The 144,179-nt window shown below is 36.5% G+C and overlaps 2 protein-coding genes across 2 annotated transcripts in view; one reads left to right on the top strand and one right to left on the bottom strand.

The window, feature by feature from the left end:
- Window positions 1-33,639, bottom strand: part of LOC111053983 — a 144,721-nt gene extending 111,082 nt beyond the window's left edge. Inside the window, exons 1-2 of the mRNA XM_039440307.1 lie at window positions 33,453-33,639; window positions 13,514-13,717 (exon numbers count right to left, since the gene is read on the bottom strand). Coding sequence (XP_039296241.1) covers window positions 13,514-13,717; window positions 33,453-33,512 — 264 coding nt within the window. The 5' untranslated portion in view covers window positions 33,513-33,639. The remainder of the gene's footprint in view (window positions 1-13,513; window positions 13,718-33,452) is intronic.
- An 8,890-nt stretch (window positions 33,640-42,529) lies between these two features.
- On the top strand, window positions 42,530-143,936 carry LOC111049535. The gene is made up of 9 exons (XM_039440421.1): window positions 42,530-42,727; window positions 63,616-63,819; window positions 80,441-80,506; window positions 97,820-97,904; window positions 105,250-105,335; window positions 107,249-107,321; window positions 120,203-120,376; window positions 133,826-134,004; window positions 143,691-143,936. The coding sequence occupies exons 1-9, from the start codon at window positions 42,668-42,670 to the stop codon at window positions 143,760-143,762; spliced, it is 999 nt and encodes a 332-aa protein (XP_039296355.1). The 5' UTR covers window positions 42,530-42,667; the 3' UTR covers window positions 143,763-143,936.
- The last annotated feature ends 243 nt before the right edge of the window (window positions 143,937-144,179 follow it).

Here is a 144,179-nt window from a genome sequence, read left to right as displayed (position 1 = left end):
AGAAGGGTTTCTTACAATTTTGACTTCCAGGTATCCGTTGGATAATGAAACCAAGTTTAGGGAATATTTTAGGCTCTTAACACATTTTGTTTCATGAGGAACAAGAAAATTGGTTTGAATAGTAAACCTTGCGCAGTAATGAACCACAGCTTCCTCTAATACTAATACTGTCCATCAGTGTGAATTCCGTCCTGTCCTGTTGTGTCGGCGAGATATCAGTGTGAGAACAGCTAATCTCTTGGATTCATACAAATTCAATGCAACATTGGATTCTGTAGTTACTGTTGCATTTTATAATAACCAATGTCGCATCCAGGGCGGATATGGGGATGTATTTTGAAATTTGGAAAAAATTATGAAAAATTGGAAAAATGATGAATGAATCTTTGTTGAAACAAGGCCTAATACTATGGTGTTGGAGTTTGTATAAAAATTTGAGCCGAAATTATAGTTTGCTATTCAGAATGAGTAGGCCTATTCCGGGTACTGGAACATAATTTTTCCAAACAATCGAATGACTAGTGAAATTCCATTCCATTCTATTTGTTATTCAATAAAAAATCATAGGTCTATGACATTTTCAAAGGGAAATCGAAATAATAATTAGCCAACTTGAACAAAAAACCTTGAATGAAATGTCATTTTTCAGTGGAAGTTGCGTAAAATCGCACTATTTTGATGGTGTATTATTAACATATTCAATACCCCCACGCCCCCCAGTGGCCCCCAAAAGTTGAGATTCTTCCTATGTCAATGTTATGATACCCCCATGATTTTTTCTGGATACGCCCCTGTCAACAACACATCTTATCACTAGAAGATGGTGGGATGAAGGAGGTGGAATGGCAACTACTGGCGAATAGCTTCTGTGTACCACGCGAAAGTCTGGAATCCCAGACTTCAGAGGTAAAGTCAGAGAAAACACATCCGTAGCAATAACTGAAGCAGACTTTTGCATGATTATGTCATCGCGCATCCCGCATCACGCAGTGATGCTGCATGGTTCAGAGAAACCTAGGCTGAACAGTATTCTAGGTACATTGGTGTGAATGGGGATAAATCAGCTGGTTGTTGAATAAACCAGGAATGTACAGCATGTGCTCCTGGCTTTGCCACCATGACTTCAAAATGACATATAGGCAAGGTATGGTTCGTGTGTTGCTACTCCTACTTTTGGAATAACATGAGCTCCAGATTCTATAGATCTCTGAATGGAGGAAGCTCCCTACACACAGAGACTCTTTGTGAATGAGTGAGTTGCAACTTACCAACAACAATGGGAAGAGCATGTTGAACGAATGTCAGCTGATAGGCTATGTTGTGCCAGAGACAAAAAAACTTTTCACATAATCAATCTGTATTTTTACTATATGGTTGTGCTTGAAGGACATTACTTCAAAAAACTCCCTGTGAATCTTTTTGGATGCAACAAGTCGCTTTTACAGAGGATCATCTGTTGTTCATGGAAAGATTCTCAAAAATGTTCTCGAATGGGTAGTATTGTTGTCTAGTGGCCCTCTGCCGATAAGGAAGCTACAGGACCCGGACTGTGACACAGGTGCATACAGACTCATGTGGTGCGCTGCAAACAAACGTTATGCCAGCTCATGAGCAGTTCCAAAGTTGATCGCTGGTCGCACGAGAACAGATTGAGAGCAAAGTGCAAACTTGTTCCAACAATGCCCCAAGTGTTTAGTAAATAGTTGTCAACTTCAGTGAGTGTCAACAATATTACTTCCTGTACATACTCATTATCAAGGTGCAAACAGGTAAACATGCCTCAAACATGCTTCCAATCATGTACGCTATGCGAGATGTTACACAAGGGTTTGATAGAGGTTCGGAATATGTTTGAAGGATGTTCGCGCACTTGTCGTATTGTTGACTTCACTGGAACCTAACTTCACAAATTTGAAACATTCAATCCAGCTGATCGGGTGACAAAACTGAGAAAATTATTCAGACCAGGGGATTGCTGGGTAGCCTAATCTTATCAGATAAAAGCTACAAATTGTGCCGAGCACTCCTTTTAATTCAGGCCTTTTCCCAAGTTATAATAGTAAATTTAATACGCAATAGACTAGAGCCATTATTGTAAGTGAGTTAGCGAAATAAATTATTGTCTCTCTCTATTATGAACGGCCATGACTTCGAGTTTCCCATGATAGATATTTAAAAATTGTGGCTCCGAGTCGTCGAGGAATGTAGATTATGGAATTATCTCTAAAACTTAGCCTTCCTGTCACGACATAGAGTGCGATAAGTTGGAAAACAGCAAGCATTGAAATTATAACAAACTACCGATTTTGCAGTTACTATTTGGTCCAAAGGCTCTAGAAGCCACGCGACGATTGGTCAAATTGATTCCCTTCGCCCAATAGGAGACCTGTTTCTAAATACAGTAGTGGGGATTCCCCAGTCGCTAGACCAGATTACGTTTCGGAGGACACTTTGCTAGGAGCACTACGAGAGTAAAGATGTATTCATTATGTTTCGCCCTTTTTGGGCAGGTTTACAAGTTTATTTTATTAGTTAATGTAGGAGCTAGTTTTATTTTTATTAATGTTTAAATTTTCTAGTAGTGCCATGTCCTGAAAGGTTTAATTGTGTTTCTTCATCATGTATGAATAATTGTTTCTTCAAATAACCGCTAAGGTACGTAAAATAAGGTTAAAATATAATTTAGGGAATTTAATTGATTGAAACTTCCATAAGAGTATTGAATTAATTGAGCCTGTTATTTTTCAAGTTAATAATATTGATTGAGAATAATCCTTTTGATTTTATTAGTGATGGAAGATACTTATAAATTTTTTCTAAAGAAGTATAGAAAGTTTTCAGTTACGTTACATTTGAGTTATTGTTTCTGGAGATATATTATTGTAGAGTATTGCTGAAAGTCGGGAAGATAGCCTTTAAATTGGAATGAAATTTTTAAGATTATGTTCATATTGAGTTTATGACATTTTATAATTTTATATTTTTCAGACTCTGTTTTCTTATGTCATTAAGGCTTTCGAATAATTTAGTAAATTTTTATGATAGGAATCTTAATAGACAAAGAAGAAAGTTTTTCTTTTCCATGAAATTAATATTAATAAATGTTGGCTAGCGCACAAGTTTCCAATAATACTAGTCGAGCTACTATATGAAAAATTATATTTAATTAAGAAACCAAACGAAAAATATCATATAAGTTAGCATCATTTCAATCTGAATTATTCCTTTCCTAAGAGTATTATATCAATTTATATAAAAGTTAACATCATAATTAATGAAGTATTCATTTTTCTAAAAGCATTATATTAATTTATTACGAGTGTTTTCATAAAGTTGCATTGTATATTAATGACACTCTGGCAAGTAAATCCGTTTTAATTCAATTTTGAGAATGAAATCAGAACGTCAAGATAAAATCTAAATTGAATAACAGAATAAACTCCTGTTTTAGCTTTTGATGAATTGTAGGAAGAGTTAGAAATCATTGCTGTAATACATTTATTTACAGCGGTTCATGTGTGTCCCCAAACCAACTTCTTGTACTACCACCCCTTTGGTTCCGCAACTTTATGTAACACCGCTTCAAGACACCCATTCAGACGACAGGTCTAGGGACGTAAGAGGACGTCGCCATCAAGCCAAATTCAACTGGTAAAAGTTCACCGCCAAAAACAAGGTACTGTAACCCCGACGATAAAGCAACGTACAGACCAACGAAAGTGCAGTGTAGTGAGACAAAGGTTCATTCGAGAATGTCAATCAAAAGTGGGGATTCAAAATTATTATGAAATGGGTTATATGGGTTACTATCGACGAAACTTGGGTTCAACGGGCTTTTCTTTCTTGAGTAATTTTATGTTGAAATTAACTTGTTATTTGATGACTGATATTGTTTGGTTTTGTGACGTATTGCTATCTAAAAGGGGATAGTAATGCGCCCCCGAATCAGATGAAGAATGTCAACAAAGAAACATGAAATTGTTGTTTCTGTTGTTCGATTTTAGTTGCCAATGTTTATTGAAGCTGTTTGTATTTTTCAATTATTCCAAATTGTAGTGTTATTCTATAGTATAAACCTATTAAATCAGGCATGGCAAGATTAATTGAAGTTTTCTTGACTCTAGCCCGTTCACCTGCATGAATTAGGTATAGACTCAGGTATTTCCTAGATGTGTCGGCCTATTTCTAAATTCTAAATTTTATTCAAAATTATCCTTCTTTATCACCTTTAAAAAAGTGCAGGCACACAACTGCGCCACTCTGCTACAGAGCATTTTATATCTCTGAAATTCAAATTTAAAAAATAAAATCAAATTTTCTAACTCATTCTAATTAGTTAAGATTAATTTTTCTGAGTCGATACTTAATAATTCATTCTGTGAACGTGTTAACTGTCAATATTTTTGGGTTTGGAGTTGAATGAATAATTTATAGTTGCTACTCCAATTTTTCTGAAGTTTAAATAATTGTAGATGAAACAGGAAAGTTATTCAGTTATGTTAAACCATTAAAATGATAATCTTTTGAAGTGCTTAAAGATAAAGTCAAGTATCATTGATGCTTAAGTTGAAAGTATTCTGAAACTTCATATTGAAATTGATCATTGAGAAATTAAAGGTTCAACGGTAGGATAAAAATTAGTAGAAGAAACTAGCATAGGTGAAAAACAACTGATTCTAAGTGCTGAATAAATTTTTTGCATTCTGTAATTCCGTGAATGATGATGGAATTTATTGTAATGTCAACGTACGTATTCTGGTCTCACGTCTGGTAGTTGAATATCATTATAGTAGTGGTGAATGTGAATATTGAGATTTTAAAAGTCAACTCAATTAAATTAGGAAAATTAGGAAATTATTATGGGAGAATGTTTGAGGAAAATAGGAAATTTTTTTGATAAGTTTAGGTAGATCGGAGGTAATCAGAGAATAAATAGGAAACTGTTTTATTAGTTATTGTTGATATGTAGTTTTGAAAAGTTGATGAGTAGTTTTGGCCTTGAGATGTTTAAACTAAATAATTAGATATTGTAGATTAAATTTGAAACAATGATCAAATCCTTGGGAATTTGTATAAGAATAAGTTGATTGAGTTGAGGTTGTTAAGTCCCTTTATCAGTAATGTTTATTCTCGAAAAGGTGAATCAGTTTTATTATTGGAAATATATTTTTTTTAGGGTGTGATTTTTGCGGTAGGCATGCGTAGTGATAGTGTAAAGATCCGTTGTGTTGATGACGTTTCCTGTAGACTGTGGGGAATTTTTTTGTTTGTTTAGTTGAGACTCAAGATTTTGAGGAGGACAAGGGGATGTACTGTCTGTGTGTGTTGAGGTTGAATTTAGGTAATCGGCGCGAGTGTAGGTCCGTGTCCAGAGAGAACGGAGCACTGCCCGATAGTTGTCTATGTAACAAATCAAGGAATTTAGCTGTGACTAACCTTGCAAATTTGTACGGTATAATTTTAGCGAAAGGCACCGAAGATGGTGTGAGCTAAGATTTTTTTTGTATCTAGTAAACGGTCTGGTTCATTCGAGAGTTATGGGGCTCGTCAGTAGAATAACGTAAACCGAAATCTAGAATATTTAGTGAGTCTTCGTAGTGATTGTAAGGAAACCAATCAGCGTAATGCAGTTTAGGGAAGCCCAGTCAAAAGGTTCGTTAATGTTTGGTAGGAAAGTCAGCCGCAAAAACACAAGTAATAATTAGTAAAAAAAGGGGTATTATTGAGTTTAAAGTTGCTTAGAAATTTGGTATGGTAACGAAAATTGAAGGTTTTAGACAATGAATATTTAAAGTGATTAGTTAAGGTATACAAATAAAATAACAGAGAAACTTTTTCGAGTACCTAGGTAATGTTAAAATGGTTATCAGTGAAAGTAGAAATAAATATTGGAACAGTACTCAACGGGTTAAATTAAAATAGAATTAACAGTGAAATTCTTCTAGTTGAATTTGAAATGAAAAGGGAAAATCTCTTAAGTTAAGCATGAGTTTAAATTATTCTGTAGTTGAGAGTTGAAAGGTTGATTAAAAATTTAAATGGGGATATAAGGTAGAAATATGTAGGAAAATTCGTGTCAAAAAGGAAATAGAATTTTTGTTGGGAAAATTAAATTGAGGTAATTAACAGTAGTAGGACCCTTTAGAGATAAGTAGTCAAAAAGAATTAATGAATAAAAAAAAATAGGAAATCTTTAATGAAATGATAATTTTTTTAATGATGAATAGTAAAATTGTAATCAATTTTGGAAAGTATTTTTTGTGTATACCTGTGTAATTAATTACTCATGATGGTAGGCTGAGTGAAAATTAGATTCACTCTCAAGACATGATCCAATCCCAAAACTAACAATAGCACGATCAAACTCAGACTGACTCTATAACAACAGAATATCTGGAAAAACTAGTATTCTCGTGAATTCAATTTTATAAATTGTTATTGAAGAGGAGAAAGTAACTCTCTTACACAGACTAGAAGCTTGGCGATAGCAGTTAGCCAGTTGAGATAATGTTTATCTTATCTTCACAGTACAGCACAAGTAACTTTTCGATCCAAAATGCTACCTTCAATTGAAATAGTAATGATTTTATTCCAATTTTTAGTAAGTCATACGACTTTATTTCCAAGTGAAATATTAGAAAATTCAAATCACAATCTGAATCTAATAACCCCCGATTGTAGTACATCTCGACTCACAATCAAACGTAATTTATTCATTCCACATGAATAATTAATTGCAACTTAACTCACTTTTATCCCACAGTATAATAACATCTTCCAATTAACCGCATCGCAATACTGTACAACGAATTTGAGCAATTACCACCAGCTTCATTAAATGATTTCAATTATTATAACCATTACCTCATGGTTAAAATATTATTCAGTTCGAACTGATCCACAATATATTCTAATATTCTCTATTCACTCATCTCGCCATCAACTATTCATGGCAATTAAAAAACAAGCTACTAAAATTTCAATATCTGCTTGTTAACCCCTGCTTGTCAACAACAGCCCATTTGAATTGACTTTAGCTGTTATTAACTAGTCATAGACTGTAGAAAATTTTCTTGATCACTCATGCTTGGTCACATCATAATATTGTAGATAAATTTCAAACTGAAATTATTGGGATTGCCTTCAGATCAAAAGAAACTCATCAATTCATCAACAATAATTTTTCCATCTAATTCAGCCAGTGCTTTCATGACTGATTATAATAATTAAACTGTAATGGTTTAGTTGCCATTTAGTTCAAATAGAACTCTATTTTATTAGAAAAATTAAACGGAATATGATGTTTCCTTTCAATAAACTATTGACCAATTTATTTCAACAACAATAACTTAATGTCAGTCTATTAAAATCTCATTATTTTCGGAATCGTGCTAATGCTAATAATTTTCAAAATTCGGCTAATAAATTCGTGCCAATGATTCTGAATAAATTTCTATGCAATTTTGTCATTGATAACAAAGTATAATTTCCTCATTCTAAATGGGATAATTTATAAATCGGAAATAGCTCTGCAGCTGTGATATGATTGAACCTCTATGTTATCCAACCCTTCTCGCCTCTTACCACCTTATTGACGGGGCGTGACACCTATCTGGTGTTCCATCATCTAGTTAGGCAGCGACCCTCTATAGACGCGCTCGGCCTCCTGCTGACAATCCGCTCGAATTCCATCCGTTTTTTCCGCATCTTCACCATCTCCATCCTCTTCCTCATTCTCGGGCAGTTGTGGCTGGAGCTTGATGTCTTCCTCGTGCACAGTAAATCTCTTACCGGCACTCAACATTCTCTCGACTTCATAGAGGCCAGAAAATTCCGGCGATAACTTCGCGGCAAGCTGATTAGCACCCGAGGACAGGTGACTCTCCTTCCTGTAGACTAGCTGTCCAGAGTTCACCTTCATCGTTTTCTTTTTTCAATTATATTACCGGTTGGCATTATAATTCTCGTTTTCAATATCTGAAACTACTTTCTGTGTAGTTTTCAGCACCGGCAGTCTTCTAGACTACACTGCTCGATGATTATCTCCAGCTCCTTGCTGGAAATTATCCTCCTTCTTCCATCTCCGGTACAGCTTTTCCGGACCGTTGAACCTCCAGTGCCCACCTCGTTTACAGTGCCAGCAAATGAACTTTTCACGGGCTGGGGAAATTTTCTGAGAAATGAGTTCCTCTTTTCTCAGTCTTCCACACAGCTCACACGTGTTCCTGGACTTGAGAAAATTTCTTCTTCTCCTTCTTCTTCACTGGAATAATTTCAGGTGGCTTCCTCGACCTCTACATGTGAGCCTGGGTCTTGAAAGTAGCCAGCCTCGAGTTGACAGCTCCTTTCAGCACCCTTGCAGTGGGATTAACGGCTCCAATGTGCTCTTTGATGAGATGAGGATCCCATTCTACTGACCGAGAATAGGGGTCTATTCTCACCCGGTGCTCACGAAGAAACTCCATACCAAGCAGAATATCTGGAGAAAGTCCTTTCATTATTTTGAGTGATGTTGGTAGAGATATTCTGTCAAATTCCGGGTTGATTATAACACAACCAACTAGACGACTAGACAGCGCTGCGGTGCGAAAGCTTTAGAGCTTTTATAGTTAGACTCTGCTCCGGTGTCGAGAAGAGCACTTTACTGTCTGTGTCCCATTTCCACTGTGGTGAAGAGACGGCTGTCATCCTAGAGTTCCGACTCTAGCTGAATTTGAAGCCTCGTTTTAACTACAGCTGTTTTATCAGAAGTCTTCTTCTGCTCTCTCTCATAGGAACAATTTGGTCGTGACTTCCCGCACTTTAAGCAGAGTGAAACCTCCGGACACTCTGATCTCCAGTGTTCCACCCTCTTGCACTGTCAACACAGGGGGCCTTCTGGGGGTTGTTCACTCTGGCGCTGTGTAGTAGTTGTCTCCTGTCGAGGCTTGGTCTGCTTCCTCACCTCCTCCTGCTTCACAGCTCGTTGTCTCTCTGTTGAGCACTTTTCTCTTTGAATTTAATTCGTTCATATTGTCTTGCTAAGAGTAGCAAGTCGTCGATGGTGTACACTTCAGCCTCCCTGATGTAGAGCTTGTAGCGTGGTAAAATATTTTTGTACAATCTCTGTACCTGGCTCCTCTCGGAAAAACCACCTCTTCTTCTTATCAGCTTCAGCAGCTTTTTGACATGGTTGTCTATCAGCTCGCCTTTCCTCTGCCGTCTGTCAAGAATTTCATTTTCAAGATCCTCCTCAAAATTAGGTGGATAGTAACGAGACCAAACGTCTCTCAGGAAGTCGTCCCAGTGTCTCCACTGTTGTCCCCTATTACTCATCCATAAGGAACATCTCTCTACTAGCATTTCAGGTAATGCTGGGAATAACTGTCTGCCAGTCAAGCCATATGCTTGTTGCAGCTCCTTGAGCTGCTCCATAAAACTTATAGCATTTCCACTCTCATTATATAAGAGCCGCCACCCTCAAACCTTGTCACACACGGCACCCGAGTCCATACAGGATATAGCAGGCACCACTGGTCTGGTAGGCGACCTCAATACATGCCTAGGCATGTTATTATGCCTCTCCGGCATCTCCAGCCTCACCAGTTCAGGCTCGCGTGGTATAGTATCTCCGCTGTCACCTTCTTCCTAACTGGTACTGGCCTCCATGCTCCTCGACAAAGCACCTCCACCCCAGTATCCAAAACGGGGAGCATTTCAACCATTCACTGTCATTGCTCCAGTAGAGCCCTCCTCAGGCTCGTACTTGTGCCATCTGTCAGCACTGAGTCGAGTAGTAGATCAATCAAGCCCTGGTCGTGCACTCTGTACACCCAGGAGTTGCTGGAGTCGACATCAAACTCTGGAGACGTCTCCTTGGGAATTGAGTCGGCTAGACTCAGTCGGCGTCTGGGGTGGGCCGCAGCAGGTGATAAGAGGTTTGGTGTGGTGTCCGTCAACCACCCTCAATCGAGTCGGGGGTTGGAACAGGACCTTGAGTACCTTGTTGGAGTGATTCTCTCTTCTAGAAAAGAGGGGCCGTGCTTACGCACTGCCTAACAGGGTTGAGCGAGGAGAGAAAGGAGTAGGAACAATCTGGTGTCTTCCATGAGTATGGTCTCCGGAACAGGAGAAGCGTTCCCAATTGTCACTGGATGTCCTCTTGTTTTTCCAGAAGAAATTAGCAAGGTACAAGAGCCCTGGGACTGGGCGTCATGGCTGGTCACCGGGTCCCTCACTTAGGGCACCGGCTGTTTCTGGCTATCAGGACTGGCGTCTTGGGGTTGAGTAAGGCGTTCTCAAGCCTCACTTGAGGTCCTCTTGCTATTCCCGATGGAAGTAGCAAGGTAGAAGAGCCTCGGAGCTGGACGTCGTGGCTGGTCACCAGGTCCTTCACCACGGGTACTGGGTGTTTCTGGCTCTCAGCATCGGTGTCTCGGGGTCAAGAGAGGCGTTCCAAGTCCTACTAAAGGTCCTCTTGCTATTCCCAAATTGGAATTAGCAAGATAGAAGAGCCCTGGAACCGGGCGTCACTGGCAGTCACCAAGTCCCTCACCTCGGGAACCGGCTGTCTCCTGCAGCTAGGATTGGTGTCTCGGGGTCGAAAAAGGCCTTCTTAAGCCTCAATCCAGGTGCTTCTGCTATTCCTGAAGGAATAAGCAACTTAGAAGAGCCCTGGAACCAGGCGTCACTGGCGGTCACCGAATTCAACAGCTCTGTCACCAGCTGCCTCCTGCGATCAGGATTGATGTCTCGGGGTTGAGATAGGGCTTCCCAAGCCTTATTCGAGGTTCTCCTTCTCTTCCTGTTCCTCTTCGTGATATTTCTGGGTCCAGTCTGGTTTTAGACCAAAACTTGTCACCACTGGTCGAAACAGGCAGGCTGGCTGCTAGAAGTCGCAGAAGTGGTCGTACAGTATCCGTCTTCTTCTGAGTGCTGTATCTTGGAGCTTCCAGCATCTTCTATTAACTCCAGTTAATAGATAATAGAAGGTGCAATTCGAAGTATTCGATGGAGTAGGAGTAGAATCTGGTCACGAGCTGTACTCTTCCTTCGCTTCCTCCAATAGTTCCCGATGAACTGTCCTTGCTGGACTGCCCTTCTCCGCTGCTCGGCGAGCCTCCCTTGGCAGCCGAGTGGGAAAAGATAAGGGTGCGTGGCATAGTTGATCAGTAGCTCAGTGCATACATCACTCGTTGTACAACAAGAACTCATAAATAGATAAATAATGTCTCTGGTCGAGGGTACAACATGACCAAAGGAGTTTATTCAAATTTATAGACATGATTACAAAAAGCATATAAGGTACAATTATTTTCAAAGTATTAATACAATTGGTTGATTACTTGCTGATCTGAGATGTGGCCCCCACTATAATTTATATAAATATGTGTCAGGATGCCACTGATTTTGTTGTTTATGATTTTATGCCAAAAGTTAAAAATTCTAATAAAGATACATTTTGTGAGTAATTAGAATTTCATAAAAACCACATTCCTATACACAAATTTGAAAATGAAAATTGATAACCTGAGATGTAGAAAATTTTCCAAATTTAATGTAAAAACAATCATAATACTCATGGGAAAAAATCATTATAATGAAGAAAATGAGAATGAAACAGTATGGAGAATTTTTCATAGAACTAATTGTTCTACATGATTAATTGTATTGGACAGGAGCCAGTTTTTTGTTTTCGATTTAAATGATTTGATTGAACTGTTTCTTTAATAGCTATTGGCAGTTTATTGAGAATTCTTGGTCCTAAATATGTGGCTGACCTCTGAGCAGCTGATGTTGTCATCCTGGGAATTGCCAAGTCCTTGTTCCTTCTGCGTGTTCCTTGTGAGTGGTTCAAATTGATGAAGAGCTGTGGGTTCTTTCTGGTGAATGTTGGAAGTCTGTGAATGTAAATCTGTCTTTTGCTGAGGATGCTGAGCTAGAGTATAGTAGTACTGAAGGGAAGAGTGGATGTTTGCATCCTATTATCCTCAAAATTAGCTCCTGAACCTTGAAGATAGGATCGATGTGGCAGAAATTCGTAGCTCCCCAGGCCAAAATGCCATATCTTGCTATGGACTTGACTATTGCGTAATAAACATTCTCCATCATGTCTATTGATAGTAGCTGCCTGAGTTGGATGATTTTGTAAATTAATTTTTTGATTTTAGCCGTTTGATGTAAAATGTGTTTATTCCAGTGGAGTTATTCATCTATTATGACTCCTGAATATTTTATATTGTTTGTGTGCTCTATGGAAGGACAATTACAATTCATACTATTCAATTTGCAATGATGTAGTTTGATTGTCTGCTTAGAAGGCTTCTTGGAATCTGTTAGTGAGAAATCAATAAATCTTGTTTTTGAGGCATTAATCGTCAGAATGTTATTGAAGAGCCAGGAGGTAACTTTTCAATTTTCCCATTCCAAATTCAGCTCACCTGAAGACGTCATACCAGCTGGTTCCCCGGAATAACTCTGCTGTGTCATCGGCGAAGGCGATAATATTGCCACCGACATCCACAGAGCACAGCTCGTTGGCAAAGATGAGGTAGAACGGTAGGTCCAAGAACGGAGATTACCGAGCATCATCAAAACTAGCTCTAAAATTTATTTCCTTCACTAGTTACGATATACAACGTGACAATGCAAATAGATTCTTCATTTACCGAGGATGACTATAGGCCTATTTCAAATTCTTGGAGATTTTAGTAGGTAGATATTCAGTTTCATCCAGTTTTGATTGGACCCTTGCAGAGCACGTGTTACTTGCTAGCCAACAGTGCGATCATATTTCGAAATTCCTGCATCCTGTTCATGATGTTCTTAAATCTGTACGTAACTCTAGGGGTCGCTTTCTCAAAAATTGGCTCAACAACTCTACCTGGAGGGAAAATGAATGCGACCATATTTACTGTATACATATCAACCATATACTGGTGTATATGACCCTCAATATGGACGCAATCTAGTTCAAACAGAGATTCTGTGCAAACAGACTCTGCGCAAACAGCACTTTCACTGTGAACTGCTATGTCTGAGTCTGTCATGGTTTAGCATAAAACAAAGTAGGTGCATATGACCCTCATAATGGACTCAATCTAGTAGAAACAAAAATATCATATAGATGGAAATTATTGAGATATTGCACTGATTAAAATGCTAATGAATCAAATTATTATCGAACAAAAATTCAAATTAAATTCTGTAAATCACCCAGAAAACTTCTGCTACTACAAATATTGACAACATGGTGAACAGCTAGATGGAAATTCGATGAACAATACTATTCGAAAAATATTTGTCAGTCCAGCAATCAAACCCAGTATCTCTCAATTGCCGGTCAGTTTTTGAATAGTAGGGCTCATTGAATTTCCGTCCAGCTGTTCACCCTGTTGTCAATATTTGTATTAGCAGGAGTCTTTGGGATGACTTGCAGCATTTAATTTGGATTTTCGTTTAATAATAATTACAAATATTCTGTTTGAGCTGAATCTGTGCAAACGGCACTTTTACTGTGAACTGCTATTTTTACCTGGCCTGTTGCCTTCAAGTAGGCTGCATCTATGGCAGCTCTTTGATCCGCCGTTCTAGTGACAATCAGATTTACGAGTTCAGGACTCAACTTTTGTGCATTGATATAATCGATAACCATCTTCAAGTCATCATCCACTTTGTTAGGCTTCTCTATGATAGTTGGTCCCAGAGGTCCTATTGGATCTCCAAGTGCAGTTAGGTTCTGAAATAAAAGTTCACTATCATTTATAGGTAGGCTGATAATCAATAGTGTGTAAGAGATACTAACTATTTTTGAAGTTGAATAGAAAGTGAATATAGTCCGGTCACTATATACATTGGTGCATGCGATTTATATTGTAGTTCTGATTTTTTAATATATTATTTGGGTACATAAGAGAAGTCAAAACCCAATTTCTTCATGCAAAATTTCCTTGTGCTAGATACAGAATGGCCCAGAAACCTCGTATTCTGGTCTCATTTTCCAGTTTTCAGCAATTTCTGAAAAATCTCGTAATTAGACAGAATAATTTACTCCTGCCTTTATTCTACATTATGAAATTCTGAATAGAATGAGATCATTCGAAACTCTGTATCGCTCATGAGTACTGAGTTCTGATTTTTCAAAAATGAGTGAAATCTGAAGAAAAAAATCAACTTTGATGAGTTTTAGTTTTTGATCAACAATATCTTCCGATTGTTACAAGTTAGATGTATAATTCAGAATCCCTCTGGGTGTATTTTTGTGCTCTACAATCTGAGATCAGGTAGAGCGCACTATCTCATATAGATTTCCAGTTACACCTGACAACAATGTTCCTTGTATTCTGAAAAACAAATAATTTTCAGCTTCAACCATCATTACCAACTACATAGTCTTCACATTGATGATTCCCACAATGAAATAAGTTCATGAGACTATGTTGTATGAGAATCACCCGTCAGATGCACTTCATTCCAGTATTTCCTAGTGGAGAGGCGCGCTTGAGGACACCTCAAGGATCAACAATTCGAACACCTATAGCTTTTGACACAATGCTCAGATTTCATCGTACTACACTTGATTCTTCTCGGCTCGTCGAGACGGTCCAAAATTATGCATCATGAGTCAAATTCGGTTGAAAAGTGGAGGATTTATCGTTGAGTGTACTAAAGCCCATATTCCAATCACAAAAAATGGCAAATTTCTATATTCAAAGCTATGTATCTTGGTAACCCCTTATTATAAAAATCAAAACTTGATCTTGAAATGTACAATAGAATTTCCCCTTCCACCTGCTGTGAACGATTTATGGAAAAAATTCGTAGAGTGAGATTTTACTGTTAAAAAAATCCGGAAATTGTAGATATTTTTATCATATTAACGGTTTTGGTAGTACTATGATAGGGAAAAGTGATTGAAGATGGAATTTAGACAACTGAGCTCGTAGAGGATGAATTTATTCACAATTTGGAATCAATCGAGAGTTTCTATGATGTATCAGACTCGTTTTAGAAACTCTCGATCAACAGTGAAATCACTGAAAAAATGTAAAAACTGGAATCGCCATTTTTGGAATCTTCTCTAACTTCCGAATGGTATTGGAATTGAAAGTATTAATCATTGGAGTGGGTAGAAGGGAAAAATTTCCACATCCTTACTAGATTTGGGAATTTTATGAGAAGTATTTCAAAAGACATGCAGCTTTGAATATAGAAATTGGCCATTTTTTTGTGTTTTGGAATATGGGCTTTAGTACACTCAACAATAAATTCTTCATTCTCCAACCAAATTCGACTCATGATGCATGATTTTGGACCGCCTTGACGAGCCGAGACGAATGAAGTGTGATACGATGAAATCTGAGCAATGTGTCAAAAGCTATAGGTGTTCGAAATGTTGATCCTTGAGGTGTCCTCAAGCGCGCCTCTCCACTAGGAAATACTAGAATGAAGTGCTTCTAACAGGTGATTCCTATACAACATAGTCTTATGAACTTATGTTATTGTAAGAAATATCAATGTGAAGACTATGTAGTTGGTGATGATGGTTGAAGCTGAAAATTAGTTGTTTTTCACAATACAAGAAGCATTGTTGTCAGGTGAACCTGGAAATCTATATGAGATAGTGCGCTCTACCCGATCTCAGATTGTAGAGCACAAGAATACGCCCAGAGACATTCCAAATTATACATCTAAATGGTGACAATCGAAAGTTATTGTTAATCAAAAACTAAAATTCATCAAAATTGATTTTTTCTTCAAATTCCACTCATTTTTGAAAAATCATAACTCAGTACTCATCGGAGATACAGATTTCCGAATGATCTCATCCTATTCAGAATTTTATAATGTAGAAAGAAGTCAAGAACAAATTTTTCTGTCCGATTTCGAGATTTGGCAGAAATAGCTGAAGACTGGAAAATGAGACGAAAATACGAGGTTTTTGGGTCACTCTGTATCTACCACAGGGAAATTTTGCATGAAGAAATTGGTTCTGGACTTCTTTCATGTACCCAAATAATATATTAAAAATCAGAATCACAATATAAAATTGCAAGCACACCACCTTTTTTATGTCTATATTGACTGGACTAATATATTTTTTCTCTATTATTTCTATTAAAACTAGTCACTAGGACAAACCATTAATTTTGTTCTCTTATTTCTTATTCTAAAATATCAATTTTTATTGCTAAAGTCTTCCAGTGAAGCCTACAGTTCTAATCTATTATATTTCCTCTACTTTGAACTCTTTCGCTACACATTTATTTAATTTATACTTTTTTCACTTCACTAGCACTACACCAACTTGGGGGGCTTTGTTCTCTTCAGTTAGTTGGTTTAGTTGGATGACTTCGGTATTGTTGATGAAGACGTGACTCATGATAGAATGCCAATCGTCTTATTTCACTGGTCACATAGGGGATGTGCAGATGTTGGTGCAAATCGCTGTTCCTTATGTACCAGGGCGCATTCACCATGTTCCGCAGTACTCTGTTTTGAAATGTTTGAATCTGATTGATGTTGGATGTTCTAGAGCAGCCTCATAGCTGAATTCCATATGTCCAGATAGGTTTTAGGATTTGTTTATAAATCAATATTTTGTTGTCCAATGAGAGATGTGATTGTCGGCCCAACAGCCAATAGATTTTACTGTACCTATTCGAGTCCCAGCTCGCTCCTTTTCATCTTGATATGCTCTTTCCATTTCAACTTGGCGTCAAGAGTCATTCCAATGTATTTTGCTGTATTGCTGTGTGGTACTTCATTTCCCCTTTAGATTGATTCGAATCGGATCAGTGATATTTCTGTTTGTGGAGTTGATATGAATGGACTTCATCTCATTCAATCGAATTCTCCATTTTTTGGTCCAGTCACTGAATTTGTTGCTAGCATTCTGTAGTTTTGTGGCTGCTTCTTGTACTGTTTCCCCTTCTGCCAGTATTGCAGTATCATCAGCAAAAGTAGCAATTGTCACTGCATCCAATTCAGGAAGATCGCTTGTGTACAGCACATAAAGAACTGATCCAAGAACACTACCTTGTGGAACTCCAGCCCTCATTTCCTTCAACTCAGAGACGTCGTCACCTTGTTTTACTCTGAATAATCTGTTGATGATGTATGATTTTAAAAGTTCCACAAGTTGAGTGGGAAGAATTTTATAAAGTTTACTGATCAGTCCTTCATGCCACACTTTGTCGAATGCCTGTGCCACATCAAGGAAGATTGCTGAGCATATATATTTTTTTACTAATGAATTCTCCATCACATTGGTGATTCTATGTACTTGGTCCAGGGTTGAATGCTTTTGCCTGAAACCAAATTGATGGGCTGGTATAAGACTCCTGCTACTTATGATGGGAGTAAATCTCTTCATTAGCTATTTCTCAAAAAGCTTTGAAATTACAGGTAGAAGAGATACTGGGCTGTACGATTTTGCTACTTGTGGACATTTCTCAGGCTTTTGCAGCATAATGACTTTTTGCAGCATAATGACTTCTGCCACCTTCCAAATTGTGGGAGAATGCTGTAATCGGAGTGATGCATTGAATAAATATGTTAGCATGACAATACCTTTCCTTGGAAGTTTCTTCATGATTTCACCTGTAATCAGATCAAATCCAGGTGCTTTTTTGGTATTAAGATTATATTTTATTTTTTCTTGAACTTTATTTATAGGAACTAGATCAATCTCAGTATCTAAATCATCTATTAAATCTTCTTCAGGATCAATTACAGATTGAATGTTGTCCAGCTGGAAGATTTCTTCCAGATGATTAGCAAATATATCTGCTTTTTCTCTGTTGTTTCTTGCCCAAGTACCATCTGGTTTTCTAATTGAAGGGAATTGTAATATTGGTTGCTCAACTCTTTTTGTTGCTTTCCATAATAATTAATCTGTACTGGCAACAGCTGTCGAATTTTTATGGTAGTTATTAATGGATTCCTCAGTTAGTTTCCTTATCTCTCTTCTCAATTGTTGTGTTTTGTTATTCAAGATATTCTTGTCAACAGGATCACGAGTTTGTTGCCATCCTCTTCTTGCTCTCGTTTTTCTAAGACAAGTTGCCGAATCTCCAGGGGGTAATTGCATCCTTTTGTTTTCCTAGTGTATTGTCTGGTGTTTTTCCAGGCTGATTTCTGGATTTGCCACATGGAATTTTCTGCTGCTTCATCTAACTGCTCAGCTGTTCTAAGTGGAATATTCAAGTTGATTCCATTCTCCAACTCCACTTTGAAAGCTTTCCAGTCTGTTGTCCTGTTGACTAACATTGGTCTGTCTTCTTTCTTCATTATCTGTTCACTAAGTGTGAGAACTACAGCTGAATGATCCGAATCCAGATCAAAGCCCTCTTCAATGTCAATAGAATAACTGGATAATCTCTTTGCTATGAAGAAATCTAGAAGATCTGAAGTTTTATTTGAATCTGTTGGCAAATAAGTAGGTGTCCCTGTTGAATGGGATTCGCAGCCCAGCTCCTGGATAGCCTCTCTGAGTTATTTTCCTTTGGTGGTTGTGAGTCTTGAACCTAAATCCTTATGCTTGGCATTAAAATCTCTACCCACTATGGATCTATCTCCAAGATAAAGAAGAATATTTGTGTAATCATTTTTCTTTAAATTGTGACGTGGTGGAAAATATGCAGCTCCAACAAGTATTTTCTGGTTGATGACTCTATTCCAACTACAGTTAGCTGTATTTCATCACATTGAATACTGAAGTCTTCATAGTGTTCAATATTCTCCTTCACTATTACAGCACTTTCCAACTCTTGCTTGATTTTGAGGATGAATAGTTTCGTAAACATTATATCCATTGATTTTGAGGTGAGTCTGCTCAGTTGAATGGGTTTCAGAGATGAGGCAAACATCTATATTCCGTGTCTTCAGAAATATTTCTATTTCTTGTCTTCTATTATTATCGATATTATTCATTCCATTGGCATTCCAGGTAGCAATCCTTATATCTTGTTGGCTCGCAATATTCATTTTCTAGTTTTCTTCTCGATACTCTTACTCTTCCCTTCCAAGCTGCCAAGTCGTCCAGAAAAAATATTTAAACTGTTTAAAATTTTCTGCAAAACCTTATTGACATCATCCTGTTGTTGTTCTTGCTGTTGCTGTTGTTGTTGTTGCTTGGTTGACTCTCCTGTTGTGGGCTTGGAGTGGGTCTCGTTACTTGGGAATAGGATATTTCTACAGTGTACTTTTTTGGAGTGAAGTTTATCTATTGGTTTGTATGTGGTACTTCGCTACTTCTTTCAACTATGTTGTCTTTTTCAGTTCTTCTTCTCTGAAGTTCTTTAGCGATGAGACAGCCTCTGTAGTTAGCTGGGTGAGCCCCAGCACAATTGAAACATTTGGCTGGGGTTTCTTTAGCCTTGGTACATTGAATAGTCCAGTGTTTTCTAGCACACTTCAACACACAGGCTCATGTTGACAGTATGCCTGAGTATGATCAAACCGCTGACAACGTTTACACTGCAGAATAATTTTATAGCTCCCAATTGATCCAATTTTCACTTTCATATAGCAAATATGTTCAATTTCATATATTTTTTGTATCTTCTGTATTTTTGAATGTTAACATGAACATCTGGTAATGTGTTCTTTTCCATCCTTCTTTACTTTTTTAATTTTGTTGACAGAACTGATTATCTGAAAGCCTCTGCTTAGAAGATCGTTCTTTATATCCTCTGGGTCGCATGATGGGTGAAGCTCTCTAGCCATGACACGAATTGGACGAGTTTGTTTGTTTTCGTATGTGTGCCATTCATATTCAGCTTCATTCAACATCTTAGTTAAATCTCTGTATTCTTTTCCAGTTTCAACATTCAGTTTCAGCTGGTTGTTGTTCATCATGTTGGCACTGAAATTAAGATTTTTCGATTTCAATGTCTCTTTAATTTTAAATGAATAAATAAATTAATGTTCATTTCCCAAAAAAAAACTAAAACTACAACATCAATTACACGAAATATTGGATAAATTACAATATTATTTATTTATTCATTTATTTATTTATACATTGAAACATACATTATCATTCTCAACTATGAATGATTGGAAAAGGAACAACAGGCTCAAAGCCCAAAACTGTTCCTTTCCCAAATTTAGATAGAAATTGTCCAAAAATAGGTTATGTTTACATTTCACGATTTTTGTCCAATTTTGAGTCCAAAATATTTATAAACATATATATATATAATATTACATACGATAGTTACAAAAAATTCCTATAATGTGTCCTTTACATGTTTGGTCTTTTCTCTTTGGAAATTGACCCACTCCACTATGGTATACCATGTTCTAGAGTGGGTTTTGTTAGTTTCTTTGTGCATATTATTAATTAGTTAGTTTCTAGTAAGTCATAAGGTGGTTAGTTGTTATTTGAAATAATGTTTCCTATCATCTGTCTTCCTTTGCTCATCAACCGATTGCTTACTATTGTTTTGAACTTTTAGGATGATTAATCTGTTTAAAGTTTTTAGGAAGTGGATTATAATTTTGGTACTAACTAATTGAAATGTCTCTGGTATAGTGCCATTCCTTGCAACACTGATGATGAGAAGATTCCTGTATCTGGTGTTGTGGTTGTGGTTTCTGGTTTGAAATGCTGTTGGGTTCTTGTGTAATCTGCATAGTATCTCCTTGGAGGAAAGCTGTCTTGGATCCATCACGTCAAACTCATTGAATAGCTGGTCTGATGAATAGCGTGGAGGCTTCTGGTTGATGACCCTCATGATCGGTTTCTGTACCCTGAGGAGCGGTTCGATGTGCAAGAAGCTTGCACCTCCCCATCCCACAATCCCATACAGCATGAGGGACTGTGCTAGAGAGAAGTAGATAACTCTTAGACATCCCTTGTCGACCAGTGTCCTCAGAATCCTGAATCTGTAGATGGTCTTCTCCAGTCTCCCGCATATGGTCTCCCGCATAATTCATTGATATGATGATCCCAGCACAGGAAAAAGTCCATAGTAACTCTGAGGTATTTCTGTGACTGTTTCCTGTGAACTGTGTATGAAGTGTTATTCCGTTGATTCTTGATTACTATCTCATCTCCTGTTGGCTGTCCATGTTGAGTTGCTGAAAAGGTCAGAAAGAAGGTTTTGTCATGGTTCAATGTTAGCAGATTTTCAGCCAACCAGCGAGACACCCTCTGAAGTCCAGTCACGGCTTCTCTCCAGGTAATCTCCCAGATCGGTTCAGAGAACAGTAGAACAGTATCATCTGCAAAGGTGGTGATTGATCCCTTAATTTCCATGTTGCATAATGGATTTATGTAGAGAAGAAAAAGAATTGGTCCTAGTACTGTTCCTTGTGGCACTCCAAACTTCACAGTCAGCTTGTTGCTTATACATCCATTGACTCTGACACATTGTGTTCGGTCTGATAGGTAGCTCTTGAAAAGATTCCATGTGACTCCTCTAATTCCATAGTTATCAAGCCTTGAAAGAAGAATGTCATGTGACACCGTATCAAAAGCCTCCTTTGAATCTGAGAATACTGCTAATAGTTTCTCTTCAGTGTTTTTTTTATCAGCAATCTGAGTGGTCACATAGTAGACAGCATCATTTGTACTGCGACTAGATCTAAAACCATATTGGTTTGGCGATAAGAAATTATTTTTTCAATAAAGCTGATCAGTCTTGTTTTGATACACTTTTCAAGAATTTTTGATAATGTACTGAGTAATGATATGGGTCTGTAGCAATTCATATCTATCTTATCTCCTGTTTTGAAGATTGGACAAATGACAGCTTCCTTCTGTTTGCAATATGTGTTTTAAAGGCTTGGCAAATATAGTATTATTCTGTTTGAAAAAATCTGGTTTTAAATTATCGAGTCCAGGTGCATTATTAGCTTTAAGACTATAAATGATATTTATCATTTCGTCCTCACTGACAGGTGTAAAAAATAATGACCGGCAGACTATCTGATCAGCTGCCGCATGCTCATCTGCGCCATTACAATCGCTATTTCGAATGTCCTGGGCCACTTTTGATCCAATACTAATAAAAAATCCATTAAAAGAATTCGCCATATCTTTATCATCATCTCCCAATTTCAATTCTCTCCCTTCCAAGTTGATTTGGTAGATTTGTATTCTTGGCCGTGGCACTTCAGTTATTTCTCTCATTACTTCCCTTTATGTTTGCTTAGAGTTGACTCTTGGACATTGCTTAATATAACTGGTGGTGACTTGTTTTTCTTTTCTTTCGGTTTTATACTACTTGTGAACTCAGTTTCAGGCCTTATTGTTCCTGGTGAGTCACGGATTTTCTTCTTCTTTTGTTTGGGGAGAATCCATGCAGTCTCAGATGCTACCATTTTCTCTTCTTCCTCCCATTCCGGTGGTGAATAACTTTTATTGCTGTTTCTTGAAGATGCTGGTTGCATTGTACTTGAAGCTGATGATTGGAGCTTCCAGGTCGTTGAAGATGCTGACGAAAACATCTCTTTCAGCTGATTGATCTCCGACCGTGCTTTCTCCAACTCATATCCCAGATTATTCTTTCTTCCTCTCTCTTCACTTTGTTGGCAAGTGACTTCTTCTCATGCGTTGTATAGAAACTGCTCCGTTGCAGTTTTCAGTTGGTTCATTTTTAGAAACGATTCTGGGGAGCTGTTGACGTTGAGAGTAGTTGAAATTGGATCAACGTGTTAGTTGACTCGTCATAGTTGTGACGTCATCTGTTTCCTCCTACTCTTCGAAATCTGGCACGAGGAAGGTCTGCAATCTTTTGGGAGTCGACATTCCTCATACTCCTTACATTCCTCAGCCGGATTATAATGATAATTCAGCACTGAACTGTTTTTTCGGCACAGGGCACTGAACTCACGCACAACAATCAAAACAGCAACTGAACTCAACACTTTAACTATTGCATACACTATTTCAACTACTCTCACTGAAAAACTACGTCTGCTCGCTACGACTGCTCGATTGATACTCACTATTATTAGTGTAATAAATTTTCACTTGATCATATTACTTAATTTATTTCATTCAAAGAGGTAATTGTGTGGAATATTTTCAATTTATTTCAGCTATCCAAATTCAATAATCATATTCCATGTTTATTTTGGACTAATATTGCATAGACATTGTACATGTGAGAAACTAACCTTATATCTTAAACTTTGTCATCGCCAAAAATTTGGAAGAAAAATAGCGCACGGACTACATTATTATTTTATCTAACAATGTAATAACATCAGTGTAATTTCATTTCAAATGAATTAAATAAAAAGGAATTCCTGATTCATACAATCTTGAAAATGACCTGGTTGAATGTCATTGAAAAAAAGCCTTCATCCGCTGATTCATTGAACAATCATCATTTAATGCTGATCTGGGTCTACTGCCTTTACTAGAAGAAATTGTCACATTCATTATAATGTGTTTCAATGAATAGAGATACTAACTGATCAATCGCCATTGGAACCGAGATGGTGCATATTGGCCCAAGTCGACCAAGTTACACCACTCCACATTTTGGTAATTGGAATATTACCAAATTAGCTTATTAGCAGTGATAATCAACATATTACCATATCAGCAGTAATGCGACTATGACGACATCACATGATGCTCACCTAGGTCACTTCTGAGAAAATGATTTGTTGCCTAGGAGTCAATTTGGGTTTCAACAGAATAATTTGACTGATGACGCATTGAAAAGCTTTGTGAGTGAGATTTACTTGATCGAGATTGCAAAGTATTGGGTTTTAGTGGACTTGAAGAAAGCATTCGATTGTCTGGATTATGAGATTATTCTAGAGAAATTGTCTTACTATGGCGACAGGGAAAAGCTATTGAGTCTTGTGAGGCCTTACTTGAAAGGAAGGAGTCGGGTCGATGAAGTGAGTGTTTCTGAAGGAAGGGTGGTACATCCATGTACCATCACAAAATGGGTACTTCAGAGTTCAACCCTTGGCCCATCCATATTCCTCATTCATGTTAATTACCTGACTTGTGATGTGCCTTCAGCTAGGACCATATCCGTTGCAGATGATGAACATTTTTTAATCTCATCAGATAATGTCAATGGGTTGCAAACTATGAGAGATGCTGTTTTGACAGAAATTTCAGATTGGTGCTCAGCAAACAGTCTGCAAGTCAATGTGAGCTAATCAGCTTTCATTGAATTTTCAATTCATAGGCTTGTCAATGATTGGCGGCCTCAATTTATTATTGAAGGAGGTGAACTGCTTTCTCCTGGGAACTCTGACTTTCTGGGGTTCTACTAAGAACTCCGACTTTCTGGGGGTCACTGTTGATCAGGGTCTCAGCTGGTCCTCCCATGTGGAATCTACTGAAACGCTCAATCTTGGCAGCCCATACCATGTCAAGGCTCTTGAAGGTTTTAGTTAGAGAAGCAGTCATAACAGTCTATTACGGGTATCATGAGCCATTGCTTTCTCATGGGATTCTGCTGTGGGGTGGCTCATTGACTGCTTTGCAGGCTCAAAATAGAATCAAGAGGCTCATGTTTAATAAGCATACCCGCTTCTCGTGGGGAATATTATTTCTTCAACATAGAATTTTAAGTGTTTCTGGTCTTTATGTTCATTATTTGTCAGTCTTTGCCTACAAAATAAAAGGTAGCTGGATTACTGGTTTTGACCTTCACCAATCTTGAATTTGGTATCAAGGAATTTTCTAAGAGTAGAACATTGCTAGAAAAACGACCATGGCTTGAATTCAAACTACAATCATAAGAGGTATTTGATTCTCTGCCATTGAGTTTGAAAACACCTTAGCCAATCCACAAAGCAGGATTGGAATAATGACTCATAGGAAAGTGTTTTTTCCCATTTTGTTCCAGCTGTCGAGTGGATTATCAATAAATTCTTCGACATATGCAATTAAAAACTCAAAGTAGCTTAGTATCATTTTCATCTTGACCTTTCTCTGGTCTTAAATCGAGCTGGCAAGTTAACAGTATGTATTCTAGGAGATTGCCTTCTGGTAATAGTTCTTTACAACAGATAATTAGCCAGATTGGAAACGCAAATATAAGCAGTTTTAAGAATTACATAAATTGAATTATTATTGTAATTAAAGGAATTATATTCTACTGCTTGCCACTGACGTCATGTCTACGTCACAAGCGTTCTACCAATGGCAAATTTTTATGCAAATTATTACATCGAGATTCTCAGAAGGAAGGTCTAGCCAAGAAGCTTAGAGAAAAAAGACAGCACTTCCCTTTTGAAATCCTCACCGTTCAGATCTCTTTTTATAGTTACCAAGACCTATTTGTGAAAATTTCTTGTTCGATTTTTATATGTTTTATTTGTGAGCCAATATTTTAGGCCAATCTATTTGTTATTTGTAAATTTATTTTCATCAATCGATAAATTTAAAAGCTTAAAATAAATTATCCCTTAATTAATTCGGTGAAGGAGATATTTAAATTAAAATTCCCCATGTGCTGAAGCCGAAGCCTGGATTGCTGCCGATCAAACAATTTTTGATCTAAAGAAGAAAACCACGGCCGCCAAGGAAATTCACGTGAGTTATAAGTTTTAAAAGGGGCCCCAATCTATGCTTCGAAAATATTTCAGTGCAGAAAAATATAAAATTTTCTTCGTTAAAGTATTGGCCATGCCGACAAGCGCTTTTAGTTATTAAGAGCCTAAAATTTATTCAATATTTAATTCATACGAGCTTGTGGTTGATTAGCTATCCTCCGCTGCCAGAACCACGACCCCGAGCATTTTTAAAAAATATTTTATAATTCATTTTTTCACTATTTTTTCAAAATTGTTCAATTTTATCAATCGTAAAATTCTGTTGAATCACGCATGGTATCATGCAAGCACAAGAAAATTTTTAACTATTCTGTTTATGCTAAATTATTATCAACCTGTAAATCAAATTCTGAACCTGCACTGTATGATTACATATTTTATTGTAATATATTTCAGTTTTGTTAATTCGCTTTCTGAGTTCGATTATTTCTTAAGCCTGTCAATTATTGTGTCTGATACGTTCTATATCATCAAGAACCGATCGAATATGATCGTTGGAATAATTGAATTAAGCTGGATATTGGAACAGGTCTAAGTGGATATAGCGAGTGGGGTCAGATCGAGATATTTATTCTTTGTCCTTACCTGCTCATATATCAGCTTTTATCTGTTACCTACCTCGACTTTGGAGCGAACACATCAATTGTACAGCAGATGCAGCCATAGATCATATAAATTCCTACAATAGAGCTTAAAACCCGACAAGACTCTGTTCTCGAAGTATATTCTGAACGATATTTGGTCCAAATACCGTATTTTAATCCTTCAGAACTTATTAGAGACGCAGTCCCGTAAATTATCTACATCGGGATTTTTGCTCGACCTGTATGATTTTGTATGCTCATTCTTCACAGGTAATTATTTTCAGGTATCTGTCTTCAGTGTTTAGCGATCGCAACACTGCTTATAAAAATTTCATCACTATACAATTTGTCATTAGAAGAATCAAGGGTGAGCGAGCGTTTAGGCCTCCCGCGATTCCGACAATTGTATTGAATCTTGTAGTGGATCAATCAGTCTGGTGTACAATCAGCGTCCACATACGCAATTGCAAAATTTATAGCCGCTACACCATTGACTCAGTACAAGATTCACCCTACATATGTGAAGCCATCAAATACCGCTCCACATGATTTGGCGCCCAACAGTGATAGGCATTGAAGAGGTGGATAATCGACTACGAGGATTATTTGGTTGCTCAGTATACTATAGCGCTGACAACTGGAAAATTTTTTGAAAAATTCATGGTTGTGAATTTCTTTGAATTTAGTATTAACTGTTCACTGTTATATAAAATAACAAGACGTACCATACCCAATTTTTGAACAGAAAAGAAATTTATCGATTGATGAATTTTTAGAGAAGAAATCGAACTCAGAATTTTATTATTGTGTTATTCGAAAATTGGTCATACTATAAGTCATAGGTATAAGAAATATCATAAGAAAGGTCATATTATTTGAAGAATATTAGGTCTATATTGAAACAGTTTATAAAAATTTACAGAAAAGAGGATTGAAGTTATTTACATTTTTTAAATTTTTTAAAGCATAAAGAGGGAAGTAAAATTAAATCACGGATATATTGCGGAATAATTCAAGCAGAGTATCACTGCTTTTATATAAAATTTTGCGAAGAATACTAGCCCTATATATAGAATTGCGGCAAGAAATTATAAGAATAAAATATTTATAATAATAATAATAATAAATTATTAGAGACGTACCTGTAGTACCGCATAAGTGTCCATTGTGTATCCTGTATATTCTTGTCATTTTTATGTTAACGATATTGCTAACTTGACTCATTTTATCACTGAACACATTGCTAAACCACTTTTTCTGTATTTCACTCACTACGAAGCTATAGCAATTTCTATTGGATTTCTTGTTAATTATTTTGTATATCACATCAACACTTTCACGTTTTTTATTCACCGCACACGTTCGTCGCATTATTTTCTCACAAACCATGGCAGGAAACGACCAGGTCAACCCAAGTCTGTCAGACACCGAGGACATCTCACCCGACTGTTCGCCGCCATCCGCATCTGCCACCGCATCCGCCGATTTCCATCCCAATGTACTGGATGATTTATCTTTGACACAGGTGGAGGAGAGCTGCATCCTAGTGGAAGATCCGTCGGCAGCCCAAGAGCCGGAGGACGAAACATCGGGAGAGCATACAGACGACGACGCCCCAGAAACAGGAACTCCTGTTTCTCGTACCGTTGCTCGGATGAAGAACCAGCGGATGACCGTTAGATGTACACCCGATCCCGCCATGGATATGGACACCCTCCTGAAAGCAATAACCAAGATGAATGAGAAAACAAATGAAGCAATAAACAACTTAAAAGAAGACAACAAACAAACAAAGGAAGAATTAAAAGAAGACAACAAACAAATAAAAGAAGCATCGAAGATAACAAATGAAGCAATAAACAATCTAAATGAAAAAAGCGAACAAATAAAGGAAGACAACAAACAAACGAAGGAAGCAATAAACAATCTAAATAAGGAAATCCAAGAAGTAAAGAAGACAAATGAACAGGGTTTGGAGAAATTGAGTCAGCGAATGGACAAAGCATTCCATGATACCGATAATACCATCAAAAAATTAGCTGAGTGTCTGGATAAATCAATTTTAGAAACAAATAACCGATTGGATAGGATATCCGAAGATATGCATATGGGAAAAATCAACGTCGATGTCAGCATTAAGAAACATATACATGTGGAGAAGGATACAATAAAGGTGGTTAAAGTCAAACAGTTAAGCGAACGTGACACATGTATGGGAGACCAACCTACCGAGAATGTCAGGACTGAAGTCGCGCCGCACCCCGCAGAACGCCGAGAGGGACCAGCCGACATCACCCGCCAGGCCGAGGACGACATCCATGGCATAGAGGGGCCAGCCGTACCATCGCGCGCAGACCACCAGGAGTCCAAGGACGTTGCCGACCACGTTGAAGAGCAGCCCGGACCGCCGACCGCCCACATCACCGTCCATCCACCGAGGACAGCGCCTGCAACATATAAACCCAGCATTCATGAAGATAGTCACCTAAACAATAGAAATGAAACAGAAACCCACAACAAATTGAAATCACAACTGAAAATAAAAACCTCTAAATCAAAACAACACACAAGTAAAATAGCAGCTCCACGGAAAAGAAAAATGGTCTCAAGAAAAATTTATCTACATCGCCGTCATGTTAGGCTAAAATCTTACATCAAGCCTTCTACTAGCATACAAGAAAAAAGGAAAACAATATTAAGAAGGACCTACAACCACCGCAGTCATGTCCGGTTGAAATCAAGCCGACTGTACACCACCATGCAGAGAAGAAAAAGATCATCTGAAAAAACCCACAGACACCACCGGCATGTAAGGTTAAAAAAGATCAAACTACATGTCACCGGTAAACAAAGAAGGACAACATTGGCTGAAGAGATCTACCTACTTCGCCGGCACATTCGTTTTAAGCAAAGTTTAGTAAAACGGATAGTTGCAAATTGGAATTGGACCTTGAATGACACCGAATCAAATTTAGATGGGGGCTTAAGAAATAAATTTGAATTAACTGGAAACTACATTTGTGGAATACACCAATTATCAAACACTTCATAATCACAGCCTACCCACCGAATCATATCTTTGCAGCTAGCATTTTTCTACTGCAGCCTAATCAACATAACCTAAACTTCGCCGCATCTCAGCCAATAAGGAAATATTATTAATTCACTTCAAATGAAGAAACCGAAATCAACTTTAATAACAGAAGAAAATAAAACTACAAAACAACTCTAAAAATTTACCAACCTGATCAAGCCGTCTGCCTCATGCTACAATCATCACAGAAACAATCACCTAGTACCATCCGCACAACTGAAAAATAGAAACAAGAATTATAGTATCCACGGAAAATAATTGTAAATTAGAAATAACATGAAGTTAGTAGTGAATAGGAGGAAAGAAAATAAACAAAGTTTATTTGAAAAAATGTGTAAATCTAACCTCGAAATACAAAATCGATAGAAAAATCTATTCAGAACCAAAGCCTGTTCGATAATTTTCTTCGTCCCACCAACCAATGTGTGCGAAATCATAGAGTCAATACATAGGAATCAAAGCAATATCGTTATTCAATTATTGTAACCTATTATTTAATGTGAAATTATAAGTAAAAAACGCAACCAAAAATATATATTTATGTTAAATTGCACGAAATGCGCATGTTCTGTGTTATATGAATGTATCTCTAAAAAACTCCAAAGAAAATGAAATTCTTACCTTCAAATGTGAAATTTATCACTGTTGCATCAAAAGATCATGAAGTGTAATTCAAATTGATAAATATAATCTTGAAGACTTAATATTTGTAACCAGCATTGATAAAAATCAAGAAAGCCATTTCAAGTGTAACCCTGTTTGTACACAACGTACTAAGCGCAAATAAGGAATTGCTCGAGTCAAACGGTAGACGATTGTCAAGTCACCGAAGTAAAATCACACTCTCACCCAATTTGTGTAAAAGCCAGAATAAAGAGTCGAAACCTGTAATAACCATGAAAAATGATGAAAATCTATATTTGTTGCAAATACTGTTTGAATCTTAAGAGAATAATATGTGAAATTTTGTATATTTGTTATAGTTATGGGTCTGCTCACAAGCCACCCGTGAATGAAAGTTGTGGAGTTGTTTTAATGAAGGATCCAAAGAGACCTCATTAATTATTGTATTTCGATTGTATCCAATGAAAGGAACAATCAATTATTTATTTTCTCGTAGCCAAAAGTGCACGATATATTGTTTTTAGTGTTAAGTGTGGAGTTTTCGTAGAAGTAAGGAGATGAAATGGTGTATTCATCACAATATCGGATTTTTCAAATAGTCATTGTTTCGACTCGTCTCCCAATTACCTATTTAAAATATCCTGGGGGCTTTTGTGTGATGAATCTTTCAAATAGATCTCATGAGAAGAGAGAAAATTGTGATTACCTTTTAAAATGAAAGAATTTGCTAAAGGAATAGTTAGCGACCGAGCGATAAAGCTTACTTATCAGTAACTGTATTTTAGATAAGAGTACCGTTCTGTACCGAATATTTTCTAGGAAAATTATTCAATAAAATTATAATTATTTTGCAAATGAAGCACGAATTATTTACGAATTGCTCATTGAATTTGAGGTTACACTTTGTTTACTATCGAACAGATGTTTAAAGCAGCCTGAACACAGCTGACTGATTCAAAGTATTGTTAAATGTCATGCCGGTTTTCATGCAAGGTAATACCATTTCTAAAAATTATAAAACTATCAATAAAGGATCAAGAATTTCAAATAAAAAAAATAAAATGTATGTATTATCGTTGAAATTATTTATTATTTAAGAAATTATATTATATGTCAGGTCTTATTGTAACTAAATAGGTCATAGCATGAAATTATATTATTGATAAAACGGCAGGAATTAATTATAACAGTCTCAAACCTAATAAAAATTGTATAAGAATATTAATTTATTAATGATTTAATTCAACTGAACCACATGGTAATTAAATCTCTTTGGCAAGCCTAAGCCAATCATAGTGCATAGAAATAGCACCAAGAAGGTGATCGTTTGAAAGCAACACATGTTAATCTATTATCAGACAACAACCCTGCCTTATCATTTACGCTAGCACATGTACATTGTATGAGAGAAACTATGTCTAGAAGATTAAGCAGTTTTAAGAATTACATAAATTGAATTATTATTGTAATTAAAGGAATTATATTCTACTGCTTGCCACTGACGTCATGTCTACGTCACAAGCGTTCTACCAATGGCAAATTTTTATGCAAATTATTACATCGAGATTCTCAGAAGGAAGGTCTAGCCAAGAAGCTTAGAGAAAAAAGACAGCACTTCCCTTTTGAAATCCTCACCGTTCAGATCTCTTTTTATAGTTACCAAGACCTATTTGTGAAAATTTCTTGTTCGATTTTTATATGTTTTATTTGTGAGCCAATATTTTAGGCCAATCTATTTGTTATTTGTAAATTTATTTTCATCAATCGATAAATTTAAAAGCTTAAAATAAATTATCCCTTAATTAATTCGGTGAAGGAGATATTTAAATTAAAATTCCCCACGTGCTGAAGCCGAAGCCTGGATTGCTGCCGATCAAACGATTTTTGATCTAAAGAAGAAAACCATGGCCGCCAAGGAAATTCACGTGAGTTATAAGTTTTAAAAGGGGCCCCAATCTACGCTTCGAAAATATTTCAGTGCAGAAAAATATAAAATTTTCTTCGTTAAAGTATTGGCCACGCCGACAAGCGCTTTTAGTTATTAAGAGCCTAAAATTTATTCAATATTTAATTCATACGAGCTTGTAGTTGATTAGCTATCCTCCGCTGCCAGAACCACGACCCCGAGCATTTTAAAAAAATATTTTATAATTCATTTTTTCACTATTTTTTCAAAATTGTTCAATTTTATCAATCGTAAAATTCTGTTGAATCACGCATGGTATCATGCAAGCACAAGAAAATTTTTAACTATTCTGTTTATGCTAAATTATTATCAACCTGTAAATCAAATTCTGAACCTGCACTGTATGATTACATATTTTATTGTAATATATTTCAGTTTTGTTAATTCGCTTTCTGAGTTCGATTATTTCTTAAGCCTGTCAATTATTGTGTCTGATACGTTCTATATCATCAAGAACCGATCGAATACGATCGTTGGAATAATTGAATTAAGCTGGATATTGGAACAGGTCTAAGTGAATATAGCGAGTGGGGTCAGATCGAGATATTTATTCTTTGTCCTTACCTGCTCATATATCAGCTTTTATCTGTTACCTACCTCGACTTTGGAGCGAACACATCAATTGTACAGCAGATGCAGCCATAGATCATATAAATTCCTACAATAGAGCTTAAAACCCGACAAGACTCTGTTCTCGAAGTATATTCTGAACGATATTTGGTCCAAATACCATATTTTAATCCTTCAGAACTTATTAGAGACGCAGTCCCGTAAATTATCTACATCGGGATTTTTGCTCGACCTGTATGATTTTGTATGCTCATTCTTCACAGGTAATAATTTTCAGGTATCCGTCTTCAGTGTTTAGCGATCGCAACACTGCTTATAAAAATTTCATCACTATACAATTTGTCATTAGAAGAATCAAGGGTGAGCGAGCGTTTAGGCCTCCCGCGATTCCGACAATTGTATTGAATCTTGTAGTGGATCAATCAGTCTGGTGTACAATCAGCGTCCACATACGCAATTGCAAAATTTATAGCCGCTACACCATTGACTCAGTACAAGATTCACCCTACATATGTGAAGCCATCAAATACCGCTCCACAGTATCAAGGAATTTTCTAAGAGTAGAACATTGCTAGAAAAACGACCATGGCTTGAATTCAAACTATAATCATAAGAGGTATTTGATTCTCTGCCATTGAGTTTGAAAACACCTTAGCCAATCCACAAAGCAGGATTGGAATAATGACTCATAGGAAAGTGTTTTTTCCCATTTTGTTCCAGCTGTCGAGTGGATTATCAATAAATTCTTCGACATATGCAATTAAAAACTCAAAGTAGCTTAGTATCATTTTCATCTTGACCTTTCTCTGGTCTTAAATCGAGCTGGCAAGTTAACAGTATGTATTCTAGGAGATTGCCTTCTGGTAATAGTTCTTTACAACAGATAATTAGCCAGATTGGAAACGCAAATATTCAATGAGCCATTAGCCATTTTGACACTGACATCCCTCTGACACGTTACAAAAGGACAGAATCTACTCTGATGATGAGTCGGTGGATATTGGAGAAGGCTGTGATTCATAATCACGCGAAATCCATTGTTCAAAGAACTACCATTATGATAGAGGTAAGAATTCAATTTTCTATTACTTACACAATCAACATGAGTAACCAATAAGCTGTAGACTCTGACCAGTATAATGATTCTCCACATATTTGATGGAAGAGCTTGAAAAATTATTTCAATACACAAATCCACGTAGAAAAGAGTAGAAGTTCCTTGAATCAATGTCAGGAATATTAAAGCTTCACATTACTGTTCTGCTCATCAGCTCAATCAATTCATAAAAAAGACTTCATCCATCCACAAAAGAGACAAATTTAGGAACACAAGTCAGTACCATAATGAAGTAAGAATGAAGCTGATAGAAAATTAACTTAACTTATTTTTGGCATGTTGAGATGAATGTTCTTTGATTGAGAATATTGTTACCTGAATTTGAGCAAACATCTGATTATTTTTTTCTTTAGATATCAATCACATTCATAAATTCATCACAAACAAGAGCAGTCACCTCGGGGATTCCAGGCAAAGATCTGGATTTTTCATATTCATATGGAGTTTATATAAGTTATACACTATATTGTGCATATTTCGCCATATTTGAGGAAACCGCAATAAGGACAACCTCTACTCTGGAACTGAAATCTCGAGGAATACAAACATTTTGAATAGGGAAGCCAGATGTCAGAAACTCCTGGCTTCGGGAAAGAGATTATAGGAATTTTCAGAAAGGACTGCGGTCTCAGAAAACTACAATAGGGACGACCTTTGGGTCTGAGATCTATGGAAATTCGTGATTTTTCTACAGGGAATAACAGCTAGTCAGAAAACTGCTATCACAAAGGATAGGGATTTTCCTACAAGGATGAAAGTTAACCATTGAATTACCCTTGAAGAAGACGGGGATTTCCCTACAAGAATAAAAGTTAACCAAGGAAAATTACTCTTAAAAGGACAGGGAGAGAAACACATACGGGCGACTAGTCCTAACACATAGTTACCTGAATCGTCGTGAATCCTAATACAGAGAGTGGCGAGCTGGCCCTTAATTTCTGTATTCTAAATAAAATTTTTGTGGAGCAACAGAACAGTCTCACTCATTAATAGCTCTAGAAAAACGCTACAATTCGCAAACGACTCGGAACCCACCGTAATCAAAGCAAAGAGAGCCCAGCTAAATTTCTCCTTAACTACTTGTCATGGCAAACTCAAGATCCCTGTGGGTTTCTGAACCATAGGATAACTCCAACACTCTAAGTGATAAAAGTCGGGGGAGAAAATCCCCCAAGATGAACTACCTTCGAGTTGCCGGAAACTCGACCCACAATATTTCATTCAATAAAATTGAGTATATAATAATATTCCCATAGATGAACACTATCGGGAACGTTGCAAGGAGAAGAGAACGCGCCTGTTCACTAACTCGGTAACCGAACAACTAACTCGACCTGGGGTCTGCTCCCAGCAGAGGAGGGTCCATGAAACAAGAGGCAGGGGAGAGAGAGGAGACGCTCTAATACAATACTCAGAAGGCCATCACGACACCGATCATGTGACAGGGAATGATTCGAATATTGCTGATGACAAGGGTGTATGAATGATGATGACAATATTACTCAACACTATAGGAGATTAACCATGTAAAAAATTTTTACTCCAGAAGTTACAGGAAGAGCCACACAAACACACACACACACACACACACACACACACACACACACACACACACACACACACACACACACACACACACATACTGGAGCAAGGCCACAAACGGGGAGGTGAGAAATGAACATACAATGCGGGGAGGCTGATTTACACACATTTACACACATGTTAGAGATTCAATTTTTGTTTTAGAAGGTATATTAATGTGTTTTCAATACAATTGTAACATTGTTTTATGTTAACTTGAAAAAAAAATTATGCATTAAACCTACAAAATGGGGAGAAATGTGTGTACACTTTCACTGCACAAACTGGGGAGAAATGTGTGTACACTTTCACTGCACAAACCGGGGAGAAATGGTGTGTACACTTCCAACCCACAATCCGAAAGAAATTGTGTGTTTAGTTCAACTTATAAAGTGGGGAGAAAACCGGTTCTTAACACAAGTTTTGGCTGCAACACTCATTTTGCAAGGCTAAGATTTAAATTTGCAGGGCCGCCTATAGCGTCTTATTCAAATGATGGTGAATATTTTTTTCACAAGTCGATAAATTCAATTGGTTGATTCGGAATCTATATAATAAGAGAGAGTAGGGTTGTGTTTGTTCGTGTGTTCGTCTGTTCGTTTGTTTGCATCAAAACATGTCAACTTGTGGATTGCATACCGGAAAAACGGGAATGATTTAGATCACCAAATTTTGCACATAGATTCTAAAAATATCAATCTCGTGCACCTGGAAGCCCAAATTTTTATTTTCCTTCTAGATTTTTCATAATTAATGTTTAATTTCATTAATGGTACATTCGATTTCATTAAAAAATCACCAAATCATATGGTCGAAATTAAAAAAGGAACATCTGTTTCTATATTGCTTTCTACCTGGAAAACATAGTTTTGAAACTTCGTTTTCCTGATGCAATGTTTAGGCCTACATGTGGCATGGATTATTAATTTTTCAGCTAGAACAATTTTTGAGACAAAGTGTTAGATAAACTTCTACAGTTTCATCAATGTTGTATCGGCAATATGAAAACGCATGCAGTTAATATGTCTTTGAATGAAGGTGTTTTTATTTACATAAAGAAATTATATTCTTCCACTTTTATTTAATTGAAATTTCAAAATTATTCGAGCCCTGATAGAATGACTGACTCACTGTACAGTCAGTCGAAAATTTTAATATTGGAATGAGGTGTATTTTGGCAAGCTGAGCAAAAAATAAGGTCATATGCACCTTTTCGTTATATCTTCAAATGAAAAATGAGTTTTGTGGGTTGTCAAAACTCCCTCTGAAAGGGAAACTATTCAACTTATTCTATCTTTTAGTAAAATAACAATGATCATCCATCCATGTATCATCTTCTATACTATAATAAAGAAAAGAACTGGATTATAAACGTAGCCTATACAGGTGTAGGGTAATTATGTTTGACGCATTATCACGTCAGAACTACTGGACTGATCAACTTGAAATTTTGCATATAGATTCTTGCTTAACCGTGGGTGGTTATAGACCAATTTTAAATTCTTCAAGATTTGATTACATCAAGTTTTCAGTTAGTCAAGTTTTCAATTATTTGTCATGCTTCCAGTTTGTATGGAAGCAGCAGAAGATTTCTCTTAAAAGGGAAATTAGAAGATAGGTATGATTGGGGATCCTTTTCGAATGATAAAAACAGGTTTCCCGTCACACTCAAATTTTTGAATCCAACTTCTTTTTTTAATTGAAAGGTTGTCATACTGATTTACTTGAAATGCAGCATATAAATTCTTAATCAACTGAGGATTCTTATGGGCCTATTTTGAATTCTTCTAGATTTCATTACGTCAAGTTTTAAGGAAGACCCTTGCGAAGCACGGGTTACCTGCTAGTATTAGAAATAAGAGCGTAATTGATTATCTATCTCCATTGAAGTTCTAAATGATTGAATTGAATAAAATTGCTGGAATGACCTTTCTAGACTTCATTCATTTTATTGAGGACTTGAAGAGTCTCCTTCATTTATGCAAGATATGGAAGGACCATCTTGAAATATGAAGTACAGAGTGGTGCAAAAATATGGGAACGTTTTGATGTGATGTTGGCAGAATTAAGAGGGTCAAAGAAACGCGATTAGCATGGCAAGTTGTACACTGGAGACACTGGAGTGTACATTGGAGATTCATTATCCATGTAACAGTAGACCGTTCAAGAACGTGTACTTTTAATTGACTCAATATAATATATCTGTAGACTAATTTTTGGAGGTCGAGTTTTTACACAGCTTTTCCTGTGAAAAAGGTTAAATCCTCAAGTTTACTGTCATAACAGTTCTTTGGACGTACAGAAAAATTTATTGTTTTCAATTCAGTTACTATATTAATTTCTATGTTTTATATTGATCTTATAAGTATTTATAATATTGTAATATTGTACTTGACGTTGCTAAACAAACTGTATTTTTGTAACGACATTGGGACAATGAATGATTTTGATTTCGTTTGACTTACGAAATAACTGTAACAGGACGGTAACGGTCTTCGGCTTCCTCTCTATTGTTATTATTCCGAAATCCATTTCATTTGGGTTGAGCTCTTGAGATGTGTATATATCATGCAAGTAGCTATGGAGTGCATAGTGTAGCTTCATTCTTTTCATTTTTGATTCAATTTGGTCCAGCTAAATAGCATAACTAATCTCTCACTCACTACTTGTTATTATATTTACAGTCACAATATACGAAGTGAAATAAACTAATTATTGACCAAGCGAAGTGAGGTCTAAGATTCAAGTCGATGGTTTGGCATTTCTCTTTACGTTCAAATGTTTATATGTTGCGCATTTACAGCGAAACGCAGCAATAGATTTTCATGAAATTTGACAGATACCGGTATGTCCTTTTTGAATTTCGCGTCGACGTATACATAAGGTTTTTTTAAATTTTGCATTTTAAAGATAATATAAAAGGAAAAGGAGTTTTATTCGAACACCAATATTAACGTAAAAATCAGACTATACAATCATTCATCTTCAATTAGCTGGCTGTCTAGTGGACTAGAATACTAACCGTTCAAAAATATCGAACATGTTGAAAATGTATCTTTCCATCAACGTTAGTAGACGGTTGTCTACTAACTTTTTCTCTCCATAAGCTGAGACCATGATTCTAGTTTGGAGTTATTGATAGAAAACATTTTTTTCTACATTTTCCTTTTTAATCTGATGATTGAAATTGCAACAAATATTATTGAAAAGAAATAGATTTCTTAAATCATGAAAAGTCAGAAAGAAGTTTGTAGGAAATCAGCATTATGGTAGTTTATTTTTTTAATTTCAACACACCGATTTTTCGCCAACACAACACAGAATAAAATAAAAGGTTTTTAAATTTTCTCCAAAATCCAGTTTCTTTGCAATTTCATTTTCAATCGAGAGTATCGCGAGTGAATATTGAGCCTTTCTTGTGCCATTGTAGAGCGCAAATACATTTTAATAGGTTTGACTTTGCTAAAACTACGTTCTGCACTAACCACGGGAATTGTCAGGAAATTGAATTGTGCAACCCACAAGTTTGTGAACATGTCTTCGCTGTTGAACTTTTTAAATTATACTCAACACTAGGAGAAAAAATGCTTAGAAGGAGAAAACAATAGCCTTTTCTCAAATTCGGAGAATTTTCTGGTGCCTCTGCTTGAGTACCGTACAAGAACGAAGAACATGAGATCAGTAAACATCACATGCCCCTGTTTCCAAAGAAATCGCTCTAGACAACAAATACTATAAAAATCTGTAACTTATTATTCTACATTGATCTAATATGCAGATAATATATAATTAAAGGCGCCAGCGCTTTTTGACAGTCAAAACACAACATAATGTACTCCGCGCAATCAACTATGTCCACTCATATTGCACGCAGGCGTCAGATGAACAACTAGTGAACAGTATATTTATTATTTAGAAGAAGATTGGAGATCATTCACTATCACAAGCTTTTCAAATCTAAAATTGGGCAAAAATTCAGTTTTTTTATAACGCCGATGCGCCCCCCAGGCCACGGCAACCCAAGGCGACCACCTCAGTCGCCACACCCACACGACTGTTCTGTATATGAGTCACTGTTTTTGACAATTTTGGTGGGACAACTTTCGAACCACTCTATAACAAGTTCAATCACTCTCCCAATCAATTTCTTGTGTGTTATGGTCAACAAAGGTTTTGCCTTGGGCGCCTTAGAAGAACACGACGGCCTTGTTCACTCCCCCCCCCCCACCAAGGACATAACTTCTAAGTAGCTTGACCCTTCCCCTAACATGATCCATGAGCCTATGTTGACAGAAGAATTGAGAATAATGTACCCTATTTATGTTTATGTTTTTGGAGGGACAGATTCAAGGATCCAAAGGTTCAAAGTTTCCTTATTCAGAAAGGTGGATGCATTATAAAGAACAACTTTGAAAGCTGATATTCCTGGTACTTGATAATTTTATGTTAATCAAGCCTCCAATAACTGCAAGAGATATGCTGTATGATGCATACTTTCCGTAAATAAATTATGTACAACAATAAAAACTTATTCAATATTAATGGTGTATTGCAATAGATTAAAAGAACTCAAGAAATTTGTATTCATGTTTCAAGAGGTTTAAAAAAAATGTCTCATACTCCATAACACTCGAAACATACAACGATTAGAGCATTCAAAAAATAATATTATGTTGGGTTGTTGTTGAGCCTAGAATGCCAATCTCATTGATGAAAACAACCAATGGATTATCGAATAAATGTATCCATTCATCAGAAGACTGGAAGTGAGGAAAATAGTATGAAATAGAGTGAAAAGTTTAAAATATGATATAAAAATTATTATTCATTACAATAACTAAGTTGTTATGATGTAAAACTTTTTTGGGTAGCCTGCTGTAAGGGTATGTTGAGATATTTTTGAGCCTCGAATGCCAAGCTCAAGATTTTATTACTCAAACACTCACTGGAATTAGCGAATGTGCGCATCCATTCATCAAGATTTTGGAAGTGAGTAAAAAGTCCAAGTAGATAGAAAATACCGAAGGATAACACAATAAAAAAGGATCATGACTGATTACAATAAAATATTGTGATGAAAAACTGTTGTAGATATTATTCACAAGAAAATTGAAAAGAATGTAGCCTATTCAGAAGAATGGATGTATGCAAAAAATACATGATATGGTATTATACATAGACCTACTGATTAATTTCATGTTGATCGAGTATAAATATTTATTAAAAGATCATTCATTTTTATCTTATTTATTTATTTTTGTATTAGCGTTTTTTTATTGGAAATTTCTATTGATACTCGCTGGCAGCACTCAAAACTTCGGTTTTGCAGGCATTACCCATGTGTTATTTAGATTATCGAAATTACTTTTCGTGTGTAACTGCAACGTCATGTCTGAAACTGAGCTGTCACCTGTGAGCTGAGAAAACCGTAAATTATGCTGAAAATGAACTGACTGCTGAATCATCAGTTCACTGAGAGTTCAAGGCCAAAGCAATAGCAGTTACTTCGAGCAGTGTATGCAAAATAATTGCACATTAAAGCCACAAAACGAGGAGGTTTTAGTGTACACTTTCAACATACTATCCAGAGAGAAATGGGATTTTTAGATAAATGAATAATTTCTTTTGAACTCGATCAATTGATACTTCCATGATTACCTTGCTAATGAGAGGCTAACACCAATGACCAAGATACTATTTTTTATTATTACGATATACTCATTGCAAATCAAGGAGAGGATTCGTCTATACAATTTGGGACTAGATAAGTTCTACTTTCAATAACCAAAAACAAAGCACGGTAACACTTGAAGATAGAATATTGGAATGAGATATTATACTTTTTTGTTTTGAAAGGTCATAATTGGACAGTTGTTGAACATAATTGTTTGGTGAGGCATCAAATTCTCGATAGATTTATTAATCATCCACAAAAATTCATTTATTCATTTTGCCAGAGGCTTTGTTTTGACATAAATGTCAATAGATTAGAAATGGAGATCAAATTTCGACTTTTTTTGGGTTTTGAACCCATATTATATTGGACTTATCAAGGATGCCTCAATTGAAAGATCATTTCCAGCCCTCTCCGAACTTTTTATTCATGTGAAGATTTCCGCGCGACAGCCAAGACGACAAACCGCTACTCTAACCCCAACCATTCTCGAGTGAATCGACTGAAAAAGGCTTATTTTAAATATCAGCTGCAACATAGATAACAACAATGAAGTTGAACTGAACTTCTTTTAAGGCCCCCTTCCAAGACAGAGCCAACGGAGCCAAATACACAGAACATATCCTACGATTGGCTGATTCTCACCAACAGCTGTTTCTTAGCCAATTGGAGGATATATGTTCTGTGGATTTGGCTCTGTCGTGAATGTAGGCCTTGAGAGAAGTTTTATTTCGTTATAACTTATCATCAATGTTACAAATCTCAATAGGCTACTCCCTCTATATATATATATATTATATATATATATATATATATAATATATATATATATATATATATTCTCATATTATTTTTATATTTGTTGTTTGTTGCTCTATTTCTTATTATTGCTCCTTGATATATCATGTAATTATATTTTTTATATTTGTTGAATGGTGTACCCTTTATTAATTATCTTCATGCATGACCAATCTTGTTATAGTCTATTATATCACCAGGATTGACATTCCATTCAAATTATCAACCAACTATATTCTTCACCAAATAAGTTGGATAAATCAGCGATATACAGCATTGATTATTAAATCTTTGGAAATATTACGTTCTCAAGATTAACTTGAATTATTCAGAAAAATTGCAACCAATTTGGAAGAACTCGAGGGTCATAGTATTAAGTTGCAGCAGCAATACAAATTAATAGAATTCATAAGGTATTACAATAGAGTATCACCTTTGATTCCGCTTGGTATCATCTTACACTGCTGACCCCTTTGTCAGATGGTGGCGAGTGACATTGGTGATTATACCATATTGTCTAGTACAAAAATCGACGTCCTTCATCTATCTTCCTCTCCTGCATCTATATTTGTGGAGTCAACCAAATCAGTCATAAGAACTGTGAACTATTAAAGCAGCCGATGTTTGCAGCCATCGAAAGCAGATAATTATATGAGCTCCTAGAAGAGCTGGTAAGAAACTGGTGGTATTTTTCTTTCAGGAGTCACAAAAATATTGAATTTATTCAAAAATCTTTGCCCTACCGACTGCGGCCCAGCAGGGCACATGCGATGCCAAATATAACATCACACAGTTTTCTCATAATGCAATCCTTTCTGAAAATTCCTATAATATTTTTTATATCAATATTATTATTAAATCAATAGTGGAAGAGCAAATTGATTTACAACACAGTAGGCTAGTTAGTTCGAAGTTTTATAATTTTCAATAAGCGTCATTCTTACTTGATTATGGTACTGACTTGTGTTCCTAAATTTGTCTCTTTTGTGGATGGATGGAGTCTGTTGTCTGAATTGATTGAGCTGATGAGCTAAACAGTAATGTGAAGCTCTTATGTTCCTGACATTGATTCAATAACGTTCTACTCTTTTCTACGTGGATTCGTGTATTGAAATATTTTCAAAGCTCTTTCATCAAATATGTGGAGAGTCATTATACTGGTCAAAGTCTACAGCTTATTGGTCTCTCATGTTGATTGTGTAAGTAATCAAAAATCTAACTTTCACCTCTATCATAATGATAGTTCTTTGAGCAGTAGATTTCGCGTAATTATGAACCACAGCCTCCTCCAATATCCACTGACTCATCATCAAAGTAAATTCTGTCCTGTCGTAACATGTCGGAGAGATGTTAGTGTCAGAATGGCCAATGGCTCATTGAATTTGCGTTTCGAATCTGGCTAATCATCTGTTGTAAAGAACTATTATGAAAAGTCATAGTCTCCTAGAATACATACTGTTAACTGGTCAGCTCGTTTTGAGACCAGAGAAAGGTCAAGAAAAAAATAATTGACCGAGCAAAGAGAGGTCTAAGATTCAAGTGGACGGTTTGGCATTTATCTTAATGTTTGAATGTTCATATGTTTATATGTTTTTATGTTGCACATTTACGGCGGAACGCGGTAATATATTTTCATGAAATTTGACAGGTATGTTCCTTTTTAAGTTGGGCGTCGATGTATATACAAGGTTTTTGGAAATTTTGCATTTCAAGGATAATATAAAAGGAAAAAGAAGCCTCCTTCATACGCCAATATTACCGTGAAAATCAAACTATAGAATTATTATAGAATTATATAGACTATAATACTACCCGTTCAAAAACTTCAAACATCTTGAAAATTGTATCTTTTCATCAACGTTGTAGACAGTTGCAGCCAGACATGATAACAGCGCTCACACTCACATTCTGGGACGACACGTCAACGTCACCATACGATATAGGACAGAAAGCTCTATGTTTATTTAGGATTTTTTCTAGACATTTTTAATTGATAAATTATTTATTCATTTTCGAGAGAACATAACAACAGTTTAATCTAACTCACTGAGGTAGGACAGAAAGCTCTTTGTCCATTCAGGATTTTTTCTAGACATCTTTAATTGATAAATTATTTATTAATTTTTGAGAAAACATAAGAACAGGTCAATCTAACTCACTGAGCGCGAGGTCTACTGCTCACAAAACTTCTAGTACTAGGTTACTTTGAGTTTTTAATTGCATGTGTCAATGCATTAATAAATAATCCAGTCGACAGCTGGGAGGAAATGAAAAAAAAAAACTTTTCTATGAGCCATAATTCCATTCCTGCTTCAAATTTGTGGATTGACTAAGGTGCTTTCAAACTCAATGGCAGAGCTTTGAGCGCCTCTTAATAATGTAGTTTGAATTCAAGCCATGGTAGTTTTTGTGACACTGTTCTACTTTTAGAAAATTCCTCGAAACAGAATTCAAGGTTGGTGAAGGTCAACACCAGTGATCAAGCTATCTTTTATTTTGTAGGCAAAGACTGACAAATAATAAACATACAGACCAGAAACAGTTAATATTCCATGTTGAAGAAATAATATTTCCCACGAGAAGCGGGTATGCTTATTAAACATGAGCCTCAGGATTCTATTCTGAGCCTGCAAAGCAGTCAATGAGTTTCCTGAGCCACCCCACAGCAGAATTCCATGAGAAAGTAATGGCTCATAATACCTGTAATAGGACGTTATGACTGCTTCTCAAACTAAAACCTTAAAGAGCCTTGACATGGTATAGGCTGCTAAACTCGAGCATTTTAGTAGATTCCACATAGGAGGACCAACTGAGACCCTGATCAACAGTGACCCCCAGGAAGTCGGAGTCCCTAGGAAAACCCCGGGAAGTCGGAGTCCCTAGGAGAAAGCAGATCACCTCCTCCAATAATAAATTGAAGCCGCCAATCATTGACAAGACTATGAATTGAAAATTCAATGAAAGCTGATTAGCTTACATTGACTTGCAGACTGTTTGCTGAGCACTAATCTGAAATTTCTGTCAGAACAGCATCTCTCATAGTTTGCAACTCATTGAAATTATTTGATGAAATCAAAGAATGTTCATCATCTGCGAAGAGTATGGTCCTAGCTGAAGGCACATCACAAGTCAGATAATTAACATGAATGAGGAATATAAATGGGCCAAGGATTGAACTCTGAAGAACTCCTTTTATGATGATACATGGATGTGACACCATTCAACACCCTTCCCTCAGAAACACTCACCTCATCGACCTGACTACTTCCTTCCTAGTAAGGCCTCACAAGACTCAATAGCTTCTCCCTGTTTCTATAGTAAGACAATTTTTCCAGAATAATCTCACAATCCAGACAATCAAATACTTTATTCAAGTCTACTAAAACCCAATACTTTACATTCTCGATCAAGTAAATCTCACTCACAAAGATTTCCAATGTGTCATAAGTCAAATTATTCTGTTTGAACCCGAATTGACTCCTAGGCAACAAATCATTTCCCCAGCATCATGCAATGTTGTCATGGAAAATATTGCAATACTCCAGTTGCCCATCTATTATTGCTGCAAAATGCTGAATAATTCATCAAGTTACACCTTGTAAAACTTATCTCTTCCTAGGCTGCTCACTCCTCGTTTGTACCCACTTACTATGTTGATGTTCACTGATTGAAAGCCCTGGATTTTTTGCCCAGTCAATGCCCATGAACAATGAGATGCAACCTGGTGATACCACTCACCAAAAACCAATGACTCTCTGTCACAGACTCATTTTTTGACAAAATTCAGTTTTGTCAAGGGTTATTAATTACATCACTGGTTGTTTTTGATTGATTAAGAACAATTATCCACTACAAAAACAATATTTGCAACATTACTGCTGTTATGGAAATATGTTGCCTATCACTGCTAATAAGCTAATTTGGTAATATTCCAATTACCAAACTGTAGAGTGGTGTAACTTGGTCGACTTGGGCCAATATGCACCATCTCTGTTCCAATGGAGATTGATCAGTTAGTATCTCTGTCTATTGAAACACATTATAATGGATGTGACAATTTCTTCTAGTAAAGGCAGTAGACCCAGATCAGCATTAAATGATGATTGTTTAATGAATCAGCGGATGAAGGCTTTTTTTCAATGACATTCAACCAAGTCATTTTCAAGATTGTATGAATAAGAAATTCCTTTTCATTTAATTTATTTACTATGAAATTACATTGGTAGATAAAATAATAATGTAGTCTGTGTGCTATTTTTCTCCCAATTTGGCGATGACACAGTCCAAGATATAAGGTTAGTGTTTCACGTGTACAATGTCTATACAATATTAGTCCAAGATAAACATGGAATATGAATTTTGAATTTGGATGGCTTAAATAAATAAATGAATTGAAAATATTTCAAACAATTACCACTCTAAATGAAATAAATGGGGTAATATTATGCTCAAGTGGAAATTTATTACACTAATATTCACTTTCTATTCACTTGCACACCTACGTGTTTCCAACGTTGAAATTTGGTTTCTGAGGTCGAATAACTGTTAGTGATTGAATTTTTCAACGTTTCTAATGCAACGTTTGTTTTCAACGGTTGCTCTCTCATTGAAAACACGTTGAAAACGAGCTTCCAATTTCACCACTCACAGCGCTACAGTTGTCCTTATTCAAAAACGGATTTAGCAGTCAATGACAATCGACCGATCGACGCCATTTCATGTTTGAATTCTCATCACGTTGATGATAGCTGTGAACTCTCTTAGAAGTGTCTACCCATTCCACTTTGACTTGGTAAGTTTATTTAATTTATTATTTCTATTTAAAAAATGAGATTGTTTAGTGATTTATTGTCTAAACTTGAATACAAATATTGTGTGTTATTCACACTTGTTTACATTTGAGGTTGGGGTTAGGTTTATCTGTTAAATTAGAGAGCTCTAATTAAATATGTTAAAAATTGTCACAAAGTAAAATTGTGATGAGAAAATAATTAATAATATTATTGAAAGATGCTCAGCTATCAACAAAGCCAGCTGACCGCGGAGATAAAGAGGTTACTGATGGCAAACAATCTTTCACACATCGAGACGATTCTTACCGGCTCTGGCGGCGGCGCAACTCCATCCCCTCTACTTTGGGAGAGTATATAAATGCCAGACGAGCTTCAGACCACAGCATTCTGCTCCCAACCTTCCTCTCCTGTACAGCGGCCTGTTGGCTGCCATACATCCCTGACCTCCTGTCCTTGTACAGCGGCCTGTTGGCTGCCATATGTCCCTAACCTTCCATCCTCCCAGGGCACAGCGGCCCATTGGCTGCCGTCCCTATCCTCTCACCCTCCCAGGGCACAGCGGCCCGTTGGCTGCCGTCCCTATCCTCTCACCCTCTTAGGGCACAGTGGCCTGTTGGCTGTCGTCCCTAACCTTCTATCCTCCCAGGGCACAGCGGCCCATTGGCTGCCATCCCTAACATTCCATCCTCCTAGGGCACAGTGGCCCGTTGGCTGCTGTCCCTATCCTCTCACCATCCCAGGGCACAGCGGCCCATTGGCTGCCATCCCTAATCTTCCATCTTCCCAGGGCACAGCGGCCCGTTGGCTGCCGTTCCTATCCTTTCATCTCCCCAGGGCACAGCGGCCCGTCGGCTGCCGTCCCTAACCTTCTATTCTCCCCAGGGCACAGCGGCCTGTTGGCTGCCATCTCTAACCTTCCATTCTCCCAGGGCACAGCGGCCCATTTGCTGCCGTCCCTAACCTTCCATTCTCCCAGGGCACAGCGGCCCGTTGGCTGCCGTCCCTATCCCTCCATCTCCCCAGGGCACAGCGGCCCATCGGCTGCCGTCCCTAACCTTCCATCCCCCCAGGACACAGTGGCCCATTGGCTGCCATCACTATCCTTCCATCCTCCCAGGGCACAGTGGCCCGTTGGCTGCCATCCCTATCCTTCTATCTTCTCCAGGCACAGCAGCCTGTTGGCTGCCATCCCTCCTGTCTATCCTTCCTCTTCCTACTATACTGGAGCAGAACCGAGGCCATAAGGCCAATACAAAATTACATCGAAGTGGTGTCATCAGAGAAGAGAGTGACATCAGAAGCACCAGGAGGTGCTGTCCATGCCAGCTGATGCACAAAGAAGAAAGAAGAGGAACTTCGATTTGCCTCCTTTCCCCGCCCACATTACGACTGAGCTAAGTCATCCAGGAGCAACACCTGGGTATCAATCACCCACTTCTGAAGCTACTCAGGGTGTACGTGATGGATTGGCGCCAAATGTGGGGCACGAGGCAATGAAGTAAGATTCATGAGTGAACAGGGCGAGGCTGATCTGGATGCTTAACACCAGGAGCTGACAGAGGATCAGTCGGTTGAGGACAAAAACCCCGAGGTGATAGCCGACCCCAGAGTCTCCTGGATCTATAGATTTAAAAATGATGAAGCATTCAATCTTCTACAAGATTGGGGCATAGTGTCATCTGGAACACTTGCTGAGTTGAGAAGGTTGTTAGTAGAACAACATTCAAAGATGGCTGTATGTTATCCCAGCTCAAGACCTGGAATAGTGAGTGGAAGCAGTGAGGAATCTGGACACTCAGCAACAGGTACTCACGCTGAAGTTGGGAACCAACATTCACACAAACCCCTTCATGGACCCAGGGGCGGTATGTGACAAAGTAAGAAGCTGGAGACTGTCATTTGATGACCAATGAGATGCTCCCAGCTTCTTAGAAAGGCTAGTCACGATACCTGAATTACTAGTTGGTAAAGCCACTCTATGGATGCGTAATCGTTGTAACCAATGGAAATCATAAGACAATTTTGTGACAGATTTCAGATCATGCTTCAACCCACTTACCTATGAGGAGGACCTTGAGAATCTAATTCAGGTAAGGAAGCGAAGGGAAGGTGAATCATTTGACGAATTTCTCAAAGATGTACTGACACTTATGAGGCATCGAGGAGGTTTCACAGACAAAATAAATTACAGAGAGTGTATAAGAATCTCCTCCCATGGTACAAATTGTATATTCGGCAATCGGATGTCCATGGTATTGACAAGTTAGAAAAATTCGTGAAAAAGTATGAACAAATCAAAGCAGAGGAGAAACAGAAAAGACAGAACTTGAGAGTTTACAAGACTGAGGACACAAAAACGATCACAGTACCCAAGGTCGGGACAGTGATAACCCCTACTAGTAACAGACCATCTCTTAGTGAGTCTGATTCCATGTGTTGGCAATACAAGAGACCACACTGGAAATCACACTGTCCTGATATCCCGCCATGTAAAAGACGCGGAGAGAGAGCACTGAAATGTGTTTGTGATGTGCAGAAGGAGAATAAAACTCTGAACAATACAGCAGTGATGCGAACAACACAGAATTCCTGTGATTGAAGAGTCATCAAGGGACAACAGACTATTCATTACTGTGACAATCGGTGGTAAAAAGTGTTGGGCATTGCTAGATACTGGCGCTGAAGTTAATTATATGAGTAATGGGCTCTATGAAGTTCTTCAAAAAATGGGGATGATGAGGAAGTTACCAACTCATCACCACGCAATATTAGATTGCTCTTATTGAGGAATAAGACAACAGCAGTCCCAACAATATTGGCCATAGATTCCAAACCTCAGGACGACAAAAGAACAGAAGGATGTCCAAGCAGGTTGTTTTGAATGGAGTCAAACTCAATGCCTTGATCGATACCAGGGTGGAATTGTCATATATTCCAGGACAAGCATCTTGGGACGACATAGTTGATGACTGTGATGAGATGACCAACTCTGAACGACAGGCTGCGATTCATGGTCTAATCACCAGAGCAAACACTTCAAACTCCGAGAAAGTTGTGGAAGTTAGGATGGAACGAAAACCATCTCATGATGAGTCAGAATCTAGCCTAGCAGCCGACACAAACAGGATAACCCTAAGGGGGATATCATCCTCTAAAAACAATTCAGCACCTCCCACGGTCATGGATGTGAACGAGACAACACCACCCCTCACTGCCATGGATGTGAAGGAGGTGGGAAAGTTAACACACCCTTTGACTGTCGAAGAGATAGTCCCACAGGATCCTAGACCAGGCCCATCTGGAAATATGGATCCGGTGCTGTGCTACTGCAACACAACACCAGATAAGCGTAAATGGGCTGGCAAGCCGCGCATAAGAGTCCTATTACCAGATGGACGATGTAAATATGTACCTGTGGACCAGGTATAGATGACGCTGATAGCGAGTTGCATACACCTCTGAAGGTGATGCCTAAGTGGCATACACCTCTAAAGGTGATGCCTGAGAGGTGTACACCTCTCAAGGTGATGCCTAGATGGCTCACGCCTTTAAATTGAGGTGGTTCCATAGAGGGCTCCGATCCCCCCCTCCCTCACAAGTGGGAGTGAGGTATCACAAAGTAAAATTGTGACAAGAAAATAATTGGAAATATTATTGAAAGACGCTTGGCTATCAACAAAGCTAGCTGACCGCTGAGATAAAGAGGGTACCGATGGTGCACCATCTTTCACACATTGAGATGATTCTTACCGCCTCTGGCGGCTGCCCAACTCCATCCTCTCCACTTAAGGAGAGTATATAAACGCCGTACGAACCTCAGACCACAGCATTCCCCTCCCAACTCCTTCCTCTCCTGTACAGTGGCCCGTTGGCTGTCATATGTCCCTGACCTCCTGTCCTTGTACAGCAGCCCGTTGGCTGCAGTATGTCCCTAACCTTCCTTCCTCCCATGGCTCAGCGGCCCATTGGCTGCCATCCCTATCCTCTCATCATCCCAGGGCACAGCGGCCCATTTGCTGCCATCCCTAACCTTCCATCCCCCCAGGGCACAGCAGTGTGTTGGCTGTCGTCCCTAACCTTCCATCCTTAGAGGGCAAAGTGGCCCGAGGGCTGCCAACCCAACCTTCCATCCTTCTAGGGCACAGCGGCCCATTGGCTGCCATCCCTATCCTCTAGCCCTCCCAGGGTAGAGCGGCCTGTTGGTTGACGTCCTCATCCTCACATCCTCCCAGGGCACAGTGGCCCATTGGCTGCCATCCATAACCTTCCATCCCCCCAGGGCACAGCAGCCCCTTGGCTGCCGTCCCTATCCCTCCATCTCCCCAGGGCACAGCGGCCCGTCAGCTGCCATCCCTAACCTTCTATTCTCCTCACGGCACAGCGGCCCGTCGGCTGTCATCCCTAACCTCCCATCCTCCCAAAGCAAAGTGTCCCGTTGGCTGCCATCCCTAACCTTCCATCCTCCCAGGGTACAGAGGCCCGTTGGCTACCATCACCAACCTTCCATCCCCCCAGGGCACAGCGGCCCATTGGCTGCCATCCCTTACCTTCCATCCCCCAGACCACAGCATTCCGCTCTCAACCTTCCTCTCCTGTACAGTGGCCCATTGTCTTCCGTACGTCACTGACCTCCTGTCCTGGTACAGCAGCCCGTTGGCTGCCGTATGTCCCTAACCTTCATTCCTCCCAGGGCACAGCAGCCTGTTGGCTAACGTCCCCATCATCTCATCCTCCCAGGGCACAGCGGCACATTGGCTGCCATCCCCCCAGGGCACAGCGGCCTGTTGGCTGCCGTCCCTATCCTTCCATCCTTGCAGGGCAAAGTGGCCCGAGGGCTGCCATCCCTAACCTTCCATCCTTCTAGGGCACAGCGGCCCATTGGCTGCCGTCCCTATCCTCTAACCCTCCCAGGGTAGAGCGGCCTGTTGGTTGACGTCCTTATCCTCACATCCTCCCAGGGCACAGTGGCCCATTGGCTGTCAACCCTAACCTTCCATCCCCCCAGGGCACAGCGGCCTGTGGCTGCCGTCCCTAACCTTCCATTCTTCCAGGGCACAGCGGCCCGTTGGCTGCTGTCCCTTGCCTTCCATTCTCCCAGGGCACAGTGGCCCATTGGCTGCTGTCCCTATCCCTCCATCCCCCCAGGACACCCTTCCATTCCCCCAGGGCACAGCGGCCCGTTGGCAGCCATCCCTATCCTTCCATCCTCCCAGGGCACAGCGGCCTATTGGCTGCCATTTCTATCCTTCCATCCTCCCAGGGCACAGCGGCCCGTTGGCTGTTGTCCCTATCCTTCTAACCTCTCCAGGCACAGCGGCCCATTGGCTGCCATCCCTCCTGTCTATCCTTCCTCTTCCTACTATACTGGAGCGGAACCGAGGCCGTAAGGCCAATACAAAATTACATCGAAGTGGTGTCATCAGAGAAGAGAGCGACCTTCACGCCATCAGAAGCACCAGGAGGTGCTGTTCACGCCAGCTGAGGCACAAAGAAGAAAGAAGAGGAACTTCGACTTGCCTCCTTTCACCGCCCACATTACAACTGAGCTAAGTCATCCAGGAGCAACACCTGGGTATCAATCACCCACCTCTGAAGTTACTTTTGGTGTATGTGATAAAATTAATATAATACAATGAGCTTGGTTCTAAGTATTGTACATGTAGCTTACTACTTAACTTCCAAATAAATTACAATTACTTTGATTTCTGCACAAATATCTTCATTATGCTATATCTTTGTATTGTTTTTGTCACAGGACTGCTTTTGTTGAGAAATTCAATTGAACTTAATATAATAAAAAAAAATTTTGTCAAACATAACCCAATTTAACCTGCAAACAATGAAAGTCTGGGCTAAGCTCTAGCTGGTGTGCTCCTCCTGTTATCTCAGTTATTATTGAAGATATCGACTCAATTTTTTTTTAAATGGAAGAGGAAGACAAAACAAAGCGCACTAGCATATTTGTATACCATTTGATTCAATTTTAATATTAGAAATACCTTTTTCAAAACTAACCTCATTTTGAAGAAAGGACGATTCTAAATTATGATAATTTGTATCAACTATTATTAAAGATATTATGGGACTCGATTTTTTTAATGAAAGAAGAATAAAAAATATGACTTTGTCGGTAACTGAATAACAATTCTAATCAATCAAATTTAATGTTATTAATATTAACAGCAAAAAACAGCGAATTCTGTCCAACCTATAATCCTATGTATGTTCCTATCATGCTTTTACTAGCACCATAGAGTTGTAGAGTTATAGAGTTGCTGCTCTATTCTCCAAAGGTCACAAATTTGGAGCATGCTAAATAGAGTTGTCATCGGTTTTTGACATTGCTCGATAAGAAAGATTCCGATTTCAACTTGTTCGATTAATGATTCAAGAGTTCAATATTTATTTTATTGTTTTTTTATTGTTATTGTTTTACAAACTTCAATTTGATATATTTAAATTATAATTCGATCTAGATTTTTCCCCATAATTGGAATACTTTTTTTTTGAAAAAATTGGTAACCCCAATGGGTACTAAATTTGTGAAGTCTCATTCAGGTATTAATAATCAAAGTTTATTTATTCATTCAATCATTCAGAATCATACAACTTACAGAAAAGTACCACAGGCTAATTTATGCTTAAAACGGTTCCAGTTATAATTTTCACTATCTTCAATTTTTTTCAAAAAAAAATCCAATTTTGGGAAAAAAATCATTTTGAATTGGAACTCAAATGTATCAAATTTGAAAAAAAATTATTCTAATTCCATCAAAAAGCCAACCATTACTACTGACCACATTTTCTCCTGTATTTAATGCTATTGATGAAGTTGATAGGAAATCTGGAAAATATCAAAAATGTGCCGGTTGTTTGCCTGAAAAATGTTGAGAATATTTTTAAATGTAGCTAACCATTACTGCTGACCACATTTTCTCCTGTATCTAACGATATTGATGAAACCCTACCTACCAAAGTTTGATGTGACTATCGAACCTAAAGTGATGAAGACTGAGCAAGTCTGAGGGTTGCTCAGTCTTTATCTGGTAAGACTTTGTTATATTAGGTTGGAAAATGCTTGTTTAGAGGGGAGCTCAATGGTTGGGCTGGACTGCATTTGTTAGTTTGAGTTAGGCTTCGTTAGGTTGAGGATAATAAAAAAACTCAGGTTACAAAGGTTTGGGTTGAAAAAGGTTAGGTTAGGAGGGTTTTGGTTAGGGGTAGGTTAGGTTGGAAAGATTTTGCATAGAAAGGATTTGGTTAGGAAGTCTTAGCTTAGAAACACTTAGGTTGAGAAAATCTCAGGTTGGGAAAAGCTTAGGTTAGGAGAAACTTAGGTTAGGAAACTGTTGGGTTGGGAAAAAATTAGGTTAGAAAAAGCTTTGGTTAGGGAAAGCTTTGGTTTGTGAAAGCTTAGGTTAGGAAAAGCTTTGGTTGGGGAAAGCTTCGATTAGGAAATGCTTAGGTTGAAAAAAGCACAAGTTAGGGAAAGCTTAGGTTGGGGAAAAATTGGTTAGGAAAAGCTGAGGTTGGGAGAATCTAAGGTTAGGGAAAGCCTATGTTAGGAAAAGATAAGGTTAGAGGAAGCTTAGGTTAGGAAAAGCTTTAGTTAGGAAAAGCTTTGGTTTGTAAAAGCTTAGGTTGGGAAAAGCTTTGGTTAGGGAAAGCTTTGAGTTAGGAGAAACTCAGGTTAGGAGAAGCAAAGGTTAGGAGAAGCTTAGGTTGGGATAAGCTTAGGTTAGGAAAAAGTCAAGTGTTGGGGGAAGCTTTGGTTAGAAGAAGCTAAGGTTAGGAGAAGCCAAGGTTAGGAGAAGCTAAGGTTAGGTAGAGCTTATGTTAGGAAAAGCTTTGGTTAGGGAAAGCTTTGGTTAGTGAAAGCTTGGGTTAGGAAAAACTTTAGGTTAGGAAAAACTCAAGTTAGGTGAAGCTAATTTTAGGAAAAGCTTAGGTTAGGAAAATCTCAGATGAGAGAAAGCTTAGTTTAGGAGAGATTTGGTCTTGGCCCAGGCTCAGTAAGCTTTGGTCATACTTGTTCAGGTTAGTAAATATTTGACTTGATTCAAGAGTTCTGTTGTGTATTCTTGAAAGAATAAGAACTCTCAGTAGAATTATTTCAATGATCTTTATTGAACACTTTATATTGTTGATCGAATACGATACAGAATAGAAAATACTAGAACAGCGCCTTTTGAATGTGTTTGTCCTTGTGTTTCAAATTCAATGCCTGTCTGATCTTTTTGAATGTTGTAGTGTAGAAATCTACAATAGATAACAATTAAGATTATAATGCAAATGTTTGTAATAATCATATCATATTCATGTATAATAAATTGAATCAGTGTTTTCTTCATTTCTGTGCAATATTTTATGTTGACTACTCTGTATAGGCGGTAGTTTAAATATATATATAACAAGTTCATTCAATTAAAATTTATCATTGTCATAAGAAAATGTGATCAAAAGTAAAGGTTTGTACATTGTTCACCACTTATTCAACTCCTGGTTCTTAACATTAAAGTTCTTTCCATACTCCAAGAGTCTCTACTTTTCAAAAATCTCTTTATCTTAACTCTTGAATCCTATCTCAATGTTCAATTATTCTATTCAATCATCTCAATTATTACTATAAATGTAAATGACTTGAACCTGACATAAATTGACCAGAACCTAATTGTTTTTTTATGTTTAAATTAGTATTTCAGGATAAAATTTATATTACCGAAACCTTTTTTCTTCTTCCTCTTCAATTTAAAAAAGAAATGATTGATATCTTCAAAAATAGGTAGTTGAGATAAAATTGTGCGATACAATTGTTAGTCATATAAACCAGAAATTACGAATTTCTGTTCTGTTTCAGGGTCAGCTTTAGAAACTTAATGTTAAACTCCCCAGAATAATATATAATTTCTATTTAATTCATCAATTGATCAATTATATTGTATTCCAATGTCCATGCTTGCCTGCAGTTACCTCTTCAATCACTTTCGAAGAAGTTGAATTGATGTGAACATTCATTCCAGCAATCGCTCATTTTGGAATCTTTAATTCGGCCATATATGAGTCATCTGTATGCTATTGGCTTCATTATTCACATTTCACAGTTCATTCTTCAATGTTAACATAACTACATTCTTAATTGTCGAGTCTAACTTCAGAAATTCAAACTGTTTTTTTTAATGTTTTAATTAGTTTTTCATTATAAAATTCATAGAAGCAACACCTATTTTCCTTCTTCTTTCATAAGAAAAATTAAGTTGATACATTCAAAAATAGTTGAGATAATAATATATTTAGAATCGTCCTTTCTTCAAAATAAGGTTAGTTTTGAAACAGCTATTTCTAATATTAAAATCTAACTAAATTTTTTTAAAATTTGCCCCTATGTGGTGGCAAAATTTCATCTGCCTTCATATTTATAGAATTTCTCATTAAAATTTATATAACCTCATGTTTCAGACTCTATCAAAAAATCTTGTGGGTTGACTGTGGTCATTGAGACCCAAATTGAAGATGCTTTTAAGGATTGGCTTAAATATGCGACAGTCAGAGTATTTTCAGTGGATAAAAAACAATCTAATTTTGTCGGTAATTAAAAGTACTATGAAATGAAAGTGGAAAGTTATTTTGAAAGTTCCTTTCTATTAAAACACTGTGATAAAATATTTAATAAATTATATCATCATACCTGAAAACTAAAATATAGGCGGGTTTATATGATACCAATTGGCAAGACAATTATATTGTCTTCTGAAATGTACAGCTGGTGTAAAGTATCAATTTTTATCTTTTAATTCTAGAGCTGCGTACACATATACGCACTTCCAACCCGCACCAAGCACGCTCCGCCCTTGTACCACCCTCCTACCGTCCTCGTTCCTCCATCGAACCACAGTCACGCCGCCCATGCACCCATCATTAACGTTATGGAAGATGTTAGATCTTCTCACATTCCCCGGTCGAACTACTGTTGCTCCCCGGTCGATCATCAATCACTCTGCTGGAGTGACGTTTGGTTGCAGAGCAGAGCGAAAGTTTGTATGCACCTTAAAACCATCATCTAGGCATGGCTGAATAAAATCTAATTGACAACATCAGCTGACGGTTTAAGAAGACAATTATTGTTTTGCCAATTAGCATAGTTTAAACCAGGCATAAATGTCAAGTGAAAATTTAGATGACTTATATTATTTGCTAGAAAGAATTGAGCTATTTTTGCTCACCACAGATGGAATTATCATACTAAAAATTCAAGATTTTTGAACAACTGCTCAATTCTTGAAATAATAGTTTTAAGTAAATATAAAGAAAATAAAAATCTCAGTACCCTTTTTTGAAATATTTTATCACAACATGTTTCGGACATTTAAACATGAAATGTCCAAAACATGTTGTGATAAAATATTCCAAAAAAAGGGTATGAGATTTTTAGTTTCTTTATATTTATATTACAAGTAGCCCTATGCAGAAAAAGAGTTAAAATAGTTTTAAGTTATGTTTCTTACAGAAAAAATGTTTTTGAGCTTGGCAGAGTATATTGAATTACCATGGTAATTTGGTTGTAATCATCTCAGTTTTTCAAACAAACTTTTATCATACTAATTTTTGTGGATCAAAATTAAAGTAATATGGAAATAGAAAGGGAAATAAAAATCTCAGTACCCTTTTTGAATCATTTAAATAATGATCAATAGTAGTGATTGGATAATTCAAAAAGGGTACTGAGATTTTTATTTCTCTTTCTATTTATATAAAAAGTAGCCCTATACAGAAAAGAGATGAAGTAATATGGCTTTTATTGTGTGTTTTTAATGTCAGCTCATCAATTTACCGCATTGCACTGTAATATTTCTGTTACATGAAGTCATATTTAAATAAATGGAAATATGATTTCGTATTTTGTGTATGGTTATATCATGGAAATATGATTTCGTATTTTCATCTCATTTCAAATGATTTTAGAAATACTACCATGTAATTGATAATTGTGATGTGGAGTTTTAGCACCATAAAATACTTTTGAAGTAAACAACTGGCGACAGATGCATTAATAAGAATCCAATAAATCGATTGTCCACTGTTCCGAATCATCAACAGCCAGTGCCACATTAATCATAACCTACAAAACTATCCTTTCCCAAAAATTTCAAGTGTCATAAAAATGTAAATCATGTGTGAGATATTATAAAAAGTACTTTATTATTATTATGTTATCTAAAGAGAGAAAATAAGTAAAATTATCTGCCAAGTGATAAAACCGCATTGTTCAACCAAAGTATTATTAAGCCAAACTTTCCTGTGTTCTAATGACTAAGAATCTCTTGTCGATAAATTACCAAAGACTAGCTATTAAGATCATTCATTGTGTAAACATGAAGCCCAAAATTAAGTAAGAAATAAAATTAAATGTACAAGTCATGATACGGTATGGAGCAACCAGAATGGTTAGATTTTACAAGCCTGAGAATTGTAGTGTTGTGAGGTTGGCAATGATTTTGCATCAATGTTCAAAATACTTTGATGACATGTCGCCACGTGGAGTTTAAGCACCATAAAATACTTTTGAAGTAAACAACTAAGCTTTAGAAGAATTGTAAAATGGAAAGAATAGATAGCCTAGTCGAAGTACCACTCAAATAAAATCGAATATTATTTATGATAAAAAGTAATCATGTTATCTATTAAGCGATAAGAGAACCATGCAAAATTGTAACTAAGCAATAATGAGAATTCTTTGGCAGAAAATAAAATTATAAAGCGGCTTGTTTATTATTGGCACATTATAAAAAATAAAAGATTGCATGTACAATTTGAGGTTAGAATCCTTTGTTTTGATTTAATACATCAATCGATCTTGGATTAATCGATAATTCATTGAATCGATATCTAACAAATCAGCTGATTGCTCAATCAACTATTATGAATTGAATTATAATTTATACTCACAAAATATATATTATATATACTAGGGAAGGTTTATGTAAATAGATAAGAACAACTATTATTATTACTCGAATATTTATTGAAATCTAAAAAAGTATGAAAACCAAGAGTACACAAAGCTCACATAAAAAATTAAATGTATATCATATTATAGCATCATATATTGAGATTCATTTATTGGAATACTCTCAGACTATTACCTAATTTATTTATTTGTGAACTTTTATTTATCTTTGTATAACAAAGTTGGAGAAACCCTGAATCTTAAGTAACCAATTACATCAGGTCTTACTAAGATGAGAAAGCCAATCAGAATGTGAGAGTGTGGAAGACAATTTAGTTTTAAGTTAGTCATAAGATTAGAGGTATTAATTATTGTAAAGAAGAACAATTGCCGGCTGTACTTTGAACGGCATCGGTCGATGTAGGCAGCAGAACTGCTGCCTCAGCGGTCAATGCCGTCTTCCTGGTTGCAGTCCACGACAATTCCACTGTGTAATTGTCACTCGGAAAGAAAATTAATGTTCTTATTCATTTTCTTTTCGACTGATAATTCCCTGATGAATCGTTTGAGGGCGCCAGCTTACGGACCAGGTTGCCAAGAGTTTTCCACAACCTGTGGAAAATTTCGGTGAGCTCTTGGTCAGTCAGTGGGCAGCTCTCGAGATTGAAGGGCTGGTTCCTTAGTGGAGATGGAGGTCGCGATTGTGCTGGTGTGGGGTGAGTGACTGAAATTCAAAACTGTTTTCCACTTCTGTTCTTCCGAGGAACATTATTCAAAATTTGAGCAACCTATTTTTATTTTAAATTTCAAACTTGAACTTTGTAACCTGTGACACTCAGAGTTACAGCCGGCACTTTCTTCTCCAGTGTAAATTTGTTAGGTTATTTAAGCAAAAGAATGTATTCAATTATATTTGAGAACTAAATTAGAGGTCAGATTATAGTTAAATAAGGAATTAAGTTAGGGTGGAATAAGACAACATTTGCTAATATGATTTGTAGGACAAACAATTGATTTAGTTGAGCGACCTCACTAATTTTGCTATAGTAGTAGGAGACAAGATAACTATTTCACATAATTAAGTTTTGGATTTCTTGTAATTTTCTGAAAGTTTGGCTGCTGAAGTTTGATTGAAATGCTAATATAATTATGTTATCCCATTCTAGATCGATAGTATCAGTTATAATTGCCGTGCTATTTCCTGATTAGATGCATTTCAACTGTTATAGTATTGTAATTATTTTAACTATTTTGTTAAAGCTTGATTGAAATGCTAATATATGTTATCCCGTTTTAGATTGATAGTATCAGTTATAATTTCCGTGCTACTCCCTGATTAGATGCATTTCAACTGTTATAGTATTGTAATTATTTTAACTATTTTGTTAAAGTTTGATTGAAATGCTAATATAATTATGTTATCCTGTTCTAGATTGATAGTATCAGTTATAATAAATTGCCGTGCTATTTCCTGATTAGATGCATTCCAACTGTTATAGTATTGTAATCATTTTAACTATTCTGTTAAAGCTTGATTGAAATGCTAATATATGTTATCCCGTTTTAGAACGATAGTATCAGTTATAATTGCTGAGCTACTTCCTGATTAGATGCATTTCAACTGTTATAGTATTGTTATTATTTTAACTATTCTGCTAAGGTTTTATTGAAATGCTAATTTATGTTATGCCGTTTTAGATCAAATGTATCGGTTGTAATTGCTGTGCTATTTCACGATTAGATGCATTTCAACTGTTTTAGTATTGTAACTATTTTAACTAGTTTGTTCAAGTCGAGAAGTTAAATTTGAACTCCCGAAGTGGATTTATTGTGGGAGCAGTTAATTAGTTCCACAGTGTAAAAGAGGAACAATCCAGTGATTCCTTCTTGAAAAATATATCAAATTCAAATATATCCAGCAAAAGTCTTGGGAAATTTATTGAACGTCACAGTAGAATAATAGTGTCAGTTCTGGTCCTTATTGGTTTCCATCCTATTTTGTATTTATTGTCCTATACCAACTTAAATCTGAAACAATCTAAATTATTTTCTTTATTATTTTTCGCCACACTGCACAGAAAGCAGCTGTTTTCCAGTCCCAACGTAGATCTGAAAGACCTTGTTTGCAGACGACGTCAGAAAAGGGTTTCTTTTCCGGTCTAGGCCAGAAAGTTGTCTCTTTCCAGCCGCTTATGGCTGGAAACAACGCGCTAATTATTATTAATAAGTCATCCGCTAGATCGGGCGAGTGTCCACTTTCATAATAAGCTGAAGTCGCCATGATTTTAGTTCCAGTTTCGAATCAAACTAATTCGCTTCGCAACCAGTTTTATTCAATTATTTATTGTTGATTAGTGCATTCCGAATTTTCAAAAATGCTTGAAGATGACTGTGGTATTCCAAGTGAAATTTTAAAAGAATCTGAAATCCTGACTGCAAATCTTCTACCACTAAAATCAAGAGATAGGTACGATAGCTTAACGAGTATTCTTTATTTTGTATTCTTTATTTATTTTGTCAGCAATACCTGTAGTGTGGCGAAAAATATCGTTCGCACCACGGGCAAAAATGTTTTTCCAGCTCTCAATCTTTTCTAGTCCTCGGCCTACGGCCTCGGACTTGAAAACCGATTTCGAGCTGGAAAAATCTCATTTTCTGCTCTAGGTGCGAAATATACTATTGTTTTGTTGTTGTTGAAACTTTGTTAATACTCAATAGTAGTTCAATTTTGTGGGTCCTAAGACGGACTCAACCGGGTAGCATAATTCTGCCCATTCTGTCCCCTTCTAAGGGGAAGAGGTCTCCTTGTACCTTGGCAGTCCTTTGACCTTATATTGAACTAACATAAAAACATTTTTTTTTGTTGGAAAACTTAAATTAATTTTTCTTTTTACTCTTCAATTGATTCTTTTACTTGATCTAATTTTAAGTGATTCATTACTTTGTGGTTTCATTAGTAAGTTTTAGATTTAAGGAAGTATTGCCCCACAGGAAGGACGAAGATTATAATAGATTTGACTCAATATTCAGTGTTTCTCTGCTGTCCACCCCACCAGTATTCGGTTACAAGAAGAAAGCTTATAAATCATTTAAGGAAGAGATGAAATTTTTTTGAAAATCCCTCTCTCTGGCTTGTGATCTCGACCTGTGAGGAGCACATGGAGAATAGGGCATTTCTTCAATTAATTTTCAAAAAAGCATCAAGCCATTCCCTTTTTTGAATGTCGAGTATATATATTTGATGTTTGATTATTTTGTGAACTCAGTGTTGTTAAAGAGTTCTTAACTGTAATTCATTCCCGTGAATATATCTTTGATACTGATAGAAATTTATAAGAAATCTGGACCATACATGAGCCCTGCCGAGACGAAAGGACCTGGCTAATTAATTATTTGAGATAATTAATTATTCTACGAGAGCTACAAGAACATCATTATAGTGAGTGTGCAATTTGTCTTAAATGAGCTCATTTAATAAAATAAGGCCTTTGTCAGTGAATTGGGGAATTGATTAAAGCACTGTATAATTTTTTGTTCAAATTTAAGAAATTCACAACATTTCAACCAATATCATATAAGTTATAAGAACTCTTTTTGAATTTATTTGATATAGGAAGCTTATTTCCATGCACGGAACGAACTCATAAACCACAACCTCATAGAAATTCACAACGTGTCGACCACTATCATATAAGTTATAAGAACTCTTTTATGAATTTATTTTCTATAGGAAGCTTATTTCCATGCACGGCACAAACTCATAAACCCTGAGATTTTGAATTATTATCCATTGATCAAAATATGTTCTAGTGAATCTATAGTCTGAACAGATTTCAATTTGTCTAAATTCTGAACCGACTTGAAGTCCACGTATCAGTATTGAATATACTTATATATTTTTACAACTCACAATATTGTGAATGCTAATAAATCTTGTGATAATTATTCAAATATTGGAAAATTTATTTATTTAAAGAAAATTATGGATATAAGGATATTTTATATATATTAATTTATGGGAATATATTCTATGTTTTATGTCAGCATACAAGATCTTAGAAGTTTTTATTATTTCCTAATTCATCTCGTTATATTTACAGTTTGAGCTGTCTTGGTACCAAGCATTTTCATTCTGCAGCATATATATTATTAAGGAATTAATTAATATTGATCTTATTCAGAGCATTTACTACTTATCATCTTTTGATGAGAATAACACTATTCAGCCAGAAAAATCTTACCGATAATTACATTAATAAATCTACAGTATATCATATGAGGATCCAGAGAACTGGCGTTGTAAGTTTCAAGGAAGTTCAAAAGGGTAAATTGGTGCATACCTGTATTCATGACAAGCGTTTTAAAAATCAACTAGAAAAACCATAGTTGATCTTCATCATTCTTAATATATGGTTACTGATAATCAGTCACCAACTATCTTTTTGACTTCCTTATTGGTATTCTTCCATAACTTCACAGAAGCAGCGGTATTGATCACCAGTCATTGAACCCTATGCTGATTCATTATATTTGGAATATTCATGCATCTACTACTGAGCTAGAGCTGTGGTCTGAACCCAGCATATTTGCGAGCCGGACGGCCTTAACTTATTGCAAATTTATTTGCAAAATAGGGATTTTAGCAACCGCTCCAGTATATATCAAAAATACCGCACCACATAAGAATGTTGCCCAACATGGATGGCAATATATTATCTCTCCACATAAGGTACCGGTTCAAAAGTATGGCTAATTCATCATCTATTTATAGTTAAAAATGATGATTGTCATGATGTGCTTTCAATGTCTATTTATAGTTGAAAATAATGGTTGTCACGACATGCTTTTAACGTCTTCTAATAGTTGAGAATAATGGTTGTTACAATGTTTTTTCAACTATTATTCAACGTTGAAAATAATGTGGAAACGGCGGACATTTTTTCGTGTTTTCAATGTTGAATTTCAATGTCTCTTCAACGTTAAGGTATTACGTGTTTCTAACGTTATTTCAACGTTTCTGTGCTACCTGGATATTCATTATCAGCCTATCCTATAAATAATAATAATATCGTGTGACCTGGCTGGCTCAGGTCTGGTGTCAGAGTTTTCAGGTCGCAACTGATCCATTTCAGGGCCTCTGACATTACCTTACGACCACTTTTTAGGCAGCCGGGACCGACAGCTTAACGTGTCCATCCGAAACACGGGAGCGGCCCGAGATAAATATCTTTCCCGGGCCGGGATTTGAACCCGGGCCTCTGAAACGTAAAGCCAGCATCTGATCCACTCGACTACGGCCACTCCATATCCTACGGCCACTCCTATAAATGATAGTGGACTTTTATTTCAGAAACTAACTGCACTTGGAGATCCAATAGGACCTCTGGGACCAACTATCATAGAGAAGCCTAACAAAGTGGATGATGACTTGAAGGTGGTTACCGATGCAATCAATGCACAAAAGTTGAGTCCTGACCTCGTTAATCTGATTGCCAGTAGAACGGCTGATCAAAGAGCTGCCATAGATGCAGCCTACTTGAAGGCAACAGGCAAGGTAAAAATAGCAGTTCACAGTAGAAGTGCCGTTTGCACAGATTCAGCTCAAACAGAATATTCGTAATTATTATTGAACGAAAATCCAAATTAAATGCTGCAAGTCACCCCGAAGACTTCTGCTACTACAAATATTGACAACAGGGTAAACAGCTGGAGAGAAATTCGATGAGCGCTACTATTCCAAAACTGATTAGCAATTGAGAGGTACTGGGTTTGATTCCTGGATTGACAAATAATATTTTCGGATAGTATTGCTCATCGAATTTCCATCTAGCTGTTTACCCTGTTGTCAATATTTGTAGTAGCAGAAGTTTTCTTGGTGATTTACAGAATTTAATTTGAATTTTTGTTAGATAATAATTCATTGATTTATTAGCATTTGAATAAGTGCAATATCCCAGTAATTTCCATATGTAGAATATTTTTGTTTCCACTGGATTGAGTTCATAATGAGGGCCATATGCACCAACTATGTTTTATGCTAAACCATGACAGATAGACATAGCAGTTCACAGTAAAAATGCTGTTTGCGCAGAGTCTGTTTGCACAGAATCTCTGTTTGAACCAGATAGAGTCCATATTGAGGGCTATATGCACCAGTATATGGTTGATTGACCAGTTAATATGGTCGCATTCATTCTCCCTCCAGGTTGAGTTGTTAAGCCAAATTTGGAGAAAGCGACCCCTAGAGGTACGTACAGATTTGTGAACATCATGAACGGGATGCAGGAATTTTGCAATATGATCGCACTGGTGGCTAGCAGGTAACACGTGCTCCGCAAGGGTCTGATCAAAACTGGATGAAACTGAATATCTACCTACTAAAATATTCAAGAATTTGAAATAGCCATCCTCGGTAAATAAAGAATCTATATGCATTATTCCATGTTAATAGTCCAGCAGTTCAGACGTGATGATGAATCATTCGTGGATTTCATATACCATACGTGAATGGGCGAGATCATTCTTCTGTTTATTATTATTCTTTTTTTCACAGATAGTAGCAGGCATTCAAAAGGCACACCAGTGTTTCATGTTTAGTCGGGCCTAGGCCACAAACTCAAGTTCTGTCGTAGATTTGTCAAACTCTTTGAATAAGGATGATAATTATAATATTGTTATGAGTTTCTACACTAATAAAGCACTTGAGGCGATTTATACTGATCAGCTTTATTTCTTATAACACTAACAAACGGGAGTAAAACTAGTCACAACTCTAAACTGATAAACAACCTAATAACTTGCACAGAAATATCACAAGCGTATGTTGAGTCACTAACCAGTATAATAACTGTTTAAGAATAACTATCTTCAGAGATAATAACTATATAAATAACTAAAAAAGTCTATTATATCACTTTATCGAGTCTCTGTTACAATTGAAAGTAGAAAACTATTCCCACTCTGGTTTCTGACTCACCCCGACTACAACACGCACCATTTATAGGCAACAGAACTTTTGAGAAGGATCTGGACGTGTCGATCACGTCCGACCAGACACAGCACTTCTTGATTACCAGAAGGTTCCGGAACACACTTGTCATTGGTCAACGGCTCCTTGCACCAAGACTTGAACTCACTCGGAGAATCTAGAAGCCCCTCGCCACTGCTGCCCTTCTAAATGCCTCATCCATAACAATATAAATGATTTTAGATGATTCATAAGTAACTTCGAATGTGAATAATGGTTGAACGATCTAAGATATCGATAAGCGCTTTCAACCATTCATTTTCTCTTGTCAGTATTGTGTTAGAACTCGTAGAGAACGGACGTATAATGGTGTAGTGATAGTGTAGTGTAGAAGTAGTGAGTCAGCAGTTTGTTCGCGATCAAAAGTGGAACAAAAATATTGCATAAAATATCAGTCGTCGACCGCGGAATTCATGCAAGCAAAGTGACCTGCTTTTCGCGGCTGTTCTAAAGCTCGCGTTCGCGTTTCCGTGTGCGTGAGTGTTGATACGAGGGCTGTTTGAAAGGTATGTTTTCAAAATATTTCTAACTTAGTAAAGCAACCTAGTATTCCTACAGAAGAGCAAGGAAAACAGGAAGCCACTAACGGTAGTATGGACACCAACACCATGCTAAATACATCAGAAATCCAGTGTTCACCGGATGAATATATCTAATTAAATAAACACGAAACTTCAACCGAGCAGGTACTTTTCATCGCCTGGAAGGAGACTGATGAGAAGAGGAAGGAATTGGAGAAGAACAACTTGGAACTGTTGAAAAGTGCAGGATTTGGAAGCAAGATTTCTGAATATTGAGAAGAAGATTCACAGCTCACAGCCTACCAGCTCAGCAGCCGAGAACTACTCAACAAATGAGGGAGAATTGGCCAAAGAAACGGAATGGATCAGGACTTGTACTAAGCGGGCTACCAATAAGAGGAAGCTCAGTACTCCATCGCCAGAAGTCAAAAATGTGTCTGCAAAAAGAATTGAACAGAACTTGAATTCTAAAACCACTGACGTGGAGAAGAGAGAGAAGAAAGAAATGCCACAACCCCCAATCATAGTGGATGGTATCAAGAATCTAGATGGACTCCTTAAGAGTTTGAAAAAAGTGTTGCCAGCTGACAAATTTAGAATAAAAATCTCGAGTAGAGTAACGTTCAAGAGAAATGCAGTCGACTCCGAAACTTATTGGAATGTTACCAGAGAACTGATCAATGACCGATTTAACTGGCATTCCTATGAAGATAAGCAGTCGAGACCAATAACAGTAATGATTAAAAAACCTCATCACTCTTGTACGGACATGATACTGGAAGATTTGAAAATACGAGGATTGAAAGTTCTAGAAGTTGTGAATAAGCTAAAGTGGAAGACAAGAGAGCCATTGAATAAGTTCATAGTCTTATTCAGCGCGGAAGAAAATATAAAAAGAGTTTTTTAACTTGAAAATATACTTGGTTGCAAAGTGGAAGTGGAAGCACTGAAGAAGGCCAACCTGATACTGCAATGCAAACGATGCCAAGCATACGGTCACACACAAAAATACTTCTATAAATGATTCTTTCACTAAATTAATTAAGGGATAATTTACTTTAAACTTCTAATTTATCGATTGATGAAAACAGAAATTTACAAATAACAAATAGATTGGCCTAAAATATCGGCTCACAAATAGAACATTTAAAATCGAACAAGAAATTTTCACAAATAGGTCTTGGTAACTATAAGAAGAGATCTGAACGGTGAGGATTTCAAAAGGGAAGTGCTGTCTTTTCTCTAAGCTTCTTGGCTAGACCTTTCTTCTGAGAATCTCGATGTAATAATTTGCATAAAAATTTGCCATTGGTAGAACGCTTGTGACGTAGACATGACGTCAGTGGCAAGCAGTAGAATATAATTCTTTTAATTACAATAATAATTCAATTTATGTAATTCTTAAAACTGCTTAATCTTATAGACATAGTTCCTCTCATACAATGTACATGTGCTAGCGTAAATGATAAGGCAGGGTTGTTGTCTGATAATAGATTAACATGTGTTGCTTTCAAACGATCACCTTCTTGGTGCTATTTCTATGCACTATGATTGGCTTAGGCTTGCCAAAGAGATTTAATTACCATGTGGTTCAGTTGAATTAAATTATTAATAAATTAATATTCTTGTACAATTTTTATTAGGTTTGAGACTATTATAATTAATTTCTGCCGTTTTATCAATAATATAATTTCATGCTATGACCTATTTAGTTACAATAAGACCTGACATATAATATAATTTCTTAAATAATAAATAATTTCAACGATAATACATACATTTTATTTTTTTTATTTGAAATTCTTGGTCCTTTATTGATAGTTTTATAATTTTTAGGGATGATATTTTACCTTGCATGAAAACCGGCATGACATTTGACAATACTTTGAATCAGTCAGCTGTGGTCAGGCTGCTTTAAACATCTGATCGATAGTAAACAAAGTGTAACCTCAAAATCAATGAGCAATTCATAAACAATTTGTGCTTTATTTGCAAAATAATTATAATTTTATTGAATAATTTTCCTAGAAAATATTCGGTACAGAACGGTACTCTTATCTAATATACAGTTATTGATAAGTAAGCTTTATCGCTCGGTCGCTAACTATTCCTTTAGCAAATTCTTTCATTTTAAAAGGTAATCACAATTTTCTCTCTTCTCATGAGATCTATTTGAAAGATTCATCACACAAAAGCCCCCAGGATATTTTAAATAGGTAATTGGGAGACGAGTCGAAACAATGACTATTTGAAAAATCCGATATTGTGATGAATACACTATTTCATCTCCTTACTTCTACGAAAACTCCACACTTAACACTAAAAACGATATATCGTGCACTTTTGGCTACGAGAAAATAAATAATGATTGTTCCTTTCATTGGATACAATCGAAATACAATAATTAATGAGGTCTCTTTGGATCCTTCATTAAAACAACTCCACAACTTCCATTCACGGGTGGCTTATGAGCAGACCCATAACTATAACAAATATACAAAATTTCACATATTATCCTCTTAGGATTCGAACAGTATTTGCAACAAATATAGACTTTCATCATTTTTTCATGGTTATTACAGGTTTCGACTCTTTATTCTGGCTTTTACATAAATTGGGTGAGAGTGTGATTTTACTTCGGTGACTTGACAATCGTCTACCGTTTGACTCGAGCAATTCCTTATTTGCGCTTAGTACGTTGTGTACAAACAGGGTTACACTTGAAATGGCTTTCTTGATTTTTACCAATGCTGGTTACAAATGTTAAGTCTTCAAGATTATATTTATCAATTTGAATTTCAATTCATGATCTTTTGATGCAACGATATAAATTTCACATTTAAAGGTAAGAATTTCATTTTCTTTTTTAGCTTTTTAGCAATACATTCATATGACATAAAACATGCGCATTTCGTGCAAATTAACATAAATATATATTTTTTGATTGCGTTTTTTATTTATAATTTCACATTAAATAATAGGTTACATTAATTAATAACGATATTGCTTCGATTCTATACATTGACTCTATGATTTCGCACACATTGGTTGGTGGGACGAAGAAAATTATCGAACAGGCTTTGGTTCTGAATAGATTTTTTCTATCGATTCTGTATTTCGAGGTTAGATTTACACATTTTTTTCAAATAAACTTTGTTTATTTTCTTTCCTCCTATTCACTACTAACTTCATGTTATTTCTAATTTACAATTATTTTCCGTGGATAATATAATTCTTGTTTCTATTTTTCAGTTGTACAGATGATACCAGGCGATTTTTCCTGTGATGACTGTGACATGAGGCGGATGTCTTGAACAGGTTGGTAATTTTTAGAGTTGTTTTCAGTTTCAATTTCTTGACTTATAGTTGATAATAATTTCTTCATTTGATGTGGATTTAATAATATTTTCCTCATTAGCTGAGATGCGGCGAAGTTTAGGTTATGTTGATTAGGCTGCAGTAGAAATATGCTAGTTTGCAAAGATGTGATTCAATGGGTAGGCTGTGACTATGAAGAAGTTTGATAATTGTGTAATTCACAACGTAGCTTCCAGTTGATTAAAAGATTATTATTTCCTCAAGCCCCCATCTAAATTTGATTTCTGATTTATTTCAAAGTTTCCGTTCCAATTTGCAACTATCCGTTTTATCAAACTTGGCTTAAAACGAATGTGCCGGTGGTGTAGATCATTTCCTACAAATTCATTTCCTCTTGGTCGGCCGGTGACATGCAGTTTGATATTTTTAAACCTTACATGCCGGTGGTGTTTGTGTGTTTTTTCAAATAATCTTTTCCTTTTCTGCATGCTGGTGTACAGTCGGCTTGATTTTAACCATACATGACTGCGGTGATTGTAGGTCCTTCCTGTGACTATTTTCTTTTTCTGCATGTTGGTACAATGTTTGACGTGGGACTTCAGCCTAACACATGACGGCGGTGTAGATAGGTTCTTCTTGAGACGATTTTTCTTTTCTGTATGGCGGGGAGAAATTTTGATATTCAATTTTAGCCTAACGTGACGGCGGTGTAAATAGATCTTTTCAGATATTTTTCTTCTTTCTTGAATTGTTTTGCTGCTTGTGTATGGTTTTGATTTATAGGTTTTTATTTTCAGTTGTGATTTCAATTTGTTGTAGGTTTTCAATTTACTTCTATTGTTTTGTGAACTATCTTCATGAGTGCTGGGCTTATCTGTTGCAGGTGCTGTCCTCGGTGGATGGACAGTGATGTGGGCGGTCGACGGTCCGGGCTGCTCTTCAACGTGGTCGGCAACGTCCTTGGACTCCTGGTAGTCGGCGCGCAGCGATACGGCTGTCCCCTCTATGCCATGGATGACGTCCTCGGCTTGGCTGGTGATGTCGTCCGTTTCCTCCTGGCGTTCTGCGGGGTGCGGTGCGATCTCAGTCCTAATATTCTCGGTGGGTTGGTTTTCCATACACGTTTCACGTTCGCTTGCTTTTTTGACTTCCTCCTTGAGTATGTCTACTTCCGCATGCATGGGCTCGATCACTGGTCCAAATTTGATTTCCTTTGCATGACACTTCTCCTCAATTTGCTGTGTTACCGTCCTGCTTTCCTCTGCTGCTTCCTTCAACTGTTGTTCCAGTTCTTCAAGATCAAGACCTTGTTCACATGCTATCCGCACCTGTCGAACATCTTCGATTATTTCTTCATTTGCTTGTATGTTTCCTTCAAATGCATTTTTTATTGCTTTCAGGATGGCGTCCCTACCCAGCGTGATAAGGAGCATAGGGTCTTCCTTTGATTGTCTGTTTTCTTCATATGCGTCGTTGAATGCTTTCAGTCTGATGCTTACTTCTTGCAAGGAAAGGGTGGGTGTGCGGTCCTCAACCGGCGGCAATGGTTCTGTGACGTTAGATGTGGGCATCTGAACCTCTGGAACGGTGGTACATGGGCGTTTCTCCCGCGCGACATCTTCCGTCTCTGAAATCGCTGATGTGGCCACCAGGATGCGGTGTGTTTCTTCCATAATTTATTGAATGATACAATGATGCGAGTGCAGTGAAACGTCCGCGAATATGTGAGGTTATGTGCAAGATTACAAATGAATGACCACAAGTTGAAATAGTGTAAAAAATTCGTTGAAGTGAAGGAATACAAAAGTGTGCTTCAATATTATGTTCAGTGATGAAGTGAATCAAAGTAGCAATATCGTTAACATAAAATGATAAGAACATACAGGATATAATGGACACTTATGCGGCAATACAGGTACGCCTCTTATAATTTATTATTACTATTATTATAAATATTTTACTCTTATAATTTCTTGCCGCAATTCTATATATAGGGCTAGTATTCTTTGCAAAATTTTATATAAAAGGAACAGTGTTCTGTTTGAATTATTCCGCAATATATCCGTGATTTAATTTTACTTCCCTCTTTATGCTTTAAAAATTTAAAAAATGTAAATAACTTCAATCCTCTTTTCCGTAAAATTTTATAAATTGTTTCAATATAGACCTAATATTCTTCAAATAATATGACCTTTCTTATGATATCTCTTATACCTATGACTTATAGTATGACCAATTTTCGAATAACACGATAATAAAATTCTGAGTTCGATTTTTTCTCTAAAAATTCATCAATCGATAGATTTCTTTTCTGTTCAAGAATTGGGTATGGTACGTCTTGTTATTTTATATAACAATGAACAGTTAATATTAAATCTGAAGAAATTCACAACCATAAATTTTTCAAAAAATTTTCCCGTTGTCAGCGCTATAGTATACTGAGCAACTAAATAATCCTCGTAGTCGATTATCCACCTCTTCAATGCCTATCACTGTTGGGCGCCAAATCATGTGGTGCGGTATTTTACACGCCTCACATACGTAGAGAGATTTGCCAAATCATGTAGTGCTGTATCTAAATGCCTCACGTTGGGCCGGCAAATCATGTGGTGCGTTTTTTAACGGCTTCACACATGTAGAGTGAATCTTGTACTGAGTCAATGGTGTAGCGACTATAAATTTTGCAATTGCGTGTGTGGACGCTGAGTGTACACCAGACTGATTGATTCACTACAAGATTCAATACAATTGTCGGAATCGCGGGAGGCCTAAACGCTCGCTCACCCTTGATTCTTCTAATGACAAATTGTATAGTGATGAAATTTTTATAAGTAGTGTAGCGATCGCTAAACACTGAATACGGATACCTTAAAATTATTACCTGTGAAGAATGAGCATACAAAATCATACAGGTCGAGCAAAAATCCCGATGTAGATAATTTACGGGACTGCGTCTCTAATAAGTTCTGAGGGATTAAAATACGGTATTTGGACCAAATATCGTTCAGAATATACTTCGAGAACAGAGTCTTGTCGGGTTTTAAGCTCTATTGTAGGAATTTATATGATCTATGGCTGCATCTGCTGTACAATTGATGTGTTCGCTCCAAAGTCGAGGTAGGTAACAGATAAAAGCTGATATATGAGCAGGTAAGGACAAAGAATAAATATCTCGATCTGACCCCACTCGCTACATCCACTTAGACCTGTTCCAATATCCAGCTTAATTCAATTATTCCAATGATCGTATTTGATCGGTTCTTGATGATATAGAACGTATCAGACACAATAATGGACAGGCTCAAGAAATAATCGAACTCAGAAAGCGAATTAACAAAACTGAAATATATTATAATAAAATATGTAATCATACAGTGCAGGTTCAGAATTTGATTTACAGGTTGATAATAATTTAGTATTAATAGAATAGTTAAAAATTTTCTTGTGCTTGCATGATACCATGCGTGATTCAACAGAATTTTACAATTGATAAAATTGAACAGTTTTGAAAAGATAGTGAAAAAATGAATTATAAAATATTTTTAAAAATGCTCGGGGTCGTGGTTCTGGCAGCGGAGGATAGCTAATCAACTATAAGTTCTTATGAATTCAATAGGAATAAATTCTAGGCTCTTAATAACTAAAAGCGCTTGTCGGCGTGGCCAATACTTTAACGAAGAAAATTTTATATTTTTCTGCACTGAAATATTTTCGAAGCGTAGATTGGGGCCCCTTTTAAAACTTATAACTCACGTGAAATTCCTTGGTGGTCGTGGTTTTCTTCTTTAGATCAAAAATCGTTTGATCGGCAGCGGGTCCAGGCTTCGGTTTCAGCACGTGGGGAATTTTAATTTAATATTTCATTCACCAAATTAATTAAGGGATAATTTACTTTAAACTTCTAATTTATCGATTGATGAAAACAGAAATTTACAAATAACAAATAGATTGGCCTAAAATATCGGCTCACAAATAGAACATTTAAAATCGAACAAGAAATTTTCACAAATAGGTCTTGGTAACTATAAGAAGAGATCTGAACGGTGAGGATTTCAAAAGGGAAGTGCTGTCTTTTCTCTCAGCTTCTTGGCTAGACCTTTCTTCTGAGAATCTCGATGTAATAAATTTGCATAAAAATTTGCCATTGGTAGAACGCTTGTGACGTAGACATGACGTCAGTGGCAAGCAGTAGAATATAATTCTTTTAATTACAATAATAATTCAATTTATGTAATTCTTAAAACTGCTTAATCTTATAGACATAGTTCCTCTCATACAATGTTCATGTGCTAGCGTAAATGATAAGGCAGGGTTGTTGTCTGATAATAGATTGACATGTGTTGCTTTCAAACGATCACCTTCTTGGTGCTATTTCTATGCACTATGATTGGCTTAGGCTTGCCAAAGAGATTTAATTACCATGTGGTTCAGTTGAATTAAATTATTAATAAATTAATATTCTTGTACAATTTTTATTAGGTTGAGACTATTATAATTAATTTCTGCCGTTTTATCAATAATATAATTTCATGCTATGACCTATTTAGTTACAATAAGACCTGACATATAATATAATTTCTTAATAATAAATAATTTCAATGATAATACATACATTTTATTTTTTTTTATTTGAAATTCTTGGTCCTTTATTGATAGTTTTATAATTTTTAGGGATGATATTTTACCTTGCATGAAAACCGGCATGACATTTGACAATACTTTGAATCAGTCAGCTGTGGTCAGGCTGCTTTAAACATCTGATCGATAGTAAACAAGTGTAACCTCAAAATCAATGAGCAATTCATAAACAATTTGTGCTTTATTTGCAAAATAATTATATAAATAACTAAAAAAGTCTATTATATCACTTTATTGAGTCTCTGTTACAATTGAAAGTAGAAAACTATTCCCACTCTGGTTTCTGACTCACCCCGACTACAACACGCACCATTTATAGGCAACAGAACTTTTGAGAAGGATCTGGACGTGTCGATCACGTCCGACCAGACACAGCACTTCTTGATTACCAGAAGGTTCCGGAACACACTTGTCATTGGTCAACGGCTCCTTACACCAAGACTTGAACTCACTCGGAGAATCTAGAAGCCCCTCGCCACTGCTGCCCTTCTAAATGCCTCATCCATAACAATATAAATGATTTTAGATGATTTATAAGTAACTTCGAATGTGAATAATGGTTGAACGATCTAAGATATCGATAAGCGCTTTCAACCATTCATTTTCTCTTGTCAGTATTGTGTTAGAACTCGTAGAGAACGTATAGTGGTGTAGTGATAGTGTAGTGTAGAAGTAGTGAGTCAGCAGTTTGTTCGCGATCAAAAGTGGAACAAAAATATTGCATAAAATATCAGTCGTCGACCGCGGAATTCATGCAAGCAAAGTGACCTGCTTTTCGCGGCTGTTCTAAAGCTCGCGTTCGCGTTTCCGTGTGCGTGAGTGTTGATACGAGGGCTGTTTGAAAGGTATGTTTTCAAAATATGTCTAACTTAGTAAAGCAACCTAGTATTCCTACAGAAGAGCAAGGAAAACAGGAAGCCACTAACGGTAGTATGGACACCAACACCATGCTAAATACATCAGAAATCCAGTGTTCACCGGATGAATATATCTAATTAAATAAACACGAAACTTCAACCGAGCAGGTACTTTTCATCGCCTGGAAGGAGACTGATGAGAAGAGGAAGGAATTGGAGAAGAGCAACTTGGAACTGTTGAAAAAGTGCAGGATTTGGAAGCAAGATTTCTGAATATTGAGAAGAAGATTCACAGCTCACAGCCTACCAGCTCAGCAGCCGAGAACTACTCAACAAATGAGGAAGAATTGGCCAAAGAAACGGAATGGATCAGGACTTGTACTAAGCGGGCTACCAATAAGAGGAAGCTCAGTACTCCATCGCCAGAAGTCAAAAATGTGTCTGCAAAAAGAATTGAACAGAACTTGAATTCTAAAACCACTGACGTGGAGAAGAGAGAGAAGAAAGAAATGCCACAACCCCCAATCATAGTGGATGGTATCAAGAATCTAGATGGACTCCTTAAGAGTTTGAAAAAAGTGTTGCCAGCTGACAATTTAGAATAAAAATCTCGAGTAGAGTAACGTTCAAGAGAAATGCAGTCGACTCCGAAACTTATTGGAATGTTACCAGAGAACTGATCAATGACCGATTTAACTGGCATTCCTATGAAGATAAGCAGTCGAGACCAATAACAGTAATGATTAAAAAACCTCATCACTCTTGTACGGACATGATACTGGAAGATTTGAAAATACGAGGATTGAAAGTTCTAGAAGTTGTGAATAAGCTAAAGTGGAAGACAAGAGAGTCATTGAATAAGTTCATAGTCTTATTCAGCGCGGAAGAAAATATAAAAAGAGTTTTTTAACTTGAAAATATACTTGGTTGCAAAGTGGAAGTGGAAGCACTGAAGAAGGCCAACCTGATACTGCAATGCAAACGATGCCAAGCATACGGTCACACACAAAAATACTGTAACAAGGAGCCTAGGTGTGTAAAGTGTGCAGGTAAACATCAAACAAAAGACAGTACAAAACCCAGTGATACTCTATCAAAATGTATTCAATGAAAGCGCGGTTAAGAAATTAACTTTCACACAGATTGTCTCAGAAGAAAATAGACCAAAATTGGGAGAGCCAAAAAGTGAAGTAGGAGATTACAGTAATATTTTGCAGCTCATATTGGCCAAACTGGAAAGACAAGAACAAATAATCACCTCACTGCAGTATAAATTTCAGAAGTTAGAACAGAGTAAACTACTGCAATTCAAATGATTCTTTCACTAAAAATAATGGAATGGAACGCAAATGGATTGTTACAACGGCAACAGGAGTTGGAAGCAGTTCCAAACATAGGAAAAATAGATATATGTCTTATATCTGAGGCTAATTTTACAAAGCAGTTGTTTATAAAATTTAAAGGCTATAGGATCTATCATGCTTAACATCCCAGCAGTGTCGCAAGGGGTGGGAGTGTCATCATCATCATCAGAGACAATCTACATCATAAACAAGTGAAACTCAAATACAATTGACAGGTATAGCAGTGAAAGCAGTCAATTATCATTTTGTTGTTGCAGCTATTTACTGTCCTACGAAATATTCAATTAGAAAAGATGAATATTAATTTCATCATTGCTTGTTATGTTAGGAAACAAATTCATTCTTGGTGGGGATTCCAATGCAAAGCACGTGCATTGGGGATCGCGCTTAACAACACACAAGGGAAGACAGCTCTATGAAGCAATGAGAGAGATGAGGTGCGAAGCTCTTTTAACTGGTAAACCAACCTACTGGCCCACCGATACGATAAAAGTTCAAGATCTTATAGATTTTCTTCTGACAAAGAATATATTGGTAAATGCATTTAGAGGATAGTTTCGATCTAAATTCGGACCACTCACCCATCATTTTGACTCTGAGTGATTCAATTCTACAGAAGGAAAATGCTTGTCCTGCGCTAGTCAACAGCCACACAGATTGGGATGGTTTCCAAAAGATGCTGGATGAAAGAATAGAGTTGAACTCGCCATTAAGAAACGAAGAACAGATTGATCGGGAGTTAGAGAAGTTTGTTACTGATATCCAACAGGCAGCATGGTTTAATACTCCACAATTCAGGAAAAGAACCACTGGAAATAATTACCCTGCGGGAATCAGAGGAATGATTGTGGAAAAACGAAGAGCAAGAAGGAGATGGCAGCAATCACGTTCCCCTCGAGACAAAAGAGTTTTAAACAATCCAACTCAAGAACTAAGGAGAGAGATTCAATGAATCAAAAATGAATCAATTAATAATTACTTGATAAACTTAACAGCAGAACGTAGTACAGACTACTCACGCTAGAAGGCAGCTAAAAAAATAGAAAAACCTATTCATCAATCTCCTCCTCTCAGGAAGCAGAACAGATAATGGGCAAGGAGTAGTGATGAAAAGGCACAGACCTTTGCAGATCATCTTGTGAACGTTTTTCAACCAAATAACACAACTGAAGAAGACACTTTAGAAGCACACGAGAACATCTTACAGCCAAATCAAGAAATAATGTGTGTCACAGTAGAAGAGGTTAAAAAAGAAATAAGAAATCTGAATAACGAAAAGAACCCTGGATTTGAAATGATAACTGGCTCAGTCCTCAAGCGCCTACCAAGAAAAGCAATAGTAAAATTAACACACATTTTGAATGCCTCTTTCAGACTCAAATTTGTACCAGGAATATGGGAAGTAGCAGAGGTTATAATGCTACTCAAGCCAGATAAAGAGCCACATGAAGTATTATCATATAGGTCAATATCATTGCTAACTGTGCTTGCCATGTTGTTTGGGAGGATTTTACTGAGTATGCTAACACCAATAATTGAGAGACAGCACATAATTCCAAATCACCAATTTGGCTTCAGAGTGGAACACTCAACAATATGTAATGTAAGTGAATGTAATAGAAATGAGCTTGAAGAGAGAAAAGTTTGTTAAGCAGCTTTCCTTGATATAGGGCAAGCTTCTGATGGAGTGTGGCATGAAGGGCTTCTTTTCAAACTGAAAAAAGTGCCACCAAAGCAATTCACAGATATATTAAAATCCTATCTGACTGACAGATACTTTAGAGTAAGGCATAAAAATTCATATTCTGATTTGAAGGAAATAAAAGCAGGAGTTCCTCAAGGAAGTATTCTAGGACCATTTCTCTACCTACTCTTTACCAGCGAAATCCCCAGCCTTGAAGAGAATACTACAGCAACATTTGCAGACGATACAGCCATATTATCAGTAGACAGTAATATTCATATTACAACAGGAAAACTACAGAGATCCATCAAAAAAGTTCAAGGTTGGACTAGAAAGTGGAGGATGAAACTAAATGGAGCAAAGTCGATTCACATCAACTTCACCAATAAGAAGGACCTGCCCATACCAATAACAATTAACAACCAAGTTGTACCATATGCCAATGATGCCAAGTATCTAGGTATGACCTTGGATGAAAAATTCGCTGGAAGGCCCATGTCAAAAAGAAGAGAGAGGAACTTGGAATCTCAACTTTTGGGGGTCACTGGGGGGCGTAGGGGTATTGAAAATGTTGATTATACACCATCAAATTAATGCAATTTTACGTGATTTCCACTGAAAAATAACATTTCATTCAAGGTTTTTTGTTCAAGTCAGCTAATTATTATTTTGATTTCCCTTTGAAAATGTCATAGGCCTATGATTTTTTTATAATAAATAAATAAATGATTTTATTCCCATCATAAATTTCACTTGACATTCATTTTAAGTTTTGGAAATTATATGACCACTTTGACAAGTTGTGTGGTCATTGTTAGTAATGTATTCAATTGTAATTACTAAATTGTTAAGACATAGATTAATTTTTTTTCGAAGTTCAGTTCATCACTTCACAGACATTTTAGCGCACGACGTCTGTAGCATCCTGTAAACTTTAATCACTATTCCCAACAAGCCAAGATAACCAGCAAGAAGCAAAAAATCGAATATAACAAGACAACATACATGAGTAGATCTCTGTACAGCACAATGATATACAAACATACAATTAACAAAAAAACAAAGCAGCAAACAAAAACAATAAAAAAACTGAAGAACAACTGGATTCATGAATTTCTAATCAACATAATCAACTCTAAATAAACAGTAATACAAAAACTTCAAACCGGGTTAATTCTTAGAACATCAACATCGGTTTGCATCCACGGCCATGCTTCAATTCTCTTTAGAAATTTATTAGAATAGAATAGAATATTTTTATTTCACTTGCTCATAACAACAAAAAAGTTTCACATATCAACTTAAAAAAAATGTAGTAGTTAATAAATTTACAACTGCATAATATCAGAAAAATACATAGAATTATAACCACATACAGAAAAATAAAATTTTTATCTTTTTGCAATTAGCCTAACTAAGTAAAATATTAGAAACAAATAATGATTAGGGCAAGTGAAACAAATTACTACTTGCAAGGTGGTAAATAATAACACTTGAGTGCAAGTGGGAGTCAATAATAGATTTTAGTTGCAAATAACAAAAGCACACACACTCACTCTCTCTCACACACACACACACACAAAAAAATTAATTATCAGGGCAAGACTCAGATATCGGTCAACTGAACAATAGATCAAGATGCAACAAATTTAATTCGATAATTGAAATTGATAAATAGGAAAGAAAAAATCTGAAATTGATAATTTCAAAGTGCTGGTCTATGTGGGCTCATCTCAAGACAGTAAACCATTGCTCAACATCATCTGGGAGATATTCAAAAAGCCAAGGCCTCAATTTCGATTTGAACTTTCTATATGTATTTATACTTTTCATGTCAGGTGGCAGAATATTATGAAACTTGGGCCCCAGAAACAGAAAGCTTTTTTGGAAAAGAGTACATTTTGCCCTAGCTCCTCTCAACAAACCCAGAGTTGCCTGACGTGTCTGCTGGGTATGATTATTCTCAATTATTTTGGGTTGATCATTGCTTCCACTCATCCTGTAAAACAGAGCCAGCACCTTGAAAACATACAAATATCGAAGAGGAAATGCATTCATTTGTTTAAAGTAAGGAAAAGAATGTGTTTGTCTATGAACCCCAACTATGACCCTAATTGCTGACTTTTGTAATGTTATTATTGATTTGAAGTGGGAAATGTATGTTGAAGCCCAACATGCAATCCCATAATCTAATTTGGAATTTACAAATGCAAAGTAGAGCTGATGCAAAACACCTAGAGGAAGAAATTGCTTCAGATTATAAAAGACTCTCAACAGATTGAGTAAGTGTTTTCTTAGACCAAGAACATGAATACTCCATGTCAATCTGTCATCCACAACCAGACCGAGGTATTTCATGGACTGAGCTCTCTCCACAACAGTACATTTTCACCGCACTCTTCCACAATCAATCTCATGATATAGTTGAGGGACATCTAAAACAAATGACGATGACAAGGAGAAAGTTAAGTAATTTGTTTTAGTGGCATTCAACGTCAATTTATTATAATTAAACCATAGGCACAGTACATCAAGATCTTGCTGCATCAATACCTGTAATTCAAGAGAATTTCTAGATGTGTAGGAGAAGGCAGTGTCATCAGCAAACGATGTTGCATAGCCATTGAACTTATATGAGAATAAATCATTCATATATACAAGAAACAGAAGTGACCCAAGAACAGAACCTTGGGGCACACCGTTATTAATCCTGAGGGTTTTACTATTTACACCGCCAATACACACATACTGGTGTCTGCTCTCCAGGTAGGATGTCATCCATTTCAAAGCCTTACCACGGATACCAGCAGCATTCAGCTTTTCAAGAAGAATTGAATGGTCAACTGTGTCGAACGCCTTCTTTATATCGAGAAACAGTCCAGTAACCTTGGAATTCCTAACATTTAATCCTGAATATATTTGAGACATAAAGTTATATAAATCCATCTCAGTACTTGAACCCTCTTGGAATCCAAATTGACCCTTTTAGAAAAAGTTATTGCTCTTCAAAAAATTCAAAATTCTCCTTCTAACAATCTTCTCAAATATTTTAGAAAAGACAGACAGGAGAGATATAGGTCTGTAATTGGAAGGATCTGAATGATTTCCACTTTTGAAAATGGGAATGACCTTAGCTGTCTTCAAGACATCCGGAAAGATACCCGCAATTATACTTGCATTGAATATATCATACAATACTGGAACCAATGGTATAGCAATTCTTTTTAGAAGATAGGAAGATATACAATCGTGACCAGGAGACTTACCATTCCTCAAAGACTGTATCTCAGTGAGAATCTCATGATAATCTATTGGTCTTAAACTGAAAGCAAACTAATCGGTCTTATTATCTATTTTTATTGAGCTTTGCTTTTTGAAGATTGGTACAATAACACTTGATTTGAGATTCTCAGGGAAAATACCTTTTTCAAAACTTAGGTTTATTAAATGAACAATAAATGGTGCAATAGAAATCGAACTATTTTTTATTAATTTAGTATTAAAATTATCACAACCAGATGACGTTTTAGACTTCAAACTTTTGATTACATCAACAACTTCAGGAACAGTGGTAGGAAACAGATAAAAACGAATAACTGTTATTTTCAACTGGGCTGTTATCTTGCACTGATAAGCGTGAAGCAGGTACAGTATCATTTCTATCAACTGCAATTAGAAACTGATTTATTTCTCTAGCTACGTCTACCATCTCTACCATCAGAGAGCTCAACTTGTTCAATACCTTTATTCTTTTTAACTCCAGTTAGACTATTAATTATCTTCCACTGTTTGGTTGAATCACCCTGGCGAGACTGTAAGTCATTTTGAATAGTAATTATTCTTCTCAGTAATGATATCAGCCTTCAGTATTTGACAGAATGAATTAAAAAACGTTTGAAAAGAATTATCATAGGGTCTTCGCATTGCAATAACATAAAGTTGTTTTCTCTTTTTTAATTTATTCAATAGCTTCAGAGTTATCCACGGCCTAATTAATTGCGCTCTAGCTAGTTTTTTATTTACAATTCCAGTTTTTGAACTGGATTCAATTATTGCATTATTTGATATATCTTCTAGCTTTTGATAACAAAAATTGACGTCACTAATTCTTGCAAAGTCTTCATATATTACATCTTTAATTTTATTATTGACTAGTTTGTAATCTATATAGACCTTTTTTATTACATTCTCGGAGTCATTTTTTTTCTATCAAGCTTCCTATAAACAAGACCTAATATACAATGATCGGTGAGATTAACATAAAATATTGCTGTTTCATATCTGTCAATTTTTCTATCCTTAATAAAAATATGATCTATGCAGGTACCTACTGGTTAATTCTGTTTTTCTTGTTCGAGAATTAATTAATGATACAAACCCGTTATCGTTCAGTAAATTTACATACTTAGAAGCTTGAGAGTTCCTATTTAATATATTATTTATGTTCATATCACCCATCAGAATTGTATTCGTATTCAAGAACTGAGTTATTGAATAACAAATAGAATGAAATGGAATTTTACTAGTCATTCGATTGTTTGAAAAAAAGTTTCAGTACCCTGAATAGACCTACTCATTTTAAATAGCAAACTATAATTTCGGCTCAAATTTTTATACAAACTTCAACACCATAGTATCAGGCTTACTTTCAAGTAAAAAGTAAATTCGTATGGCTTTTGTTGGTGGGGAGTCCCTTGCGGGAAGGTCCCACCGCCTGAATATATAATTTGAGCCGTCAATGGGCCTCACGACTGTCATACTTCAGCCGGGACCGACAGTTTAACGTGCCCATCCGATAACACGGGAGTGATCTGGTTGAAAAACTTTTGGTTGTGAGTGGGTTCGAACCCGTGATCTCTATGCTGCTACGCAAGCACTCTATCCACTAGACCACGGATCACTCCAGTTTCAAGTAAGATTCATTCCTATTTTTTCAATTTTTCATAATTTTTTTCAAAATACATCCCCATATCTCCCCTGGATACGACACTGGTTATTATAAAATGCAACAGTAACTACGGAATCCAATGTTGCATTGAATTTAAATGAATCCAAGAGCATTGTAGATACATCAACTCAAACAGCCAAATCAACCATTAGCCGATTTTCTTCATTATCCTCTTTGTCCAGCATCAAAGCTACAGCAACGTGTCAGACATCTATGTTGTCTATGACTGAAAATATAATCGCGCGCTGCGAGGTTGGTGCCACAGAAAACACCCGCTTTTTTAAGGCTGCGCAAAGGCTAAAAATAAACTTTCTACTCGTGATATTTCTCAAAATTTCTCGATTCCTACATCATCAAGCTATCAAAATGAAAAAAGTTTTCTCGGGATAACATTTTTTTCCCGATCATTACTTTTTGAGATATGAGCGCCTGAAGTTTGAATTTTTGGGACAGAACATTTCAAATTCGGTAAGATATAAATCTATGAGATTTGGAGGATGGATTCTTCATGGTATTGTTAATCTAGTAAAACTAAAATTTTCTGAATATATCAATTTTTGAGAAAGATATTCAATTTACCAGAAATGACTCAACTAAAAGTTATTTTTGGTTATTTTCAGTAAATTGAAAAACTATCTTAAAAATTAATATTCTCGGAAAATTTTTGTCTTACAAGATCAACAATACCATGAAGAATCTATCCTCTGAATCTCATGGATTTATCTCTCACCTAATTTGCAATATTCTGTGTTCTGTCTCAAAAATTTTAACTTTAGGCGCTCATATCTCAAAAAGTAATTATCGGAAAAAAATGTTTTCCTGAGAAAACTTTATCATTTTGATAGCTTGATGATATACAAATCGAGAAACTTTGAAAAATATCACATAATAAAATTTGAATTGAAATGAGTCAATAAAAATTTATTGAAATATAGTAATGATTCGGAATAAGTATACAAGATGATTGAGTTTTTGGAAATACTACAGTTCAAGTTTAATTTTATACAATAAAATTGAACAAATTTTATATTTCAAGTTTCTATTTAATCAGGTTACTTGAGGAGTAGAATATGAAATCAGAATATTGAACTCTTCTAGTAAGAAAATATGATTAGAGTCAAAAATAAAAGAATTAATAGATCTCGATAAATGAATATGATTAGGGGAGCCTTGCTTTAACAAACTATTGTTTGTGCTTAGAAGAAAATTTTAACTATAAGCTTCAAGAAGTTAATCAAGACTGTATCTACAGATATGTATTTAAAAAGAAGTAACAATAAAATTTGCTCTCTACTATAATACTATGAAATTTCAAAAACTTATTTGGGCTTTATAGGGAGGGGTGGTGTGGATTTGAGATTAGGAAAATTGAGAATTTTAAATACAAACTTTACCAGGCCCAGTCAATTTCCTACAGTTTCCTTCAGTATCCTACAGTACTTGAAGCCTGAAACCAAAGAATCACTCCTACACTGAACACTGTCCAAGATCCAAGAGACTAAGAGAGACTATTCCCGGTCTGCTTGCCTTATACCATCACCACCTTCTTCCACACCTCACCACCCTCGCCATCTAGCTCCGCCTACACTCAAACTCTTCAACCTAATATTCAGATCACAGAATGAATTCAAATATCAATTAAAATCCACCCTAATGTTTATTATGATGTATGATTTTTAACTATGGCCCCCCTTGATTATCAAAACAAATGACATCATACATTTCACTTATATTCTTTTGAACTCTGAAGTTTGAATATTGACAATTAAATACATACTCATCGAATTTGATTAATACAGTAATCGATCTCAAGGTGCATACAGATATACGCGCCGCAAACATGAGCAATTCACTTTTAATCAGCTGACTATATCTGTATCCTTACAGAAACGGTAAGATACAGATATAAAAAGCTTGGCATCAACTGATTAATAGTGAATTGCTCATGTTCGCGGCACGTATATCTGTACGCACCTTTATGAATATAATATGCAAGATACTTTAATAATAAATACATGAAATGGAGAACAGAATACAATTTCATACAGTATATCATTACAATTGAATTGGATAAATCAAATTGATAAGATACTTAATAATTGAGCAGGTTTCTATAACTATACTCATTGTCAACATGTTTCAATCAGACATACCCAATTCTATTCACAAATTTACACTTAGGACGGGTTTCACCAGGAACTGAACTTGCCATTAGAGGAAGCGTGAACTCCAATTATCCTTCAACTTACAAAATCGGGTTTCACCACATTCCATGAGGGCTGATGAGCCGTTATAGAGTTAACCGGCCAAATTTGGTCAGTCAGCATCTGTTAATCTGTCATTAAGAAAAAATGGCAGCATTCTGTTCACTGTCATGTTGAAAGTAGATTGTTGAGGTTATGTTTGATTATTTTATTTGTAGTTTTTACGATTATTTTTTGGTAGATCAAATCGTTGTTTCAACATAGGAAGACCAAATAATGCTGGAAGGAGAGCATAGGAATTGGCATTTGAGAGTAACAGTTGGCATTTGTGATTATGTTGTTCGCCAACCTAGACGGTGTGACATCACATTTTGTAAGCAGGCTGGCATAGCTCAAATTGATAGTAGCGAGCAGCAATATCGATAAGATAAGATGCCAGCCAGCTATTATTCCGATTCATGCAGCTTTAATATAATGGAGATTCATTTCAATACTGCGATATTATAAATGTAAATGTCTGTCGAGTTATATTTTTAATTATTATTATATCCTCTCTCTCGGAAAGGTGTTCTCCAAATTATCCCTCTACCTCCATGTTCCTTTAGTCCTCTTACATTGAGAGTTTCGTTTCTCTCTTTTGCAATTGAGGGTGATTACCCTCCACCTCCATAACTTTGGGGCTACGGCATAATCTGCCAGAGTAACGGGACTCTCTCCCGGCAACTTAGAAGGAGCTCGGCCTGTTTTCGTCACTCTTCTCTAGACTTCTCCCGGACTGGCTCGTAATCGGTTTGAGTGTGCAGTTGATTCAAGTTGAATATTAGTGCGTGCTGAGTGAAAGTCTGAATCCAAAAAACGTACCTGAACCTGCTCTACCAACTGACGCCTATCCAGGGAACGAATACTTAAAAAAAACCCGGTGAGTCCGTTCCTTTATTGAAAAATTAGTTAAAAAGCACCCTTAGGTCGGAACAAGTCTTCACAAAATGGCGAGCCGCGAACATGGACGGGGCTCACTGGAAATAATTATTAATGAAAAATAATTTCCAGTTTAAAAAATCCATCATAGAAATACTATCAACATAATAACTAATCACAGATTCAGTATCAATTTTCACTCAATTAATAGCCCAGTCAATAAAGGTTTTTTCGATCCGAAAATTAAATAAAAGCTGAATCTTTTACCATCGATAGAACCCTCCCAGAGGGTCATTCTCCCAAAAGTCCCAAGAAATCCCCTTGGAGCTTTCCCCCCTAGCCGCCCTCAAAGTTGAAAAATGCAGTTAATCACGGAAAATCAATTATCTCTGTACCCATTGATCATAGACAGTTCTATTATATGCTATTCAATTTGTTACATTATGGACAACAATACTAGTCATATTCATTTTTTCAATAAAATTAACAGTTTTCTTGATAAAATAATATATTTGTAAAAATTTAGGGGGTTTGCGATTTGATTTTTTTGTTTTCTTCGATTAACTTCAAAGCAAGTAGTTTTAAAGAAAAATGAGTCGAATAATTAATGTAGCCACTCTCATTGCGAATCCATTGATGTATATTGTTATGTATTTGCGATTCGATTTGACGCCGTGGAAGGGGAAACAGTCGACGCGGAAGGGCTGGCTGACTCTCTTAGCCATAGTAAACAGCAAACTGGAAATCAATTATCTCTGAAACCATTAATCGAAAAAAAATCTATCATATGTCATTCGATTCGATAAATTAAGGACTACAATATTAGTCGTATTCATTTCCTCAATAAATCGAACAGTTTCCTTGATAAAATAATATAATGTAAAAATATAGGGGTTTTTCGATTTGATTTTTTCTCCGATTAACTTCGAAGCAAGTAATTTTAAAAAACAATGTGACAAATAATTCTTGTAGCCACATTCATTGTAAATCCATTGATATATATTGTTATGTATTTGTGATTCAAGTTGACTCTGTGGAAGGGGAAACAGCCGACGCGGCTGACTCCCTTCACCATAGTAAACAGAATAATACTGCTGTCTACATTGCATCTCATTTACACTATGGCCTCGAAACAATTAATTTTGTCTATTGTTTTGACATGCGCTGTATATAGATTTTCACTTTTCAATACTCTAAAAAAATATTACAATTTTCTTGACTTAACCATGATCATGATAAAAATCAGGATTTCGTTGTTTGCTCACAGAATTTATTATATTAATTTGAAGTGTGCCTTCTCCATACGAGTCAGAGGTAACACAATCTGATACGGTAGCTCTAGTTTCAGATATTGATGTTTTTCAACGAAGTTTCATGATATATTATGTGTCCGACTCCTTCATCTCATCCTTATTTTGTGAAAAAAAAATGAAGATTCAAAATTTCTTTTTATAGCTTTTTCTTGTGTTTTATCTTGTTTCATCACTCTTTATGATTTAAACACTTGATAATGGAATGAATATCATCAGATCACATGAACAGAAAAAATAAAAGGGTGGGCCTACCTGACATACTATATGATAACACTGTACTCCTGATAAGTTGAACATTTTCAAGCTGAAAGTAGATTAATTTGTTGCACATTCGGTTGAAATATTAACAAATGTTACCAATATTATCACATATAGTGAGAACGAATTACTCTGAAGCTTTCTATTCTCACTGAACATGAAGAGGCAATACCAAGCCAGAATCGCAGTTCCGTTCAAATCATTATTATCAGAGCTTTCAAATTGATGCTATGTAACTATGAATGTTATCCCCATCTCACAATTTCCCTATTTATCCTTGTCCTGATTCAGAATAAAGTAGTTGATTTCTATAATCACAAAAATCAATGTACAGTACCTATAATAAATAGTAAAAATAACAAAATTTCTAGTAATAATGCAACTTTTTCTAGGTATGAATTTCAAGGCTCATAAAATGACTTTTTCTCAATCACAGGCAGAAATTCCAATGATCATCATAATAGTAATTTAATGAAAATTGTTTGTATTGTACATTGTTCGACGTGAGATAAGCTACATCTTTAAGGTAATCAACGTATTTAGGATTATCATGTTTATGAATGAAAGCGAGACTGTGATAGAAGATTAGTCAAACTGAAATATAAACATTATATACAATGCATATTTCTGATCAACTATAATTACAAATGATAGTATCAAGCCGAGATGAATTGAGCAACTGAATTTCAAAGTTACTATCCACTGTTCAAATCGCACTGTGATTTCCTTTTACTTCCAAATGGATTGAATTGCCTCACTCTTCAACGTAGAAATTATTGTAAAAAAACCAGTGGAATGTGAACGTCATCCAAATAGCATTTGAATTTCAATTTTCAGATCATGAAATTCATAAAAAACTAATTCTTGAGAGAAGAATGATGAATTGCAAACAGTGCAAGTAACATTGTTACAAAGCGATACAATGAATATCAACATCGATTAATTTAATACTGGACTTATCAAATTTATATTACCGTTAATTTATATTATTTTTAAAGCTTATAAAATGTAAAACCAACATTTTAAATTTTCTCTACTGGAGCAAAACATCGATAGAAAATAAAGAAGAGCCCATTATAAGCACAATATACTTCTGTACTATGTAAAATGATCTATTCTTTTGGTGCCCTAATCAAAATCAATTTCAATCAACATTAATTGACATAAAGAAAAGCTTCTGCCAACCTTGTGTAATGAATGACAAGATGCGAGTGGAGGTGAAAAATCGATATGTTAACAAAAATAAAAGAAGATGATGAATCATCTTCCGATTAATGGTTACAGAGATAATTGATTTCCAGTTTGCTGTTTACTATTGCTAAGAGAGTCAGCCGCGCCGTTCCGCGTCGACTGTTTCCCCTTCCACCGCGTCAAATCGAATCGCAAATACATGGAAATATACATCAATGGATTCGCAATGAGAGTGGCTGCATTAATTATTTGACTCATTTTCCTTCAGAACTACTTGTTTAGAAGTTAATCGAAGAAAACAAAAAAATAAATCGCAAACCCCCTAAATTTTTACATATATATTATTTTATCAAGAGAACTGTTAATTTTATTGAAAAAATGAATATAACCAATATTGTAGTCCATAATGTAACGAATCGAATGGCATATAATAGAACTGTTTCTGATCAATGGTTACAGAGATAATTGATTTCCCGTGTCCACCTGCATTTTTCATGTTTTAGGGGGCTGGGGCGGAAAGCTCCAAGGGGATTTCTTGGGACTTTTGGGAGAACGACCCTCTGGGAGGGTTCTATCGATGGTGGGAAATTCAGCTTTGATTTAATTTTCGGATCGAAACTGCTTTTTTGGACCTTCATTGACTGGGCTATAAGGTCGAGTTACCTGAAATAATTCATCATTGAAAAAAAATTATTGAATTTATTAGAAAATTCAGAGAGCACACTTTAACGAGAGAGAAGTCGCTTTTGGGATAGGCTATGGAAATTTCTTCCATCTCTGTACGGGACCTTACACCATTGCTCAAGTATCCAGTCAGGGTGATGTCTGCAGAGCCCTGCTGTCTGTGGTTGGACTTGCTTCATGAGGCTCTCGAGAGATTCATTTGCCGAATCATCCAGCTACCAGATTAAGGAAGAAAATTATATAACCTTGCCCTACTATACTCAAAGAGCTTTACACCACTGTGGACTTACTTCCGGACCCTGACAAGGCTCGAGAATCACATTAGATTAGCATCACCGTCATTGGAGTCTCTCCATTTCATAGATCATCAATCTAAGATCAACCCACATGGAATGCAAGTAATAAAAGTAATTTGTTTGTATTTCTACACATCGACTTCCTTTAGTATACATAATATATCCTTTATGAGTAAATTTTATATAATTCAACCTGTTATACTGGTTGATCGAATAATCAGCTGATTCGTTCAGCATTGATTCTACTAATTATCGATTTATTCAAGATCGACTAATTCTTTTCAAAATGTAAACAAATAATTCTAACCTCAATGTTCATGCACTTTTATTTTTTATAATCCGCCAATAATAAGTAAGCCGCTTTATAATTTTTTGACCTTACCAATGGGTTCTCATAGTTATTGAATCACAATTATACAAGTTTTCTTATCGTTTTTGATAATGCTATTACTCCTAATCGCTAATAATACTTGATTTAAGTTGATTTATCCTTTGACTAGGTCTAACCTTCTTTTCAATTTTATAATTCTATTAAAATTCATTGGTTCATTTTAAAATATTTGGTGGTATTAAATTACCACGTGACAAATGTAAAACCAACATTTTAAATTTTCTCTACTGGAGCAAAACATCGATAGAAAATAAAGAAGAGCCCATTATAAGCACAATATACTTGTGTACTATGTGTAAAATGATCTATTCTTTTTGGTGCCCTAATCAAAATCAATTTCAATCAACATTAATCGACATAAAGAAAAGCTTCTGCCAACCTTGTGTAATGAATGACAAGATGCGAGTGGAGGTGAAAAATCGATATGTTAACAAAAATAAAAGAAGATGATGAATCATCTTCCGATTAATCTTATACGGTAGGGTACTTTGTGGTTAAATGTGAAACACTTTCATGATTTTCCTACCTTTTATGCATGCTTACTCTTCCTTTCTGGACTGTCTAAATAATGTAGATTCAACTAGTAAGAACGGAAGATAAGCTACTTTACAGAGAGAATATATAAGCTTATGCTTTTTGGGCCAGCATGTGGAAGCGTCAGTTATGACTTGTCATAATTTAAAAAACACAAAACAAATATTACATTGAAGGACAGTATGCTATATGCAGTATTACTGCATATTTTGGAATGGCCTCTATGGGTCTGCCTCAAATGTCAATTCTCTGTAATACTCCTTCGATCCATTTAAGCCCCATATCACTTGCCGCATGCACCTCCTGCAATCCTCCCTCACATGGGAACAGAGGCAGTTCGAAACCAAGTGCTCCATTGTCTGTATCTCGCCACATTCACAGTATGGGTCAGGTGTAAACCCCATAAGGCAAGAGACTGGGCGCATCTTCCAGTAGATGTCCGGAACCTGTTCAAACAGCACCACTGCCGGCGGCCAAGCAGTGTCCCTGGCACCTGTACATTTGGATCCTCAATTAGGTGTTTATTCTTTACTGATGAGGAGGACCACCTTGCCTTCCAAATTGTTTCAATATCCTGACCATTCTGATCATCTAATCTCAGATACCTCCTAGATTGTAGCCGTCTTGCTGGTGCATTATTTAGCTCTTAGCTATTGGCAACTCATTCCTTGAGACAACCTGTTAACAAGTTGTCTTGTCTTATTCAATCTGCGGAGGTCTGGTGGCAGGACATTACAAAGCACAGGTAGCCAGTTGGTCTCTGTTGGTCTTAATGTGCCACTGATTTTTCTCATGGATTCATTTAGCTGCACATCGATCTTTCCCACATGTGCACTATGTGCCCACACAGGTGAGCAGTATTCAGCCACACTGTACACCAAGGCAAGACTGGATGTTCGCAGCGTTCCCACATTGCAACCCCAGGTTGTTCCAGCCAGTTTGCTTATAATATTGTTTCTGGTCTTTACTTGTCTCTTACACCCTCCAAGTGATGGCGGTATGTTAGAGACCTATCAAGTCGCACACCTAGGTATCGAGGAGCTTCCTGATGTGTCAGTCTCTCTCCACAGAAAACAATATTTAGCCTTCTCCCTGCATCCCGATTACTGAGATGAAAAGCTGTTGTGACTGTCTTGGTTGGGTTGGGTTTCAGGTGCCATGCCTTGAAGTATTCTGCCAAATTTTCCAGATCTCTGTTGAGCGTAGTTTCCAATACCTCAAATGAGGAATCTTGTGCCACCAAGCCAATATCATCTGCATACACAAATTTCTGTGCTCCTGTGGTAGGGAGATCGGCGGTATACATATTAAAGAGCATCGGGGATAGCACGGAGCCCTGAGGTAGTCCATTCTGTATTCTCCTCACAGAGCTTCCCATACCACCATGTGCCACCCTCAGCTTTCTATTCAATAGCAGGGATCGTATGAGGTTGACAGTTGCTCTACATTTCAATGTCCGTGTAAGTTTTAGCAGCAGTGCACTGTGCCAGACTGTGTCATAGGCCGAGCTAAGGTCAAGAAATACTGCCCCTGACTTCAGCTTCCTCTCAAAACCATGCTCTATGTAGGTTGTGATGGACAGCACTTGTTCTTCACAGCTACGGCCTTCCCTAAATCCTGCCTGTTCCTGTGGAAGAGACTCTTCTACTCTTCCAATAATCCTGGACAGTAGGACACGCTCAAAAAGCTTATAGATGACAGATAGGAGTGATATTGGTCTGTAGCTCTTTGGGTCACTAGGCTCCTTTCCTGGCTTCAGAATGGCAACAACTTTTGCTCTCTTCCATACCACTGGTGTTCTGGATTTCTCCATAACAATTGTGAAGAGGTTACTTAGCCAGTGTATGGCCTTGGGTCCCAGGTTCCTTATGAATTCAGGAAGGATGCCATCAACTCCAGCAGCTCTACCCAGCTTGACGTTTTTGATTGCAGCTAACACCTCACTATGGTTCACTGGACTCACAAAGCCAGATCTTTCAGTACATCTATGCAATTCTCTTCTCAGATGTCGCTTCATATGCAGTAAGTCTCTGTGTGGTACATTGATATCGCTAACCTCACATATGGTGTCAGCTATTACATCAGGTGAGACCGTTGCATGGGTTGTGCTCACTTTCGCTGCTCCGAGTCTTCTAAGAAGATTCCATGATTTTCTACTGGAATGAGTAAAATCCATGCTCTCCATTGCAGCCACCCATCTGCTGCGTCTCTCCTCATCCAGTTTTTGCATCAGCTGGTTGGCAGTCTCATCACTGTGTGAATTCCTGTATTCTTTGAGGAGGTCACTACACTCCTTACTCCAGCAGGGAATGTAACTCTTCCCATGACCTCTTGGCATTGATCTTTTAGCCGCCACATAAATCAGTTTGGTGAATCTATCATAATTCTCAATAGACACTGGGATTCTGCTAACAGTCTTTTCTATCACTTCTGTGAATGGGCCCAGTCCGCTCTACGTAGATTCCATCTTGGCATTTCTCGATTTTGGATAGATGGCAGCACAATCCAACTTCAATGACTGCGACACTATGCTGGGTTCTTGGAAAGCGGGATTCTATTGTTCTCTCAGTCATCAGTGGCCTACCATTCTCAGAGCATGTCACAAAACAGAGATCTGGTGATGATGTTGTTCTCCAGCGTGCAGAATGGAAAGTAGGGCTCTGTTTTGCATCAAAGACCAGGAAGCAGCCAGCTCCCTCCATCCACTGCTCTAACTCTGCTCCATCAGCATTGACATGACTGTACCCCCATAGTGGACTGTGTGAATTGAAATCTCCTGCATATATACATGGGTGTTCTGCAGCCGGTAATGGAGAAGTGCTCCACCTTTCTGAGGGAGGCTTGTAGACATTGAAAATTGTTGTGTCTCCATATTTTATCCCAATGGAATGACAGTTTCCATCCACAGCTGTACATAGCATGGCCTTGTCCTGGGTAATATATGTGGCAAGACCATGCTTGTCATGAAGAAGAAAATTAATCAAAGAATACCCTGGGATTTTTAGCCTGCTCTCGGCATTTGTAGCAACATGTGTCTCTTGAAGGAGTATTATATCTATTTTGAGGTCCCTCATCATCTCTCCACATATTTCAGCCTTTGATCTAGAAATTCCTTCAATGTTGAGCTGAGCAACTCTTAGATTATTATGCCTAATTTCAAGCAGAGTATTGTCATTATAATTTTGAGATAGCTGTGTTGAGCCCTGACAAGGGCTGTTTGGCCCATTCGACCGGGAGACATTTGTGTCCGGTCAGCTTTTCTGAGGCTTACACCGTGGGGCACCTCAATTACTTTATGCAGTGACAATTAATAATTTCCCTGTGCTACATCGCCAATATCCAACCAATACCAATACCCCGGGACGCAGAATGTTATTTATATTAGGAGCCGCTTGGTTGGTGTAAGAAAGAGGGTACAAAGAATGTTGGAAAAAGCAGGTGTGTGGAAAAGGGGGAAAAGGTATGATAGGTGGGGGGGGGGAGTTAATAAGGAGGTTTCAAATCATCAACCTGGCTCTGGCAGATGTTATGCCGGTCCGCTATGGCGGTTATGTTCCGTTTTTGTTCACTTGACTTTAGCCTTTTCAAGTCAAGCTATCCAGCCGCACCGCGAGGAGGCACGCATCTTTCATATGATTTCTATCTTTTAGAGATGGTAGAGTAAGGTCACGTTCAGAAAGATGCCGGAACAAAGAGAGAATCATAGAAAGTTTCAACTCAACAAGCCCAATGAATACATTGAATACAATGAATACATTTTTTTATGCCTCAGCCGTCATATATTATATTTGGCTCAACAAAAGGTATATTATCAACCTGGCTTGGAGAATATTAACTGTAGAAAACAGCAAACACTGCATGCTATGATTTTTCAGGAAATAGCCACTGTTAACACTATTGTAATCAATGATTTATCTCAGTTTTTGACATTCATAACTTATGATAAATTTTAGCATAGAATTATGATCATACACACATATTTTAAATATGTATAATATTATGTAATAGTATGAATATTTTATCGGTTGCAAACAATATCTTTGTCTGTCATAGAATGCATGATTCAGCACATTTATAACAACAAAATGATTTTAGAGAATTTATAGAATTGATTGTTTCGAGCGCCATAGTGTGAATAAGATGTAACTTAGAAAGCAGTAGGCATACTACTGTATTTTACTGTTTACTATGGTGAAGAGAGTCAGCCACGCCGTACCGCGTCGACTGTTTCCCCTTCCACAGCGTCAAATCGAATCGCAAATAAATAACAGTATACATCAATGGATTCGCAATGAATGTGGCTACATTAATTATTTGTCCAATTTTTTCAGATTATTTGCTTCGAAGTTAATCGGAGAAAACCAAAATCAAATCGAAAAACCCCTAAATTTTTACATATATATTATTTTATCAAGGAAACTGTTCGATTTTTGAGGAAATGAATACGACTAATATTGTAGTCCTTAATTAAACGAATCGAATGACATATGATAGATTTTTTCCGATTAATGGTTACAGAGATAATTGATTTCCAGTTTGCTGTTTACTATTGCTAAGAGAGTCAGCCGCGCCGTTCCGCGTCGACTGTTTCCCCTTCCACCGCGTCAAATCGAATCGCAAATACATGGAAATATACATCAATGGATTCGCAATGAGAGTGGCTACATTAATTATTCGACTCATTTTCCTTCAGAACTACTTGTTTAGAAGTTAATCGAAGAAAACAGAAAAATAAATTGCAAACCTCCTAAATTTTTACATATATATTATTTTATCAAGAGAACTGTTAATTTTATTGGAAAAATGAATATAACCAGTATTGTAGTCCATAATGTGACGAATCGAATGGCATATAATAAAACTGTTTCTGATCAATGGTTACAGAGATAATTGATTTCCCGTGTCCACCTGCATTTTTCATGTTTTAGGGGGCTGGGGCGGAAAGCTCCGAGGGGATTTCTTGGGACTTTTGGGAGAACGACCCTCTGGGAGGGTTCTATCGATGGTGGGAAATTCAGCTTTGATTTAATTTTCGGATCGAAACTGCTTTTTTGGACCTTCATTGACTGGGCTATAAGGTCGAGTTACCTGAAATAATTCATCATTGAAAAAAAATTATTGAATTTATTAGAAAATTCAGAGAGCACACTTTAACGAGAGAGAAGTCGCTTTTGGGATAGGCTATGGAAATTTCTTCCATCTCTGTACGGGACCTTACACCATTGCTCAAGTATCCAGTCAGGGTGATGTCTGCAGAGCCCTGCTGTCTGTGAGCGGTTGGACTTGCTTCATGAGGCTCTCGAGAGATTCATTTGCCGAATCATCCAGCTACCAGATTAAGGAAGAAAATTATATAACCTTGCCCTACTATACTCAAAGAGCTTCACACCACTGTGGACTTACTTCCGGACCCTGACAAGGCTCGAGAATTACATTAGATTAGCATCACCGTCATTGGAGTCTCTCCATTTCATAGATCATCAATCTAAGATCAACCCACATGAAATGCAAGTAATAAAAGTAATTTGTTTGTATTATGCTCTCATTTCCATCATTTTAATTCAAGTATTTAATTATCGTTGCATTATATTATAAGCCTATATTTATGTAAATGTATCCCAATGGCGAATTTATGTTATATTTCTGTGTCACCAACTTGAAAATTGTGAAGTTGTGTGTTGTGTCTCCTGCTGCCCCATTCCAGAATGATCAGTATTATTAAATTAAATAAATTGATTGATATATCAATTTTGAATATTGTGATAATTCACTATTTGAAAATACTTATCTTTCTCAATTGGAGCAGAGCTCCATGTACTCTATTCTTGAGTTTTGTGTCCACTTGATGTTATGTGATGGTGCAGCAGGACAATGTGATATATTTGTGTTAAATGTAAAATATTATATGTCTTTCTTCATGTGCCAGTGCAGTTATCAGCACCTTAAGTGCACTCCACTGTTGGGAGTAGCCCTTCTGGTCTTCAAGACAAAATATTTTGAAGCAATATTCCAAATTTAAACTTGAATTTTCAAATAAAACTTTAGAGTTTTTCACATAAGATAACTGCACAAAACGTTAAATTAATATGTAATGCACATAGTTGCATGAAAGGACAATTTTGATACTAACTGATCTTGTATTTACACTGATTGAATAATATTATCAACACAGACAAAAAACTAATTAAAATTTAAAGTGGTAGAAAAATTGTTAAATCAATAGCAGCAATGTGCTGTAATAACAAAACATCAAGTAGTAATAAAATTAAATAACAAAACAAAGCCAAAAAATAACAAAAATTAACCAAAGAAAAATGTCTGTGATATTTTATATGAACAAATTCAGTATTATTATTATTATTCACATTAAGATCATTATTATATTTGTTAGATGTATTATTATATTTGTTAGGTGTGTTATTATATTGTTAGATGTTATTTAAATGTATATTATTTGTTATTATCAGCATGCCCCACTGTAAGTGAGAAAGCTATTAGATTCGAAGATAAACACTGCCAATAAACCAAAATCAATTTGAAAGAATATTACTCAAAGAGTGAACGCACAGCCGGCCAATGAGATAATCAAATTAGAGAGATGAAACATGAGGGAGGAATCAAAGAATAGAGCCAAACACAAAGTGAACACATGAAAGAGATAGGAAGAGGTACCCAATTTAATTGACAAGGTAGTCGAGAGAATGAATAAAAAACACATTTATGGAAATTGCCAACATTTATAATAATTGAAATAGAAGGAAATCATGAACCAAACTGTGTGAATCCAAAATGTAACATGAGGAAGAATGCTCAAATTTTAATTAGCCTTCGAGAATTGCTATTTGCAAACTTATGTGGCATCACTGATGTTGTCATATTTGGAGATGTTGGAGTATGGCGGGCCAGCAAATTTGGTATTGCATCTTGTTGCATCATTTGGGATTTTCTTCTTTTTTTTGGTGAGTGGCGCTTGTTGCCCACTTCACTAATTATTGTAATTGTGGGAAGAAATCCACTTGTGAAGTCGAAGGGCTTGGACCCAGGCTTACATTATTTGTACTGATGGTTGATTGTTTCCCATCGGGTACTACCATAATACTAAAGTATAACAGTGTAGTGTTGGAGATGCTAGGCTAGTCTTGCTGTAGTTGACCCGATGTGGGGGCTAAAATGTGCTGTATGGGTGAGAAATTGGCAAGAATTTGAGACTCAACCTCTTGCAAATTTGGGGCTTTTATGTGAAATCGGATTTTGTAAGCAGGCTGGCATAGCTCAAATTGATAGTAGCGAGCAGCAATATCGATAAGATAAGATACCAGCCAGCTATTATTCTGATTCATGCAGCTTTAATATAATAAAGATTCCCGCCTTGTGCCAGCCTGTACCTGTTGAATATTTGTGCGTGCAGAGTGAAAGACTGAATCCAAAAAATGTACCTGTACCTGCTCTAACAGCTGACGCCTATCCTGGGAACGAACGCTTGAAAAAACCCGGTAAGTCTGTTCCTTTATTGAAAAATTAGTTAAAAAAGACCCTTAGGTCGGAACCAGTTCTCACAATGGGTAAGAGAAAGTGTTGATGATTTTAATAATCTGGACAGAATCAACTTATTCTTCAATAAGATTGACAAGATGCTCTGAGTGGATTCTTGCCCACACCTTTTTCTACCAGAATAACCAGTTAAGCTCTGGGCCAGCTAGACTCAGTCGGCGTCTGACTGAGGCTTGGTGTGCTGTCCGTCAACCACCCACGTTCGAGTCGGGGGTTGGAACAGGGCCTTGAGTACCTTGTTGCAGTGATTCCCTCTTTTAGGAAAGAGGGGCCATGCTTTTGCACTGCCTAACAGGGTCGGGCGGGGAGTGATAGGAGTAGGAACGATCTGGTGTCTTCTGTGAGTATGGATTTCGGGACGAGAAAGCGTTTCCAATCATCACTGGATGTCCTCTTGCTATTCCCGATGGAATTAGGAAGGTGGAAGAGCCATGGAACTTGGCGTCACGGCTGGTCACCAGGTCCCTCACCTCAGGTACCGGGTTTTACTGGCTATCAGGACTGGCGTCTCGGGGTCGAGAGAGGCGTTCTCAAGCCTTACTCGGGGTCCTCTTGCTATTGCAGTTGGAACTAGGTGGAAGAGCCTCAGAACTGAGTGTCGCGGCTGGTCACCGGGTCCCTCACCACGGGAACCGGCTGCCTCCTGCGGCCAGGATCGATGTCTCTGGGTCGATAAAAGCCTTCCCAAGCCTCACTCGAGATCCTCTTGCTGTTCCTGATGGATTCAGCAAGATAAATGAGCCCTGGAACCGGGCCACTGCTGGTCATTGGGTCCCTCACCTCGGGAACCAGCTGTCTCCTGCGGCCAGGAACAATGTCTCGGGGTCGAAAAAGGCCTTCCCAAGCCTTACTCGAGGTCCTCCTGCTGTTCCCGTTTGGAATTAGCAAGATAGGAGAGCCCTGGAACCGGGCGTCACTGCTGGTCACCAAGTCCCTCACCACGGGTACCGAGCGTTTCTGGCTATCAGGACTGGTGCCCCGGGGTCAAGAAAAGCGTTTATAAGCCTTAAACGGAGTTCTCTTGCTTTCCCAGTTGTAACTAGCAAGGTAGAAGAGCCTCAGAACCGGTCATCACTGCTGGTCACCGGGTCCATCACCTCCAGAACCGGCTATCTCCTGTGGCCAGGTTCGGTGTCTTGGGATCGAGAAAGGCTTTTCCAAGCCTCACTCTTGGTCCTCTAGCTATTCTCGATGAAATTAGCAAGATAGAAGAGCCCTGGAACCGGGCATCACTGCTGGTCACCAGGTCCCTCACCTCGGGAGCCGGCCAGTCTCCTGCGGCCAGGATTGATGTCTCAGGGTCGAGAAAGGCCTTCCTAAGCCTTACTCGAGGTCCTCTTGCTTATCCCGAAGGAATTAGCAAGATAGAAGAGCCCTGGAATCGGGCATCACGACTGGTCACCATTCCCTCACCTCGGGAACCAGCTGTCTCCTGCGGCCAGGAACAATGTCTCGGGGTCGAAAAAGGCCTTCCCAAGCCTTACTCGAGGTCCTTCTGCTGTTCCCGTTTGGAATTAGCAAGATAGGAGAGCCCTGGAACCGGGCGTCACTGCTGGTCACCGATTCCCTCACCACGGGTACCGAGCGTTTCTGGCTATCAGGACTGGTGCCCCGGGGTCAAGAAAAGCGTTTATATGCCTTAAACGGAGTTCTCTTGCTTCCCCAGTTGTAACTAGCAAGGTAGAAGAGCCTCAGAACCGGTCATCACTGCTGGTCACCTCCTGCGACCAGGTTCGGTGTCTTGGGGTCGAGAAAGGCTTTTCCAAGCCTCACTCTTGGTCCTCTAGCTATTCTCGATGAAATTAGCAAGATAGAAGAGCCCTGGAACCGGGCATCACTGCTGGTCACCAGGTCCCTCACCTCGGGAGCCGGCTGTCTCCTGCGGCCAGGATTGATGTCTCAGGGTCGAGAAAGGCCTTCCCAAGCCTTACTCGAGGTCCTCTTGCTTATCCCGAAGGAATTAGCAAGATAGAAGAGCCCTGGAATCGGGCATCACGACTGGTCACCATTCCCTCACCTCGGGAACCAGCTGTCTACTGCGGCCAGGATTTGTGTCTCAGGGTCGAAAAAGCCCTTCCTAAGCCTTACTCGAGTTCCTCTAGCTCTTCCTAGTATTCTTCGTGATGTTCCTGGGTCCAGTCAGGTTTTAGCCCAAAACCCAACTTGTCACCACTGGTCGAATCAGGCAAGCTGGCTGCTGGAAGTTGCAGAAGTGGTCATACAATACTCGCCTTCCTGCAAGTGTTGTATCTTGGAGCTTCCAGCGTCTCCTATCAACTCCAGTTAATGGAAGTAATTTGAAGTAGTCGAAGGAGTAGGAGTAGACTCTGGTCACGAGCTGTAGTCACTCTCTGGCTGCATGCTGCCTCCTTCGATAGTTCTCGACCAACCATCTGTGCTAGACTGTTCTTCTCTGCAACTCGGCGAGCCTCTCTCGGCAGCCGAGTGGAAGGGGTAAGGGTGCGCGGCAAAGTTGAGCAGTAGCTCAGTGCCTGTCTCGCTTGTTGAACAACGAGATCTTATGATGAGATTACCAAGCGTATTCAAAACTAGCTCTAAAATCAATTCCTCTCACTAGTTACGATATACATCGTGACACACTGTTCGTTCTAGGGGAAGGGGGAGAAGAAACAAGGAGGAAGAGGATTGGTGAGGATGAGAAGAGTATGCAATGGACATATGTCTCCAAACACCGGGTACATGCTGTCGCATCTCCGACAGTCATGAGATACTGTACAATCATCTGGGTGCCAGGTTTGGTCCTCACCAACCAGTGAGAATGCAGCGGCCTTGTCAAAGATAATAGCAGTGGGATATCTGGCCATGTTCTTGGCTTGATCCTATTGGATTTGAACTGCTGAGTCGCGCCATGCTTCCGCACTGAGTAAGCACGCCGTGCTTTCGCACTGCTCAGATGTGCGCCTTGCTTCCGCTCTGCTACGTGTGAGGGTTTTCACCCCGCTCGGGAGCGTCATGCTCTCGCTCTCCTAGGCGCGAGGATTTTCGCCCCGTTCGGGAGCGCAGTGCTTCCACTCTGCTAGGTGCAAGGATTTTCGCCCTACTCGGGAGCGTCGTGCTTCCGCACTGCATAGGAACGCCATGCTTCCTCACTGTATAGGAACGCCGTGCTTCCGCACTGCTAGGTGCGAGGATTTTCGCCCCGCGGGTGGCCGTGCTTGCGCACTGATTTGGCTTCCAGCTGGGATGAATCTCCAACACGACCGGGAACTAGTTGAGGTCTCAGCATCAGTCAGCTGAGATGCAGCTCCAATAATTCCAGGAGCTCGTTGAGGTAACAGCAGTAATGGCTGAGGTACAGCTCAATGGTAAGTCAATTTGGGGATTCGATTTCTGTTTGCCAAACCCGAATTCTCTTATTCCCTGCCAAAGTGATTTAGATTCTTGTCTATTGTTTGTCATGAACAAATAATTCAAGTACCCAATCTTTGAGTTCCATAATTCCTGTTTAACTCTATTTCTAAGGCTCCTATACTCTATCAAACTGTCCAAGTCAAATGTCTTTTTAAATTTTCTATGTGCTTTGTCTCTACATCCCATCATCTCAAGTATGTCTTCAGTTATCCACAGTACTCGTCGTTTTCTATTAATCCTCCTTGTCACATAAGGTGCATGTTTGTCATACAAAGTCAAAGTCCAATTCTCGAAAGCCTTGACCATGTCATCAACTGAAGGTAACGCTTCAATTTGATGCCATGGAGTCCGAGCCACATCAGTCAGGAAGGTGGCTTCATCAAAGTTTTTGAAGACTCTGTAAGTGATAATTTTCTGTTCTGGCTTAGGTATCTTATGGGAAAGTACACAGTAGATCAAATCATATCCAGAAATAGCTGGTACTGGAATTTGGCCCGCTTGAAGAGCCTCGTTAGGATCACTAACAATGAGAAAGTAAATGAGTGTGTCAGATTCATTAGTATGATGAGTTGGATCAACAGGTAAAATAGTCATGTTCGGCATTGGAAAGTTGTAGTCAGTTGAAAGAAGTCAAAGTTACGATTTGTCATGTTCAAGTCAGTGTTCATTTCCCCCATAACTAGTATACGGTTATAACAAGGCATAAGAGAAAGCAAGGCATTTTCGAAGTCTGTAAAATGACCTATTTTTGGTGGCGATAACAGATACCAACGGGTAATTTATCAGTACTAGATAAAAATAATTCAAGTAGCATAAACTCTGGTCTGGAACAATACTCTTGTTTAGATGTGATTAAAACTTTAGTTTTATTTGCTTTAGAGCTTATTTGCTAGAAACATACCTGCGTCATTATAACTATTATTGAAATAATCATACCTACTTGAGGGCGAGCGAGCTGACCTGTCATTGAGAGGCATCATGGAAGCAGCATACCAACCATGAACCGACCTAAGAGCAACACATGACGGGGAAAATGGGGATGAAACTGATAAAACTCAGCCTGAATGGAAAAGTCTGTTGATTCGAGTGCATTACGTATGCCTTGACAGTTCGGCTCCTTTCAGTATTTTAAAACACTTGTTCAAAAATTCACTGAACACAATGAGATGTAGATGTTGTGATTTGTGTAGTTTCGGTGATGAATAATCCGAATGGTGAATAAGATGAAGATTGAGGAAGAACTGGTAGTGGGAGATCTAGTCCAAGTGGAGATAGAGCGAGTAGGTATCCAGTGGTGGAAGAGTCAAGTCCAAGTGAAGGTAGAGCGAGAAGGAATCCAGTAGTGGAAGATCGAGTCAAAGTGAAGATTGTGCGAGAAGGAATCCAGTAGTGGGAGATTGAGTCCAGGTGGAGACAGATCTTTCGGGTATATTTTTCAAAAACACAGTAGAAAATATTTTTAAGGAAGAATGTTTATATAAAGTTGCCGATTTTTCAAATCAACTTCCTAGATTAAAAATGAGAAGGTTATTACTCTAATCATCGTACTATGTAACCTATGTAACCTTTTTTGATTCTCTGAAGCTTATTAATTTTGTAACATTAAAATTTTTTTGATGTTGACTATGCATTGGAAAATGTTTTATGTCAATAAATGAACTTTTATTTCTATTAAGTTCAGCATGTAAAATGAAAAACCTCCACCCTCCAATTAAGTTTCGTCAACAAAGGTGGTCAAGTCTTATCAAATTGAAAAGAGCATTCTGTTCACCTGGTAGTATGTTTGATATGATATACATTCCAGTACTTGGATAGTGGTCCCTAAACATATTTTCAAGTAATTGGAATCCATTACTACTGCATTATGCCTCCTTCATTGACAAATCTATGCATCCATCTATCTTCTATCTATATATAAGAAGAGATGGTGTCTGTCTTTCTCTCTGTTTGTCTGTGAGCTCATCACGCTTGAAATACTTGACTGATTAAGCTGTAATTCTCTGCAACGAAATTGGCCTATTAAATAGTTAAGTCCGCGCTGTTAAAATGGGCGACGTTATTTGTCGACTCTGCAACCGGGCATTAGCAAGTTAAATAGGCCTAATACTCTCTTGCAGTCTCTTGATTTAAAACTACCGTCTTAATTATGTTTTCTTATTGTGTACCGTATCTGTTCCGAACATAAAAATCTGGTGTGGAGCACTCACACAACTTCCCAAAATAAACATTCATACCAATCAAATCCAGTATAAGATTCATTATGGATTTTGTAATTCTATCAATAATGAATTCAGTTTGAACTTTATATATTTATAAACAAGTAACACTGATATTCAAAATGACGTCTACATACACTTAAGCTGGTAAAGTCAATATCAAATTGTAATGGATTGGAGGGACGCGAATGATATGGATTATTCCTTATGTTGAATATATCACTATTCTTATTAATGAATAATATGATTATTTCAACATAATGTTTGCCTCACTGTAAGCACCTAGAATTGTTGAATAAGAAGTCTACTAGGGTAAATCTTGGCCTGCATAATGCAGCTCTAATAAGGTGTTTCTGTAATGTGAATAATTTGTTCATATGGATATCATAAGCAGCCCCCTATGTCTCAATTCAATATTGGAAAAGTGATTGGGCATAAGCATAATAAATCTTTTTAATTATTACCATATCAGCTATTTGATTTAGTTTATAGAATGATTCATTATAGTGCAGTTCTTTTTCAGTTGTATGATTTATTAAATTTGAATTGAGGTTGTAGTGTTTTAATAATTGTTCTATAGATTTTTTTTTTTTTTTTAATAGTAAAATATCAAATTTCACAGTATGTCTTCCTGAATTGCTTCCTGTCAATGCTGTGTTGCCTAAAGCTATCAAAAGAAGAAGGGACCCAACATTCATGAACAAGGAAAGGACGCATCTTGTCAATCTCATTGAAAAATAAGTCGATTTCGTCCAAATTATTAAAATCATCAACACGCTAAAAACCGCGAATAGATAATTGAACATAACCTCAATAAACTACTTGCAACATGACAGTAGGCTCAACAGAACATCGCCATTTTTCTCTTGACGACAGATTACATTATGTTACCTAATCAAATTTGGCCAGTTAGCTCTATAACGGCTCATTAGCTCTAACAGTGTGTGGTGAAATACGATTTTGTCAGTTAACAGCTAATGGGAGTTTAGGCTTCCTCTAACGACACGTTTAGTTCCTGGTGGAACCTGACCTAAATGATTGACCAACTTTAGTTAGTTTGTCTACTAGCTTTGGCTTCCACTCACATTTTAAACTGAACAAAAAAAATTATCAAAGCAACTGCTATCACAAGTAGTATTAATTATAATGTGTATGTTCAAGACAGGCAGACAGACGTTAACGGAAGCGAGTTAATATAGAACTTATAAATTAATGTTATGTATTATACAGCTAAAATTATGTGTCTGCACATAAAGTCTGTCTATCTGACAGTCTGCGTGACAACTGCCAAATAATAGCATCAGCTTCTTCAAATGAATGGGAAAACTACAGAAATAGCATGCAAATGATTTCAGTTGCTTGATAAATCAAAACACACTTTTTTCATATGCACTTTTAATGTTATTTTACATACTGAAAAAGGATGAAGGATTGAGTCAGTTTTGTTGTCCAACAAATTTGACTTGTAAAAAGGTTCGAAGAAGTCATGTACATAATTTGAAGCTGATTGATCAATTCTGTCTAAAGATCTTGTCGAACATACAAACAGACAGAAAACGACTTTGGGCTCTAGTAAGACAAAAGTTGGAACTTCGCTATTGCTCGTTCAATGAATATTAATTGTTCATTCATGTCAGCTATTCCGATACTTTGAGAATCCTAAACACAACGAATTTCACAGATTTTCAACCTTTTTCAGTGAATGGTGCTTCATTGATTGATGATATAAACGGTAAGGTAGACGATACAGGAAAATCTACATTCCTGAAGATGGTGGATCCTAAGGTAATATTTTTCTTCTCTTCTTGTTTTTTTCTTCTTCCTTCTCAAATGAAAAATTAATTCTATTTTATTTTTCTTCTTTGGCTTATTCAATTGAAATATTTGAATTTGATTATTGAATAATTTTCAACAATGGAACTGCATTCTAGAAGTAATGTTGGTATTACATTCAATAGAATCCTAAAAGTGAGTTTCAATATTGCAATTATCGTAGTCTGTTTCGAAACGCATTGTTTCGAAACAGACTACTTTCATATTTGATATATTTTTCCCAATAGATACTATAGTAAACCGAAAATGGTGAGTCGGGTTATAGCACTACCCCCGTTTACGGAGGTAGTGGTTATACTGGCAGTAGCGGCACCATCTCCAAGTGAAATTGGTAAATTTCAAGCAGTGAAAAACTAAGGAAGTTCGTCTGCTTTGTGACTGTTTACATTTGTCTAGGGATATCAATCCCGGGCACAGTATACATATCTATCTATTCTCTTTCCCGGTGTACCGAAATATTCTTAGTACCAAATAGTCTTAGTACGTTACGTCACAGGGCAACGTACGCACGCGCATACACATGCAGTGATATTCTTAGTCACTATGACATCACCAGAATATTCTTAGGAACTATGACGTCAGACAGAATGCCGAGTATCCATAACCAACAGTAAGATAACCTAAAAGGGAACGATTTTTGCTCGAAGATCCTCTTTTACCCAGAATGGTAGTGCATAACGGAATGGTCCCTTGCAGCCATTTGAAAATATAATGACAACAGGGTCCATCTTGCTATTCGCTACCTATAAAGTATATTGATTTATGCAAATAAAAGCTCCAAATCAATTTCCCTAATAAATCCAAAGGTATTCTTCAATACATATCAAGTGATTATTATGTTTTAACAGTGTTATGAGAGTTATGACATTATATTGAGAGTTATAACACAGTTATAACTTAATTATCAATGTAATTGAAGAGAAGCTTCAAAATCAGATGAATTTGAAAAGGTAGGCCTTGTTGCACAGAAGCCGATTAAATTTTAACTGTGATTAACTCCAGGAGAACCAATCACAGAAGGCCTTTTAAAAAAGACGGCTTCTCTGATAGGCTCTCGTAAAATTGATTATGTTCAAAATCCAGAAATGAAATGATATTTATTGATTCCTTTTCACAAAAACATAGCAAATTACAGTTTAAAAATAGTGAACTGAGATGATCACTCTAACCAGTATTCATGGTCAACTTACAGAAAAAATAAAATAATCATCATTACTAGAAAAATCACATAAATGGTTATAACTTGATTTGAAATTATACAAAATAATATCCATTGATTTTTGAGTCCAGCATTAATTAAAAATCTATTGCACTCCGTGACGTCTGCAAACCAATGTGAACAAAAATATACAACCAATACAATTTATCTGGAATATTCAAAAAATGTAGGCTATCATTATTATTTTTCATATGAAATGTATTAGAAACTATTACTACTCAACTATTTATCTCTCACATGTGTTATTCACGATTCTAATTATCGAAAAGATAAAAAATGTATATGTATATAATGCTGAATCTGTATATTATTATGTATCTGCTTCTTTATAAACATATTCATACTTATGTCAGTGTTGCATCAAGAAAAACTAATTCTTGGAAAGATACCAGCCAAGCTCTTAAAACTTTTAAAAAATCTGGTGTGGCGCACTCATACAACTTTCCTTGCCGTTATGAAAATTGATCACCTGACGCTAGTGTTCACGCGCATCTCAAGTCTACTATTCCAAGATCTGAGCCAGCTGGTGACAGGACAATAACGCTGGAGACACACGAAGTCTGCTATCTCTTTATAGTGAATGAATCTTATTCATTTGAATTTTGAAAATTGGTATTCTTTTGACAATTAATTCTCAAATTTTCAGACAATGAGGCCTGATGATGGAACTGATGCAACCATGGTTGAACAACAGTTTGGATTATTGCCAATCGATAAAAGTGAATATTAAATTGTATTCTAATATTATGTCTGAACAAAAATGAGTGTGCTCTAGAATAGTTGTAAATGAAATTTCACAGTTGGGCTTGCATGAAATTATTCTCACTGACTTCACAATTTAGTGGATCACACAATAGACACAGAAAAACGAAAACTATATTTCGTTCATCTCTTCAGAGATTTCGTTCATCTCTGCTATAGATCACTACTGTCACAGTGAAGCTGAAAGCATATGGGTGGCACGCCGCGCTGCGATTCTCAAATTATCATTTGCATTAACCCTAGAAGGGTAACCATAAGTAAATAATTCCACTCACATCCCATGGAAATTGCAAATATCTACTTATCTTGAAATATCTTGATACATCTAACAAGGGCTTGCTCCTCCAACAGCTCTGCTTGAGACAGCATCAATAGACAATATGAATATGATTTCAAAAACAATCTACAGGAATAAAACTGTAAACTAGTGAGAGAATTTCACTCATGGTTAACCCTTACACGTAAATTTTTCAAGTGATATTCACTCATTGGTTATCATCAAGCGATCTTTTCATTGAGTAATCTTTCTCATATCAAACTCTCAAAAGTTATTTCTATGTAATGTAATGTCACTTTTGGGTACACATAGAATATATGCCCCACGTTGGTTGTGACATGTTTATGTGAAGCCATATTTGACTTACATGTGCCCAGCTGGCAGTAGTCGGTAGAGCAAATGAGATTTTAATATTTTTTATATTTTTGCACCTGCTGAAATAAAAATACCATATGGTTCTTACCAGCTCTTCAAGGAGCTTATATAAAATTCTGCTATCAATTGCTGCAAACTGCTGCCGCTTTATCAATCTGCAATTCTTACCGCTGCTATGATTGTTTCCACAATTATAGATGCTGAAGATATAGACAAATATAAGGGTTCCAAATATTGTACAAGACAATATGGTATTGACACCAATACCACTCGCTACCATCTGACAAAGGGGTCAGCAGTGTGAGATAATACTAAGTGCGATCGAAGACAGTATTTGATTAGAATTCCTTATACTTTCTATTGATTTGTAGTACTGCTTCAACTCAATTTTATGACCCTGTGTTTCAGTCAATTCGATATCAGTAATTATGTTGAACCATTTAAATAAATCTTGAGGACATAATATTTCTGGAGATTTAAGGATCAATGCTGTATATCTCTGATGCATCCAACACATTTGAGGAAAAATATTGTTGGTCGATAATTTTATTGATTTGTCAATAAGGATAAAATATATTGCTAGTACAAGATTGGTCATGCATGAAGACACAGGATTATAATTGAAAGATACACCATTCAACAAATGAAATATATAGTTTACACATATAGATCCACAAGCAATAATAAAATATGGAACGATAAATATAAAAACAATATAAGAAAGTATGCAAAAAAAATCACACATAGCTCACTAAAAATCTTACTAGATTATATAATCTTATATCTATTATAAATCTTACTATCATCTTATATTATAAATTTATATGGCTCGATCTGTCGACTTGCTTTTGGTTCTCAAATAAAATTCATAATTCTCTATTCCAACAATATCAAAGATTAAATATTTTTAACTCTCAGGGTTTGAGTTCGGCCGTCAGTGGAATTTAGATAAAATAAACTATTTTTGGAACTTTGAGCTTCTGGCAATTCTTTTATATATTACTGATATTAAAGAATATTAAATGAGCATATAGAGTAAATCAAATATTGATAAATATTAGTTCTGTAAATACTTAAACGTTTGGTTCTCACCAATGTTCTTAATGAGACTTTCCCTTATTTTCAAGTAATTCTAAATCAAGCTTGATTTTCAATTATGACCCTCGACAAGCTAGCTTTATTTATATTCACAAATTCTTAGCACTGAGGATCCTCTAAATATTTATAGCTCATGTGTGAAGAATTTCCCCAAATTTAAATATGTGGCATGGATTTTGCCTTGTGTATCCTGTGCCTTATTCCTGGTGGGCTGATGTTGTCCTTTCTAGTAGGGAAATAATTGATTTGATAATTTAATTTAATCAAAGTTAAAATGTTAAACTTGGTATAAATTACTTTAAAATAAGGGTTCACTCCTTGGTCTCGATTTTCGCTGGTGACTCTAGTGACCCATGGCGAGCAAGTGAAAGATCTCGCTTTTTCATTTTCTTACAATACTTTCTTTTTCTAAATCTGCATAGTAATTTGCATAGTTGCTAGTGTTGGTGGATTTCAACAAATCCCCAATGAGGTAATTTGACTCTATCAAATATTTTACAATACAAAGACATAATACTAAATTAGAAATGAATATTTTCACACTCAAATCTGATCCCATGCTAGTTATGATTATACATAAATTTTACAATAATTGTATATTTTTATAATTTTAAAAAAGACCACGTGCCTTTAGAGTAGTATTATCTTATCTCTATCATTCGACTGATAATATAACTGATGATAAAAGTTTCTGGTTTCTTTCCATGAGACCTAATAATTCATTTCAACAAATAAATTTGATGTGTGCCAAAATGCCAAAATGCACCGTTATAGTGATTATCAGTATTTCAATCCAGTTTCTATTATAGTTGGCATAATTCATCATAATAAGTGGTTTCTAGGATTCTCTTCCATCGAATTATTTAGATTTGTTATAATTCAGTCCAAGTTTTAGAGCATTGGACTGCAATCAAGACTCAATAAATAACAAATGTAGAATATTGAATCAACAATACCTTCAGGATATATTGAACAGTCCTTTGGAAAGTAGATCGTGAATGTTCAAAATGGAGATGTAGCTACACTTTGTGGTTCTGTGAACTTATTACTTTCCTTGCCCTATTACCATAGGTAAGAAAGGTATTGTTATCCATAAAAATTAAAGGTACCCAAATTTTTAAATTTCTTTACGTTTCAAGGTCCCCTGATTCCAACAAAGTGCTTTTTGGTTATTGGTCTGTATGTGTGTGTGTGTGTATGAGTGTATGTATGTCTGTGTAGACGATATCTCATCTCCCAATTAACAGAATGGCTTGAAATTAGGAACTTGAGGTCCTTACTCTATAAGGATCCGACACAAAAAATTTCGATCAAATGCAATTTGAGATGGTGGTTAAAATGGCAAAAATTATGTCAAAAACAGGGGCTTTCATGATTTTCTCGAAAATAGCTCCAATGATTTTGATCAAATTAATACGAGAAATAGTCATTGATAAGCTCTATCAACTGCTACAAAACTCACACAATAAGGATCTGACACAAACAATTATTTCAATCAAATGCAATTCGAGATGGCGGTTAAGATGGCAAAAATTATGTCAAAAACAGGGGCTTTCCTGATTTTCTCAAAATGGCTCCAACAATTTTGATCAAATTGATACGTGAATTAGTCATTCATAAGCTCTATCAACTGCCCCAAGTCCCATATCTGTGAAAATTCGAGGAGCTCCACTCCATCTTTGCAAAGTATGATCTTAGATTTCCAATTATCGGGCTTCAAATACAATTTGATAATAATTATCATTTATAAATTCATTTCCTTAAAAAAATACAATCAACCAATCAAAACATAAAAAGTACCGAATATCTACAGTACAATAGGCTTATAAAAAAATATGGAATTTAATTCTATTGGAAATTAACCTACTCAACTATGGGAAACCCATGTACTAGAGTAGGTGTTAGTTGTAGTAATAGATTCTGGGTGGGGGTGCAAACAGCAAATATGTTGAGTAAGTGAGCTCACATATTGTTTGAGATAATGTTTTCTATATGATGTCTTCCAGTTGAAATAATCCAGTTCTTAGCAGCAGTTTTGAATCTTCTTGGGTTTTCTATTGACTTGATTTGTGCAGGAAGTAGATTGTGGAGTTTTGGTGCTAGGTGGTTGAAGTGTCATTGATATATTGCCTTTCTAGCCACGTTCGTAATAAGAAGGTTTCTGTTTCTTGTGTTATGACTGTGGTTCCTTTGTTGAATGCTTCCGGGGTTTTTGTGTAGTCTGCAAATTATTTCCAAGGAGTAGAGCTGTCTTATGTCCATCACACCAGACTCATTGTAGAGCTGGTCTGACGGATTTCGAGGTGGCCTCTGCTTGATGATCTTCATTATTAGTTTTTGCACTTTCAAGGTGCACGTAGTTTGTTCCCCCCCCCCATCCTACAATTCCATAGGTAAGCAGAGACTGAACTGAGGAATAGTAGACCATCTTTATGCACTTCTCAACAATCAATGTTCAGAGCATTTTAAACTTGTACATGGTCTTTCTCAGCTTCTTGCAGAGGTTATCCATATGATGGTCCCACCATAGAAAAGAATCCAGTATAACTCCAAGATATTTTATTGTCGGTTCTCTGTGGATAGTGAATGCAGTACGGTTCAAAAGGTTTCTGTAGGCTGTCCATGCTGTGTTGCTGAGAAAGTTGGAAAGTTGGTTTTGTCATAGTTTAGAGCGATCAAATTCCGATTGAGCCGATGTGAGATTTTCTCTAGTCCATTTCAGCCTTATTCCATGTTATTGTCCACGTTGGCCCAGAAAACAAAAGAACTGTGTCAAAACCACTGTGGCAAAGGTGGTGATATTTCTTCCAATTTCCATACTGCATAGAGGATTTGTATAAATCAAGAAGAGTATAGGGCCAAGGACGGTTCCTTGGGGTACTCCATATTCGACTTCCAGCTTGCTGCTTGTCTGTCCATTCACTCTGAGACTCTGGGTCCGGTTTGACAAGTAACTCTTGAATAGTTCCCATGCTACTCCTCTGATTCCATAATTGTGAAGTCTCTCATCATGTGACAAAGTATCAAATGCTTTTTTCAAGTCCAGGAATATTGCCAAAGGTTTCTCCTCACAGTTGATTTTCTCTTTTATTTGTGAAATGACATTGTGGATTGCGTCGTTGGTACTACAGTCTGATTTGAAGCCATATTGATTTGGTGATAGAATATTATTCTTTTTAATGAAGTTAATAAGTCTGAATTTGATACATTTCTCAAGAATTTTTGCTATGATATTTAAAAGTGATATTGGCCTATAACACTTCAAATATTTCTTGTCCCCTGCTTGAAAAATTGGACATATAAAAGCTTCCTTCAAACACTGAGGAAGGATACCTTCTACTAGGATTTTGATGGCTATCATTGTCAATTGTCCAGCAAGAACTTTACTGTTCTGTTTGAAGAGCTCTGGTCTGAAATTGTCTGGGCCTGGTGCACTGTCTGATTTGAGACTGCTGATTTTTTTTTCTCCTTTATCTACTGGTGTAAGAAATATTGATTCACATACTCTAGCATAAGTAAATGTAGGTTCATCTGCAGGTTCTTGCTAGTTCAATATATTCTGTGCCAGTTCAGATCCAATATTTATTTCTGAAGAATTCGTTGAAACATTTTGCAAGCTGTTTATCATCCTCTCATAGTTTTAACTCTTCTCCTTGTACATTTAGTTGTTTAATATGCTTTTCTGGTATCTGAGCTTCAGTTATTTCTCTTATTACCTTCCATGTATGTTTTGCATCTTTCAAATCTCCAAGCATGTGGGAAAAATATTGTTTTTTTTTTGCTTCTTCAATGACTCTAGTTAGTAGATTTCTGAATTTTCTGTAGTATTGATGTAGTTGCAAATTTGATGTACTATTTCTACATTGTGAAGTTCATCCCCAATGATATTCATGGCTTGATTTTCTTCTTCCTATGTGGAACACTGTAAGCTTTCTTACATTCTTCCACGTGCTTATTCATTATAGTCACGAACTCCTTCAATGCGCCCTCAGCACTATCCTGCATGTGAATGGATTCCCAATTTTTTTCCACAAGCAGTGATGCAAACTTGACTTTGTTGAAGATTTCTCTGTGTTGCTGCTTCTTCTCCACAATTTAAAAATTTTTGTTGCTTTTTATTCCCAGAATAGTGATGAAGTGGTCCGTTATTGAGTTTTGAAAGACTAGTGGCATAAGATCTCTTATGTAGTTCACCAAAATGTGATCGAGGCATGTGGCGGTATCTCATACCGTTGATGAATTCCGTCAAATCTGTGTTGGAAGGTGACCTATATATTGCAGTAATGACAAAAATTCTTTCTTGAGTTTCGAGGCGGAGATTCAAACAGTTGGCGTGTCGAATTTCTGGTTCCTCAACTTCAACGTTAATATCAGTTTTAACGTATACAATTACTCCATCATTCTGTGGATGATTCTTCTCTGTTGCATATAGATTGTAGTTACTTATTATGCGTGGAGTTGTATTGCAAGAAATCCAGCATTCTGTTAATACAATTACATCAAAGTCACACTGTATGTCCTCCAATTGGATCAGAAACTCGTCAACATTCTTGTTGTAACTTCTGATATTGAAACTTATTATTCTCAGGTTGAACTGCTTCAAGCAATTAAACACATATTTAGGCTCCAGAGTTGCAATATCATTTATATCTTCTAAGTCAAGCTCTTCTACCAGACTATTCATCAATTTTACAATGTTTAGTATTGGCTTCTCCTTCTAAGTTTTTTCTGTTCCATACCATAAGCCCTTTTTCTGTCCTGTCCTTCACTGACTTCCTGATTTCGGATCAGGATATCAATAATCCTGACTTCGGATTATTGTTAAGTGTATATGGAACTCGATGTCGTCACGTCCCAGGGTGGTTGACTGATTGGGGTGGAGGTGGGTAAGTTGTAAAAAATGCGCGCTTATAAAATCGCCTGTCCTGCAGTTACTATTGATAGTACACCTTTGACTTTTATCTGAATTTTATCTAAATATAACTGGCTTTTAATATGGTCACATTTTCACGATAAACCGCATAGTTTTTCCGTAAAAAAATAAAATATCTCAAAAATGTATTTTTTTTAATATGGACTTTTTTTATTTCTCGAATATCTAAGTCGTTAGACGACTTAGAGGAAAATGTTATCGATAAACGTTGTAGGCCGTTTCTTCCTGAATCCAATAATGTATATAGTTTGGGGGCTACGATCATTGATGCGACATTGGGAAGGGGATAAGTGGCACTGTTACACTGCGGCGGTCCACACCTATGTGTGTGATGGCCTGCATATCGTATCGCTCCTACTAGTCTATGCAATCAAATTATGTAATTCAGGAACGCTATCTTAGGTATTTTCGGCCGCTGAACACGATTTTTCAACTCTCAAGCCTCAATAATTCATAATTCTCATCATATTCTACAAATTATGGTCAAAATATTACGAACTTAATCTCATTCTGCAAGGAAACCAAGAAATTACTGTTTGTAATAAACTACACTTGGCTTTTGAGAAATATATTATTAGGATGGAATAATGGGTATATGTGTTTTTGTTTTCATTTCAAGTTATTTTATTGTGATAAGCTGCAGGCTAAATTAATAATATTACACACTGGCCACGTTTACTTGATGTAGTGGTCAGTTATTTCCAAAAAATGTTTGAGATAGCCTCTATCAACTGTTTCTTATTATTGTAAGTCACATTAATAAATCTCTGCCACAACTTTAGAAATTAAGTCTCGATGGATTGGGATAGCATATTATTGAAGTGATTCTTTACTCTGCTACTTCTAGTATGTTCACTACCCTTGTTTGAATTTCGACCACATACATGAAAAACAATGTCCACCTGCATCACTCCATCCTCATAACTCTTCTTATGGAAACAAAGCTTCCATAATCTTGCAGCGTATTGGAAGTTTTGAGAAGTGAAGTAGGAGTTGAATTCAGAAGAGCCATGTCATCATTATGTGAATTTGTTAACGATATTCAGGGGATTTAGTCAAATCCACAACTTATATCACTTACAATTTCATCTATCAAGTGAGATTAAGCGTTTTTTTATAGCCATCAGATGTTGACAAAAATTGGAGTTATTGTAGAAATGCATGCCGCACTAAATCTTTAATGCTGAAATTATCTTTAAACAGCTAGTATACTAGTGATCAGATCTTTTCGTTCTAGAATGGACCAAGACTGTATTTTTTTGTGTGTTCGCATCGTGGAGAATGAGAGCAATTTTCTTTTTATAGGTGAGAATACTCTTTTACACTCTGCCACAACTCTGTTCAGATAAAAATCGTTGGAGAGCGAATAACTATTTCATTCTACATTCAAAGGAGAATAACACACTTCTTCACTTGCTTCCAGACCATTGATAACATTTTGCAGATTCTGATGTTCATCAGAGTCTTGAAAAAAATATCATGTCCTCGTGAGAAGATTATACGCTTCTGGAAATCATTCTTATTTCTCATCATTTTTGTTTCACTTCCTTCGTTGACTCTTCCTTCATCCAGTGATATCTATAATGATGTCAACATACTTGAACAGAATATCTTTTATGGAAGACTCATTTGAATATAGTAGCAGCCATTTCAGGAAAGCATTGGAAGGACTAGCTATTCCAATCACTCCCCCTTGAGTTTAGATGATTGAATGAGGGTTTATGTTTATGTTTATGTTTTGAAGGGACGGATTCGAAGATCCAAAGGTGCAAAGAACCTCACACGTCAACCAGAGCTTATCGTGTGCCCCAAAAGTATGTTAGTTGGGCGAACCAACTCCTGTGTCCTTTACTAGGTCCAGAAGTTTCTTCCCTATACCAACATCCCAATCCCTCACCTGGTTGCTTACAGACAAACAGAGCCCCTCTTCTAGCTCCAAGACTTTCGCAATCCAGTATGATATGCTTAGCAGTCTCTCTCAGTCACTGTTTCACTGTCTCACTCACTCTCTCAGTTACTGTTTCACTCTCTCATTCACTGCTTCACTCTCTCACTCACTGTTCCACTCTCTCACTCACTCGTTCACTCTCACACCCACTCACTCACCCCTAAGTTACAGTGGGAACATTTTTGTGGTAAGGGGCATAGTTGAGGAATAATGTTAATACAGACTTGTTGGAACACGAATTGGATGCTGATAAAGACTGGTGGGCGTGGCCATTAGTCATGTGACAGGGGGAGGTGGAGTGGGGGTCCTTGAAACAGCCTTCGTTAAAAGTATAGTGAGGTGATTTTTCACCAATATGAACACTGAGTGACCACTTACTGATCATTGAGTGAACACTGACTGAACATTGAGTGTACACTGAGTGCCACTGAGTGGAGCTGAGTGGTCCATGAGTTTCAACAAACAAACCTTACCATACAGACATGTTGAATACTGATAGAGACTGGTTAGCATGGTCATTAGTCATGTGACAGGAGGAGGTGGAGTGAGAGTCGTTGAAAATGTCCATATTGAATGAGTCATGTGATAGGAGGGGGTGGAGTGAGAGTCATTGAAAATGTCTATGTTGAATGAGTCATGTGACAGGAGGAGGTGAAGTGGTGATAGGTGTCCATGGCTATCTTAGTGGAGAGTGATAGGTCCCTCATCAACATATTGATCTTGAGTGATAGGTCCCCCACGGCCATCTTGATATAGAGTGACAGGTCCTGCATGACATCTTAGTGTAGAATGACAGGTACTGCACGATCATCTTAATCTATAGTGACAGATCCCGACGACATCTTAATATAGAGTGAAAGACCCTCATGAACATCTTGGGTTAGAGTGACAGGTCCCCCATGGAAGCCACTCACTTGAGTTTTAAGCTGGTTTAAGCTGGTATTCACGTCATCCCCATTAGGTTCAGGTTTGGTTAGGTGAGGTGAGGTTAGGTTGGATTGGGTTTGCTTAGGTTAAGTTGGGTTTGGTTATATTAGACAAGGAGAAGATAATTTTTGTTTTATTTCACTATATATATATATATATATTTATTTATTTATAAATTATGAATTATAATTTATGAATTTATAAATTTATAGATTAAAACAGGAGACACAAGACATAAAAAGATTTAAAACACTTAGAAACTTACATTAGAAACGGAAATTTTCGGAAACTGAGTTTCCTTCCTCAACCGAGCAGTGAGTGGGTAGCCTACAGTTTGAAATCAAACGGTCGTGACCACAGAGTACGAACGGAGAGCCAATTGTAGCAGCAGAAACCAAAGATTACGCGGTGCAGACGGATGGAGAGAAAAAGGGTACAGATTCAGGGGACATTATGGGGTATTTAGGGGTCGGTTACAAACGGGATATTTAAGATTTGAGTGGGTTATGAATAAGAAAAGGTGTAGCTTATAAATTGATAGAAAATTGGAGAAAGGAATTGTAGAATTGAACTTGAATGAAATTTATTTTCTATTTCTATTGAACATTTAATATATATTTGATAGCTGTGAAATTTATTATTTTATATTTATAAAAATTTCAAATAAATATAAAATAATAATAATATCATTCAAATTTATTATATATATATATATATATATATATATATATATATATATATATATTATATATATATATATAAAGTCCTCTTAAAAGTGATGATATCTTTGAATATTTTTTAGAATTTTTATAATTTCTGGCTAAGCAGCTTCCTTATATACATCAGACTCATATACTACCTATAAACACCACATTCCATCAACTCTAGATCTATTTTCCAAGTCCATAGAATGAGGAATAATAATTTTTAATTTGTTTTAATAATTTCAAATGATATTTGATAATTTTAAATATTTTTCAATTTTTTTTTCAATTTTCTTTTTAATTTTATTTATTTATTCTTTCCATATATTTTTTTGACCTTGATTTCATGATCTAAAGTGTCAAATGCTTTTGAGAAATCAAAAAGACTGAGAACAGTATATGCTTTCTTTGATCCATAGCTAACCTGATATCATCGGTGACATGCAAAAGAGCGGTTTCAGAGGTAAAAGATTCTCTGAATCCAGATTGGAAATTATGTAGTTTGCTATTATTGGCTTGTCCAAAATCTACAACTTGTGAATGAACAACTCTTTCAAGTATTTTGGACAGAGCGGGTTGAATACTCAACTTGAGAATCTTCAACTTTATTTGGAGAGGTGACTTTGTTCAGTGAATGAACAAGAGCAAGCTTCCAATTTTCAGATAATTCGTTGTTTTCACAGGACTTGTTAAAATATCAGATATACCAGGATAACTTGAATCATATACTATAGGGGTATTCACAATGTTGTTTAAGCCAGCTAAAGAGTGCTATTTGATAACTCTGGATTGTGAATGGTCCATCTGGAACCAACTGCAATAAGCTAACTGCAATAGCGTTCCAAGAGGATAATTTGTGTAACTCAAAGTTTATAACCTCACTTTTGCTAACAAATATGACCGCTGTTTTAACAGAGTTAGGTAGAGTTAGCGGACTCAAACCTGCGCTATCTTCTATCTCATCTGCTATTTATTTTTCTAACTTACTACTATAGAATTTATTTAACACAGACTTATAGCAAATAGCAGGAGTTGGCGAATAGCTCGACTTAGCCTGTTAACTCCAACATTGTGAATACCCCTATTATATAGACTATTATATATACCTATTATATAGGTATAGATATAGGTATAGATATATAGATATACTTATATAACTAGATATATACTATCTAGCTAGTGTAGAAGGTTAGTACAAAGTGCGCCAGAGAAACTTACTTATTTAAAAGGTCAATAAAAACAAAAGTAATTTAGTTATTGTTTCAATCTTTTTTTTATATGGAAATACAATATCTCAATTCTCTCCAGTGCAGTCTTGGGAATTACATCAGATCAATGGCGACCCCTCTTGCGCATACACTGATGGAGTCGATTTTTAAGATTTGTATCCACTCATTGTAGGAGTTATCAATAAGTATGTTGGCAAAGCGTCGCGAATGTTGTTCATGAGGTGTGCTATAGTCAGTGAGGATAGAATGTAATTCTATACAATTGAATACAATTATACATTCAATACTCACTGGCTGTAGTCCGTGGTCGATCGACATGAACCAGAGATTTCAAATAACCCCATGAAAAATCACATTGTTGAAATGAGCCTCGTCACTGAAAAAAATGACCGCGTCTTCAGGCAGTTTGTCAATCAGCATATCACTTGCATTTTGACGGGTAACAAAATCGCGTTTAGTCAATTCTTGAACAACAGCCAGTTCATATCGATGAAATTGAAGCTCTTCATGTGAAATTCGTTGAACAAAGGAGTCATAAATTGCCATAGCAGCTGCGTGTTTGCGAGCCAAACGCTTGGGAGAACGCACAACTGACTGCCTCACTCTTTCGATATTCTCAGGAGTTCTGATGGTTTGTGAAAGTTCGTTTCTGGGTTTAGCGACACTTCCACACTCCCGAAATGATTTAAGCCACGGCAGAATCGGATCACGACCAGGAACGAGTCGGTAAGGAGGAATTACAAATCAAGCGCAGAAGGCACGTTGCGTAGCAAGAGCAAGTGATCAACCATTAGAAAAGAAGCTCTCAACTGCGAAGGCCCGCTGCTCTCTAGACAAGAGCATGATGACTACTTACTTGAGGGAGGTTAAATTTGTGAAGTTCCTCCTCCAGATGCGCCCCCTCCTACCAATCTACACAACCAAATCACCGGGGATTTTTTTCAAATGAGTAAGTTTCTCTCGCGCACCTTGTACAAGGTTATAGTATAGAAGGTTAGTAAAGAAGGTGATGGAGAAAGAAACTATTCAACTATGTTGTCTTGTCATTTACACTGGCATTATAACGTGAATTTCACTATATTGTAGATTCGTCATCCAGCAAGTGGTGCTAGGATGAAGCTCTAACTCATTTGGAATTGTGTGAACTCATCTGACAGAAGACTACTATCGTAGGATTCACATCAGACTCTTCTCTAAAATTTTCAAACAACAGATGATTTTCAAACAGTACCAATCTTTTCTCTTTGAGTTTAGTCTCTTCTTTGATTCCTGTTCTCAATAATTTCATTCTAACTCATCTCCCACATCCAAGTTTCTTCTTATTATCTAATTTCTTCTATTTCGTAGTACACTGTGATAATGTGGCATTAGAGGATTTCCTGACAAGTGCCAGCTTTGCACAGATCAAATTGGTTGTGGAGAAATATAACGGACATCCTGATTCAAGTGGTAAACCTCTCGCAGATAAAATGAAAAAATCTTGTCCGAAAGGTCTAAGACAAGAGATTTATAAGCGTATAGGTAGGTGGCATTCAAATTATTTCATCTACAACCATGTTTTAATGTGGGCATTACAATAAATCCCATGAGAGGTCCTTTTCACAATGGATTTTCGAAACAATACTTCAATCTTCGCATTAAGCCACAGATTTTATATCACGCAACAGGATATCAACCAATTACAATGCAAGATTATCCACAGTGTCGAAAACTTTTGAAATCAGCTGATCGGATATAAGCAGAATTGTTGGCTATAAGCAGGAAGCTCAATATGGAATGTTACAGCCATCATAACTGGATCACATTACCTATAAATTCGTCAGATTCAATGATTCATTTGATATGAATTGTAAAAACAATATAGTATTACAATATATATCTGTTCCCATTACGCTCATCTATATAATAAGAGAGAGTAGGGTTGTGTTAGCTCATTTGTTCGTTTGTTCACATCAAAACATGCCAACTTGTGGATTGCATACCGGAAAAACGGGAATGATTAAGATTTCCAAATTTTGCAAGAAGATTTTAAATATATCAATATTTCGTGCACCTTGAAGCCCAAATTTCAATTTTCTTCCTAGATTTTTCAGAATTAATGTTCAAATTTCATTCATGGGACATATGATTTCATACAGCGAATTCACAAAAAAAAACTAGAAATTCAGAAAAAACATGTGTTCAATTATTGCTTTCTACTTGATTACACTTGACCTCAATAATATTGTTCTGATAATTGATAAATATGTTATAAATATTATTAATAAAATAATAGTATTATTATCAATATGATAATAGTTGTTTTGATGATTAATAATGATTAATCAATAAATAATAACATTGATCTGATAATTAATAAATATTTTTATTTTCACAAAATTCGTATAATAATATGGTGAATATGAAACAGCTGCATCTCAATAACATCTGTTAAGAGAAACATAGTTTAGAAACTTCGTTTTTCCAATGCAATAGGGGTATTCACAATGTTGTTTTAGCCAGCTAAAGTGCTATTTGATAACTCTGGATTGTGAACGCTTCATCTAAAACCAACTGCTATAAGCCAAGGTCTATTAATACAGGTCATGACACAATCACGTGATGCATTGCAAAATTGCCATTTTATGGGGTTCTAGTTCACCAATTTTCAAATTTATCAGCTGTTATTAAAGATTGAACAACATGATGTGTTATTTTGTTATATTGTTCAAGGGATATTGCTTGGCTTTGAATTATAGAATAAATTGTTCCGACAGAATAATAATATTTAGATTCCAACTAGGAACTGAATTTTAGATTTTTAGATTTAATTTATCGGGTACTTTAAACTCTTTTTGAAGTTGGCCTCGCATATTTCTCTCTTGTCCCAATGCCTTATGAATCATGATTCCTAAATTGCAAGAATAAGAACAGTTTTTAATAATAAATGAATGAATAATTGAAGCATTTATTATTGAATTTCCATTATTTGGAAATTGAACTTGAATCCACGTATTATCTGAACTAGAATATTGTTTTTAGAATGCATTATTTTGTAACGAGCAAATTGAATTGAATTTTCAAATGTACCATCATAAAGACCCCATAAAATGGCCGCTCCATAAGGAACATGAATGTCATGACCAGTATATAAAGACCTTGCTATAAGCTAACTGCAATTGCGCTCCAAGCAGATAATTTGTGTAACTCAAAGTTTATAACCTCACTTTTGCTACAAAATATGACAGAGTTAGCTAGAGTTAGCGGACTCAAACCTGCGCTATCTGCTTTTTTTTCTAAAGTACTAAACTATAGCATTGAGTTGAGATGTTGAGATGTCTGAAAAGGTTTTGATATTTACATAAAGAAATTATTCTCCTTCATTTTTATATAACTACAATTTCAAAATTATTTGAGCCCTGATAGAATGATTGACTCACTGTACAGTCAGTCAGTCATAAATTTTAATATCGAAATGAGGTGTATTTTGGCAAGCTGAACAAAAAAATAAGGTCCTATGCACCTTTTCAATATTTCTTCAAATGAAAAATGAGCTCTGTGGGTTGTCAAAACTGCCCCTGAAAGGGAAACCATTCAACTTATCCTATCTTTCAGTAAAATAACAATGATTTCTGCGTTGAGTAACATGTTTCTTGCCAACAACAATAAAACTCTTTTTGAATTTAGATATGACCTCCACTGTAGATTTTTACAATAGTCTATTATTTAAATTCATGGTAATTAAATAATTTATTCCAGTCAGTTCATGGTTAGTTGATGAAATTGACTATCAATGAAAAAAAAAGATAATAATTTTATCAGTACAGAATTGATTGAATGGATTGTCGTTGTACTGAGTTCTTGGTCAACAATATTTTAATATTGGAATTAATCCATTCATCATTTTTTCAGAAGTTTTATTTGAATTAGAAAATATTTATCAGCTTCTATTAATTTATCATTTGTAACAATGGATTGTTCAAAACATGAATTTAATCAAATAAAAAGGCCCATACTTCTGTTATCATGTTCGTGAACGTGTTTGCATGTTTTCCACTTGTGATGGATAGCCAAAATTGCAGAGCAAACTGCACAGCGGATTGTAAATGAGGACTCTGATTGGCTGAAAAGTTCAGCGTTTGGAGTGCGGTATGGCGAACAGTTAAAACAGAGGCAAGTGGCACGGCGAACGGTTCGGAGTACAGTACGGCGAATGATTAAAATTAAAAAACATTAAACTTATAAATGCATCCATGGATCCCTCCAGAGCCTGTGAACTATGGATAATTTACAGGCATTGTTGTAGCAATGGCCAAGAAACATATTCCAAGAGGTCTCAGGAAGGAATATATCCCAGGATGGAGTGAAACAAGTGAACATCTCTTTAAGCAATTCCAGAAGAGAAATGACCCAAAGATTGCAGGAGAACTCCTGGAGAGTTTGGATGAGGCACGCAGAAAGAAATGATCCAGCACAATGGAGATGGATCTCATACATTCCAGCCGCTTGAAGTCTCCTCAGGAAGCTGGGCAGTGCAAAAATTGTCACTCATCAGGACTCCCATATTCATCCTTATCAGGTGGCAAGACAAATTGTAAGGACATCGAAGGCCCCAGGCTGCCTGGACCATGGAATAAGGGTGAATAATAGGCTAAGGGAAATGAAAGCAACTGTTCCAGAAGACTCAAGTCTGTACAGTGATTTCACAGTTGAGGAGGTAAATGTTGCAATTTGCAATACAAAGCCAGGTAAGGCACCGGGGTTTGATGGAATTCATCCAGAGTTTCTGCTGCATACAGGAAAGCGTGTCAGACTGTGACTCTCTGTTCTATACAAGGATCTTACAGAGTGGCTATCCCCCAGCAGAATTCAAGGAGTCAAAACTTGTAGCAATCATAAAACCTGGCAAGCCTTGTTATGATGTTGAAAGTTACCACCGAATTGCTCTGCTCAGTGTCAGCTATAAGTCGCTTGAAAGGCTCATCTATGATAGGATCAGCCTAGAAATACTGGAACATGTTCCAATTCAACAAGCAGGATTTCGGCCAAACCGGAGCTGTGCAGACCAGGTTCTTGCATTGACAACACATATTGAAGCAGGTTTCCAGAAGGGCTTGAAGATGTCTGTTGCCTTTGTGGACCTGAGTGCTGCATACAACACAGTGTGGAGAGAGGGCCCCATATTTAAACTCCTACAGTTCCTGCCAAGTCTAAAAATCATTCAATTAATCAATAAAATGCTGAAGAACAGGAATTTCAGGGTTCTCATGAATGATAGGCTGAGCAGGAGGGAGGTATTGAACGATGGATTGCCACAGGGATCTATCTTATCCCATCTTCTTTTCAATCTCTACACAGCCGATTTGCCAAATATCAAATCAAGAGTATTCGTGTATGCGGATGACATTGCTATAGACATTCAGGACAGGAATATGGTAGAAACAGCAAGCAGCCTGATGTAGCTGGATTCGAGCTGCCAAGATGAATGTGGGCGGCCCTCAACAGGGTTAGGACTAGCCACGGGAGATGCGGGGCTTCTCTTAATGACTGGGGCAGTTCACCTTACCATGTTTGTGATTGTGAAGAGGCTAGACAGACGATGAAGCACATCATTAGAAATTGTAATATACGTGCCTACCAAGGCGATTCAAATGATTTTATCTCGGCTTCTCCACAATCACTACACTACATTGACAACCTTGACATCAAAATTTAATATATCTACAATATTATATCAACCTGAAAACGGTCTCATGACACATTTTTCTTTGAGTACCTATGTGTTTGTGTGTCTATATATATGTGCAATACGCTAATAATAATAATTTTCAACAGCTGATTTTTTGCATTATAAAACATATGCTCATGTTCACTAAAAGGCGCGATGTTCGGCAGAATGCACGGTTTGCTGCGCTGTTCAAGGTTCGGTTTGGCATGTGTGGACGGACCTTTAGATGTTACAAGACATTTATACAGATCACAGGCTTAATCAACATAATATTCAGATCTATACTATAATGAAGGAAATAAGTGGCTAATACAAGTACGGAATAGGAAAATTATGTTTGACATATAATCACGTCTCAACTACTGGACTTACTAACTTGAAATTCGGCATATCAATTCCTTATTGACCGAGGATGGTTATAAACCTATTTTCGATTCTTCAAAATTTGATTACATCAAGCTTTCAGTTTCAATTTGTCATGCTTCCAGTTGTTGTATGAAAGCAGCTGAAGATTTATTTTAAAAGGGAAATTAGAAGATAGGTATGATTGGAATCCTATTCGAATAATAAACACGTCGCACCCGAATTTTGTCCAACATTTTGAATCCAACTTCATTTTTTTAAATAGGGAGGGGGTCTTATGATACATGATTTCGATACAGGATTTCACGAGAAAAGGTATGGTGAAAATCGCACATCGATATCTCAAACCTTTCAAAAGTTATTCTCATTCAAAGATGCTGATATATAATCCATCTATCTATCATCTTCTCTACTATAATGAAAAAATAACACTGGCTTATACATGTGTGAAGGATAGGAAAAGAATCAGTGTTTTTAAAAGGGTGAATTCGACATTTTTTTCAAAATTTACTTTTTTGTTGTTTCGTGCTCTTTGATGATAGCTTCAATGATTTGGCTTAAAAGGGCGCCTGAAAATGCATTTTATACATAACCAATGCCAGCTGAAAGTTCTTGGTTTTTTTAAAGGACTGATTTGCTTCAAATCCGCCCCTTTAAAAAAATCATTAGCTATTGCTGGATGAATCAGCTGTTCACAGCATTGTGTCGTGATTTGCAACCTAAACTATATCATTTAGACTGTAGGGGTACTTAAGTGTACATACAGTGTTTGTTACTGTGTGATTTGACTTATTTTCGCCATGGAAATTATTCCAAGTCCTAGAAAAAGGAAACAAAGTAATGGTAGATTCGATAAAGTGGAACAGTTTTTTCCAATGAGGGGACACAGCTTTCTCCCTTTTTTCCGAGATTTCGGTATAATTTCTAGGGCCCTAAAAACCCATGATCGACTTTATGACATCCATCAACTAACCGAGCTTATTATTACAAGCTCAAACTAGGATAAATTCATTGTAAGAGAAATCTTCAATGCTATGAAATCTATGATTTTAAAACGTGGAGTAGCCAACACTACAAAAAGTCTTCCATTTCTGCAGAAACTAGAGGAAAAATACCCCTAAAGAACAAAAGGTATACTTCTCCATTAGCAATCTTTTTCATTCTGTTTATGAACACAATGAAAAAGGCTATGTCAAGGGATTTAGCAATATACATGGTTTGGTCTGTCATACCTTCTTCATGGCCAAACACCATGGTGATGTACCACAAGCAAACAGAATAGCTTACCCCAGTGGCAAAGTTTCACTTGAAAAAGCCAAAGTTGATGACCTCAAAAAATTGAATGAATTAATACCCGACTCATTTCATGATTTTTATGGTGAACTGTACTCTTGGCCCACCAATGAAAGTGAAAATCTCCCTGATAGTGACTTTGGAAATGATGACGAATAAATAATTTCATAATACCCAGGCTCCATGATTTTTTTAAGGTTTTTCAGTTGTAATCATAACATGCAATTATGTAACAGCATATATTTTCGAAGGCCGTCGGCTGAAACAGTCAACCTATTGCTGACCAACAGCTCCGGGTGGATGAGTCGGTAATAGTCAGAGCACTTCTTTGCTCTAGGGTTGAGAAATCGGCCCTGAAGGCGGATGAACTATACTAGTATAGTCAACGGCATAGGAATGCGGAAGACAAGGAGAAATCCACCGCATTAAAGATCCTTAAGGATATTCTTGGACACCTTTTTGTCCTGGGGTTGAGAAATCGGCCTCAAAGGTGGATAAACCAGTTCGAATGGTAAACGGCATAAGGATGTAGATGGCAACAGGCAACCGCTACATTAAAGATCGTGTATGATTTGCCCTGGTAGAATCATGATGGCAGGCATCAGAATAAATTTTCTGGAGTTTCAAGTCCCCCAATCGGATCTCTGGGGGGGACAGTTTTGATGAATGCTTCCAAGATTAAAGCTCTTCGAAGTAAAGTGAAGATAGGTACCTGGAATGTAAGAAGTATGCTTGAAATTGGTAAGGTGCACAATGTTATCCAGGAGATGAACCGCCTAAGTATTCAAGTAGTGAGTGTCAGCGAGTGTAGATGGAAAGATAATGGACAAAGAGATATTCTTGACAAAACTGTTTATTACTCAGGTAGTACCGATGGCTCAAACTCCAATGGTGTGGCTGTAATAATAGATCAATCCATTAAGAAAGCAGTAAAGAACTTTTTACCTTTGTCAGATAGAGTAATGCTTCTTCAATTGAACTTAGACATTGGCATTCTTAATCTCATTCAAGTCTATGCCCCAACTGCGGAAAAGGGAGATGAAACTATTGAGGAATTCTATGAAGACGTCAGTAGAGTGATGGAAGTAACCAGACATCAAGATGTTACTATAGTAATGGGTGACTTGAACGCAAAGATTGGACAGTGTCAAAGTAACAAATGGATTGATCGTTTTGGATTGGGAGAGCGGAATAAGAGAGGAGACCACCTCCTTCAGGAGTATAATATGGTTATTACAAATACTATATTTGAGCTACCTAAGAGACGGTTGTATACGTGGAGATCACCACAAGACTCAAAAGACAGAATAGTTCGAAATCAGATTGATTCAGTCATGATTAATCAGAGGTATAGAAATGCTGTCAAAAGTGCTAAAACATTTCCGGGTGCAGATGTTAATTCTGATCACAATCTTCTGGTGGCAGAGATCAGAGTAAGGCTGAAGAAAACAATGCCGAGGCTGAAGAAAACAAATGTATATATGCGTATTGATGCCAAGAAGCTCATGAATGTCACTGTTAAAGCAAGAGTTTCTCGAGAAATGAATGATAAGCTAGAATCTATAAATGATCAAGTCTGTCTAATTGATGAGCCAGAAATGATATGGGAGGAGTACAAGACTGCACTATTACAACCAAGTAGGAAGTATCTCAAGTGTGAAAGGTCAGATAAGAGTAAACAATGGATGACTGAAGAAATACTCAATCTCATGGAGGAACGACGTCAGTTCAAAGGTGGTGATCGGCAGAAATACAAGGAAGTTAACAACCAAATCCGATACAAATGTAGAAAGGAGAGGGATTCTTGGTTGAAGCAGAAGTGTGAGGAGATGGAACAGCTAAAAGCCCTTAATGACTTTCATAACATGCATAAGAAAATAAAACAGTTCACTGGAGAGCAAAGTAAGAGAGGATACTTGATGACTGATGAAAATGGAAGGATAATTTTGGATGTGAAGGAGCAACTGAAGTCTTGGGAAGAATACATTCGAGGACTTTTTGAGGATGATAGTGAGTTTGTTTGCTGTGATATTGATGAGGACTCTGGTTTGGATATTTTGAAGAGTGAAGTCAAATTTGCCATCAAGAATGTCAAAGGTGGAAAAGCTGTAGGTCCAGACGAACTTCCTGGAGACATCCTCAAACTTATTGATGAAGAGTATGTGGGGATTCTTACACACTTATATAATAAAATCTACAGGACTGGTGTATTTCCCTCCGAATGGTTGAAGTCAATCTTTATCGGTCTTCCAAAAAAGTCCAATGCTAGGAAGTGTGAAGATTACTGTACGATCAGCCTGATGAGTCATACAATGAAGGGATTGCTCAAGATAATTCATAGGATGATCTACAACAGCCTGGAAGAGAATTTATCAAATACTCAGTTTGGTTTCAGGAATGGTTTTGGTACACGGGAGGCTCTGTTTGCTTTCAATGTCATTGTACAGCATTGCCTAGATGTGAACCAAGCAATATTCGCCTGTTTTATAGACTATCAGAAGGCTTTTGACAAGGTACAACATAATAGGCTATTTAAAATCCTGGAAGAGTCTCAAATAGATGCATATGACCTTCGCCTGATAAGAAACTTGTATTATCATCAGAAGGCTACAGTACGGGTGCAATCAGAGTGTAGTGAGGAGCTGGAAATTAAGAGAGGGGTTTGTCAGGGGTGTGTGCTGTCACCGCTTCTCTTCAACATTATTCGGAGAAAATAATCAGCAAGGCCCTGGAAGATGAGACAGGAGGGATAAAAGTCAATGGCATACCCATCAACAACCTGAGGTATGCTGATGATACTGTCCTGCTGGCTGAGAACATGGAGGATCTCCAGAGAATGTTGAATAGTGTCATCACTGCAAGTAAGGAAGCTGGTCTAAGACTCAATGCCAAGAAGACAAAGTACATGATTTTTACTAAAAATGCACCTCCTTTGGATGATCTCTTTGCTGGAGATGAGAGATTGGAGCGGGTAGATGCATACACATATCTTGGGGCCCAGGTAACTTCTAACGCTAATCACTACACTGAAATTAAAATCAGGATAGAGAAGGCACGTGCTGCATTTATCAAATTGAAGAGTCTACTGATATCAAGAGATCTCCGAATGGATCTCCGAATTCGTCTCCTTGAGTGTTTTGTGTTTCCAGTTCTGTTATATGGCATGGAAGCATGGACCTTGAATAAATTATGTGAAAAGAGAATTCAAGCCTTTGAGTTTTGGACCTACCGCAGAATGCTGAGAATCTCATATACAGACCATGTAACAAATGAAGAGGTTCTCAGAAGAATGGAGAAAAGGCCAGAGCTCATAGGTGAAATTAAGGAACGAAAGCTAAAGTATCTAGGTCACGTAATGAGGGGAAAGAAATATGAAATATTACACCTTATCATGTAAGGAAAAATAACAGGCAAGAGATCAGTGGCAGAAGACGAATATCTTGGTTGCGTAACTTAAGGGATTGGTTCCAGTGTACATCCAATGACCTATTCAGAGCAGCTGTAAATAAAATTAAAATCGCCATCATGATAGCCAACCTCCGCCATGGAGACGGTACATGAAGAAGAAGAAGAAGAAGATATATTTTCTATCACATACAAATAATGGTTTCAAACAATACATACTTGAATAATTTTGAAAGAGTTATATAATTTTATATTCCTAAAAACTTCGGATTTTTTAAAAGGCAGATTTTTTAAAAATTCAAAAATTATTTATGGATTACTTCTAACTTTTTTAAGTAACTAAACTGCACTACAATGTTCCTAGTACATACTTCTAATAATAAAAAAATGACAGAAAAAATATATATTGAATAGGAAAGAATAAATTAAGTTTTTCTTTAATTTCCCAAAAATAGTGTTGAGTGCAAATCCGCCCTTTTAAAAAACACTGATTATTATCTTTGACGCATCATCACGTCTGAACTACTGAACGTCTGGACTGATTTACTTGAAATGTTGCATATGAATTCTTAATTAACCGAGGATTCTTATAGGCCTATTCTCAATTCTTCTAAATTTCATTACATCCAGTTTTCAGTTTGTCAATTTTTAAAATAGACCCTTGTGGAGCACGGGTTACCTGCTAGTACAACATAATAATTTCAATGAGTCATCGAATCTGATCTATTTCTTAGACCAGTTATAGAATAGACATGCCCCCACATATTCATACTGAAAGTCGATGAAGCCAACATCTTCTGCCATACTGCCCCATTGTGACGTCATCATCGTATAAAGAACTTTTCTGTAGAGTTTGTTTACATTCTTTTCCATAGCAGATTGTGTCTATTTCAGCGGAAGTGCAGCGGGAGTTTACCATTCTCATAAATAGTAATTTACTTCCATCTGAAATGGACACAATCCAGGCACGGCCCTAGGGACATTGCCGCCCTGGGCGAGATCAGCAACCGCCGCCCCCCCACCCCCTCTCACAAGTGTTTCATCTAATCCCGGGTTCCCTTCCCAGAGCGATCTCCTAACTATTGTGTCTCCACTGTGATGCGATTATGCCATTGGCACCACAGAGTCTCAGTAAACTCTAATTAATTATGTACTAGGAGTCCCAAGTATGAATATCCCACATTTTAAAATTATTTTTGTTTCATAAACATAAAAGGTGAAAGCAAATTTTTCTGTCCGATCACTGATTTTGGCGGAAATAGCTGAAAACTGGAAAATGAACCAAAAATACGAGGTTTTTGTTCCATTCTGTATATAGCACAAGGGAATTTTGAATGAATAATTTGGTTCTGGACTTCTCTTATGTATCCAAATAATATATTATTAAAAATCAGAACAACAATGTAAATTGCAAGCACCAACGTATATAGTGACTGGACTAGTAAAACAAAATATCTGATTAAACTATTTTTTAACCTCACCACTGCTCAAAGAAGGTCGGCCATTTGGGCAAAACTTCTTGGGAGAGGTGAGGCTTCTGACCCTGCAAAGTTTCGGAGGGGCAAAAAGAAAAATCCCAAGAGACCAGAGATGGGTGAAACTCCAGGCACAAATGTGGGTCAAGAGGCTGAGTCAAGGGTGGCCGGGTGCCCTAGAGGCAACTTGACCACCCCTTCCTCAGCGGTAGGACCTTCAAAGAAAGCCAGGAGTGGAACTAATCAGTCTGAAGAGACTGCCAATCATATCACACTGGATTGCAACAAGCAACCAGGTGATGAATGGGATGTTAGTATAGGGAAAAACTTTTGGTTCTTGTAAGGAACACAGGTATTGGTTTGCCTAACTAACATACTACTTGGGAACACAATAAGCTTCGGTTGACGTGTGGGGTTCTTTGAACCTTTACATCCTTGAATCCGTCCCTTCAAAACAATAAACAATAAACTATTTTTATGTTTGAAACAGGTACACAATAAGAAAACAGGCTGTTCAAAGACTAAGAATAAACTTACTTCTGGTGATATTTTTCAAAGTTTTTCGATTTGTATAAATTATCAAACTATCAAAATGAAAAAGTTTTCTTAGGAAACATTTTTTTCCCAATCACTACTTTTTGAGACATGAGCGCCTAAAGTTTAAATTTTTGGGACATTTCAAATTCGGTATGAGATAAATCCATAAAATTCAAAGGATAAATTCTTCATGGTATTGTTGATTGAATAAAACGAACATTTAATGAAAATATCAATTTTTGAGAAAGTTATTCAATTTACTAAAAATTACCAGAAATAACGTTTAGTTGAGTTTTATTTTTGTAAATTGAATAACTTTCTCAAAAATTGATATTTTCAGAAAATTTTTCAATTTTTTTTTATCCAATCAACGATACCATGAAGAATTTATCAAATTGTTAAATTTTGAAAATTCGAAATTTCGAAAATTCCTTCAAATCTCATGAATTTATTTATCTTTTACCGAATTTTAAATGTTCTGTCCCAAAGATTTAAACTTTAGGCGCTCATTATCTCAAAAAAAAAATAATGATCGGAAAAGAATGTTTTTCTAAGAAAACTTTTTCATTTTGATAGCTTGATAATATACAAATCGAAAAACTTTGGAAAATAGCACCAGTAGAAAGTTTATTTTTAGCCTTTGCACAGCATCAAGATGTAGACTGCAACAGAGTATTAGGCCCACTAAACTTGCTAAGTAATTAAAACTACAATTTCTCTAAGTTGTTTAACACACCTGTTTAATTGATTAGAACTCGTCTGACCTTTGCATGGGGTAATTCCTTTACCAGTTCTTCAAGATCTGGTGACTGAACTATTTGATTTTGGCCAGACCTATTTGATGTTTGCTGGGATTGTTGATCATTGTTGACCACTCATTTGTTCATTAGCTCGAGGTTGGAAAAGCTTCTTATATAGTTTCACTATTCACATTTCACATAATTTGATATTATGAATCCATTATTTATTTTTATTTTAAAATTTTCCGTTCCTTAAAATTTGCCGCCTCCAAAATCTGCCGCCCTGGGCGGCCGCCCTATCCGCCTACCCCTGGGGCCGGGCCTGACACAATCTGAAAGTTTTCTATCCGATGCTGACATTACAATGGGGCGATATGGCAGTAGATGTTGGCTTCAGAGGCTAGATTTCCCAGCGTGTCTATTCTATAACTGATCTAAGATCTATTTATAGGTTATGTGCTCTAGCAGTGATGGCTGTTTGTAACTTTGCATATCGGGCTTCCTGCTTATAGCCAGAAAGCCTGCTTACATAGATAGCAATCATTTCCCATTTCCCATATACAGTGTTGCCAAAAAGCGGGTAATGCTGTGGGTAATGACAAATGGAGGGTGAAAACCGAGTAATTGGAAATGAAAATATCAATTTGTTTTTTATTGTATTTTCTCATGTTTTTTGACAGGTGGGGTGGAAATTAAGTAGGGAATTCTTGGTTGAATAGTGACTTTTTTGTTGAATAGGGAATTTTTAGTTTGTTGACAGTAATTTTGACGAAATGCGGGTAATTTCTTGTTCTGGTGGGGGTAATTGGGAAATGTTGGACTGGCAACTCTGCCCATATAGGCCAGTTAGTTGATTTCTAAGTTTAACCATAGATAAAGGATAAGAATAAGATTGACGTATATTTCTTGTCTATGGATTCACCTAACAAGTCAGGGATATGATACCCTCATGTACTTTGTTAGAGTGGTCGTAGATAAATAATAGTGTATACAACAGTTTTATTTATGGTATTCGAAGCACTTGTGAAATTTTTAAGACACACGTTTGCTCACTACACTCTCTCACTTTTGTGTCCTAACTCCACATCAAACTCGTGCTTTCCAATACTACAATAGTATACTATTCATACTATTTATTTATACAATACTCAGTCAAAGACCCCTATCATAAAGCTTTTGTATAAACAACTACTATTTTTACATATATATTTTTTCTGAAATGTTATACGTCATTCTGTCAATGTATTTAATGATAATTATAGGCTTCTTCTTCTTCTTCTTCTTCTTTTTCTCCTTCTCCTTCATCTTATACTCAGAGTTGGCTAATTCTCATCAACCAATCGGAGGCTAATAATATTTTTATTTGTGGCTGACAATTAATTGGTGGAAACGGCCAATGTTTAGATTGATTGTTACATAAATGATCTGACTGATAACATTATTTTTGCAGTGAGATATGCTGCCGCACCTTATGAGTATTTGGCTGAGGAGTTCAATTTGGGAATAACGGGAAATTCTTTCAATACCCAAGCCCATAGATACCAATTAATAGCTCGAAGTGAAATCGATTTGAAAGATATTATTTCAGCTTATGCAAGCAGTTTTGGACATGAGCCGCAGAAAGACATGGTAGGTGGATTACTATCTTTCAATTAATCGTTTGGTAGGGCTACCTGAATGTATAATATCAGAGAATCACTAGTACCATAGAGAAACAATAGCGTAAATAGATATATCATGGTATAGGGAGTTTATGTCGTAACTTTTACTGTTATCTCAAGCCGATAGTCCACATAGTTCTTTCCCATGGAGCTGTGAGACACTGGTAGTCTCTCATATTGTGCCGTTCATACTCTCTCACCCCAACATAACAGTAGAAATCGACAATAATCAACAGTAATCAGCTTGAGATAACAGTAAAAGTTACGACATAAACTCCCTATACCATGGGATATCTACTTACGCTATTGTTTCTCTATGCTAGTACCCTCATGATCTATCTATCTATACTTCTATTCTTTTAATGGGAGGGATAATTGACCGAAGCATAGCTGAGGTCTTAGATTCAACTCAATCGGCTTTTGTCTGTTTGTTTGTACCGCAGTTATTGTCCGATTTGGATGAAATTTGATATGCAAGTTCTTTGAAACAAGGCGCATAAACGTATGTGTAACGATTTTTGGTGAGACCTCCAGTTGTTTGTAATATTTAAAAAACCGTAAACTAACCTCAAATGTTACTTTTTCGTATCTTTGAAAAACAGCAATTCATGTTCCTACTTTTTCGCATAAAATTAATCAACTAATAAATCAACAACTATTTTAGTTTTGGACAATATTATTCTTAACATCATAAACATTTCTTTAATCTCCAACTTCTTTTATTCATAACTATCAGTTATTATTTCAGTTATTTTTCAACTGAATTCCAGTTTATCAGTAAATCAATAATTTATTATTGTATTGTATGCATTTTTATGCATTTTTGTGTTGCTCTACAGTGTCAAGTCTTTTGTTTTCCTTTAGGTATGAGATCGGAAACCGATTTGTGAGCATTAACATTCTGCATAGGCATAACAAGCCATAACATTGAATCCACTTTTCATGAAAAACATCATTAGCAACCTCCTGTAATTGTCACCAACAAACCCATCTTATTTAGAATCATTTTCCGTCTCACCATTGTCTATGAGACGATTCATCATCCAAATTGCCTACTGCATATTCAATTCTTCCGTCAGTTGACCGATTTCTTATAATTAATTATTAGAAAAGTTGTAATATATGTTTATATTGTAAATATGGAGACGATATAAAGGTACCTCCTTGATAAGTCCGGTGTCCCTGCAAACAGTGTCTCTAGCACTTAAATAATGAGAAAATAATAGATGACATGACTAAATCTTCACAATATACTGTACTTACTGTACTGGCCCTTCTCATCAGATTGAAAGTTGTAATCATGAGCGAGGTCTACTGTTCGCAGAACTACTAGTCTATATTATATTAAAACTGCAATTGACAAAATTTCACAGTCAATACTGCTTTTTGTCAGATCAAAGTAAACACATATTCAGTTAGAGAACACATTATATACCCAAAAATATATTTGGAGCTAGCAGGAACCCGTGCTTCGCAAGGATCTGTTGTAAAACTTGACGTAATGAAATTTTGAAGAATTGAAAATAGGCCTGTAACCATCCTTGGTTAATAAAGAATCTATATGCAAAATTTCAAGTTAATCAGTCCAGTAGTTCAGACGTGGTGATGTGTCAAACATAATTTTCCCATCCCGTACATACATAAGCCAGCTCTTTACTTTATATAATTATTATATATATAGTTAACGACTGCAAGAGATAGGACTGTGGAAAAGAATAGTGGTGAAAGTATGATAGCGCCAGAAGTGTCTCAAACACACTAGTAGGTACTACATGAACTTTTTGAAAGTGATTTGAAAAAATGTTAAAACAACAGAACTGAATCCTTATCATTCTACCTTCATTTAGAGACGAGGCTTTTGTTTGAGCCGAATGAAAATCGATTTATAAAAAAATGAATATCTGTTTGTGTGTTTGTTTGTATGTTTGTTTTTTCCCTGTAGACTTGAAAACTACTTGACATAATGGCATGAAACTTTGGGAAAATGTTGTGTGAATATTGGGGATGGTTTCTGAACAGAAATTTTAATAGGGGGGCTAATAATAATTATTCAATAATTCATTTTACAGACCTATGTTTTCGAAATTTTCGGCCAAGCAGCTACCGAAGAGCGGGAAGATGATCATGATTCAAGATCATATTATTGTGATAATATGATTTAGCATCTAAAGTTACCAGCTGTAATAAACACGTCACCCTATGATAAATTGTGTACTGGTATTAAACCGGTAGTTTGGAGTTGAAGTGTAGTTGATTGGTACCAGCTGTTGATAATGGTTCCTTAGAAGACCTATACAAATAATTATCACTCCCCTATCATTGAGAAACTGGAAAATGTTGAAAAGAAATATTCACCTAATGAAAGAGAGTTGTTCATATTATATTCATTAATTACTGAAGAATAAAGAATAATTCAAATTTTTTTGAATTTAGCTTAGCCTATATTCATCCTAAAATGGAAAGAATATGATTCATCGTACATCGCATATTTCCTGGACCATATATCGACAATCTACAGCTATGAAAACATTGAATTCATCTTTGAAACACTGATTTAACCTTTCTTTTTTTCAATTCAGAACTTTACTGATAGATATTACTACCAATTGATTAAGAAGAATAACATGTTTTCGGAATAATGAATGCTGCATGACTAAGCATATAGGAAGTCCGTATTGAGACGTGAATGAAAATATTGATTGTCAGATAAATTTCATGATTCACCAAATAAAGTCAAGTGTGACATGAGATACATTGGCGGTACGAAGTTTGTCGGGAAAGCTAGTTGTAAATTAAGCTTTATTATTAATAGTCAACGCTGAAAAAGACAGGCTCAATCACCAGAAATACTATAAATTCTATGAGGGAGCAGTAAGCCATTAATTTTGAGTAGTTCAATAATTACTTCCATTATGGACAATCAATACGTATGAAATTTATTAGCTACCATACAGAATGAAAAACTTTTGATTGCAATGACCCCGACTACTATATTATGATTAACCATTTGGATAAAATATAAGGAATCACTCGCATCTCTCATGAACCCATAATTTTTATTCACAAAATATTAACAAAAAATTTATATATCAAGTTATATTCAATAAACTCACGGCTAGTACTCAAGTTTGTCTTTTTCTGGATATGCTACAAATAAATGTATGTATATGTTTGACATTTTGTTTCTGTAATCTTGTTGTCTATTAAGAAAGTTATCAATGTGATGGCAATAAAATTTGAATTTGGAAAAAGAATTATCAACAAACTCCTAACCAAAGAAAATCTTTGTGCTCTGTTCTAATCAGAATGTATGAGACTCCATATACAGCTGATAGAAGGCGCGAACCGAACTTGCCAAGCATACAACAATGGAACAAACACGTGGCAAGCTTGCGCTCTCAATCAACAGAAAATTCAATTTGATCAGCCGATTGATGAAATTGTTTTAAGCTTTCCAATAATTACAACATATGTTAGAATATCATGTGTCAATTATCTCAGAAGAATAGATTATTATGTTGCTTTGGCCTGCGATCTGTATAAATGTCCTGTAACAACTAAAGCTGCGTCCAAACATGCTGAACCGAACTTCGAACCGCGCAGCAAACCGTGCATTCCTCCGAACATCTTGCCTTTCAGTGAACATGAGCTTCTGTTTCATAATGTTAAAAATCAGCTGTTAATCATTCGCCGTACCGTACTCCGAACCATTCGCCGTGCCGCTTGCCTCTGTTCTAACTGTTCGCCTCACCGCACTCCGAACGCTGAACTTTTCAGCCAATCAGAGCCCTCGATTACAATTCGCCGTGCAGCTCGCCGTACAATATTTTGGCTATCCATCACAAGTGGAAAACATGCGAACATGAATACAGAGTTATATGAACCAGTTTTTATTTGATTAAATTCATGTTTTGAACAATTCATTGTTACGAATGATAAACTGATAGGAGCTTATAAATATTTCCTAATTCAAATGAAATAACTTCTGAAAAAAATAATGATTGGATAAAAATACCAATATTAAATTATTGTTAGCAAAAACTAAGTACCGGTACATCGACAATTCATTCAACTAATTATTTACTGATAAAATTATAATATTTTTTTTATTGATAATCAATTTCATCAACTAATCATAGACTGACTGAAAAAAGTACTTCAATTTCCATGAATTCAATTAATAGAATTACCGGTATATGAATCTAAAGTGTAGGTCATATCTAAATTCACAAAGAGTTCGATTCTTGTTGGCAAGAAAGATGTTATTCAATTCAGAAATCATTGTTATTTTACTAAAAAATAGGATAAAATGAATAGTTTCCCTTTCAGGGGGAGTTTGACAACCCACAAAACTCATTTTTCATTTGAAGAAATATCGAAAAAGAGCATAGGACCTTATTTTTTGTTCAGCTTGCCATAATACCCCTCATTTCAATATTAAAATTTTTGACTGTCTTTACAGTGAGTCAATCATTCTATCAAGGCTTGAATAATTTTGAAATTGTAATTAAATAAAAATGGTAGAGAAAAATTATCATGTAAATAAACACCTTTATTCAAAGGCATATTAACTGCAAGCGTTTTTATATTGCCGATATAGCATCGATAAAATTGCAGATTGATTATTTAGCAGTCTCAAAAAACTGTTCTATAGTGAGGTCCACGTTATAATGACAGTATTTGATCAACTTTGGTTTTGCTATCCTTGTCTATCATTTGACAAAACCGGTGGTAATATCCTTTTCTAGGTACACAACGATGCCAATTATGTTTTTGACAGTGTGGAAATATAATTAATTAATACAGAGAATCGGCATCGCTATTCTTCTATCTTTATCCACTGCCATTATCATGTGGACCTCACTATAGCTGAAATAGTATATTTTGCACCTAGAGCAGAAAATGAGATTTTTCCAGCTCGAAATCGGTTTTCAAGTCCGAGGCCGTAGGCCGAGGACTAGAAAAGATTGAGAGCTGGAAAAACATTTTTGCCCGTGGTGCGAACGATATTTTTCGCCACACTACAGGTATTGCTGACAAAATAAATAGTCTAAAGAATACAAAATAAAGAACACTCGTTAAGCTATCGTACCTATCTCTTGATTTTAGTAGTAGAAGATTTGCAGTCAGGATTTCAGATTCTTTTAAAATTCCACTTGGAATACCACAGTCATCTTCAAGCATTTTTGAAAATTCGGAATGCACTATTCAACAATAAATAATTGAATAAAACTGGTTGCGAAGCGAATTAGTTTGATTCGAAACTGGAACTGAAATCATGGCGACTTTAGCTGATGATGAAAGTGGCCACTCGCCCGATCTAGCGGATGACTTATTAACTACTTCCATGAGCGGCTGGAAAGAGACAACTTTCTGGCCTAGCCCGGAAAAGAAACCCTTTTCTGACGTCGTCTGCAAACAAGGTCTTTCAGATCTACGTAGGGACTGGAAAACAGCTGCTTTCTGTGCAGTGTGGCGAAAAATTAATAATCCATGCCACGTGTAGGCCTATACATTGCATCAGGAAAACGAAGATCAAAACTATGGTTTTCCTAAACATATGTTTTTGAGATAATTTCTTTGATGCATCTGTTCCACTTTCACCATTAAAAGAGTTTGTGAAAATGAAAATATTCATTGATTACCAAAACAATACTATTATTATATTCATCATGATAATTAATTATCGAAACAATACTTTTATTACATTAATAATAATGATAATAATATTATTAAACATATTTATCAATTATCAGAACAATATTATTGAGGTTAAGTGGAATCAGGTAGAATGCAATAATAGAACAGATGTTCTTTTTCGAATTTCTATCATATTATTATTTTGTTATTTTCAATGATTACAACATATGTAAGAATATCACATAATATATAAATAAACCAGCAGGAACCCGTGCTTCGCAAGGATCTATTTTCAAACTTGATAATCTGAAAACTTGACGTAATGAAATTTTAAATAACTTAAAATAGGCCTATAACCATCCTTGGTTAATTAAGAATCTAGCCTATAAGCAAAATTTCAAGTTAATTAGTCCAGTAGTTCAGACGTGATGATGCGTCAAACATAATTTTCCTAACCCATACGTGTAATCCAACTCTTTATTTTATTATAGATATAGTTAACGATTGCAAGAGATAGGAGTGTGGAACAGAATAGTTGTGAAACTATGATAGCGCCAAAAGTGTCTCAAACACAATAGTAGGTACTACATGAACTTTTCGAAAGTGATTTAAAAAAAAATGTTAAAACAACAGAACTGAAAGTTGTCAACCTTATTATTCTACCTCCATTTAGAGAGGCTTTTGTTTGAGCCGAATAAAATCTTCTATCTTCTATATATATAAAAAAATGAATGTCTGTTTGTGTGTTTGTTCCCTATGACTTGAAAAATACTTAACATAACGGCATGAAACTTTGGGAATATGTTGTGTGAATATTGGGGATGGTTTGTGACCAGAAATTTTAATAGGGTGGCTAATAACTATTATTTATTGATCTACTTTACAGGCCTATGTTTTCGAAATTGTCGGCCTAGCGGCTACCGAAGAACGGAAAGATGATCATGATTCAAGATCATATTGAGATAATATGATTTAGCATCTAAAGTTACCAGCTGTAATAAACACGTCACCCTATGATAAATTGTGTAGGCTACTGGTATTACAACGGTAGTTTGGGGTTGAAGTGTAGTTGATTGGTACCAGCTGTAGACAATGGTTCCTTAGAAGACCTATACAAATAATTATCACTCCCCTATCATTGAATAACCGGAAAATGTTGGAAAAAATTATTCACCTCATGGAAGAGAGTTGTTCTTATTGCATTTATTATTACTGAAGAATGTCAGAATAATTCACAATTTTTTTGAATTTAGCTTAGCTTATTTTCATCCTGAAAATCCTAAAATGGAAGATGGAGAGAATATGTAATTCCTGGTGATGATTCATTGTACATCGCATATTTCCTGGACCATCTATTGACAATCAACAACTATGAAAACATCGAACTCATCTTTGAAACACTAATTTATCCTATCTATTTTTTTTTTTAATTCAACACTTTACTGTTAGATATTACTACCAATTGATTGAGAAGAATATGTTTTGGGAATAATGAATGCTGCATGACTAAGCACATAGGAATTCCGTATTTAGATGTGAATGAAAATATTGATTGTCAGATAAATTTCATGATTCACCAAATAAAGTGAAGTTTACATTGACTTTTGGCGGTACGAAGTTCGCCAGGTAAGCTAGTTGTAAATAAAGCTTTATTATTAATAGTCAACACTGAAAAAAGACAGACTCAATCATCAGGAATACTATAAGTTCTGTGAAGGACCAGTAAGCCATTAATTTTGATTAGTTTAATCACTTACATTATGGACAATCAATATGTATGACATTTTTATTAGCTACAAAATAAAAAACTTTGAAGTGACCCCGACTACTACAATATGAATAACCATTTAGATCAAATAAAATATATTACTCACATCTCTCATCAACTCGTACTTCTTGTTCACAAAATATTAACACAAAAATATGAGTTACATTGAATGAACTCACGGCTAATACTCAAGTTTGTCTCTTTCTGGCCATGCTACAAATGAATATAGGTTTATGTTTGACATCTTGTTTTTTAAAATCTTGTTGTCTATTAAGAAATTTTTCAATGTGATTTTTGTTTGCAATAAAATTTGAAAAAAAGAATTATCAACAAACTCCTAACCAAAGAAAATCTCTGTGCTCTGTTCTAATCGGAATGTATGAGACTCATACAACAATGGAACAAACACGTGGTAAGCTAGCGCTTTCGATCTATGGAAAATTAGATTCAATCAGCTGATTGATGAAATTATTTTATGCTTTCCAATGATTATAACATATGTTGGGATATCATGTGTCAATTATCTCAGTTCCATATGGCATTCACCTTACCATGTTCATAAGCTTACTTAGTTGGATCCTTTTTCATCCTTTGAAACCCTTAGAGGCAAAATATCTCAAAATCCGTTCTTAGTGCGCATCTAGCATGTTTGAAGAATATTTGTGCAAAGTTTCAAGTCAGTAGGATAATTAGTTTGGGCTGGAGTGTGATTTTCCATGAAAATTTTCGAAAACTACCCTCTTCTGGACCCCTATGAGCTCCTGGTCGGAATTTTTCTGCATAGGTCCAAGTTTTTTCCATAGCTGAACAAAAAAGTTCCTTATGACTTTGCTGTGAAATGAACGGTTAAAAAGTACTAAATTTTGGGGGGGGCCCAGCTCCCTCAGGGGGACAAATCCTTTCTTAGTGGATGTTTTGAGGCTACCATAAACAATTGTGCAAAATTTCAAGTTTTTAGGCTTAGTAGCTTGGGCTGTGGTGTGATCTCAGTCTGTCGGGGCTTAGCCTTTTATAGATATAGAGAGAGAAGAAGAAGAGAAGAGATGGGCAATTATCTTGTCTAGTAACCAGCTTCATGGAAGCAGAAACAAGCTCAACTGGGTCTATTGCAACAACAATTTTCTTTCACTACAGTCACGATTGATTGGAATCATTGTGAAAATCTATTAACAATCTTGAGATAAATAGAGTGAGAAATACCACTTGAGCATAGTACAGCACTCTATGCTGCAGATTTAGAGCATGCAATCAATTCAAAATCAAGTCCTTACTTATAAGATTAGTCCGAACTTCGTTTTGGGCGAACAGCTTGTCTTAGAATCGGTGTTTTCATGGGTGAGATGCATAACTCAGCTGCGTTTGGCAACTGTAAGTGTATTTTATCTGAAAGATAAAAGGAGAGAGGAGTTTACATAGCCATGGAGTTTACATACAAGCACTGTCGTCCAATCTGCAATGTGCGAGAGGAGGAAACCACAGTTCATTTCCTAGTCAGGTACCCTATGTATCCTGATGTGAGACACAATTTATTGTGAAAGTATACAAATAATATTGTTGAACATGACAATTGAGTAATGGTTCTCCTTTCAAATGTTTCTTTGGATAAAATTTGAGACATTACAAATTCATGGTGAACGCTTTAAGATGACGTAACTATATTCTAGAAACAGGCTAAGGTATTTAGGGCGATTACTGGATTTGCAGGGGAATTATTTTCACAGTATTTACTATCTATTGTGGTTGCATGTGTTGGAATATCCAATTTATGGAGCCTACATCTGTTAATATTGTATATTATTTATCATATGAGTTTAATTGTCGCTAAGTTGCTATTTGTTTATTTTGAGGATTTATGTTTGTTATAGCATTACTTTTCCATTATTACTTCTAATTGACGTGAATGTACAATCAATTTGAATGAGCTGAGACTCTTAAAAAAATAAAATGATTATTTATTATCAGAGTTTGGAAGAGACTTCTTTCTCTTCATACTATCCTTTAGAAAAAGAAAAACAGAAAAACTTACACATACGACGACGCGCAATACAAAAGGAACATTTCTTCAAAATCTCATGAAAATCTGTTCATAAAATCTGTTGAATGCTTCGCATACATAGACAAAATCAAACCTGGTCAAGTTAAGACTTCACCCTCACTCAGGTTTGTGAAATACTCCTATATGATACATAAAGTAATTGGACAGAAATCTTTGCTATTTATTTGAAATTTGTGCTTATCATTTCCAGGACTCATGGGCTAAAGACGAATATACTGATTTATTTCTGGCTGTTCTTAATGGAAATCCTCCAAAGAAGTAGTATCCTTCCTGTTTATTATAATATTATACTTAAATTTTCCAAACTCATTTTGAATTCAACAAGAAATAATGTTTTGAATTGAATACTACATTTACTACAATAAATACTACAATAGTATGTGACTTATTGTGTTCCAACTTTTAAGAATAAAGTTCCAGTTCGACTTTAAGTGGATCATTCTGTGAGAGTTTTTCTCTATTGATGTTTTTTCTTCCTTCTCTGTTTACTCACACATGATGATACTATTAATATAATTAAGGTTTTGTAACTGGTGGAGGTATTTTCAACCCTACAACACACCTGACATCATTTCTGTAACCGGTGATATCTTTGTCTCATGACTTGATTAATCTTCCAAAATATGAAATATATAAAAATACATGAGGTTTGATAGACATTCTTGCAGTCTCTACCACC

The sequence above is a fragment of the Nilaparvata lugens genome, chromosome 13 (genome assembly GCF_014356525.2).
Source record: "Nilaparvata lugens isolate BPH chromosome 13, ASM1435652v1, whole genome shotgun sequence".
NCBI lineage: Eukaryota > Metazoa > Arthropoda > Insecta > Hemiptera > Delphacidae > Nilaparvata > Nilaparvata lugens.
The sequence above is the reverse complement of the archived record's forward strand: the minus strand, read 5'-3'. Positions and strand labels throughout refer to the sequence as shown.

What these genes read in the sequence shown, in the direction of transcription:
- LOC111049535 (XM_039440421.1), top strand. Translation starts at nt 42,668, where the DNA reads ATGTGGAGAGTCATTATACTGGTCAAAGTCTACAGCTTATTGGTCTCT. An exon ending in TTCAGCTTTTCAAGAAGAAT is followed by an intron (nt 80,507 to 97,819) that starts TGAATGGTCAAC and finishes TTGTGCGTGCAG; the next exon opens with AGTGAAAGACTGAATCCAAA. An exon ending in TGAAGATGGTGGATCCTAAG is followed by an intron (nt 105,336 to 107,248) that starts GTAATATTTTTC and finishes TCAAATTTTCAG; the next exon opens with ACAATGAGGCCTGATGATGG.